Source organism: Camellia sinensis, chromosome 10 (genome assembly GCF_055761805.1).
Source record: "Camellia sinensis isolate YWXY chromosome 10, ASM5576180v1, whole genome shotgun sequence".
Taxonomy (NCBI): domain Eukaryota; kingdom Viridiplantae; phylum Streptophyta; class Magnoliopsida; order Ericales; family Theaceae; genus Camellia; species Camellia sinensis.
The window spans coordinates 147,331,099-147,475,277 of NC_138970.1; the positions used below are offsets into that span (position 1 = coordinate 147,331,099).

At 38.2% G+C, this 144,179-nt stretch overlaps 4 protein-coding genes, 2 long non-coding RNA genes and 1 pseudogene across 9 annotated transcripts; 6 read left to right on the forward strand and 1 right to left on the reverse strand.

Moving 5' to 3' along the window:
• The first annotated feature begins 43,647 nt into the window (after positions 1–43,647).
• On the forward strand, positions 43,648–47,009 carry LOC145801359 (uncharacterized). Its single transcript, XR_014342713.1, has 2 exons — positions 43,648–44,639; positions 46,421–47,009. It is a non-coding gene; the product is annotated as an uncharacterized LOC145801359 (long non-coding RNA).
• Positions 47,010–49,531: 2,522 nt separating this feature from the next.
• Positions 49,532–58,391, forward strand: LOC145801360 (protein KINASE OF THE OUTER CHLOROPLAST MEMBRANE 1-like; annotated as a pseudogene). Its single transcript, XR_014342714.1, has 7 exons — positions 49,532–50,154; positions 51,031–51,222; positions 52,357–52,727; positions 52,805–52,896; positions 53,001–53,473; positions 57,262–57,850; positions 58,162–58,391. The product of XR_014342714.1 is annotated as a protein KINASE OF THE OUTER CHLOROPLAST MEMBRANE 1-like (transcript).
• A 29,022-nt stretch (positions 58,392–87,413) lies between these two features.
• Positions 87,414–97,478, forward strand: LOC145801362 (uncharacterized). The gene is made up of 10 exons (XM_082892564.1): positions 87,414–87,543; positions 92,755–93,040; positions 93,138–93,167; positions 93,257–93,507; positions 93,584–93,790; positions 93,870–93,959; positions 94,057–94,143; positions 94,239–94,580; positions 94,681–94,764; positions 97,234–97,478. The coding sequence occupies exons 2-10, from the start codon at positions 92,761–92,763 to the stop codon at positions 97,246–97,248; spliced, it is 1,386 nt and encodes a 461-aa protein (XP_082748690.1). The 5' UTR covers positions 87,414–87,543; positions 92,755–92,760; the 3' UTR covers positions 97,249–97,478.
• On the forward strand, positions 89,144–92,023 carry LOC145801361 (uncharacterized). The gene is made up of 2 exons (XM_082892563.1): positions 89,144–91,672; positions 91,761–92,023. The coding sequence occupies exons 1-2, from the start codon at positions 89,190–89,192 to the stop codon at positions 91,870–91,872; spliced, it is 2,595 nt and encodes an 864-aa protein (XP_082748689.1). The 5' UTR covers positions 89,144–89,189; the 3' UTR covers positions 91,873–92,023.
• Positions 97,479–99,422: 1,944 nt separating the features above from the next.
• Positions 99,423–102,640, reverse strand: LOC114318070 (receptor protein kinase-like protein ZAR1). Its single transcript, XM_028264934.2, has 2 exons — positions 100,739–102,640; positions 99,423–100,439 (listed from the first exon to the last, which is right to left on the reverse strand). The coding sequence occupies exons 1-2, from the start codon at positions 102,204–102,206 to the stop codon at positions 99,781–99,783; spliced, it is 2,127 nt and encodes a 708-aa protein (XP_028120735.2). The 5' UTR covers positions 102,207–102,640; the 3' UTR covers positions 99,423–99,780.
• A 687-nt stretch (positions 102,641–103,327) lies between these two features.
• Positions 103,328–119,584, forward strand: LOC114318068 (uncharacterized). Of its 3 annotated transcripts, XR_014342717.1 has the most exons (7): positions 103,328–103,617; positions 107,172–107,337; positions 107,575–107,634; positions 111,284–111,452; positions 113,337–114,182; positions 114,277–114,411; positions 114,489–115,136. It is a non-coding gene; the product is annotated as an uncharacterized LOC114318068 (long non-coding RNA). The 3 variants fall into 3 exon arrangements; XR_014342715.1 differs by lacking the exons at positions 103,328–103,617; positions 114,277–114,411; positions 114,489–115,136 and adding an exon at positions 119,294–119,584 and having other exon boundaries at positions 103,905–107,337; XR_014342716.1 differs by lacking the exons at positions 103,328–103,617; positions 113,337–114,182; positions 114,277–114,411; positions 114,489–115,136 and adding an exon at positions 119,294–119,584 and having other exon boundaries at positions 106,574–107,337.
• Positions 119,585–139,124: 19,540 nt separating this feature from the next.
• Positions 139,125–139,817, forward strand: LOC145801747 (uncharacterized). The gene is made up of 3 exons (XM_082893454.1): positions 139,125–139,309; positions 139,393–139,483; positions 139,624–139,817. Exons 1-3 carry the CDS (start codon positions 139,137–139,139, stop codon positions 139,813–139,815), a joined length of 456 nt encoding a protein of 151 aa, XP_082749580.1. The 5' UTR covers positions 139,125–139,136; the 3' UTR covers positions 139,816–139,817.
• Positions 139,818–144,179: the final 4,362 nt, after the last annotated feature.

Consider the following 144,179-nt stretch of genomic DNA (forward strand, 5'->3'; position numbering starts at 1 on the left):
GTCCATGTTTAAATGCCTAATGCAACACATACGGAATGTCACTACAGTAGGCTCGGCTAGTCTATAAATGACATGTAAAAATGCATAAGTAGCATGTATTCAAGTTAGATTTGAAATACTTATGCAGTTAGTATGATGCGCCGAGCTTGGTGCATGCAAGACCAATGAATGATGCACGCATGCATAGCATAAGGTATGCTAAAGTAAACATGTCCTAATACTAGCCATCAAAGCAGGTAAGTAAAATGGAGAAAGAAATGGGGGTTGGAAGACATGCACACACGCACCCACACTTATTACAAATTCACCCTCGCTCGGAGGGACCAAAAGAATAATACAAATTAATTAACCTACAAGCTAATTAAATATTACAGACCAATTAATTAAATAACAAATTAACTAATCTAATGAAAGCAGTAAACAGCCTCAAAAAGAGGGCCCAATGCAATGCGCGCTCGGTTCCGCTCGGAAAGTCACTACCATGCACAAGTTGCCTCTGCTTTGACTGTTCTGCTTCTCTGAAAATTGCACAACTCCCAAGGTTACTTCTCTAAGTGATGTGAAACACCACCGGCTGAGTGGGAACATCACCGGCTATGGAGAATGGTCACCGGCCACAAACTTATGCTCTCGGACAAACATGTTTTGTCGGTCGGCACCCAACACTGCCGTCCGGCCAATTCTTCCCGCTGAAACCTGCAGCTGACAGCAGCAGAGGGCAAAACTTGGCATGGCAATGCATTTCAAGTAATGTATGCACCAATCACACTCCTTATCATATGTATGACTCAAAGGAGGATGGGCCTCGATTCTCGAACCATCAATCGCCTGTTTCCATGCATGACGGCCCAAAGAATCAAGTATGCATTTTGATATGGAATGCAATGCACATAATCAAACAAAGGCCCAATCTCTATCACTAGATCAAGGGACAAGGCATGCATGCTATAGAGGCCAAAGCTTAAGGCATTCAAGAGGGATTGCATGATAGCTATACAAAGCAAGACATGAATGACTCAAATGACCTAAAACAGTCCCTTAGCACATCAAAATATGCATGTAAGCTTCACAAAGCTAAGCCTAAATCATGCTAGAATAAGGGTCTACACCTAAAGCATGTTAAGGTAAAAATGTGGCATTACAAGACATGTATGCAAGGCATGCAAGGTGTGTCCAAACCAACTGAAAACAGAGCTATATTATGACATAATAAGCACAAAAATCAGTTAAAGCATGGCCAACATACACTTAAACAAGATGCTCCCTCAAGAGGCAAAAATGGCCCTTTTCAAGGACAACAAGGAGAGGGGGTAGCCCTCTCCTTCTTAGGACCTCAAGGCACCATCCTCATCACTGAAATCCCTCAAGATTTCAGTGGTGAGGAGGCCCAAACACAATGATCCTGGAGCTCAACTGAAATGGCACAAAACAAGGGCCAAACAAGCCTTAAGAGGGGTCAAACAACCCCAAAGCTTAAAACACCCTTAAGAAACTATTTAGGGCAGATAAAAACAAGACTTTTATATGTTATATGTTAAGCTCAAAAACAGTTGCAAATATGGCAAAACAAGCTATGAAAACAAGGCTTAAAAGAGGTAAAAGCTCACCCTTGAAGCACAACAGCAAATCAGCAACTTTTGGACCAAAAAAAAGCTTCAAATCATCCCAAAAATCACCTTCAAGGACCTCAGCTCAATAAAGGGAGTAGAGAACTAGGTGTTTGTATGCAAAAGTACAAAGAAAATGCACTTTTGAGCACAAACAAGCCCTAAACCTTAGAGAGAGAGAGGCAGGAAATGTAGAGAGAGAGAGAGAGATTTTTTTTTTCCCGAGTTGTATCTCTCCTCCTAGTTGTAAGAGAGCTTGATTGATATAGAAATATATCAATCTGCAGCTCCTCAGAACTCCCACGTCCAGGCATGGGCTGGGGTATGGCCTGGAATGACAGCTGCCAGCTGTCTACAGAGATATCTGTTGAAAACCACACTTGGCCGGCCGGCCATCAAAGTGGTCGACCGGCAGTCAAATTGGCCCGCCGGCCATCACATTTGGCCGATTGAAAATCAAGGTGGCCGATGGGCAGGAAACTTGGTCGACAGGCCATCCCCTTCCCTCAGGAACACATCCACAAGCTCTGGTTAGCAACCAAGCACAAACAGAGAAGTTAAGAGATTCTAAGGCAAAGCGCGCAGCCAAGACTTTTCGAAACTCAAAACAAACACAAGCATGGATAATCATCGCGTGTTCAAACGATGACGTCCAAGCCTTGAGGACAGTCAAAATGGGGTGTCTACACACTACTTGTGCCTGCATTCGTACTACGGTTGAATGCCCTCTTGGGCTGCTCTCTCTCATGATCAATGAGCCCCTGTTTCATAGCGTCCTCGATCTGCACCCCTATCTCATGTAGATCTGTAAAGGTAGGGAGGGGGAGAACGATCATCTTCTGCATAAGCTTGGGCTGGAGGTTGCTCACAACCATCCGTATTTGATCTTTGTCAACAGGCCTGATGGTCATCATCAAGGCCTTAGCCCTCCACCAGGTCACAAAATCGGAGAAGCCCTCCTTCGGCTCTTGCCTAGTTGTCTCGAGATCACGAGTTGTGACCTCGATTTGTGTATTGTAGGAGTATTGAGCTACAAAGGCCTCAGCCATCTCCTCACAATTCCTCTTAACAGAGTCTTCCAGTTTTGCATACCAAATAGCCGCTACACCCGATAGGGTCCGGCCAAACAAGGAAAGCTTCTGCAATCTGGAGAGGTCCATCGGCCTTAGTATATCCGAAAACAACCGCAAATGCACCATAGGATCTCCAGACCCGTCGAAACGGTCTATGTGCGGCATTTTAAACCAATTTGGCAGAGTCACGGTTGAGTCGGTATACCCATCCTCAATATCCGGAATGGATTTCACACCCTGGGACTTCTTGAATAGCTTTTCAAGCTTGTTCACTTTCAGTGCTGTGGGGTCCACCTCAAACTCAAAGGGAGAATCCGGTAGGTTGGTAAGTGCTTTGGATAGCTTGGGTAAGATCGGGGGCAGAGCCGGCCCAGTTGGATTATCTGTATTGTCCTGGACGTTAGCGGTCTCCCCGAGTATTAGAACTCTTGGTGGGGAAGGAGCTGGGTGTGAAGCAGATGCTCTGGCTTGCTGTGGTGGTTGTTGTTGCTGCAGTCTAGCAATCAACTCTGCCTGTTGTGCCATAACCTCGGCCTGGCGTGCTGCAAATTCTACTTGATGGGCAGCGCCTTGCAGCATGGTTTTCATACTCTCCTAGAGCTGACGCATCATCTCCTCTATACCTGCCATATTGTGCTGATCTAGCTGAATAACCGGTATATCTATCCCTATAGTAGAAACTGAGACCTCAGCTTGACTATTCACTGGTGGGGTAGACCACTGATCTGATGACCGATGTACCGATACGCTGCGCCTTTTTGACCTCCGTCTGGTAACCGGGGGTAAAGAAAGGAACACTGCTTGTCCATTTATTAGATCCATGGATCGATTAAGTCTACGACCTCTAACCCAGAGTGCTCGGGGAATATCTGCCTGGTAGGATGCAATGGCGCTAAACTACCTTGCAAAAAGATAAATAAAGCATAATAAGGAAACAATGAACAAAAAAAACGGACAGCATAACAACTTAAATAAAGATAACACGCAATTGGTAAGCACAAGCTGAATGAACTGTTCTCAACCACTGATCACTGTTCTCGAATCATTGTCCCAAATCTGAATCTGATACTCACGGGTAAAACTGATTCCCAAATACTGATTCTTCGAATCTGATGCCCGCAGACCTGATACCCAGACTTACAAACTGATACGTGCATTTCTGTAGAGGCACACTCTAAAAGCACATAACAAGCAAGTGAGAGCAAAAACACCCCTATGTTGGGGTAGGGTTTCCTTGTCCTATTGTCAGGAGCTAGGGTTTCACTACGCACACAGTAGTTTCAAACAACCTACAATTGGGTAAGCAACCAGTCCTAGCTTAGAATAGTCACTATGAATTCCGATATGCACTAGGTCGAATGGTCAAAAAGGGTGCCTCGGTAAAAATCGAGGTTTGTGTTCCCATCGTGGCAGAGCCCGCAACCGGTCAGCCTTATGGCACGCTTCTCAAAGCATGCCTCCGGCAAACTGTTCAGGAATAGCATACGGCAAACACAGTGTCCTAGGCGCACCAATGCACATGCAATGCAAAGAGACGCATAAGTGTAATCAAAACAAGATATCATGAGTTCAAGTCAAGTTCTCTAAGTCCCCAGCAGAGTCGCCAGAAACTGTAAACGTGCCCGAACGTCACGGGCTTCGCGCACAAATTGGCGCAAAATCCATTTTGTTCTTTAGGCTACTACAGTTCGAACTCAATGTCACGGTTCTGAATCTAATCTCGCAAAGTGCAATGTGAGACCGATAAATCACCAAAGAGCCCAAATCCGGCAAATTGTTTTGGAAAACTGATTTTTATAAAGAAGTGCCAAACATGGACTGCTTTTCCAGATACAGAGTCGCCACCTAAATATTTTATTTTGGGAGAATTTAGGAAACCCTGACTCATGCCTAAGGCCACGTGTCCGTCATCACCAAAGTTGCCTCGCCTCGGGAACTTGCGTACGAGAGGGGAAGGTCATGCAATGAGCACCCCCGCTCGCCCGATCAAAGATCGGCCTTTACTAACATGATATCTTGTTTTTTGTAAACACATGTGTTCTTATTCCGGTTTATTAGCTAGCTTACTACGTGATGCGCACAGCATACAAGTATAGACTAGATCACCTAAGTTGAAACAAAACATCTCATATTTGTTTGAAAATGGTTTGAAGGTGCTACTCGCAAGTAGGCTAAAACGTGGATTTGCCACCCTCAAATGGGCTTAGAAAAACATGATTTTGCCACTCTCAAGTGGGCTTAAAACACGCATTTCGATGAATTGTTCCAATTCAAGTAATCCAACCTTCACCCACAGGCATTCAGGCAGTTATATCATTTAATCACATAGCCTCATGGCAAGCATGCTATTATGGCAACACTTACACGCATGCAGGGATGATAAAGCATAAACACTTACCTAGTACTCCAAGCCAAAACAATAGCTAGTTAGTAATCAATGCATGATCCTAGCTATATTAAGATGGCTAATTCAACACATGCAAAATGCAACTAGAAATAGGCTCGGCTATTCTAAGATGGCATGTGAGATAAAACTTGATAATCATGTATTCAAGTAGGAATTAAAATACAATGCAGTTTGTATGATGCGCTGAGCCCGGTGCATGCAATACAGATGAATGGATGCAAACATGTGAGCATAGGAATGCTAATTGAAATATGACCTAGAACTAACCATCATAAGCGGCTAAGTAAAAGGGAGAAAGACGTGGGGTTGGAAGACATTCACACACTCACGCACACTTATTACAAAATTCACCCTCTCGACGGAGGGTCCGAATAAATAATACAAACCAACTAATTAATTAACTACCCTAGCTAATTAATTATTACAAAACTCTTAACTAATTAAACAAATTAATTAAGTTACAAAACAGTTAAAATGGCCTCGAGAAGAGGGACACATGTATGATCGGTCGGCTTCGCTCAGAAATCCGTTGCCATGCCTCATGTTGCCTCTGTTTGCCCTGTTCTACACCTCTGAAAACTGTGAAAATCTCTGTGACGCTTGTGAATCACCTAATGGACATGCTGAGAGGCCATCGGCCAAAGGATATGGCCATTGGCCAAGAAAAAAGGGTCATCGACCACTTTTTAGTTCCTCGGCCAAATATTGTTAGCCGATCGGCACTGAAGATAACCGATCGGCCATCTTTTCCTGCAGATTGCTCCTTTTGCTATAGCAGAGGACAAACAAGGGCATGGCAATACATTTGCAAGGTAACGTTGTGCAACTACACCCCTTATCATGTTTAGAACTCTAAGGAGTGTAGTGCTCGACTCTCAACTACACCCCTTATCATGTTTAGAACTCTAAGGAGTGTAGTGCTCGACTCTCGAACCATCAATCACGCATTTCGATGCATGATAGCCAAAGAGGCCGAATTGAACAAATCAATATGTAATAAATGCACAAAAACATATGAATGCCTCCCACTCTATCATGTTGGATCAAGAGTGTCGGCGACCGAGGATTGAGGCACATTTCGTCACTTCAAGTACGAAACGTTCCTCGATCCTCGTGTTTGGTTTTACACCCCAAACCAAACACAATGCAATGCATGCAACATGGAAAAGCTATGCAATGTAACATAAGCATGCTAAATGCAATATGACTCAAACATGCACACAAGGCTAAGGTAACAAGCATGCCAATTGCCATGCAACCTAAACATGTAAACAACATGGCATGCAACAAGTATGTAACAATGTTATGTAATGCAACTAGCATGCAACAACATGCAATGTACCAAGCAATGCAACAACATACAATGCGACAAGCATGCAACAACATGCAAAATGGACTTAAACAAAAATGGATAGATCTCAATCATGCCCAAATCAGTGGCCAAAATGCGATGAAAATGAAGACAAAAGCACATACAAACATGCATACACTTCGGTTCACAAGCAAGGCATGAAGATACAAACTCTTAAGAGCACTTAAAGAGTGAGAAGTGTGGATATGTGACATGCATTATAAGCTCTAAAATCATGCATGGAATGGTGCCAAACCACTCACCTAATATAAGGATAGCATGCAAGAAAGCTCAAAGTATGAAACCAACAAAGGGACTTAAACCATGGCCATGCAAGGCAAGCCCCAAAGGGCCAAGGGCACCCAAAACAGTCCCAAGGCAGGTCAATACAAGACCAAAAACAAGCTTGAACCTAGCCAACACAAGCTAGAACAAAAGTTCGAAAGGCAAGAGGCATGCAAGGCTATTAAGGAGTGTCACACTACACCTATTAAAACAAAATATGGCATGACTTAACCAATGAAAAATAGAGGCATGGCATGTCAAAATAAGCCCAAAAACCCACTGAGATGGTGTACACGCGCCCGAACGTCCCGGGAGGAAATCCCCCGTTTTGTTCATTGGGGCTCACGACAATTCAGGACTCAAATGTCCAATCATGTATCTAATCTCGCAGAGTGCAATGCAAGTCCAAATCTGGCAAATCATTTTGAAAATTTGATTTTTTTTAGAAAGAAGTGCCAAACATGGACTGCTTTGCCAGATACAGAGTCGCCACCTAAATATTTTATTTTGAAAAATTTAGGAAACCCTGACTCGTTTGCCTAAGGCCACGTGTCCGTCATCACCAAAGTTGCCTTGGCTCAGGAACTTGGGTACGATTGGGGAAGGTCAGCTATGAGCACCCCCTCTCACCCGATCAAAGATCGGTCTCTACTAACCATGATATCTAGTTTTGAAAACATTATGCGTTCTTATTCCGATTAATTAGCTAATCTTACTATGTGTTGTGCACAACACAAAAGTATAGACTAGATCGCCTAATTTGGAACAAAGTATCGCATATCCGTTTATTTGGAAATCGGTTTGAAATTTACTACTCGCAAGTAGGCTAAACACATGGATTTCAACGAGTTGTTCCAACTCAAACAATCCAACCTTCACCCATAGGCATTCAGGTAGATATATCACACAAGCATATTGCCCAGTGGTAAGCATGCTATCATGTTAACATTCACACTCATGCGAGATGTTAAAGCATAAAACACTTGCAGTGTACTCCAAGCCAAAACAATGAACATGTTAGCAATCAAATGTATGATCCAAGTCCATGTTAAATGGCTAATGCATCGCATACAAAATGCAATCTAGAATAGGCTCGGCTAATCTAAGAGTGGCATATGGAATGCAACAAGTAACACGTATTCAAGTTAGATTTGAAATACTATGCAGTTAGTATGATGCGCCGAGCCCGATGCATGCAATACAAATGAATGGATGCACGCATGTATAGCATAAGGATGCTAAATTAAATATGTCCTAATACTAACCATCAAAAGCAGGTAAGTAAAAGGGAGAAAGAAGTGGGGGTTAGAAGACATGCACACATGCACCCACACTTATTACAAATTCACCCTCGCTCGGAGGGACCGAATGAATAATACAAATTAATTAACCTATAGGCTAATTAATTAATTTATACAACACTTAACCAATTAACGAATCAATTAAGCTACTGAAAGCAGTAAAAGGCCTCGGGAAGAGGGATACACGCATGCTCGGATTGGCTTCGCTCGAAAATCCGCTGCCATGCACAAGCTGCCTCTGTTTTCCCTACTTTTCTCCTCTGAGACTTACACAAACCCCAAGAATGCTTCAACATCACTCCCTGAGAGTTGTGGGATGTCACCGGCTAAGGGGGAACACCACCGACCATAGGTAATTGGTCATTGACCAAATATTCAGCTCTCAGCCAAATATTATTGGTCAGTCGACCAGCCATCCATTCTTGCAAAATCCTGTTTTGACAACAGTAGAGGGCAAACATGGCATGGCAATGCATTTCAAGAAAATGTGTGCACCAACATCCTCCTTATCATGTTCATGACTCAAAGGAGGATGGTCCTTGACCCTCAGACCACCAATCGCGCATTTTAATGCGTGATGGCCAAATGAGTCAAGTTGTGCATTTTGATGTCAAATGTAATGCACACAAACACATAAGGCCCAACCTCTATCATAATCAATTCAAGAGGCAAGGCATGCATGCCAAATGCAACCTAAGCATGCGAGCTAAGTATGCAATATAAGCATAGGCACAAGCAATGTATGTTAGGCACACAACCTAAGCAAACAAGCATGTGAGGCGTGTAACAACATATGCAAGCTAACAAGCATGCAAGATGCAATGCCAACATGCAAACGTGCAAGACATATTACATGTTGAGCAACCAAGACAAAAGGAAGGATGCATGCCAAATGCAATGTGATTCAAGCATGCAACACATACGATAGGCCAAGTATGCAACAACACACAAGGTGAGCATGCAACAACATGCGAATGATGGACTTACACCAAGATGGACAGCTCTCTACTAGGCTCAAAACAGTGGCCAAATGCCAAGAACATGAAGTCTAAAATACATACAAACATGCATGCAAGTTGGCCTAAAGACTAAGGCACAAAAGAGGGACTTTTAAGCACACTTAAAAGGGGCAAGCATGGATATATGACCAACATGTTAAACTCTAAAAACATGCTTGAAAAGGTGCCAAACCAAACAAACCATGCAAGTAAGGCATGCAAGCAAGCCCAAAGCTTAAGGCTCACCAAAGAGGTATTGAACTACACTTAGCAAAACCAAACATGACATGATTTGAACAACCAAAATCAGAGTTTTAGCATGTTAAAACAAAGCCAAAAAAAACACATTGACATGGCATCCTAGAGGCCTAAACATGATGGCATACGCAATGACACATTCATGGAGCATGAAACACAAACTCTTTAAGACCTTAAAGGAACATCAAATGCAAGCATACAAGCATACCACAAGGACTGAAATGATGCTATAAGTGGTGCCAAACCACTGAAACAAGCCAAGCAATGCATGCTCAACATTCACACACCCAAGGCTAACAAGCCAAAATGCAAGGTGGCTACACAAAGCATGTCATGGATGGCCAAAACAACCATGAACAGACCTTAGGCATGCTAAAACATGCATAAAAGCTTCACAAAGCTAGGCCAAAACAAGTAAGCATAGTGGTCTAGATGCTAAGTACATGTTAAGGCAATTTCATGGCATTACAAGACAAGTATGCAAAACAAGCATGGTGTGTCTAAGCCAACTTAAAATAGTACTATATCATGGCAAAATAAGCACAAATGACACTTAAGACATGGCCAACATGAACTCAAGAAAAATGCTCACACATGAGGTTAAAATGGCCAATATTGAAGGCAACAAGGAGAGGAGATGGCCCTCTCCTTCTTAGGACCTTAAACCACCATCTCCACCACTGAAATCCCACTGGATTTCAGTGGTGAGTAGGCCCAAACAAGGTGGTCCCGGAGCTCACCAAAATAGCACAAAATGGGGCCCAAACAAGGCCTAAGAGGGGTCAAACAACCCTAAACACCAAAACAACCTTAAGCAACTATTTTAATCACTTAAAATTAAAACTTTTATATGTTATAAGTTAAGCTTAAAAACAAATGCAAGGATGGCTAAAAGCCTATGCAAAAATGGGGAACAAAGAGCAAAGTTCTTACCCTTGAAGACCCCTTTCAAGAACTGAGCTCCAGCTGCTTCCTCAAGCTTGAATCCACTCAAGAACTTCAAGAATACCCCTTTGGCTCCTCTGCAACCAAGGTAAGGTGTGATACTAGGTGTCCTAGTGCAAAACTAAGAACAAAACACCTTTGAACACACACAAAGAGCAAAAGTGAGGGAAATATAGAGATAGATAGATAGATAAACAAGACCTAACCCTAATTCAGACCTCTGGAACTCTTTTTTTGTAACCCCCAAGGAGGGAGGAGGAGACCTCCCTTTATAGAAGATCACTCTTGCAAAGCTTACAAAACAAGCTAAGCAAGAGTGAAATCCCTCCATACACGTGTATGGAGGGGGGGCAAAGTGGGTGCCAGCTATCACAGCTGGCACAAAATATCTGCCAAAAGTAGATGCACAGTGATCGGCCAGCCAAAGATGACAAATTGACCAAATAAATGGTCGACCGACCAAACAGAGCACCGATCGGCCAAACATTTGGCCGATGGCAACAAAACACAGTTGGCGGCCTCAAGCCATGGCCGGTGAGGTGTGGGGATGGCCAACAAGCCATTCCCTGCCCCTGAGAAGCAAAACACAAGTGTTTGGTGCAAAACCAAACACAAAACAGGCAAGTCGAGAGGTCTTGAGGCAAGGCGCGTAGCCGAGACTTCCGAGAACTCAAGACGAACACAAACATGGATGATCATCGGGTATTCAAACGGTGACATCCAAGTCTTGAGGACGGTCAAAAATGGGGTGTCTACAGTTGCCCCTCTTTGACAGAACTCGAAAGTCATAACAATGACGGGAGTGAGTGTCAAAGCCCAAAGACGACCCATTTATGACAAGGCCGAAGACTTAGACAAAGCATACAAGTTGCAAACAAAGATATGCGCCTGAAGGCAAGGGCAAAATGCAAGACAATGCACAAAGCCGAGCATAACTTATGATCATGCAAGGAAAGCTGTAACGAAGCATAACATGCGACAGTTTTAAGCAAGCCGAAAGCCGAACTACATTACAATACAGAAAGGATGTAAGAGAATTATGTTATTCTCGCTACGTGTCACGCAGAGAATATAATACCTGTGTGGTTCATCTGGTCGTGCTAGCTTCAAATGAACCGTACATACAATATCATTCCTATCTGGTTCGTCTGGTCGTGCCAGCCTCAAATGAACCGTACATACAATATCATGCCTGAAAAAGAAAGAGAACTTAACAGGTACAATATCATTAGCAACATGCATAACAATGCAATTGAAAGGTGTGTGACAACGCAAGCGAAGGGGTGCATGACAATGCAGGTGGAAGGGGCGCATAACAACGCAACCCAAGTGTATGCATAACAATGCTATGAAGGCATAAACATATATAAGTAAAGTACACGCGACAACGTGTACAATGTGTAAAGGTGAGGAAAAGTATACACATGTAAGTAAAGCACATGCGACAACATGTACAATGTGTGAAAATAAAGGAACTTGAAATGTACACATGTAAGTAAAGCAATGCATGACAACGCATGAAATATGTGTAATGAGGGACTTGAAATGTACACATGTAAGTAAAGCAGTACGCGACAACGCATGCAATGTATACGGAAACTTGAAATGTACACATGTAAGTAAAGCATACGTGGAAAAGTACACAATGTGTATAGGAACTTGAAATGTACACATGTAAGTAAAGCATACGTGGAAACGTACACAATGTGTATGGAAACTTGAAATGTACACATGTAAGTAAAGCAATACGCGACAACGCATGCAATGTGTATGGAAACTTGAAATGTACACACGTAAGTAAAGCATACATGGAAATGTACACAATGTGTATGGAAACTTGAAATGTACACATGTAAGTAACGCAATACGCGACAACGCATGCAATGTGTATGGAAACTTGAACACATATAAGTAAAGCATAATGCGACAACGCATGCAATGTGTATGGCAGGAATGAACACATGTAAGTAAAGCATGCGCGCTAACGCAAGCAATACGTAACCTCCTGAAAATATGCATGAACACATGTAAGTAAAGCACACGTGGAAACGCATGTAATGTGTAAAGCAAGAAAGGCATAAACACATGTAAGTAAAGTGCACGCAAAAACGTGTACAATATGTATAGCAGGAACAATGCAAATGAAACGTGTATGACAATGCGAGGTAGGAAAATGCATGACAATGCAAAGTAAAGAGATGCATGACAATGCATGATAAGGAAATGCATGACAAGGCGTGATAAGGAAATGCATGACAATGCAAATGCGGTGTACATAACAATGCACGATGAGAGAAATGCATGACAATGCATGTACTGAAATGCATGGCAATGCAAAGTAAGGAAATGCATGATAATGCAAAATGAGACACACATGACAATGCATGAACTGAAATGCGCGCCTATGCATGTAATTGAAATGTACGACAATGCGTGTAATGCATAACAATGCGTGATAAGGGAATGCATGTACTAAAACGCATAACGATGCGCGATATGGAGATATATGACAATACAAAATGAGACACGCATGACAATGCATGAATGAGAATGCATGACAATGCACGTAATTGAAATGCATAATAATGCAAAGTAAGGAGATGCATGACAATGCATGATAAGGGTAGATGCATGACAATGCAAACTATGTACAATGCAATATTTACAATGAATGCATGACAATGCAAACTATGTATAATGCAACATTTACAGTGGATGCAATGGATAAGGCATGCAACCGAACCGTATCTTGCCTAGGAAAGGCATGGACACATACAAAGCACGTTTAACATAGAAACGGTGCCGTCACTCGCAACACTAGGTGCGTACACATAATATCATAACTGTGCTTCAACGCGAAAAGTATGAGCACATACCAAACCAAGCTCAACATGGAAAGGCGCAAGTGATAGATGGAGGTGATGCAGTAAATGCATGCAAGCTACAATGCAATATATACAATATGCAATGGAAAGAATAGATAAGGCACGCGGCTAAACCGTATCTTGCCTAGGAAAGGCATGAACACATACAAACCATGTTTAACACGGAAATGGTACCGTCACCCACAACACTAGGTGCGTACACATAATATCATAACTGTGCTTCAACACGAGGAGTACGGGCACATACCAGACCAAGCTCAACATGGAAAGGCGCAAGCCGTAGATGGATAATGCAGCAAATGCATGTAATGTTTTCTATGTGCAATGGAATATACATACTATGTGCCAGTCCTGTATGCTATATACAATGTATGCTATGTAAATGCAATATTTACAGTGAATGTATGACAATGCAAGCTATGCTTTTTTTTTTGTTTTTTTTTTTTTTTTGAAATGCATGAAAAGTGCATGATAATGCATGTTTGTTTTTTGTATTTTTTTTTTTTTGTGTGTTTTTTTTTTTTTGTTTTGAAATGCATGGCAATGCAAATGAGACACGTATGACAATACATGTGAATTCGAATGCGCGACAACGCATGTCACTTGAGAAATGCATGTGAACTCGAATGCGTGACAACGCATGTGTTCTGAAATGCATGACAATACACATGAACTTGAATGCGCGACAACACACGTCTTTCGAAATGTATGACAATGCATGTGAACTCGAATGCGCGACAACGCACGTCTTTTGAAATGCATGACAATGCAAATGAGACACATATGACAATGCATGTGAATTCAAATGCGCGACAAGGCATGTTGCTTGAGAAATGCATGTGAACTCGAATGCGCGACAACGCGCGTCTTTTGAAATGCATGACAATGCAAATGAGCAGTGCATATCAATGAAAGTTATGCGCGTTACAACGCATGTAGACATGAATAACAATGCAAAGGATGATGTGTGCTACAACGTATGCAAACATGCATAACAACGCAAGAGATGGCGTGCGCTACAACGCATGCAGACATGCATAACAATGCAACGTATCTGAGGTAGTTTCTGAACTTTTGCAAGATACGAAAAGGATACGAAAAGGATACACCTTGCACGTATTCGAGGATCGCACGCAGAAGATACGGTCCGAGGTCAATACGAAGGCTGGTCAAGCTTTAAAAAATGCAGTTTCTTGCACTGTGTTGAGCAAAAGAAGGTCCCAAACCACATCAATGACCCAAAAAATGGTGTAGGAGACTCACCGACCATCGAGGGAGGTCACCGACCACCCATCGGCCACAAAACAATGCCATCGGCCAAATATTTGGCCGACCGGCCAACAATGTGGCCGACCGGCCAAATATGCCTGAATCGGGGCAGTTTGGTCAATTCGGCACGGGTCTTTAAAAATAGGGCTTATAGCCCTCATTTCTCACTTCCCATAAACTCGAAAACCCTTTCCCTCTTCCTCTGGGTTATTTTCCAACCTTCTATCCTCCGTTTTCCTTGGTTTTAGGGCCCATTTCATTGTTCGATTCGCGAACTCCTTCGCGTTTCAAACATTTTGAACCGAACAAATCTTTGTTTCGGTGTCTCTTTCTCAATTTCTACCACTCAGGGTTTGTTTCCCTCGAGTTTTCCTTGATCTCTGTGCCTTTTCCACACCTTGACCTTTCCGACCATTTTTCACCCTCCTAGGGTTGACTTTTCAGTTGACTTTTCATATTTTTGCCCGGTTTTCACTTTTTCGGCCATTTTCACGCTACCCTTGAGATGGCAGACGATATTCCAGGTGGTGAGGCTCCTTTGGAGATGGATGTGGACCCAGAGGCCGAGCTCTTGCCTCTCAGTGTCTGAGCGTTCGACCCGTCGACCTACATGCCGGCGATTCACGTGCTGTCTCCTGATGGTCTTCGTCAGTTCAGGACTTTTGATAGGGGCGTGCCACGAGTGCTTCTTCTGCGTGAGCCAGAGTCATATCTGTCTTACGACGCTTCTGAGGTATAGTCTTCCCTCTGTTTTATTTTCCACAATGTAGAACATAACTGCAATAGTTGATTTTGTTCTTTAACTGCTTAGCCCGGATACACCGATATATTACACACTGTAATTCATCTGTGAGCACACTGATACCTGATATCTGTTTGAACCTGAAAACGTGCACGCACGCTGTGTTTTCACTGAACCAATCAGACAGACTGACACATCATATGCTGTAGTTCACTTCGAGCACACCGACACTCGATATCTGTTTGAATCTAAAAATGTGCACACACTGTATTTACGCTGAACCACTCAAACACACTGATACATCATATGTTGTAGTTCACTTCGAGCACATCGGCACTCGATATCTATTTGAATCTGAAAACGTGCACATACGCTCTATTTACACCAATTTTGACTGTTCTTCAAAACTGTACATTTAATATTGCTTCGCAACTATTTGCTTTTGAATACAGGGGGATTCCCATGCCTTCTGGGGGTATGGGAATATTGCCGCCAGAGGATGGTATATGGAGCTACCAGACGCGGTCCGCCATATTGTTGATCAGGCCAGCTTCGGCACTTTCTACAGGGGACTGTCGCGCCTTACTGCGAGCAGGCCTCTTCTTGCCGCTCTGGTGGAGAGGTGGTGGGACACTACCGATTCCTTCCACTTTTTCACCACGGGAGACATGACGATGACTCCCTTTGACTTCTCGATGCTCACCGGCATCGGGGTAAGGGGTGATCCGATCCCCTTCGATACAGACATGGACGAGTGGGAGGCCGCTCAGATGTACTTGCTTGGCGACCTATCGCCTCTTGCCCGTCCAGGATTTGTCAGATATTCGTGGTTTGAGGACCATTTCAGGATTCAGCCAGCCTTAGCTGAGGAGGCGCCGATGGCTCAGGAGGAGGCGGAGCAGTATGCACGCAGCTTCCTTATGTTCTTGCTGGGGACGACCCTCTTCGCCGACTGGGCGAACACTGTGCCCCTCTGTCTGCTGAGCGCTTTAGTGGACGTCACACGGATCTGCCTTTACGACTGGGGTGGTGCCGACTTGGTCACCCTTTACGGATACATGAGCTCATCCTCCCGTTATAGCGGACAGTTGCTCGGAGGCTATTGGCAGGCTTGGGAGGTACATCTTCTTTTCTGTTTTACATTTCTGCTTTACATTTTCTGTACTCTGTACACTACACACACTGCGGTCTGCCTCACGCTGACTGTATACTGCACACACGGCACACATATAATCTGTTTTACACTGACTGTATACTGCACAATACTTCACATACTGCACAATCTAATGCCAACTGACTATACACCACACATACTGCAAACATGCAATCTGCTTTACACTAACTGTATACTGCACACATTGTACACTCTGCACAATACACGGTTCTGCAATTTCTACTTTATCCTGCATTCTGCTTCGTCTGCATTCTGCTTTATCTGATAAGCATACTGATACCTGTTCTATTGCACTTTGTAGTTGTGGGTGTATGCCTACTTCCCGAAGCTTGCTCTAGTGCCGGACGAGGAGACCCCCCTCGGCGTTCCATTCTCCCGCCGCTTTGACGTGAGATGCGTGCGGAGACCCCGGGAGTCATTTATATTCTTTCGCCGCTACTTCGACACCATCATCGCCGCAGAGGTATGTTCAACTTTAGAGTTTATTCAAGCTTCGCTTTGCATTGTATTTTCAATAACAGTAGATAACAAACTGCATATTGTTTGCAGATCACTTGGCAGCCTTGGGCTCCATTGCCAGCCGTGGTTCGAGAGCGGTATGCAAGCGCTGAGGAGACCGCCCGATTTAGGATCTTGCTAGAGGGCCCGGTCTGTCGGGCTTAGTACCTGGGTGAGCGCTTCCTGCGCCAGACCTTAGGTTTACCGGAGCAGATAGTCCCACGTCTCCCTCCTATCGACATGAGGCAGACAGAGAGATACCCCCCACATGGATGGCCGATTACGCGATCGTATGGGAGGTAGAGGGCTTTAGAGGCGAGGGCGACTATGCAGAGTACGTCCAGACCCACATCATACGGCCTCTGAGCAGTGGCCGTCGAGCTGAGAAAGAGAGGCCTGCGGCGCCAGCGACTGGAGCGGGAGCAGGAGTAGGGGCAGGAGCACCTAGGATGGCTCGGGCCCGTGGTAGAAGTGGGCCTCGGAGAGGGCGGGGAGCTAGATGGCCAGCGTTGCCACGATGATGACATGCAGAGGACAGGGTGGGGAGACTTATCAGATCCCCATCGCTCCCCCTCTGGCTGATCATGAGTTAGTCGGGTTCTACGACTTGCCCCCGGTATGTACTACTGCATTTTGTATTCTGTACCGTCATTTCATTTTATTTCGTTTGATATGCCGCAGAATACTGATGCACACCTTTTGCAGGCTTCCTCCGAGTATACTCGCCAGTCCCTGGAGTTGAACGCCTCCATGATGGGGATGCTACAGCGGAGCTTCGACCTGCTGGCCATTTACAGTATCCCGGTACGTTCTTTCGACCATCATCTCAAATTTTGCATAATCTGATGCATCGCACCCTCAACACAGTACTTGATATACGGCCCTCACGGCATTTGATACACTGTTACCCACAGACTGTCGGGCTTAGTACCTGGGTGAGCGCTTCCTGCGCCAGACCTTAGGTTTACCGGAGCAGATAGTCCCACGTCTCCCTCCTATCGACATGAGGCAGACAGAGAGATACCCCCCACATGGGATGGCCGATTACACGATCGGATGGGAGGCAGAGGGCTTTAGAGGCGAGGGCGACTATGCAGAGTACGTCCAGACCCACATCATGCGGCCTCTGAGCAGTGGCCGTCGAGCTGAGAAAGAGAGGCCTGCGGTGCCAACGGCTGGAGCGGGAGCAGGAGTAGGGGCAGGAGCACCTAGGATGGCTCGGGCCCGTGGTAGAAGTGGGCCTCGGAGAGGGCGGGGAGCTAGATGGCCAGCGTTGCCCACGATGATGACATGCAGAGGACAGGGTGGGGAGACTTATCAGATCCCCATCGCTCCCCCTCTGGCTGATCATGAGTTAGTCGGGTTCTACGACTTGCCCCCGGTATGTACTACTGCATTTTGTATTCTGTACCGTCATTTCATTTTATTCCGTTTGATATGCCGCAGAATACTGATGCACACCTTTTGCAGGCTTCCTCCGAGTATACTCGCCAGTCCCTGGAGTTGAATGCCTCCATTATGGGGATGCTACAGCGGAGCTTCGACCTGCTGGCCATTTACAGTATCTCGGTACGTTCTTTCGACCATCATCTCAAATTTTGCATAATCTGATGCATCGCACCCTCAACACAGTACTTGATATACGGCCCTCACGGCATTCGATACACTGTTACCCACAGACTGTTCACAGCATTACTCACGGCATTCATACACTGCACTCAGTCACTGCATTCTGTATTCATATACTGCTCACGGTATTCATACACTGTACTCATACACTGCTCACAGCATTCATACTCTGCTTTGCGTAGCATACTGATGCGTTTGCCATTTGTGCTTTTTAGCCTCCATTCCAGATGTCGGCCGCAGGAGGTGCTCCAGCTGGACCTTCTGTTCCTGCTCGAGGAAGAGGGCGAGGAGGCACAGTATTCCCCCACACCAAAGTGGGGCGCACTCATGTTGGGAGTAGCTCTCGAGCACCGATCCCAGATGATGACGAGTCCGAGGCAGAGACGGAGGCGGAGGCATCTGAGGAGGAGACCAGAGATGACTCGAACTTGGGCTCAGACTATGGAGGTGGCGATGACGCTCCTGGACCTTCGTCCAGAAAGAGGACGAGGACAGACTCTCAGGCCTAAGATGATCGATGCTGATCCAGATTTTTGCTGCTTTTCTTCTTTTTGTTTTACTTTTTCTTTTTGCTGGTAGCTTGAGCACCTTGTACTGCCGCAGGCAGGTTTTATTTTCTTCGAAACTTTGTACTTAAAAAGATAATGAAATGAAACAAACTTTTTTCCTGAAAAAGTGTTACATTTGTGTATTTCATACATCGCATCGCATCGCATCGCATCATATTACACAACAATGTAAATGAGATTGATCTTTTGTCTGAAAATCAAACACTTGTATTGTAATAACCAGGTAGTGAACCAGCTAATGACAAAACAACTCATACAACCCACTGCTCATTCTGAACATACTGCCCATAACACAGTGCTTGGTTTACTCTGCATACAGCCTATACACACAGTTCATACAACGCACTGCTTATTCTGAACACACAGCCCATTTTGAACACTGCTAATTCTGAACTCATACCCCACAATAGCATATTGCTTATTCTGAATACACGGTTCATTCTGAACTCTGCAAAAGTTGAAACACACTCAAATGCTCCAAAATTTCTTGCTTCGCAATCCGGAACCCAAAAGCTTCAGATAGGTCCAGGTTTTTCTGTTCACACCTATTGGGGGTGGACCCTGTAGTTTTATGAAAGAACCAAATCATGTTTTGCACAAATGTGGGGAATGACGCAGCACTCTGAGCACAAAATGATTTGAGGAAAGGGTTTTTAACCGAGTATTGAGTCTACGACTGAACACAGCGAAAAGGACTCAACAGAGAAAACAAAAAGGCACTCAATCTAAACAAATCGAGTAACACTCGAGACGACTCAAGACAAGAATCGAGACAGTCAAAACAAAAAACATGACACACAAACGTGTTATAAAAGACAAGAGACCTCTTAGTTTGCGAGGAGCCAGTTTCTCCAGGTATTGTTTCCCACCCTTTCTTATTTGTGATTCTCACAACACTCGACCCTTAGGCTCGGTTTTTCTCTCAAAATCTCTTTTTGCTTAATTTTCTCTCGACTTACACCTCTCTATTCTTCACTCTCTCATTTTTCATCCCTCCCCAGATATGGTCGGTGAATAAACAAGAGATTGTGGGTTCATGCCCAACACTGTTAGCTCGCAGCTATTTCCTCCGGTGACGTTTAGTCGATGTTCCTGATAAGGGAGTGGAGTATCTTGATCCATTCCGGTTCGTGCTTCGCACTTGGCTCGATACCTCGTTGCTTGGAGGTTGAGAGAGCTTTCAGCCCTTTAATGATAGCTTCAGCTGTGCCCTTTTTGGCAAGTATGCTGGCGATAGGGGAAAGACAGGAAGCCTGACTCAACTGTGGCCCTAGTTCATCATTTTGACCATTTTTTGTTTTGGTTTTCTACTAAAATAATTTTAACCAAATGAGAGTTAGATTAACATACTTGTTCGATTTTTGATTTAAAATCATGCAAGTCAGGCTATGGGCACTGAAAATTTTCATTTTTTGGGTCCAAGAAAATGGTCCAGTTTTAGAAAAATGAAATAATTTTTGAGAAAATAGTCAACCTTAGTAAAAAAAATTCTCAAAAACTATTTTCGCAAACGGCCACTGCTCAACGAGCGCAGAACTTACTCTCGAGATGCACAACCTCAGATCGGAGGCAATAGAAAATTGCCTCTTGTTCCAAAGGGCACAGCACGGCGACGGAAAGTTGCCCCTGGTTTGGATGGCGACTCATGGCAATGGAAAGTTGCCCCTTGTCTGGATAACGCCGCAGCATACTGTAGTTAGTCCTCATTAGTGATGATCGCAACCGAACTCTCGGATACAGAGAAGACGAAGATGGTCAAAACTAATATCAAGACATAGTCACTTTGAAAGCGTTGGTGGCTGGACTTCAGGATGAAGTTTCCTACGTATCCCAAACATGGGAATCAAGCCTTATGTAGTTCCAGTGTAGGTACACTCATGTATTAACCCTCACCTTTTACGCTCTAACTTTTGCCAAGGCCGCCCTTCCGGGTTTTCAACCTTGCGAGCTATGTTTTTCTTTTTTTTTTTCATTTCTTTTCATTTTTTCTTTTTTTTTTCATTTTTTTTTATCTTTTCTTTTTCATTCTTTGCATTTTCTTTCTTTCCTTTTTTTTTGTTCTTTTTGTTCTTTTTTCCTTATTCTAACTTTTGCCTGGGTCGCCCTTTCAGGTTTTCGACCCAGCGAGCCTCTCAAGGGGTAAAAGTGTAACAAGTCCATGCCAAATGGTTTTAAGATTTTGAAGCCATCCGTATCCAGGAGAGTGGCTGTTGTATTGATTTACAGAAGGATCCATGTTCGGCTCTTCAAGCACATCGGACATTTTTGCCCCTAGTTCGAGGGGTGCTTCTGTTCTAGCTTTGCAAACTTCTTCTGATGAGGTCTGATCTTCTTGATCTGACTTTTTTGGCCTCTTGTTCGAGGGCTGCTTCAAATTTGGCCACGCAGGCCTCATGTTGTAGTTGACCGTTGAACATTCTGAACTAAGGTCCAAGGTTTGAAAGCAAGGGCTCAAGTCTTGAGGCTGAGAACGATCCTAAGCTGCACAATCTCAAGAGTGATTCCACACAAGTCTTCGCAGGACTGCGCAAAACATTTTGTTTTTGAAAATTTTTTAAGAAAGCGACAAATCGCTCGCGCTGAAAATAGTGCGGAACCAATCTAGATCAAGCTAGGGTCCTTCTCAGTACTCACGTTAACAAACATGATTTCAATCATTAAGGGCTTAGCACACCTCTCTTTCTCTCAAATGATCAAATTTTTACAAATCCCAAAGAATTCCTTCCTCTTCGTTTTCATCACCACAGTGTTAAAAAAGTTTTGAAAAAACTTAGGTCAATGTAATGAATTCGAGGTGCAGAAGAGTAAGTGATATGTTCCGCTATTTCATTCAAATGCTCTGGCACAACTAGCTCAAAGTAGCAATAAGCACGAAAACATGATAGCCGCAGCCGTTTCATTAAGATTTCCTGGTTGCAACTAGCTCCACAGCAGAGACAGACTCAAAAGAAAGCAAAAGGATAATTACAAAAAAAAAATAACGATATCCGAGGCAACACCCTGGAATCACCTGATTTCTATACAATGGGACTGACTCGACACAATAAGACAGACCCTTAAGCAAAAAGACTGACTCAAGACAATGAGACAGACACAAAACAAAACAAAGAACTGACTCGACACCCAAGCCAGAAATTACAAAACTGCATTCGCAAATGCTCCCAACAGTGCATACCAAACGCCATATCTGAAATACACCGAGCGTCGCCCACAGGTGGTCCAACCCCTAATCACATACTTGGAGTATCCTCGAAGTCTAACAACTCAGCGGTGACAGACTTTGCTGAGGTAGGTAGGAGGATGACCTCATTGTCGATCAAATCTTGCACTTCGTGATGAAGGCAGAAACAACCGTCGGTGCTGTGACCGGTTTGCTGGTGGTACACGCAGTACAAGGCAGCATCATGTGTGAGAGGGAGATTCTTCGGGAGAGGTCTAGGCTCGAGGGGTTTAATATGTCCCTTTTTAGCCAAAATTTGAAATGCCCTAGACAAAGGCATGTAGAGGGCATGAAAGACTCTGCGCCCTCGAGGCAGGTACTTCGAAGTCTGAGGATTCTTGCTAGACGCACTAGCGAAAGGGTCGGCAGGCACTGCCTTGGCTTTCTGATCTTTCCCAAGGGTAGGGTTGGGAGTGGAAGGAACTGTTCTGGCATGACGGGGCCTATCCCGATTTTCCGCCTGGCTTGAACTGCCCTCGGCTGGAGTGGGGAAAGCATCATCCACAGTTTTAGTCATAACTGCGAATACTTGCTGTTTATTGGACCCCCCGACTTTCAAAGCCTCGACTGCCCACAGTAGTTGTTCAACGGGATCAACATCTATTCCCACTTTATTCTTACCTCTAGCCTCAGCCTGATCGAGGGTTTGGGTTGCTATATTAGAGCGAAACCCGGTTGCTATTGACATGTCATTGTCATAGCTTGAGACAGCCTCAGGCTAGCTGAGCTCGATCACAATTCGTCCCAGTAGCGGGAGCTCTTGCGGTATGAAATTCCCGGCATATGGTGCAGCTAGTGGCAAAGCCGACATTCCGTAAGCGAGATCCGCCACAGACCTCTGGAGGTCACCAATCATTCCCATCAACTCGAACGTGGTGGGCTCACGAGCTTGAAACAACTGGGGCTCCCAGATCAGGCGCGCGGCAGGCGACCGGGCCGGATATGGTAGTTCAACATTGGTCTCACTTTGCAGGGTGATCCATTGGTCTGATGCGGCTGTCATAACCACAATTTCCTCTGAACTTTGGGTCATCATAAGTTCGCTGAACCGAGCGGAGATGATGCAATCGGCGATTGACGGATCAGACATCTGCCTTGCCTCAGCGAAAGAGAACACCCAATCTCTGAACCCAAATCTCTGAACTGAAAGGGAAAACAAGCAGCATTTCAGCTCAAACGGAACAGATATAGGCGTAGTTGAATAAATATACTCTACTACTGATCACTGTTCCCCAAAATCACTGCCCCAAAATTAAGTCTGATACCCGCGGATATAACTGATTCTCAGAATATCGATACTGGTGCCCATAGGCTTGCAAACTGATATGTGCGTTCCTATAGAGATACACTCTAAAAACACATAGCAAGCAAAGTAGAGCCAAAACACCCCTATATTGGGGTAGGGTTTCCCAGTCCTGTTTTGTCAGGAGCTAGGGTTTCACTACACACGCAGCAGTTTCAAACAACCTATAATCGGGTAGCCAACTATCCTAGCTTGGAATGGTCACTATGGATTCCGAATATGCACTAGGTTGAATGGTCAAAAGGGTGCCCCGGTAAAATCGGGGTTTATGTTCCCATACTGGCAGAGCCCGTAACCGGTCAACCTTATGGCATGCAGCCTCAGGCTAACCGCTCAGGAATAACAGATGGTAAACACGGTGTCCTAGGCGCACCAATGCACATGCAATACAAAGAAACACATAAGTGTAGTTAAAACAAGATATCATGAATTCGAGTCAAGCTCTATAAACTCCCTAGCAGAGTCACCAGAAACTGTAGACGCGCCCGAACGTCCCGGGAGGAAATCTCCTGTTTTGTTCATTGGGGCTCACTACAGTTCAGGACTCAAATGTCACGGTCCTGTATCTAATCTCGCAGAGTGCAATGCAAGACTGATGAATCATCAAAGAGTCCAAATCCGACAAATTGTTTTGAAAAATTGATTTTTTTTATAAAGAAGTGCCAAACATGTACTGCTTTGCCAGATACAGAGTCACCACCTAAATATTTTATTTTGAGAAATTTAGGAAACCCTGACTCATTTGCCTAAGGCCACGTGTCCGTCATCACAAAAGTTGCCTCGGCTCGGGAACTTGGGTACGATTGGGAAAGGTCAACTATGAGCACCCCCTCTCGCCCGATCAAAGATCGGCCTCTACTAACCATGATATCTAGTTTTGAAAACATTATGTGTTCTTATTCCGATTAATTAGCTAATCTTACTATGTGATGCGCACAACACAAAAGTATAGACTAGATAGCCTAATTTGAAACAAAGAATCGCATATCCGTTTGTTTGGAAATCGGTTTGAAATTTGCTACTCGCAAGTAGGCTAAAACATGGATTTCAATGAGTTGTTCCAACTCAAACAATCCAACCTTCACCCACAGGCATTCAAGCAGATATATCACACAAGCATATAGCCACATGGTAAGCATGCTGTCATGTTAACATTCACACTCATGCAAGATGCTAAAGCATAAAACACTTACAGTGTACTCCAAACCAAAACAATGAACATGTTAGCAATCAAATGTATGATCCAAGTCCATGTTAAATGGCTAATGCATCGCATACAAAATGCAATCTAGAATAGTCTCGGCTAATCTAAGAGTGGCATGTGGAATGCAACAAGTAACACGTATTCAAGTTAGATTTGAAATACTATGCAGTTAGTATGATGCGCCGAGCCCGGTGCATGCAATACAAATGAATGAATGCATGCATGCATAGCATGAGGATGCTAAATTAAATATATCATAATACTAACCATCAAAAGTAGGTAAGTAAAAGGGAGAAAGAAGTAGGGGTTGGAAGACATGCACACACGCACCCACACTTATTACAAATTCACCCTCGCTCGGAGGGACCGAATGAATAATACAAATTAATTAACCTACAGACTAATTAATTAATTTATACAACACTTAACCAATTAACGAATCAATTAAGCTACTGAAAGCAGTAAAAGGCCTCGGGAAGAGGGATGCACGGATGCTCGGATTGGCTTCGCCCAGAAATCCGCTGCTATGCACAAGCTGCCTCTATTTTCCCTGCTTTTCTCCTCTGAGACTTACACAAATCCCAAGAATGCTTCAGCATCACTCCCTGAGGGTTGTGGGATGTCACCGGCTAAAGGGGAACACCACCGACCATAGATAATTGGTCATCGACCAAATATTTAGCTCTCGGCCAAATATTATTGGTCGGTCGGCACTTTGGGCAGTCGACCAGCAATCCATTCTTGCAGAATCCTGTTTTGACAGCAGGAGAGGGCAAACATGGCATGGCAATGCATTTCAAGCAAATGTGTGCACCAACACCCTCCTTATCATGTTCATGACTCAAATGAGGATGGTCCTTGACCCTCAGACCACCAATCGCGCATTTCAATGCGTGATGGCCAAATGAGTCAAGTTGTGCATTTTGATGTCAAATGTAATGCACACAAACACATAAGGCCCAACCTCTATCATAATCAATTCAAGAGGCAAGGTATGCATGCCAAATGCAACCTAAACATGCGAGCTAAGTATGCAATATGAGCATAGGCACAAGCAATGTATGTTAGGCACACAACCTAAGCAAACAAGCATGCGAGGCATGTGACAACATATGCAAGCTAATAAGCATGCAAGATGCAATGCCAACATGCAAACATGCAAGACATATTACATGTTGAGCAACCAAGACAAAAGGAAGGATGCATGCCAAATGCAATGTGATTCAAGCATGCAACACATGCGATAGGCCAAGTATGTAACAACACACAAGGCGAGCATGCAACAACATGCGAATGATGGACTTACACCAAGATGGACAGCTCTCTACTAGGCCCAAAACAGTGGCCAAATGCCAAGAGCATGAAGTCTAAAATACATACAAACATGCATGCAAGTTGGCCTAAAGACTAAGGCACAAAAGAGGGACTTTTAAGCACACTTAAAAGGGGCAAGCATGGATATATAACCAACATGTTAAACTCTGAAAACATGCTAGAAAATGTGCCAAACCAAACAAACCATGCAAGTAAGGCATGCAAGCAAGCCCAAAGCTTAAGGCTCACCAAAGAGGTATTGAACTACACTTAGCAAAACCAAACATGACATGATTTGAACAACCAAAATTAGAGTTTTAGCATGTTAAAACAAAGCCAAAAAAAAAAAAAAAAACATTGACATGGCATCCTAGAGGCCTAAACATGATGGCATATACAATGACACATTCATGGAGCATGAAACACAAACTCTTTAAGGCCTTAAAAGAACATCAAATGCATGCATACAAGCATACCACAAAGACTGAAATGATGCTATAAGTGGTGCCAAACCACTGAAACAAGCCAAGCAACGCATGCTCAACATTCACACACCCAAGGCTAACAAGCCAAAATGCAAGGTGGCTACACAAAGCATGTCATGGATGGCCAAATCAATCACGAACAGACCTTAGGCATACTAAAACATGCATAAAAGCTTCACAAAGTTAGGCCAAAACAAGTAAGCATAGTGGTCTAGATGCTAAGTACATGTTAAGGCAATTTCATGGCATTACAAGACAAGTATGCAAAACAAGCATGGTGTGTCTAAACCAACTTAAAACAGTACTATATCATGGCAAAATAAGCACAAATGACACTTAAGACATGGCCAACATGAACTCAAGAAAGGTGCTCACACATGAGGCTAAAGTGGCCAATATTGAAGGCAACAAGGAGAGGAGATGGCCCTCTCCTTCTTAGGACCTTAAACCACCATCCCCACCACTAAAATCCCCCTGGATTTCAGTGGTGAGGAGGCCCAAACAAGGTGCTCCCGAAGCTCACCAAAATAGCACAAAATGGGGGCCAAACAAGGCCTAAGAGGGGTCAAACAACCCCAAACACAAAAACAACCTTAAACAACTATTTTAAGCACTTAAAATCAGAACTTTTATATGTTATAAGTTAAGCTTAAAAACAGATGGAAGGATGGCTAAAAGCCTATGCAAAAATGGGGAACAAAGAGCAAAGTTCTTACCCTTGAAGACCCCTTTCAAGAACTGAGCTCCAGCTGCTTCCTCAAGCTTGAATCCACTCAAGAACTTCAAGAATACCCCTTTGGCTCCTCAGCAACCAAGGTAAAGTGTGATACTAGGTGTCCTAGTGCAAAACTAAAAACAAAACGCCTTTAAACACACACAAAGAGCAAAAGAGAGGGAGATATAGTGATAGATAGATACACAAGACCTAACCCTAAGTCAGACCTCTGGAACTTTTTTTTTGTAATCCCCAAGGAGGGAGGAGGAGACCTCCCTTTATAGAGGATCACTCTTGCAAAGCTTACAAAACAAGCTAAGCAAGAGTGAAATCCCTCCATACACGTGTATGGAGGGGGGGCAAAGTGGGTGCCAGCTATCATAGCTAGCACAAAATATCTGCCAAAAGCAGATGCACAGTGATCGGTCAGCCAAAAATGACAAATTAACCAAATAAATGGTCTACCGACCAAACAGAGCGCCGATCGGCCAAACATTTGGCCGATGGCAACAAAACACAGCCGGTGGCCTCAAGCCATAGCCAGTGAGGTGTGGGGATGGCCAACAAGCCATTCCCTGCCCCTGAGAAGCAAAACACAAGTGTTTGGTGCAAAACCAAACACAAAACGGGCAAGTTGAGAGGTCTTGAGGCAAGGCGCGTAGCCGAGACCTCCGAGAACTCAAGACAAACACAAAAATGGATGATCATCGAGTGTTCAAATAGTGACGTCCAAGTCTTGAGGACGGTCAAAAATGGGATGTCTACAGATGGCATCCTAAAAGCCTAAGCATGGAGGCGTGCACAATGATCCATTCATGAGGCATAAAATATCAACTCTTTAAAGCATTAAAGGAGTGACAAGTGCAAGTGTATGACCACCCTATATGGACTGAAATCACATATGAAATGATGTCAAATCATGAAAATGGTCCAAGTAATGCATGCTAATAACTTCGACACTCAAAGCTAACAACCTAGATTGAACCATGGCTATACAAAACAATGCATGCATGACCAAGACAATGCAAATTAGAGATAGAGCATGGTAAAACATGACTAAAAGCTTCTTTGAGTTGAGCCAAAATATGCAAGAATGATGGTCCAAAAGCAAGATGCATGTTAAGGCAAATAAGAAGATTGCAAGACAAGTGCATGATACATGTAAGAGGCTATCAAACCAACCTTAGACAGAGGTATGGCATGGCAAAATAACACCAAATACTTGCTGAAATGAAGCCAAAACATGCTAAGAAAATATGCTACCAATATGAGCCATTTATACTAGTAATCTAGACACAAGGAGAGGGGGGTTTCCCTCTCCCATCCAAGACTCCAAAACCACTTCTCCACCACTGAAAATCCTCTGGATTTCAGTGGTGAGAAGGTCAAAATAAGATGGTTCCAAAGCTTAAAAGGGAAGGCACAAAACTAGGCCAAACAAGGCCTAAAAGGAGGTAGACAACCCCCAACCAAAAAGTGACCTTAAACAATCATCTCAAGTACACAAAATCAGAACTTTTTCATTTTAGAGTTAAGCTTAAAAAAATATGCAAGTAGGTCTAAAAGCTTAAGCAAGAATGGGGGATTAAAAGGTTAGTTGCTCACCCTTGAAGAACACCTTCAAGAACACTGCTCCAGCAACTTTTCTCAGCTTAAACCACTCCAAGAACTCCAAAACCAACTCCCTAGTACCTCAGCAACAAAAGGATGGTGTATTGCTAGGTGTTTGTGTGCAATAGTATGAGGAAATCACACTTTTGGGCACAAACAAGAGCAAAGGGAGAGAGAGAGGTAAAATATATATAGAGAGAGATAGAACTTCTATATGCAATTTTCAGAACCTCTGGAAATAGAGGGGAGGCTCCCTTCTTATAGAATTTCAATCCTCAAGCTTGTTCAACAAGCTTGAGTCTTGAAACAAATCCCTTCATATAGGTGTATGGAGGATGGGAATTGTGCCCACTAGTTGTCACAGCTGGCAGAAAATATCTGCAAAAAGCAGGTGGAAAGGTCTCGGCTCAAAAATATAGTCAATCGACCAAAAATAGTGCCGATCGACCAAAAGGAGTGCCGATCGGCCAACACTCTTGGCCGATGGCAAGGAAACAAGGCCGATGGCATCATGCCTTAGCCGATGGGTTGTGGGGAAGGCCAACAAGCCACCCTCTTCCCTTAGAAGCAAAACCACAAGTCCTCGGTCCACAACCAAGCACAAAACAAACAAGTTGAGAGGTCCTAAGGCAAGGCGCGCAGCCGAGACCTTCGGGAACTCAAAACGAACACGAGCATGAATGATCACCGAGTGTTCAAACGATGACGTCCAAGTCTTGAGGACGGTCAAAAATGGGGTGTCTACAAGGAGTAGAACACTAGAAAGCAATTATAAGGGTTCTAAGATATCTCCGATTTACTCGTAACATTGGGCTAAATTATACTAGATATCCAGCAGTACTTGAAGGATACTGTGATGCAAATTGGATATCGGATACTAGAAACTCAAAATCCACTAGTGGGTATGTCTTTACTCTTGGTGGGGCGGTTGTATCTTAAAAATCTTCCTAACGGACTTGCATTGCTAGGTCTACTATGAAATCAGAGTTTATAACTTTAGATAAAGCTGGGGGAAAAGCAGAATGGCTTTGTCACTTTCTTGAAGATATTCCAATGTAGCCAAAGCCTGTGCCTGCTATATGCATACATTGTGAAAGTCAATCAGCAATAGGTGGAGCACAGAGTCATATGTATAATGGTAAGGCACGACATATTCATCGTCGACATAACACCGTGAGACAACTACTCTCTAATGGAATTATTTCTATTGAATGTGTGAAGTTCAAAAACAACATAGCGGATCCACTAACCAAAGGATTAGCAAGAGAGTTAGTTGAGAATTCATTGACGGGAATGGAACTTAAGCCTATTAAATAAGAGTTACCACAACGGCAACCCAACTTAGTTGACTAGAAATCCCAAGATTTAGGTTCAAAGGGACAACTGAGTTGTATATGACTCATAAGGATCACTAGAGAGTCAAACTCCTACCTATTTCTATGACAAAAAAATGATGTCTACAACGTTTTAGGTTAAGTAATACATTTAATGATTCTTATATCTAGGAATACCTAGTGGAATATGGCAGGATACTCTTCGTAAGAATCACCTATATGAGTGTGAACTGGGCTGGTTCTATGAGATTTATGAAGGGCTATAATTCTCTAGAGCACTCATGAAAGACCAGGTTGTTCGAGGCCAAAATGAACACAATAGTGAGAACTAAACTGTGTCTGGTAATAGATTGTGTGAGTTCTATTGTCTTGGTTTACACAAATGGCTGAGCAGTTGACATCATGTTCACTGGTTAGCTAATAAATCTGATAATGTCTCACAAGGAAAGGTTCAAAGCCAAAAGCTACCTATCATTTGCAGAATATTTTCAATTTATGTACTCTTTGTAATTAGATCATGTTGCTGCATTTTCTATCCATCAAATTCCATTCATGTGGGGGATTATTGGAATTATAGTTTTTATAGGCTTATTTTGGGCCAACTTTGAGCCCAAATTTGAGTGGGGCCCACACGTCTTTTAGGGTGGGTCCAAAGAGGTGACGTCTTCCGTGCCTCGTGGTGAGTCATACAGTGCAAACGGTTCGTCAAAACCATTTATGAGTAAATGGGAAGCTGAAGTCATTTTTCGGGTTCGTGGAATAGAATATTAAAGAATAAAATATGGGTTTCTTAGTAATGATAGTCCCACATTGAAAACTTAAGAGAACTTATGTTTGTATATAAGTTCTAGGTGGCAACACTTGGATTAGGCCCCAAAGGGCACTCTAAGTTTGCAGAAGGGAGGAGTTATGGACAAAGTGACCTTTGGCTCAAACCACCACACAAGCGCGCACGCCGCCGTAACCGTCCGTCCGACCGGCCGGCCGTGCTGGGCGCGAGTGTGGGTTGTGGGTCGGGTCAGTTCTAACATTAAGTTTTTGGACAAAATTTATTTGAATTTTTTTCAAAAATCCTTGAGGGAAAATTATTTTTTTCTGAACGAAATTAATTCAAAATTTTCCACCAAATTTGAATTTAAAGTTTTTGTCCAAAATTGTGCCTCTTCTAGTTCAAAATTCCCAATAGATTGAACTATTCTGACAGATTTAAAATTTCCCAGCAGTTGTGGACAGATTCAAACTGGTTTTTAAAACAGATTTGAAAAAACTTGCACCGCACTTGCTTAGTTTGAAGACTGCATCTATTCAGGTTGTATTGTACCTATTCAGTCCTTCTTAAAAGGCACCTAATTGCCTATAAAAGAAAACCCTCATTCCAGCAATTTGGTACATCCAGAAAAGTTCTTCTCTTCTCGGTTTTGCTCTTTGTGTGCATTGTTTTTCATACTAGTTCTTAGGAAAAAATTCTGAGAGTATAGAACACAAATTCTAGTTCACTATACAGATTGTTTGGAGTGCTACTACAATCTGTGTAGATCATTGTATCTTGGGAGATAGACGCCATTCATCCGTAAGCATCGGAGCGGAGTGAATCTATCTTAAAGACAGTGTCATACACTCAACTTGATCTTTTTGTATTTATACGGTTCGATAAATAAATTTTGTAAATAATTTATTTTTATTTGTTTGATTTAGTTTCAAATTATTTATTTTATACAGAAAATTGTTCCAACAAAAATTGAATAAATTGGTCACATCTATAGATTGGACTTTGCTTCGCCTTTCAACATTGATGTTGTGAGTCTTGTGACGCTCTGTAGTTACTAAATAAGAGGGTAATTTGTGAGCGAATTGGGCCGAGCCAGGACGAGTCTTCTTTGGAGGATGTGTCGTGCCATAGGCCAAGAAGACATCTCGTATTTCGGATTTAGGCCAAACTATGGGCCGAAGTAATTATTTATGTAGCACGGTCCTAGATCATCTAAGCATCAGGCCGGTCAGAGATGGGCTATTAGTGGCTTGACCTGGTTATCCTGGACCGAGGTATTAGTGGAAGAAGAACCGAGCTAAAGGATAGCTCTGCAAGGCATCATCTCAAAGTCAAGACTGATAGTGTTGCCTAAAGTAGCACCAAGCTGTGTGAGCATGGTTAAGTTTGGTGCCAGCCGAGGTAAGAGTTGCAACCATCTCACTTGGTTAGCAGTGAGTAGGGTGTTATCAAGATAAGCATTATCCTTGAGAGTGTGATTCCTAGGAGGACTCTTGTAAGGAGAGTTGGAGTCCTACTAGGATTGTGCCATGTGAAATCTATAAAAGCTTATGATAGAACCTATGTACAGGTAATACAATTCTTACTATCAAATACACAAAGCTTTTGTGTCTATTTTGCTGACTTAGGCATCGGAGAGGTTTTCAGCACACACCCACCGGCTAACTCACGTTTGTGTTTACAGGTAGTAAAGCGACGACGTTTGGAGGAGTCCAAACTTGATCAACAGGATTATACGAGAAGATTATTTCATACTCGTACAATTGGCACCCTCTGTGGGAAGTCACACAAAGAACAAACCTTTTGATTGAGTTTCCTCTTTAGTCGAAATCGATGGTGCACAATGAAGACTTACCACATTTTGCTATGGATGGACAAACCCCGGAAGGAGACGAGAGGCGCGAAGGAATTAAATCCCCAGCGACGGAACCCACGGAGAGACACACGAGAAAGACGGGGCTCAAGCTCTCGTCGCTCTCAAAGACCTGGCAGGCAGAGGCAGAGGATGGATCCTCAAGTTCTGGAGGATCGCGTAAGGGAGCAAGACGAATTGATACAAAGGATGGCGGCAGACATGGAAACAATGAAGCACCAGATAAAAGGCAAAGGGGTGGCAGCAAAAGAAGGGCGCAAAGGCAACACACACACTCTTACCATTTAGAAGATCGTGACATGCAAGTCACACCGTCACAAGTTAAAAGTAGAAGCCTCAGGACAGGCGACACACAATCAAGGACCTCCATGACTCGTTACTCCAAGTCTGAGAGAACGAGGATTGAAAGGTCGTATACGAAGGGAAACAGTTATTGGCCCTCGCATTCGTACCAAACGACATCTAGGCACACGAAGTTGCCTAGGTCGACAGACCTGCGTACAGTGCTACAGGAAAGGGTTCGAAGGAGAGAAGACACTCAGGCTTGTGACCCCCGTAGAGTCTCAGCGCTGCAACGATTGGCTCCTAGAACACATGGGAGTGTCGAGGGTTGGAATGCCAGAACCACTCCTTGCTTACGAACCAGCAGACAAAGCGTTAGTGAGGTTGCAGAGCTTGTCGTTCATTCCGGCAATAGAGAACGCACCATTACTCTCAGGCTTCCACCAGCCCAAATTCACTACTTATGAGGGGAAATTAGACCCTTACATGCACTTGAGCCACTTCCGCCAGGTTATGGCTGTGTATCGGTGAAACAAGGCTCTGATGTGTATCATGTTTCCTTCCAGCCTTGGCAACCTGGGTTTAACATGGTTTGAAAGGTTGCCAGAAGGTAGCGTAGCTACATGGACGCAACTAGCGGAGGCATTTATGACCAAATTCAGAACGAACACCAAGACACCAGTGGAGATTGACCAGTTTCTCTCCATAGACATGGGCGAGAAGGAAACATTGAGGTCTTACAATAACCGGTATTGGGAGACTTTTAATCAGATTGGAGATTGCCCCACAAACCTAGCTATCGTACAATACAAAAGAGGTTTGCCTGCTGGCAATAAATTGAGGGATTCAATGACAATGACACCACCCTTCACAATGGAGGCCCTAATGGAAAGAGTGCATTAGCACCTCTGGATAGAAGAAGATGTTGCTCACACCAAAGCAAAAGCTGGCACAACAACAATGACAGACAAAAAACCTGCGGCAAAAGTTAACACGATCGAGCGGGAAGAACAACTGAACAAAAATGGGCAAGACAGAGAGCCAACCAAGAGGACCCCCAAGCAAGGAAGTTGAGAGTCTGTACTGCCATCACCACAGTATTCAATAAACCTATCTACCAGATTCTTAGCGAAATACGTGACGAACCCTTCGTTCGACGGCCAGCCAAGTTGGGAGAAGCACATAGGGGCTACGAATGATAGGTACCGTTGCACCTTCTATGATGAAAAGGGGCACCGAATTGAAAACTGTACGCCATTAAGGAAACATCTAGAGGAGTTAGTTGTCGCAGGCCACCTAGACTAATATATTGAAGGGAGAACACAGCCGGCCTCCAGGACCGTAACAAGCCGGATGAGATGTCAGTCGACGGTCCGCCCCAAGGCATAATCAATGTAATACATGGGATCATCGAACCTGAACGAATATGTGAACTCAGAGGAATGATCAAAAAAGCTGAGCACATAAAAGAGGTACTAAGTGCACAACCTAACATGAAAAGGGAAAAAATGGAGGCAATGTACGTCATCATCTTTTCTGACAAAGACTTAGCAAGGTTACAAAGCCCTCACAATGACGCACTGGTGGTTACTCTACGCGTCAAGAATTTTGAAATCAAATGGATCCTAATCGACCAAGGGAGCTCATGCAAGATTATATACCACGAGACCTTCAAACAACTAAAATTGGAGGACAAAGACTTGGCACCCGCAACATCTCCCCTAGTCGACTTCAACTCAATGCCAGAGTGGCCAGTTAGCAAGATAATTCTACCAGTCAAAGCAGGAACAATGACAAAACAGGTGGAATTTTTGGTATTGAAAGTCTTTTCCACTTATAACATAATCTTGGGAAGAGCTTGGTTGCACGCCATGCGAGCGGTGGCATCGACTTACTACCAGGTGTTACGGTTCCCCAACTAAACCGGAATGATTAAAGAAGTCTTAGGAGACCAAATCAAAGTCTTAGGAGACCAAATCATGTCCAAACAGTGCTTCGTTACAGTAAACGGTAGCTGGGCTGCAAAAGGGTTTGTACAAATGGTAGAAGAGCCAGAAAGCAAATAGCTGTTTGCAGACGTCAGCAAAGCAGCCGAACAGAAGGCAGTAGAAGACTTGATAGAGGTAAAGATAGATGAGAAAGACCCAAAGAGGTTCTTTTTGCTCAACTCGTCTCTGTCTAGCCCCGAGAGAATAAAGATCATAGAATTTTTGACCTCTAACATCGAAGTGTTTGCTTGGATGCTGTATGACATGCGTGGCATTAACTCCAACTTCATCTACCATCAACTTAATGTCCACCCAACCGCTAGACCAATTATACAGCGAACTAGCCGATTGGCACTCCACCATGTAGAAATAGTGGTAGAAGAAGTGGGAAACCTACTGAAAGCAGGGGCAATTAGAGAAGTACATTATCCTAGGTAGATTTTCAACACGGTAGTGGTACCAAAAAAGAACGGCAAATAGTGCATTTGCATGGACTACAAAACAATCAACAAAGGATGCTCGAAAGACAGCTTTCCTCTACCACGAATAGACCGGCTAGTGAATCTACTTGCAGGGCATAACCGACTTAGCTTTCTTGATGCATATCGCGGTTACCATTAGATCTCTATGTATAAACCGGACCAGGAGGTCACATCATTTACAACTCCTAGGGGATTATATTGTTACAAGGTCATACCCTTTGGCCTAAAAAATGTAGAGGCAACATTTCAACGGATGAACACCAAAATGTTTGAGCCATTGTTAAGCAGAACAATAGAAGTTTACATAGATGATATGGTGGTTAAAAGTAAGAAAGAAGGGGACCATCTCAATGTTTCAAATTTTGAAGTCCCATAAACTGTGACTAAACGCATCCAAGTGTGCGTTCGGCGTGGGGTCAGGAAAATTCCTAGGGGATATAGAAGTTGATCCGTCTCAGATCAAAGCCATCCAAGATCTTGAGAGGCCCAACATAGTCAAGGAGGTGCAGTATCTCACTGGCCTAGCAGCTATGCTAAACCGATTCATAAGTCGGTCGTCAGATAGGTGTCAATCGTTCTTCCAGGCACTAAAGGCCAAATTTGAGTGAAATAGCGAGTGCAACCGCGCTCTGGAAAACCTGAAAGAATACATGGCCTCCCCACCGTTGTTGGTAACCCCAGTACTGGGGAAGGAACTCTTTTTATACTTAGCGGTCTCCCAGTATGCAATTAACGTAGTGTTGGTACAGGTTAGGGAATACAACACCTGCCTATCTTTTATGTTAACAAGACATTGCTAGGCGCCGAAACAAGGTACTTGCCATTGGAGAAGTTGGCCTTAGCTTTAATGGTGGCTTCCAGAAAAATGTCGCACTACTTCCATACCCACACTGTGATTATTTTAACATCTTTCCCATTAAAAGCCTTGTTTCAGAGAGCGGATTTTTTTGGACGAATTTCGAAATGGGCAGTGGAGTTAAGGCAGTTTGACATTAAGTTTCGACTAAGAACCGCAATAAAAGCACAAGCTTTAGCAGACTTCGTGGCCGAATTTTCCCCAGGAAGTCATCAGGTTTGCCTGATCGACTTGACCGGGGAAATGAGGGAAGGTGTCACAGGGATAGTGCAGCCCCTACAGCAGGGTACTCAACTGTATAATAAACCTTTCAGCCTTTTAGAAAGGGAAGAAGGAGCAACTCGCAGTACGACATGCAAAGACCAGGCTGAAAGTTTAGTCCTAAACAGTGAGGACCAAATCAAAACGACAACCAACAACTTTGAAGAAAATAGCATCGGCGGTAACGCCCCTAATCCTAAGGCGTCATCGGATCCCTCCATTTGCTGGAAGTTGTTTGTAAGAGAGATGTGGAAGTTTTTCATTGATGGAGCGTCCAACAAACAAGATGCAGGACTAGGCATAGTTCTCATCTCACCAGAAGGCTTGACCATTGAACAGGCAATCAACCTTGGCTTTCCAGCATCCAACAACGAGGGGGAGTATAAAGCATTATTAGTGGGTTTGAAGTCAGCATTTCGCATGAAGGCCACTGAACTGATGGTATATAGTGACTCCCAACTAGTAGTCAACCAAATTTCAGGCAATTATGAAGCAAAGGATGATACAATGGCCAAGTACCAAGAATTGGTCAGAAAGAAGATCATGAAGTTTGAAGTGGTTCGGATAAAGTAAATCAGCCGAGAGGAAAATAATAAAGCAGATAAGCTGGCCGGTTTTGCATCAATGACAGATACATCTATCCCACACCCATTGTTAATTGACTTCCTACCCAGATCAAGTATTGGAAAGCCGAAAGTAGTTGAAGCATATTATGCCGATCTAGACCCTTCCTGGATGGATCCCATCATAATATTTTTAAAAGATGCATCTTACCTAAAGAAAAGAAAGAAGCCAACAAAATTAGAGCAAAATTATAACAATTTTGGCTCTCTACATCACCAGCATTGTACAAAAAATCCTTCACATGACCTTACTTGAAGTGTGTCTATCCCAACAAGGTCGAGGCATTTTTGTTCGAAATACATGAAGGTGTTTGTGGAACCACCAAGGGGGAAGATCGATGGCCTACTGAGTAATTTCACAAGGGTACTGGTGGCCATACATGTAAGCAAATGTAGAGAAATATGTCAAGAAGTGTGAGAAATATCAGAAGTTTGCATATCAAATACATCAATCGACCAGAGAGCTCCTACCTTTAACCAGCACGTGGCCCTTTGCAATGTGGGGCCTGGATATAGTGGGACCACTCCCAACCTCTTCAGGCAACAGAAAGTTCTTTCTCAATGCAACGGACTACTTCACAAAATGGGTAGAAGCAAAAGCACTCGCATCCATAAAAGAAAAAGACGTCAAGAAGTTTGTCTGGCCAAACATTATAACCCAGTTTGGAATACCCAAGGCTCTAATATCTGACAACGGCACTCAGTTTGATGGAACAATCTTCAAGGGTTTTTGCGAAGAATACAAGATAGAATTCTACAACTCTACGTCGGCATACCCCCAAGCCAATGGCCAGGCTGAAGCTTCCAACAAAGTAGTCTTGGATAGCCTGAAAAAGAGGTTGGAAAAAGCAAAAGGCAAGTGGGCTGAGGAACTTCCCCACGTCTTATGGGCTTACTGAACTACACCTCGGCGATCGACTGACGAAACACCTTTTTCCTTGGCTTATGACATGGAGGCGGTATCCCTCTGGAAATTGGCCTACCTACCATCAGAAGTGAAACTTTTAATCCAGACTTGAATAGCGAGGCTATATCCCTAGAACTTGACCTTGCAGAAGAAAGAAGAGAGAGAGCGTTGGTGCACATTGCCTTGTATCAACAGGAATTGTCTAGGAAATACAATAAAGCGGTGCACCCCATGCAATTCAAGATTAGAGATTAGGCACTGCGTAAGGTTATGGAAAACACCTTGATACCTGGAGACGGAAAATTAGGACCTAACTAGGAAGGATCATACAGAGTGATTGGTTTAGCTGGGAAAGGAGAATATCACTTAGAAGATATGGACGACATAGCTATTCCACGACTATGGAACACGCCCAATCTCAGAGTATTTTATTTTTAGCTTTTTCTTAAACACTTGCAATTTTTGTTTTCAATAAAACAAGTAGACATTTTTTGGGTAAACATTCTTTTCTCTGTTTGTAAAAATTGTTCACCCGACTGGGGGCAATCAAGAAAGTTGGCAAGTTTGACTAACACTTTTTGATTCTTCAGCCGAGATAATGATCTAAGCTCAAGAAGGTTGGCAGGTTTGACCAGCACTTTTTGATTCTTTAGCCGAGATAAGGATCTAGGTTCAAGAAGGTTTGCAGGTTTGACCAACACTTTTTGATTCTTCAGTCGAGATAAGGATCTAGACTTGAGAAGGTTGGCAGGTTTGACCAACACTTTTTTCTTCTTCAGTCGAGATAAGGATCTAGGCTTAAAAAGGTTTGCAGGTTTGACCAACACTTAGTTCGTTCTTCAGCTGAGATAAGGATTTAGGCTCAAGAAGGTTGGCAGGTTTGACCAACACTTTTTTCTTCTTCAGTTGAGATAAGTATCTACGCTCAAGGAGGTTGGTAGGTTTGATCAACACCTTTTTCTTTTAGCCGAGATAAAGATCGAGGCAAAAAACTCAGTTACAAAGGTTTTGCAGTTTTTCAAGTTGTTTTTCAACCGAGATAAATATCTTGGCCGAAAAAGGTGGGCAGGATAAGGAAAAGCTGAGCTAACTAGGCTGGCTGGGCTTGTAATAAAAATGATACACTATAAAGTGGAAAAGTGCTGTAACCAAACAGAGCTTTGCCATCTGCAATGACCACCTTGGTTGTTCTTCGCAATTCCAGCACACGCTAATGGCCAATTTGGTTCTTTTGCACGGCATGCATGTCATATTCAACAAATTTTAGACAAACCGAGCAACAAGATAGAAAGACTAGAATGCCTAGAATTCAGGGTTACTAGAATTAGCGATTTGTTGGCGGACCGTATGGCCTTCAGCTCGGTCAAATGGGTGTGGTGTTCCATGTCGGCTGGAAGGCAAACACTTTTGGATAAGTTAAAAGCCAAAAGGTGGTCTTTGCGGCGCATACAAAATTGGACTTAGTCACAACTCGACCCCTAAAGGACACAACTGGTGTCCACACCGGCGTAGGGGATGGTGTAGCACGGCGTCCAACTAGGGATTATTGAGGGAGCGCGGCCTGAAGCTACTCGATCTCTTCCTCATCCTCTAGTCGCTAGGGCTACTTAGCCGAAGTATGGGGCCTCTTGCTAGGCCGAGATGATGAGGCCCTGGTGGTAAGAAGGGCGACCACGATCTCGCGTACCTGACCGGCTGAAGATAGCTCGGTCTAGGCCTCGAGATTCATGGTCGTAGTCTGTTCGGTGATGAGGGCAAAGACAGCTCACTTTTTCGCCATCTCTTGCTCTTCAGTAAGTGGTATAAGATTGATTTAGGGCAAGTTGGGGTCCATTTCAGGTGAGGAGTCAAGAAGGAAGTCAGTAACCTTAGTTTTTCTCTTTCCACTATACCGATAGGTTGGCTCAAAGTTTAGGAGCTCAGTCCAATCTCGGTTGCAGTAACGGAACGTGGGTCGTAGTGCGGCCTGATTGGCGTAGGCGTAGTTGGATTTAAGCTGGTTCAAATCTACACAAGGGACAAACATAAGGGTTAGCATGGTGGTTGTTTAATAGAAAATAACATTAAACCAGGTTACTCTTACTAGTTGTTCCTTTATTCCAATTTATATTATAGCCTAGTATTTGGGCTTCTTGGTCCTTAAAATTGCCTGAGACCCAGAGAAAGTCATCATCGTTTAAGTCTTTGTCTGGTGTTTTCTTGACAATTTTCTCTCGGCCTCTCCTGACTCTAAGGTAATAAACCCAACCGTCGTCATTTTGGCTAAGGAAATATTGATAGAACAACTCTGCCAAACCGAGGTTGAGACCAGGACGACGATTTAGCTCGACAATCCCGTTAATGATCATATAGGCGTTGGTTGATAACTGAGTGGGGCATAGCCCGGTTGTCTAAGAAATTCACAGATCAGTAGTTGGACAGGAAACCGAAGTCCCCCCCTCCACGATGGACACCAGGGTGAAAGGAACAAAACCGGGGTTACCCCATGGTGTTGTGTCTAGCGCGGCTAAGGAAAGGTGGACGCCATTTGGGATATGGTAATCCCTTCAGAATTCAGCCATGGCACCAGGCGAGTCCACCAGAAACTGGTATTTTCCCATTGGCTTAATAAAAACTTGTTATGCTAAGTGTGCGTGGCTACCTAGCACAGCGCTAGTGTGACCTTGGTGGGCTCGGTCGAGCAAAGCCGTCCAGGGGCAAAGTGCAAGGGTGCGCCTGGCTAACCTAGTCAAGTCTGCAAAGTGGAAATAGAAAGGGGTTATGCCCAAGTCATAAACCGGGCTAAATAATAAGTTGAGACTGATTTAGTCTAGCTTGGCAGATGATTGGCATGCTCTAAACTAGTTCGGCTAAGGAACAGCCAAGACAAGGGACGGTTCAGCTCTAGAACAAAGTTCAAGATTCTGAAACCGGGTTAAATTCTTATCGGTTTAGTGAGAAGGGCAGGATTCAAGCCTAGTTTGTGGAGCACTAAAGTCCTAGTGCGGTCCACAGTAAGTCCGAGCTTGCAAACATATTCTTAGTCCAGTCGTGGTATGGTTTTGGATCGAAAAAACTGTTCTTGGCTGGCTAAAGTCCAGTTATTATGCTTTCAGGTGAAAGTATGAAGTTTTGAAGTTCCACAAGTTATTGTTGTGTATAGCATGCATTTGTGATATACGAACACTATTTTCAGACATGAAACAAAAATATGTGTGTACAAAAATAGGTACAAGGATGAAGAATTTACTGATTTGAGAATGGGCTCTGAATCCAATCTGAAAAACGAACATTGGCAACAATAATGAAAGCAGGAGATGTGTAGGCCAAGTCTTGAATGTAGGACGTTAGGAATTGAGGATTACGAGCTCAAGAAAATGAAGGTTTACAAGGAAGAAGATGAATATTGGTGGCCTTTCGAAAAAGTGAGGCTATACAGTCGAATAAAAAATGAGCGAGACTGTTCAAATTTCAAACAGTATGAGACGGCTGTAACAGGGTACTTGACCAATGGGGGTATGCCACGTGTCCAAAGAAATGAATGACGTTTCAGACGTGCCAAAGTAGTGGAGTGACGTGCAAAGCAACTGACAAGACGTTTTCGGACCGAACAAATCATAAAACTAGGGAATAATAAGCTCGGTTGAATTTTAGACATTTAGCTCGGCTTTGAAACATTAATCTCAATCATGCTACGCAGATGGAATTAAGGGGCAATTAAGAGGGTAATTTGTGGGCAAATTGGGTCGAGCTAAGATGAGTCTTCTTTAGAGGATAGGTCGCCCAAGAAGACATCTCGTATTTCAGATTTGGGCCGAACTACGGGCCGAAGTAATTATTTATGTAGTACGATCCTAAATCATCTAAGCATCAGGCCAATCAGAGGTGGGTTACCAGTGGCTTGACCTGGCTATCCTGAACTGAGGTATCAATGGAAGAAGGACCGAGCTAAATGATAGCTCTGCAGGGCGTCATCTCAAAGTCAAGACTGACAGTGTGCCTAAAGTAGCACCAAGCTGTGTGAGCATGGTTAAGTCTGGTGCCAGCCGAGGTAAGAGTTGCAACTATCTCACTTGGTTAATAGTGAGTAGGGTGTTATCAAGATAAGCATTATCCTTGGGAGTGTGATTCCTAGGAGGACTCTTGTAAGAAGAGTTGGAGTCCTGGTAGGATTGTACCATGTAAAATCTATAAAAACTCATGACAGAACTTATGTACAGGTAATACAATTCTTACTATCAAATACACAAAGTTATTGTGCCTATTTTGCTGATTTAGGCATCTGAGAAGTTTCCGGCACACACCTGCCAGCTAGTTCACATTTGTGTTTATAGATAGTAAAGCGATGACGTTTGGAGGAGTCCAAACTTGATCAATAAAATTATACAAGAAGATTATTTCGTACTCATACACCAAAGATCTCCTCTCTAACTTTCTAGTTATAAGAACAAAAAGTAAATATATCATATATATATATATATATATATGTTAGAAAAGTGTGCATAATTCACAATCTTTTTTTTTTTTTTTTTGAGAGAGAATTTATATTATTATCAATTAAAATAATTGAGTCCATTGAGTTTATTGCCACAGAACTTAACAATTACTACTTTTCTGCATTATACTTCGATTCTAATATTTGAAAAGAAATGTTGGCTTTAATAATTCCATCCCCATCTACCAAAACAACATGTTAAGATTTATTTCGTGTGATTCTACGATAACAACTTCAAATAATAACCATTGATTTGAGATTCTAAAATATTTTTGAGTTTATAATCTGGATACATAGACTTTCTAGAGTCCATAACCATATGAAATTTGATTATGATTAGTTTGTGTATGATTTATTTTTTAATTTTTTGACCTTTTATAAAAAGATATATAAAAAAATAATAAAGTAATAATAGAAATAAGTCATAAATAATTTATTTGGCTTGTTGTCAAACTCACACATAATATTTTTAAAATATTTAATAATTATCCTCTTAAAATAGAAATGTAAAGTCATATTAGATTCCCACAATAAGCATAATTGAAAGTACGGTAACAAAGATTGATTGCCAATAATATATAGAAAAATGCTTCAAATATTCTAGAGATTTTGTTTAAAATTATATTTGGGGGTAAATTATACTTTTAACATATAGTTTGGCTATTTCATTTTAGTTCCTATTATTTTCGATTGAACAATTTAATCTTTACATTTTAAATATAATTTTAATTTGATTATTTCGTTTAAATTAAAAATTAAAATTAATAATTTTAAAATATTTGTCAATCTTCTAGAGTGTACATATAAAAGAGCAGACGTTGGATTCAAAAGTCTAAATTCGAATTTCTTTCGTCCAGAGGTCCAAGCGTAAAAATATTGGCCTTGTTTGGTTTGTGTTTCTTAAAAATTTTTAAGAAAAATTCTCTATAAATAAGTTTTCAAAAGTAATCAAACCAAACAAATTTTCTTAAAAAAATTTTTCAAAATTTGTTTAGTTTACAAGTTTTCCAAACAAATCTCTCTCTCATACACATCAAATCAATCACTTTTTTCAAAACTCTCTCTCAAAATAATTTTTCAAAATATTTTTTAAAAAATACCAAATCAAATAACTTTCCATATTTTTTACCTCTAAAACTCATATCCCAACTTCAAACCAAACATACCCATTATGTCCATAAAGGCATACTTCCACACAATTCTGTTATACAATTCCATCACCGTCTCGCCCTAGCTATCGCCATTGCCGTCTTGCCTGCGTCGTCGTCGTCACCGTCACCGTCTCCATCTCACCCTCGCTATCTCGGTCTTCATCTCGTACCAAACCCTCCCTCTCTGTCATATCCTCTCTCTCTACAAACGAACCACCACTGAAGGACCACCACGTCGTCACCGCCCCTTATCTGCTCTCTTCTCTCTCGCCGTTGATGGATCCACTGTCGTCGCTCCTCGCTGTCACCTCCTTGTTAGATCTTTGCCACAGCCGTCCTTTAGATCTAAATCGCTCTGTTGTAGCACCTCTTCCTCCTCTGTCGCTTCCTCATTCATCAACCACCTCAGCCCCGTTGTCCACTTCAAGAGGTTTGAACAATAAGGACAAAGAGAGAATTTCTTTGCTTTGTGGATGAAATTGCAGAGAACGTAAAAGAAAGAGAAACCCTTTTAATTTCAAACGAACGATCTCTCTCTGCAATCTTTTTCTTTTTTCTTATCTCTCTCTTCAATGCTATGCAAAATTTTCTCTGCCTGATAGATAAATAAGCTAAGCAAAAATTACCTGGTGGTTCTGCTAGGGTTTGTTGTTTATGTAACAACTCGTAGTTATGAAAAACCATCGACTTCTTGATGGTATACAAAGAAGGTAGAGCTACGAAAGTCTTTCAGTCAGTTCCCCAAATGCCCTCTCTGGAAGTTCTCCAATTACGCCTCCCACCCACGTACGGCGAGGTATCAATGTAGCACTTCGTACTTTTTGGTATAATTGAATTATATTTGACTCTTTAATTATCATAATTGAGAACCTTCTTAGTTGATATTTGAGCCTTGATTGAGGAATTACCATAGAGGTTGAGAGGGATTGGATCAAAAATTCCAATTTTGAATAATTGTTCTTGAGTAGTCTCTACTCTTTTATTATTTTATATCTCCACACTTCGAATCTTGATATGAGACTAGAACCATTAGAAAGCTTATTTCTGGAGCTTCAATTTGGACACAAAAACGACCCTAAACGGAGTTCAGATGAAAGAGTTATACCTGTTTGAAGTTTGTGAATCTGTATTGTGTGCATAGTTCACTCGAGCAATCTATAGACCCTTCCAACTCTATTTTTCAAATTTGTTTGAGATACTACAAGCCTTGATTCACTGCTCGAGCGCAGATTTGACCGTTCAAGTGGGTCTGTTCAAGATATGATCTTTAAAAAGTCACTTTTGGGTCAAATCTATCTTATTTTTCATTCTCTCCTCTCTCTATTTCCTCTATCTCCGAAAACCCTAAGCTTTCAAGCTTGGGTTTCATCTTTTTTCACTTAAAATCTCACCTTAGTTCCACATACCAAAGCATAGAGCACGACAATAACTTTCTTTTAATCTGAACAGATCGTATTTTCGTCAAAATTGAATTTTCGGGCTTTCTTCTCTTCTTGCTTAAGGTAGGGATTTTTACTTCTCATCAATGTGTGGTATTTTTACATTCCATAAAACATCATGTTGGAAGAGATTTTCTTGAAAAGCATGTAGAGGAAAGTTAGGGTTATGAAATAAAGAAGTTAAACTTATGGAAGTTTTGAGCCACTAGAACTTGTTTATGGAAGTTTCGAGCCACTAGAACTTGTTTATGTACTTTAAGGCAAAAGGCTCTAAATTTTATCCAAACCTTAGTCTGGAACTTTACTCTAAAGATGAAGTTTGTTTCAATTGGGCCTTAAATCATGAAATTGGGTTGATATTTAAAAGAAATGAGTATGGATGTTGATTGCTAGCTGTTGCGAGAATAACTACGGTGAAAATTAGTTCATATCATGGAAATTGTTAATTAGAATTGGCGTCATAAACTATGAGAAGCGCATGATATTAAATGTGTTGATGTAACTTGAATAAAGGGAGTTGCTATTGAAGTATGGAAATGTTATGAATAATCATATTCATTTATTGAGATGAATTTATATTATTATTATTAAATGTATAGAGGTTTTGTCATTGACAATTAGTGGAGGATGGTATTGGTTGATCGTAGAAGGAGTTATATGTGCAATGTGTTGTTGGTAAAATTCTATAAATTGAAATCATGATTGATATGAGGAATTGATGGATTAAAATGTTGGAAAGTTGTCAGTTTCCTTTCGGCTTGTGACCAGTAAAGCGTAGCGCTTGATAGAGGTTCTGCTTTCATTCCGGAGTAGCGTCCGGTAAAGTGTGTAGACTGTTAGGCTATGTAAAGGTTCCGCTTTCCTTCTGGTTAGCCATTGATAATGCGTGTCGTTTGAGATATATTCCAGTTTTCCTTTCGGAATAGTGCTCGGTAAACTGTGTTAGAATCGCTTGACGAAACTGGTTGTTGGTATGCTAGTGCTCATTGTTAGTCATGTGGTTATATTGATATATGTGAATGTGGTGATTTGTAGTTAGAAGTTTGAATTGTGTAATTGGAATGCGTCTATAATGAATTGAATCTTATCGTTTAATTATATGAAATATGCTGATGTGTGTGTGACTGGTGTTATGCAGATATGGCAAGGTGACGGGTGGTAGTGTATTTAATGTGTACGATATATGATTAGAAGGAGTACTTGATTAGTTGGCCTAAGATCTTTTTCTAAGGCAAAAGAGATTTAAGAAATTCTTTGAATCAATACTAATAAGATAAGAAGTTAACAGATGAGTTTTCTTTGAAATGTCAAGTGGGATTTTATGAAGAAAGCATCTACCTATGTATATTTTATTTTGGATATAAAAGAACATATTATTTATCTACTTACCACTTGTTAGCATTCATGATCACATATATCTATTGATCTTATTGTTGGGAGTCATTGTAGATCTCTACTGGACATTTTTGTTTATCACATGTTTCTTAACCATTTTTAGGAATGGAGTCGGTTACAGCAGTTTGAAGATCAATAAGTTATTTATTTTATTATGGGTCTTTTTTGTATAGATTGTAAGTGAAAGATTAAAGTGTTGTGAAGATAATTTTGTTCGTCTATTGTAAATATTTATTTAGTAAATGTAAGCCATGGGGCATGTGCTATTAGTGTTTGTATTAAACATTTTATTATGGTATTTATGTGAGAGAGGATCATAATCATTCTATTCAGCTTGTTTTACTTCCACGACTATAATTTGGAAATGGATTTTTATAAGGAATTTGGTAAAATATCCGAGTAATAATATTGGGGGCATTACAGTCAATCTGCTATGCATCAGGGACGACAAAAGTCTCAGAAGGATCACATTCTTTGCGTTCTCGGTCTTTGAATTCCCTTTTCTTATATATCACAGTCTTTGCCTTTTATTCATTTCTAAACACTCAGTTTTTTCATGGATTGTTGTGAAAATAGATAAAATTGAGGTTTATATGTCCTTCAAATCATCATCAAGAATTTGAGAAAGGATGAAAGTCAAATAGTTAGTACGATATGGGAAACTTTATTGAATTGGCTCTATCAATACATTGTGTATATATATACACATTTGACATGTTTATTTATTTTTATTTTTTTGTTTCTTTGAATTTGAAACTATTCAATCCAGATCTGGATACATTTGATGCGTTTTTAGTATCCAAATCTGTGTTGTTGTTGTTGTTGTTGTTGTTGTTATTGTTATTGTTATTGTTGTTGTGGCTGATGATGATGAAACAGATATTCAAAAAAATGAACAGATAAAAAAATTGGACAAGCAAAATTTGAACAAATAGAAAGAAGCTCACAAAATTTGAATAAATAGAGAGAAACCCACAAAATTTGAACTGATAGCGTAAAAATTCCACAAAATTTGAACAGATAAGGGAAATAACTAAACATATAGGGAAAAAATTGAACAGATAGATATAAATTTGAACATATAGAAAATAATTTGAACAGATAGTCAACGAAAGTCAAAAGATAAATTAAGGGATAAAATTGGAACAAATTGTCCTCCAAAATCAATGAAAGGATTTTTCACCAAATTATTTCACAAAAGGTGGATTTCTCACAAACAAAAAATGTTCACTGGATTTAATGCCTTATATACTCCTTAAATTGAATTTATCACCAATTTACTTTAGAAGAAATTAATGAAAATTCAAACATATGGACAAAATTGAAATTGGATTTAAACTGTATAGACTAAATTATTCAAAATAAAATAATAGGTGTTAAGGGAAATTTGAGTTAAATTAGAAGGATTAAAAGTGTAATTTATCTTAAATTTTGTGTAAAAATATTTTAATAATAGTAAAAATATATATATATATATATATTAATTATAAATCAACTAAAAGTGTTTTACAATTTGTGAAATGTGCCTTGCGTGTTTAATTTTTCTTTTAACATATACATACTAAAAGTGACTGTTCACGATACATGTGTATATAATCATTTTATTTTTGAAAATTAATATTATAAATTATATGATTAAATTTAAAATTTAAAATTTAAAAATTAAAATGAAATTGAAAAAATCAGGAGTTGAGAGATTTGAGAGGGGGGTAGGAACTGAATTTAGGGCATAACTACCCATGTAACTACTATTAGAATATTTTTTGAAAATTTGAAAAAATGAAATATTAACACGAACTCTTTGAATATATGAGAGTATAACTATTCAAGTTTAAAAATTAAACTCACTTTTGAAATTTAATTATGTGTCAATTAATTAAGATATTTAAAGCAACACCCTCTCTCATATTTTCGGTAATCATCAACTAATTATATCACTTACGCATCACTAACTTATAAATTAAATTTAAAAAATAAATTTATATATCTTTTTAAATATATAATAATATAACATAGATATATATATATATATAAGAATAGCTTTGGTCATAGAGGCTCGTACTTCTTTTTCCCATTTTGCCTTTTTATTTTGGTAATATTTACCAATATTGCTGGTACTAATTTAGATGATGATTTTTTTTGTAATTATGCAAAAAAATTTGGTCTGTTATGAAACATGGATATTTTATTTTTGAAAATAGCTTTGGTCAAAGAGGCTTGTATTTTTGTCCTCTTTTTTAGTAATATTTACCAATATTGCTAGTACTAACTTAGATGACGATTTTTTTGTAATTATACAGAAAAACTTGGTCAGTAATAAAATATGAATATTTTGATTTTAAATAAATTAAAAATACACCTATGAGGCTTGTTTAAAATATGAATTGCCCCTATAATATTAGAAATCACAACTACAACAAAAATAAATAAATAATTTTCTCCCATTTTGCCCTCTTGTTTGGGTAATATTTACCAATATTGATGGTATTAATTTAAATGATGATTTTTTTCATAATTATGTAGAAAAACTTGGTCTTGGAAATGGCATGGGAAATTCTATTTCCACACACATAGTTACCTCAATGCACATCTTTGCTCAATGTACACACACTACAAGAATTTACACATTTTGCGACCACTTTTACCGACTAAAAAAATTTTGGTCGCAAAAAAATGACGTTTGGCGACCAAATATTAATTAGTCGCGAATGATCATTAATTTTGGCGACCAAATTTTATTGGTCGCAGAAGGTTATATTTTGGCGACCAAAAAATATGTTGGTCGCAAAAAGTGGTATACTTATGCCGATCAACTACAAATTTGGTCGCGGAATGTCACATATTTTCTGGCGACCAAAAATTTGGTCGCGAAAAACTTATTTTCAGCAACCAAAAAAAATTAGTCGCCAAATTAGTACTTTTAGCGACTAATATTTTAGTCGCCGTTGATTGAGATTTGGCGACTAAAAAAATTTGTCGGCGAAAGAACCTATTTTTGCGACTAATTTGAGAGTTTGGTCGCCAAAAGTTTGGGGGGAAATTTGAATCGTGGGGCGGGAATTGAATTTCAGAAAAAAAATTGCAGATTGGGGTAATTTTCTACTTCACACACTGTTGATGCATCAATCGAACCCAGATTGGGCTAATTTGGTTTAACTCGTCTCCTCCCATTCCCTCTCTGTCTCTCTCTCCCTATCTGTTCCTCTTTCCTACCCTCCCTCTTGCGCTCGCTCCCGACGCTGGCCTCCATTTCTGCCTCTCCCCCATTCTCTCTCAGTGTCTTCAAGTCGCAATCCTCCCACTCGCAAGGTAGGGTTTCCGATTGTGAATCGCGACACTGTGCTTCGATTGGGTCACCGAAGGCTAGGGTTTCCACCACCACAGCCACCGTCATCATCATCAGCTTCCTCAAATTCTACATTGACGCCGCTGTCTTCTCTTTCTCTCTCTGCTTCGAACCCCCATGGGAGCTCTCCGGTACCTCTCTCCCTCTCTCTCTCTTTCTCTCTATGCTTCTCTATGCTTCAAGTAAATCGATATTTGTTGGTGGAATTGAGGTAATGGTAAAGACTGATTATTGTCAATAATCAGTCAAGTAAATCGATTACAGAGTGGAATTGAGGTAATGCTTTTCCTGATACTTTGAGGGTTGCTTTGCAATTATTGATGTTTGGATGTTTATCTATACAATGCAGGCATATCTTTACTTTAGGGTCAATGAAGATATTGAATTTTATTTTATTTTATTTTATTTTTTAAAAATTCAGGTTATTGATTATCCTATCCGATCCAATTCAATAGAAATAAACTAGGGGCTTTGACTACAGAGCACTTGGATCTTTGATTTTGAAGTTTTTCATGTGGAATTTAGGTTTCTGTTAGGGTTCTGTTATTGGTATGTTGTTCTAATGTTATTGGTATGTTGTTCTAATGTGTCTGAAACTGAGGTTTTTTGTTTACATCATAACCATATAGTAGGAGTAATTACATAACCTTCATTTGTGTTGAATTCTGTTGGGTTCCTTTGAGAGATGCGTCAATTGCTTTGTTTGGTCCAGTGACAAAGCATAGCAAAGGCAGAACATCATCAAATATTGAACTTATTACTTGCTATCTGGTTTCCAACTTTGTAAAGGCTGTAAAAGCCTTCTAAGACAATTGGGGTTTCTTCCAAATTTAAGTCATACCATGCATGTTTCGCTTGCCTGCTAATATGTAAATTCTAATTTGAATCTTTTTTATAAAAAAAAGTTGGTAGCATATTCTGTTGTTTGTACATATAGTTTTCCTTACAAAGCCTTATTATGATTCATGTGCTTTGCTAACTGGCAAGTTCCTTCCACTCCTATGAAGGTTTTCTCCAACAATATGGGAAAGAAATCTGAGCCCGTCATAACAAAATGCAAGGAGAGCGAAAACTGGACAAAAGTTACATTTAAGCCTGACTTATCAAAATTCAATATGACTCATCTTGAAGATGATGTTGTTGCCCTGATGAAAAAGCGGGTGATTGACTTGGCGGGATGCCTTGGAAAGACTGTGAAGGTTGAGCTTAATGGGCAACGTATTCTAGTAAAGTCTTTTCTTGACTATGTTAATCTCTACCTTCAATCTGCCTCCAAAGCCAGACTAGATGCCCTCCCAGGGTTTTCATTTCAATATTTATTGATTCATTTTACTTCTCATAATTTTAATCAAAATACTATTCAAATTCAACAATTTCATCAGGATTGCTGAAAAGGTTAATGATAGGTGGGAGATAGTAGTCCTTCCAAGCTTAGGTTAGGAATATAATTCTACTTGTTCCATTTTTTTTGCCAAATTAATAAACATTTAAACTTTTTAGGATGAGCCTCATCATAAAATGTTCACTAAGTTAAATATTCATCTTTGAATTGGGCATCATTGGCTGATCTTATCTGGAATTTGTCCAGGAGAGTAGTGATTAGTCGCCCAATTGGCAGCATAAAGCTCTTGTAAAATTTCATTCTATTGGTGATCAAACACACAATGGAATTGATCACCTAAACTTCTTGTTCAATGCTAGATTGCATAGTTAATTAAGTAGTGATAAATAGTAGGAAGCTTTCTCGATTGAATTTACAAGAAATCCTCAGTGATAGAACCCCCTGTGGCAGGGCAACTAGTACGTCGACAAGCAGAACACCCCAATCCATTGACTTGTCAGGGGTCTGACCTTTTCATCCCTCTTCCCTAATAAAATATAATGTCTTGATTTTCTTCAAAATATTGAAAAAAGAAAAAGAAAATTAGTAATTCTCCATGATGTATAGGGACAACATTAGGCAAACCATTTTTGGAAGGAAAAGGACTCTGGTCATGTCTTTTTGGTGCCTTCTGATGCCATGCAGTACTCATGATGCTGTCAACAGAATCATGTAACTGCTTTTTCTTGTCATGGTTAGATATGTTGCAGCTGATGTGGTAGAAGCTTTGTTGGTTCCCAACAAGGAAAATGTACATATACTCTTTACTTATCAAAATAAAATAAAATAAAATAAAATTCATCCAAACAGAGAAGGAAGAACTTCATTATTTGCAACAGGTTACTATTTTAATCCTCAATCATTTGAAACAAGCGTTTTTATTTTAACTTAATTTTTTATACATGGTATTTTGTGGGTATGGAATGCTTACTCATGGTTACTATTATCTCAGGAGGAAGAATGGCTGGAAAAGTTATTGGCAAACGACAGATGGCTTCCTTTGATTTTGAGCTTATTGAAGGTGATGTTGGTCAAATAAGGACTGTTGAAGCATCACCAAACCAGATTAGTCCATGGATTGACCCTGCAACAATAAAACTGAGACACAGAATTGGGAGGGGTCCTTTTGGTGATCTATGGCTAGCAACTCATCATCAAGCAACTGAAGATGACGAGTATCATGAAGTGGCTATCAAGATGTTGCATCCAATTAAGGAAGATAATGTTAAGGTTGTATTAGATAAGTTCAATGATTTGTTTTCTAAATGTCAAGGCTTAAAGGGTGTTTGTTGGTTGCATGGCATTTCGATTATTAGTGGAAAGGTAAGTCTTTTATCTGAATTTGTTTATAATTTTGATATATTTCCACCCTTTTTGCTAAACGTTGTTTCTCCTTCCAGATATGTATTGTCATGAAATTCTATGAGGGATCAGTTGGTGACAAAATGGGTAGCCTTAAAGGGGGAAAACTCTCATTACATAATATTTTGAGGTGATGTTTACTTCATGCGGACATGAACATATGCTTTTATGGTTTTCACCCTTAGTGCCTAATATGGTGAAGTGCCTAATATGCTTTCATGGTGTTTTTAACAGGTATGGGATGGATTTGGCTCAGGGAATTATGGAACTGCATTCAAAAGAGATTTTAGTTCTTAACCTCAAACCTTTTAATTTCCTTTTGAATGAAAATGAGGGGGCAGTTCTTGGAGATTTAGGGATTCCTTATGTGTTGCTCGGAATTCCATTGCTAAGTTCAGATATGGCTCGAAGACTTGGAACCCCAAACTACATGGCTCCAGAGCAATGGAACCAGAAGTAAGAGGTCCAATATCCTTTGAAACTGATTCGTGGGGGTTTGGTTGCAGCATTGTGGAGATGTTCACTGGAATTCAGCCTTGGCGTGGAAAGTCTGTGGATGAATTATATAACTTAGTTGTTAAAAAACAAGAGAAACCACAAATTCCCAGTGGCCTTCCTCCTGCTGTTGAGAATGTCATAATTGGGTGTTTTGAGTATGACCTCCGAAGTCGTCCTGTGATGGCAGACATCCTACTTGCTTTTAAAAGGTATCTTTTTTGTTTACTGAATATGAAAGAAAATAAAACCTCAACAGTTGATTATTGGATGAGTTATTCTATGGATATATGATATATATTGACTCAAGAAAAAGCAAATGATGAGGTCCTACAGGTATGATGTGGAGGGTTTATTGAAAAGAAGAGGAGTGAGTTTTCATATTTATATGGTTATGGATGAACTTATTGTGGATATAAAAGAGAACAACCCAATTATCTGTTGTTTGTTGATTAGTTTGTATTCATGAAACTATGGTAGGGTTTTTATCTGAAGTGAAAAGTATGAAAAGATAATACTCAGTCTGGTGGTTATGAGTTAAGTTGGACTTAACAAGATGTATGATATAACTTTAGTAAATTCAAAATAGAAATTAGGATGGTGAACACGTTTGTTGTTGGTGGTCAATTGTTCACAAGGCAGGCAATTATAAGAAGAAGTTATCTATAAACCTAAACTAGGATGAGTGGAATGAAAATGCTTTTGAGTGTGGTAATCAATACTTTCCAAGTCCAAAGAAAAGGTTTATTAAAGAGGTTTAGAACTAGTTATGCATTGTAATACAGAAAGTTGAGTACTTCCCCCCCCCCCAAAAAAAAAAAAAAAGTAATACAAAATGTTGAGTGAAAGACTGGAGATCAACTAAATTTGCACCTGAAGGGGCCTGAATAGGCAAGACCCTAGGTACTACTAGCCAATTAAAGATTTAATAATTCGATCAAATATGCTAGTCAATATCTATGAATCAATCCAAAAGGCAACCATACTAGAGAAGTCACCGATTTACATGGAAAGCCTTGGGAGCAATAATTTCCATAAAAATTATAATAATAAAAAAAAAACCATGTACCTTACCAGAATAAGAATCTGTTAATAATTTAGGGTTCATTACAGTAACAATTCCCGTTTTTCACACAATAAGTTCTAAAACTTGTTAAAGATTGAAAGTAAGTGAATTAGGTGTATTTTTTTTCCCGATTAAAAACACGTACTCTAAAACTAATGTGATATTCAACCAAACCTACTTTTTGTCTATGGAAATTTCCAATACAACAGTACATTTAACTAGGGTTGTTCAAGGGTCGGATCATATTGATTTTCTTGTCAACCGACCCAACCCGATTATGACGGGTTAAAAATGTAATCATGCAATTTTGACCGATGTGGTGTTCGAAATCAACCGTTCTAAAATTCATTGTGGTCAGATTTGGGCAGACTGCACTGTCACAAAAAATCACAAACGCAAGAATAAAAAACCAAAATCTAAAACCCCACCCCCCCCCCCCCAAAAAAAAAAAAAATAAAATAAAATAAAATTCATGGGAAGAACATCTCAGAACAAAAAATGAAAAGAAAAAGGGAAGGTGGTTTCCATAGAACAACAAAATTAGATTAAAGGGGAAAACTCTCCAGTAATCAAAATGGGTCATCGACTCAGTTATTCAGTGACTTCAATATGCCTTCATCAGTTTTGCAAGTGGTTTCTAGTTTGACATCAATCACTAGGAATCACCCTTCATCATTGACCCCATGGATGAGGTATAGTAATCGGAAAGATCGGAGTGGGGGAGTGTTTTGTGGGGGAGGGGGTTTCAAGGGTGATGGAGAGAGAATGTGAACACATAAGAGAGAGAGAGAGAGAGAGAGAGAGAGAGAGAGAGAGAGAGAGAGAGAGAGAGAGAGAGAGAGAAGGTTGTCAGGTGAGGATCTCTTAGAGATTATGTGTAATCTGGATGGCCAATAAAACAATGCCACATATTCTTGTAATAATCATCAGTCGGTTGGTTGGGGTGTGTATCAATCCGATACCCGCCCAAAAAACCGAAATTTTGTATTCCTACCCGCAGCCGACCATTCCATGCCATTGAGCCGACCGTTCCGTTAATTTTCGGATCGGATTGGTCGGGCTGGGCAAGTGATTTGAGTTTTTGTACAGCCCTACATTTGACATTGAATAAGTTAGAGACAGACATGTTAACCAGTCAAGACCTGAATCAGGATTTCAACATACATGAATGGCAGTACAAGTGGTGCTATAATGGGAAATTAGAAATGGGTGATTTTAAAGATGAAATAAGAGGAGTTTAGCTAATATGATTTCTCATGTTGTATCTAGACTAATCAATGCTCCAAGTGATTTGATTAGTTGAAGTTGTCAAAAAGATTGGTAGAAGGCCATGGAGAGACTTGAACGCAACCTGAATAGTGTGTCTCACAGTGAAAATGATTAGACAATTGAAAACTTTCAAGTCAAACAAATCTCTTAAAGACTCTTACAAGATAAATCATTTTTATATTTTTATTTAGCAAATGGAATCTAAAATTGAAGACTTGAAGGTTCCAGCTTTATGTTTTGAACCTGGGTACTGTAAGCACATGAAAAATGACGTGTTTATGTGTTTAGAGACTGATCATTAAAAAATGACGTGTTTATGTTTTCTCTCATTAAGTGATTTTGAAACTTATAAAAATAATTATTATCAATTGAAATATTATTCTAAATCTGAAATGAGATAGGCTTGCACAAAATGGACCAATATAATGTTCTGCTATGGTCGTTGTCTAGACTCAATGGCTGAGTGAGAGGATGATTGAATGTCATAGTTACGTGAGTATGAAATAAGAGTGAGATTTAGAGCATGGGAGTGGTAACTAAACGATATCTTTTAGTTTCATAGATTCTACACACGTGCACGCATATATATATTACTTTGTTTATGTTTTGTGTTTTTATTGCGTGCATTTAGTTAAGGTATCTATTTCTGTCAAAAAATGTTCGATAAATAAATCGTTATGTACCTAATGGTTAACAATTATTCAGATTTCATATCCTAATTTGAATAACCATCATAACAATGTTACACAAAAGTTGAACCTTATAATATAAGGCATATTTAAACATTCCATGTGAATAATATCCTCCATTTTTCTTCAACATGAATAGAAACTTATCCTAATAATTTCTTTTATTGCATTTGAAACATTTCATAGGCCGCTAGTATGGAGATCTTGATTATAATATCTGTTTCTTTCTTCTTGTTTGTCTAGTGTAAGAATTTTGTTGTATGTTGTGGATTTCATTTCTGCTATCTATTATTGTTATGGCCCCATCTTCCTTCGATGCTCAATTTTAGAGAATGGCAATGTGACTTAAGTTCTTCGGAAAACCAAGATTGAAGGGATGGCACATCCAGATGTGCTCTCACAGTAGCTCACTAATTGGCATTTGATAAAGTTGCTATTTCAAGATTGTTTGGTCGTTGAGCAATTATTTCTCACTTGCTTGAGGTGTCCTTCATTTGAGAAAAAATAGAATATAGTTCTTGTGTCTTCCATATTTTTTATTGAAAAAATAAAATAAAAATAGAGCTGTAGAGAAATAGGGCTTTAGAAAGAAACATTTTCCAGCCAAAAAAGTACATAATTTGAGTACTTAATGCCATATGCTTGGGTTTAATCTATTTATTGCACTACCAAACAAAAGGGTACACTGGGATTGAAAATCTAGCAGACATTTCAGAATTACTGTAGATTTAAAATTTGTTTCTGCAATTGCTGTATCAAGATCATGATATTGTCTGTAGAAGTTGCGCATGACTGCATTCAAACAGTCAAATTTGAATTAAATCTTATCATGCATCTTTTTTTTTTCCCCACGAATATGAAGACGTGTTCTGTACGCTGCATTAAGCTTCTGATGCGTGGTAATTTATTTCAAGGAAAATTGCTAATTATTTGTTCAGTCCTTGTCCTTCATTTAAAATTGCTTGCAAATTTGCAGCTCTCAGAATGCAGTTCTTCAGGATGGAGGCTGGACAGGTCTCACTAGTAGAACAATAATAGACAAATCAAGTGGCAGTGGATACACACAGTGGTTTCTTTCAAAAGATCAACTCCAAGTGGGGGACATGGTACGGTCCAGGAAGCCATCTAACTCATGCGAACATGAAAACATGGATGTTCCAGAAGGGACTATAGTTGGTTTAGAACGTGACGCAGATCAAAATGGGTTTGTTTTAGTTCGGGTCCATGGGATCCACGACCCAATAAGAGTTCATGGATCTACATTGAAGCAGGTCACATTTGGTTTGGCAGCAGGGGATTGGGTACGTTTGAAGGAGGAAGACAAGAAGCACTCACCGGTGAGTATTCTTCATTCGATCCATCGCGATGGAAGTGTTGCTGTTGGGTTTATAGGAGGGGAGACCCTTTGGAAGGGTACTTACTCAGAGCTCCAGATGGCAGAATCGTATTGTGTGGGCCAGTTCGTGAGGCTGAAATCGAATGTCTGCTCAAGCTGCTCATCTACAACCCAAAGTTTAATCTAAAACTAAGAACATCAGAATCATTCATGTTTTAATTAATCTGTGGTATTATTCATTAAAATAAACTTTACCAACTTTATTAAAAAATTATATATAAAAGTGAACTGAATCAATGGAGCTTTGATAGTTAACTATGCCTATATTTGTTATGGCTGTTAGCTTATTAATCATTGTGTACTGAAATTTGCTGGTACAGCAACAGGTACAGTTTTATTATGCCACCTAGTTGTCTCAATACGATGTACATGTTTATAGGATTTAATTGATTTTTGCAAAGATACGGGTTTGCAATCCAGTGTTGCTGCCACTATCATGCTTCTCTGATTATTTTTTTTCCAATTCTGTTTCTTTATTAGGTGCCTTAGATCACTACTGCTTTGATGGATGCGAAGCGTGGCACGGAAGGGCGCAAGGATCTTTTTGATTGGCTATCAAGGCAACTTAGTGGATTAAGCAATTTTCTTGATGCTGTAAATCTGAATTATGTATTGTTTTAATTTGTTATGCTAGATGGATGTGACTTGTGAATGAAAACTTAGAATAGTTGTATTGTGTCGAATGTTAATGAATTATGTATTGTGTCGAATGTTAATGATTCAGTTAATTTGAATGATGTTTTAAATTATAGGTTTATTATGGATTGAATGAATTATTAGGAATTACAGGTGTATTGTTTTCCTGCTTTGGCGACCAATTTATTAGTCGCAACAAATAAATTATTTTTTTTCGCAAAAAATGACAATTGCCGACCAAGAGTTTTGGTCGCAAAAAATACATCTATTGCCGACCAAAACAACTCTTGGTCGTGGAAACTCACTTTTGCCGACCAAAAGTTTTGGTCGCGAAAAGTAATAAATGGCAACCAAAACTTTTTTTCGTCGTGGAATGTCACAATTGACGACCAAACTTTTTGGTCGCGGAATGTCACGATTGGCGACCAAAATTTTTTGGTCGCGGAATGTCATGATTGGCGACTAAAATTTTTGGTTGCGGAATGTTACAATTGGCGACCAAACTTTTTGGTCGTTGAATGTGATAATTGGCGACCAAACTTTTTAGTCGTTGAATGTGATAATTGGCGACCAAACTTTTTGGTCGGGAAAATATCACTTTTTGCGACCAAAGTGTTTTGGCGACAAAAAAAATTAGTCGCGGTAATTAAATATTTAGCGACCAAAAATTTAGTCGCGAAATTTAACTTTTGCCGACCAACCATAATTTTGGTCGCGAATTACTTTTGCCGACCCTCAATTGGCGACCAAAGTAGCGACCAAAAAAATTGGTCGCGGATAACTTTTGCCGACCAAAAATTGACTTTTAGCGACCAATTTTTTTGTTGCCAAAAGTGATAATTCTTGTAGTGACACTTAGCAGTTTGATCATTAGTTTTTGTTCTCATTCCACACACCAATTATACCAATCATACCCCTAACTCATATAATATACACACACCACCTCAACCCCCTCTCCACACAGTGACCCCTTTTTTACACACATATTCAATGTTGAAAAGCAACGTCTTCCCTATTTCGATTCACAGTGAAGACTTCAATAGTGAAGAAAAACTCCATTGAACAAAATGAAAACCTGAGACACTCCATTGAAGGCCCTCATCCTCCATTCGACACTCTAGTTCCCAAATCTGTTGAAGCTAACCATTACTTTGTTTTGATTTCGTTATGTTTGGTAACATTTCACTTTCTTTGTGGAGTGCATTGACAAATTAGAAAAAACTATCGTTTTTTCCTTGAAAAGTTGTGATTTTGGGCATTTGACGCTAGTTTTTTGAAATTCATTTTTTAATTTGACACTTGGTTTCCAAATAATATTGCTTTTTTTGAGACTGTAATTCCGAAATAAAATTTCCAATTCAACAATTAAGATTCGAAGTGCTTTGAAAGCAATAAGTATCAGTTTTTTGTATCCCCCTTGCAGCATTACAAATCGGTCATAAACCCAACTGATGGATTTTGCATTTTGTTTAATTCACAGATTTAACAGTTGGGAAAATGATCCTCTGTGAGTAAGGCTTTGAATTTCCATGAGATACGACTGGTGTCATATTTTTCTTGATTGAGAGGCATGGCAGGTTATGAGCTCCCATGGAAGTGAGCTTGCAACTATTTCATTGATTAGTAAATGAAAAGCACAGTGAGAGAAAAAATGCTTCATTTAAAATTATTAATTGACTTAATAATTTATTTATTAATATTTTAATTTAAAATATTAAGATGTATAAAATATATAAAAATGCTTCATTTAAATTTTAGTGCCCAAAATTTGTAAAAAGTTAAACCGTCTATACTCTCATAAAAGATAGTACACAAATAATCAACTTAAATAATTTAATTAATTTACATTTTTTCTTACAAATTTGTGTATTTTAACATTTGACCCGTGCCCATAGACCATGTGATGAAAAAATTAATTAAAAGCGGGATTTTGTATAGTTATTTTCTTGGAAAATGCTATAATATGCATGCCTTGAGAGGTGCATACCACATGCACCTTACAAAAAAAATAATAATAATAATAATAAAATAAAAATAAATAAATAAAATAATTTTATCATAAAATTTCGCAACATCAATCATAATATACATAATCTTGCTACAAATTGGTGTAATAAAAACAATGTCGTAACTAAGTCACAAATTTTTGCACCATCAATCACCAAATTTTGAATATTTTGTTATACCAATTTGTTGCAGAGTTACTCATTTTATAGTTGATGTTACGAATTTTGGTGATAAAATTACTTATTTTATGGCATGACACACATTGTTTTGTAAAGTTACACCATATCATTTCTCCATTTTCTTTCAAAGTGATTTTAGAGTGATTGTTTGAATGGTTGTTATATTCTCACTTTTGGCTATTGAACCTTGAGTTTTTGTAAAATTAAATATTAGTCATCCAAAAAAAAAAAACTCATGGCACATGGTTATTACCCCTAAAAACAAAAAAGAAAAAACAAAGTTTTACATTTAGAACAAGAGAAATTTGTAATTTTAGATTTTGTCAATTTAAACTTTATGTTTAATTAACTAAAAAGATAAACACCTAAAAAATTTACATTATCACAATTGTATCACAAATCTTAAAAAATATATTTATAATTTATTCAAATTAAAAACAAAATCTAAATACCTTAGGCAACCAACCCGTGCTTTACACGGACATGCTTTACTAGTCTATATATAAGTGAGAAAGAGAGAGAAAAGGGGGTGAGTTAGCAATGTATTTCTACGTGGGCGCCACGTCCTAGTGATCTGTTTAGTGGTCAACAATTAGTGGCACGAAGCATTTCTCTTTTTAAATAAGAAAAATGAGTGGGAGCACTAATTAGTGCTACCACTAATGATGTGGAAGTGTGTGGGACCCACTGCCACAATGTTTTTGTGCCTTGTTTTTTTTTTTTTTTTTTTAAAAAAAAGTGGGTGTCAACTCATTAGTGGCGCTTTAGAGCACCACTTTTAGTGGGATGTAACATTGCTGTTTTAAATAAACAATGAGCTGGAGCAAGTAGGATGTAGCAAAGATTGAGATCTCAAAACAGCAGAAAAACCCTTTTTATCTGGAAATAAAGGCTAGCTAAATGTGGAGAGCCAAACTGCTAATGAGCAAAATACCTGGCAAAACCTTTGAAAAAAAAAGAGAAAACCAACTTCAACAAAAATATCTCAAGTAACCATTTGCCTCCTTCCTTGGAAGATGCTCTAACTTAACAAATCATCCAGTTAATGGTCAACCTAGATGGTTACGATTTGAAAATATCCCTTTATTATGGTGATATTGTTATGGACTTTTCTTAAGTGTGCAACTTACACCTTACACTTACGCCTTTCTGTTTGCTGTCCTGTTTTATGTTTATACCTCTCACTTACACCTTTTGTGTTGGTTGCATATGGTGTGCAACCTTGAGGGGTTACACACCATAACAGTACCCTATTGTTATTAACTTCTGTTTTGAATTATAAAGTCTCTCTCTTTTAATTTTTTTTTTAATTCAAATTTTAAGTGATCATACCTTATAAAAAAAAAGAGAGGGTATCTGTCACTTTATATTTATAAAACATGGTATCAAAATATAAAATTTAAAAATTTAAACAAAATATTATAAAGAAATTAGTTTCTCATAATTAATGTTGATTACAAGTCATATTTGAGCATAAGATAAAAAGGCTATGGAGTAAACTAGTTACATGACCACATTCAATGAGGGAGGCATGGGATTTTAATTTTGATTCTATCATAAAAGTTTTAAAAGAATATCGAATACAATTTAAGATGTTAATACTGTTCGTCCCAGTGAATGGATCAGACAGGTCCAATCTCCTCCAGCCCGTGTCCAAATGATCAAGCCACCAGATAACCTGCAGGCAAGTTTCACATTTATAACAAGAGAAATTTGTAATTTTAGATTTTGTCAATTTAAACTTTATGTTTAATTAACTAAAAAGATAAACACCTAAAAAATTTACATTATCACAATTGTATCACAAATCTTAAAAAATATATTTATAATTTATTCAAATTAAAAACAAAATCTAAATACCTTATGCAACCAACCCGTGCTTTACACGGACATGCTTTACTAGTCTATATATATATATATAGCCAAGGACTTAATAACAAGAACAATAATTATAAGGCCAACCACTGTCCTGTTGTTGTTAGGCATAAAGTTGCTTTATACTACTCACCTTGACTTTATCATCTGGCATCTGATCCATTGCACTCTTTTGGGTAGTTAGTAAGGACCAAGGGTGATTGTGCGCGGGGACAGCAGTGTACAGTCCATGAGTTTATTTTGATAATTTAAACGGTTTAATTTTTTAAATATATTTATAAAAATTTAAAGTGGTTAAATATAGTTTTTTTTTTTTTCACCGAATTGTATTTTACTCAATATATTTTAAAAAATAAGTAATTTTAATCATTAAAATAGGCCTCGAAATAAATTCTATGAGCAAAACAGTAGTGGTTGTGCCTCCCCCGCATGGAAACCACTCCAATATCAGTCACTAATATGGGTAATCAAAAATGATTTGGATCCCCAATTTTTTAAACCCCCAGTGTTTTCTTATTGGCTGAATTTTTTTTTTTTTTTTTGTTTTCTATCTGCCAATCACAGAGCTCCATGTGGAGTGGGGGTGCTGGGGGTCACCCCACTGGGGGTCCCAGCACGGTTGTATGGGTAAATTATATTTATCACCACTTTTATTTTTGTTTAATTTTGCTTTGATTCCTTACTTTAATTACAATAATGATTTCAACATGTATTTTAATTGATTCTCTTGTTATTTATCATTTTAAATTTGAGTTTTTTTTTTAAATGCGAATTTAAGTGAAAATTAAAATATAAAAAATTGATGTAAAATTTTGAAGGAAAAAAATATAATTTATATTACAATTGTTTTACTGAAGACGTGATTAATGCGATTTTCGGGTGAACACTTTTTATTTAAATTTTGAATTATAGGTGATGGGAAGATTATATTAAAAAAGGGGTTGAAATATGATGACTTCATTATCATAGTTAGACGATGAAGAAGCAAAATAAAAATGGGTTTGAATTGTCTCCGACTCCAGTCTAGATCTGGAGTGGAGGGTTTGTTTGGATTTGTGGTCATTGTTATGCACAACGTGACTATTGTATGACTTGTAAGACTCATTTGAGATCTTATTTTAATAATTTGAATCATTCAATTTTAGAAAAATAACAAGTAAAACATATCTATAAAAAACAAGTTGAATGGATATAGTCCCTTCATCAAATCACATTTGTATTCAGTTTGTTAAATACATATTCATTTCTTTAATACAAATCTAATTTGATAAAGGGTTTATCGATATCCAATCAACTTAGTTTTTTAAAAATATGTATTATTCAATATTTTTTAAAAAAATTAAACTTTTGGATCATCAAAATAATTTCAAGGTGAATCTCACGAGCCGCACAATAATCACTATTGTGCACAATGCATAACAGTGCCCCCAAATTCGTATTGTCCAGGCTTGTGGGGCCCACGACAGGTCTTATTTTAATGTTTCGAATCATTCATTTTATAGAGCTCTTTGTGTATATCATCCATAAAAAAATATAAAAAAAAATCAAACCGATTCAATAATTGTAGAATGTTAAATTTATTGCATTTGTTACTAAAAATAGATAGCCTATTTTTAAAAATATATTTATCGTCCAATTTTTTGGAGAGAAATGCTATAAATTGAACATGCTACAATTATCGAATCAATCTAATTTTTTTGTATAAATAATATATACGAAAGATGCTACAAAATAAACAATTTAAATTATTAAAATAGAACCCATGGTGAACTCTAGTAGCCGTGACAACACCCTCTAATATAGACCAAAGGAAAGCCAATTACATTATCACATATTATTATGGGCAAATTCAATTTTATCCCTCAACTATTCTCTTATATCACTTTACCTCTTTAAAATAAAAATTGTTACACTTAAACCCTCTCATCCATTAATTTTTTTTTCAATTTGGACCTTAATGATGAAAATACCCTTTTAATTGTAGGGGTAAATTACACTTTATTCCCTTAAACTATCACTCTACCCCCTTAGCTAAAAAAATTATTTAATTTTTAAACTAAAATATAGTTTTCGAGGTTTTTTTTTTTTTTTTTTTTTTGGTAAAAAATTTCAAATGTTAAACAATTTTTTATAAAAAAAATTCACTAAAAACGAAAAAACACAAAATAAAAAAAAATGATATATTTTCACATTTTTTATTAAAAACTAAACTAAGCAGACTGATAATGTCATTTTAAGCATTTCATTTAAGATGTTATGTGTAAATCACATGTCAAATTTTTTTTTTTTTTTTATATCTATTTAAGAGACAAATCCTTAACAAAATATTCATTGATATAAACTTATAATTCAAAGTGACAAATACATCATTTTTTAATCGAGGGGATAAAATGATATTGGGTGATAGTTTAAGGGGGTAAAGTATAATTTATCCTATTGATGAAGAGATATTTTCATATACAAGTCTAAATTGAAAAAAAATAAAATAAAATTAGTAGATGAAGGGGTTTAGATGTTACAATTTTTAATCATGGGGATAAAATATAATTTATCCTATCATTATTTATCCATAAGCATATGTTCATATGTCCAACTGACAATAAGAGCAACTCCAAGGCTATTAGGCACAAATGACTTTTAAAAGTACACAGAAAAGTATAATCTTTATTTTGCTTAATTAATTTAGTTAATGTGTACTCCAATCATACTCTTTATTTTAGCTAATCAATCAAACTAACTTAACTAATTTTTATAAGAAAAATACTATAAACAAAAATAAAAAAATATAATCTTTTTATGATAAGTTGTTCATGCACCTAGTGTTGACATGATATTTACAAATATTTGTTTTTTAAAAAATATATAATTAAATTATTTTTTAAAATAATATTTTTAAAGGAGCATATTTTTAAATAAACAATGAGCTGGAACAAGTAGGATGTAGCAAAGATTGAGAGAGCAAGCAGAGATAGAGATCTCAAAACAGCAGAAAAACGAGTCCAGATCCTCTGCCATACTTTCATGCCATGCTTTCCTGTCATGCCCCAAAACGACGTCGTTTTGGGGCAAAATTTCAAAAAAAAATAAAAATAAAAATAAAAATAAAACAAAACAGAACCAGAGAAGGGGAAGAAGAAAGAAGACAAGAACGACGAAGAGGCGTCTGCTGGGTTCTGCTGGGTTCAACAAACATCAAAATTTTGCAGATCCAGATGACGATGATGAACAAAATTTTGCACTTTTTTTTTTCTTTTCTTCTTCGTTCTTTCTTTCTCTCTCTGCTTGTATTGGAGAAGCTCACTCTCCTTCTCTGATTTTGATGCACATAATAGGAGAGAGAGAAAGAGTGAGAGAGAGAGAGAGAGATTGGGACTTGGGAGGAGTAGTGTACAAGTTTTACACACAGCATTCATTCATTCAAACCATCAAAAAGAAACACAAGGGACTTGGGATCTTTTCTGCATTTGGGTATTTTTCTCTCTAAAATTGACCAAAGGAGAGAAAAACCAGGTGGGCATTCCTTTCAATCCTTGTTCCACTGAACCCTATGATGTATATGCATTTCTCAAAATTTTCTTGGGTTTCTTGTAATTGATGAGTAGGATTTAGCAACAAAGCTTGGTTTTCTTTTTACTTTTCATCTTCATTTGCAAAAACTCTCATTTCTCAAAACTTTAATATGTGTATCATCCATGGAGTTTCCCCATCTGGGTTATGATGCATCTGTGTAAATTTTTGTTTATGTGTTAATACATATTTAGATAAAGATGATCAAGGGGTTTTCCCATTTGGGATTTTGGGTATTACAGAGGATCTTCACATTTTTTATTATATTTTTTAGCCTATGATTTGTATAATATATATATATATATATATATGTATTGTAGATTTGTATAGATATAAAGATATATATACATATATATATATAGGGATGGTTTCATATATATAGTATAATTTTTGATTTTTAACAGTTGAACAGCTTCAACAATGGCGGATCTGGTTCTGTTGATTTGTAATATATATATATATATATATATATATATTGTAGATTTGTATGGATATAAAGATATATATACATATATATATATAGGGATGGTTTCATATATATAGTATAATTTTTGATTTTTAACAGTTGAACAGCTTCAACAATGGCGGATCTGGTTCTATTTTGTTTTATTTTATTTTATTTTTTTGAAATTTTGCCCCAAAACGACGTCGTTTTGGGGCATGGCAGGAAAGTATGGCAGGAAAGTATGGCAGAGGATCTGGACTCCAGAAAAACCCCTTTGTCTGGCAATAAAGGCTAGCTAAATGTGGAGAGCCAAACTGCTAATGAGCAAAATACCTTGCAAAACCTTTGAAAAAAAGAGAAAACCAACTTCAACAAAAATATCTCAAGTAACCATTTGCCTCCTTCCTTGGAAGATGCTCTAACTTAACAAATCATCCAGTTAATGGTCAACCTAGATGGTTACGATTTGAAAATACCCCTTTATTATAGTGATATTGTTATTAACTTCTGTTTTGAATTATAAAGTCTCTCTCTTTTAATTTTTTTTTTAATTCAAATTTTAAGTGATCATACCTTATAAAAAAAAAAAAAAAAAAAAAAAGAGGGTATCTGTCACTTTATATTTATAAAACATGGTGTCAAAATATAAAATTTAAAAATTTAAACAAAATATTATAAAGAAATTAGTTTCTCATAATTAATGTTGATTACAAGTCATATTTGAGGATAAGATAAGAAGGCTATGGAGTAAACTAGTTACATGACCATATTCAATGAGGGAGGCATGGGATTTTAATTTTGATTCTATCATAAAAGTTTTAAAAGAATATCGAATACCATTTAAGATATTTCACTTTAATACTTAGATATGACTACAAGAAAAATATGTTTATTTATATATGTTTTATCTTATTTTTCACCCTTTATCTGTAAAAATTAATATAGTCTTTAGTTTTTCCTTTAAATTTTGCCTCAAGTGGTGTTTTTTTTTTTTTAGATTCATAAAGAAAAATGACTTTCGGTAAAGAACCTCCATGATCTTATGGTTTCCGACACTTGTATCAACCAAATTATTAAAGCTCTTTGGTTTGGGACCAGGGTCCCCTCAATCACTGTCATCCCTATCCATGGAGCTTCACATGTTCAATAGTTTATGGAAAACCCTACAATATCATAAAAATTAGTGTATGCCCGTGTCTAAAGGTACGGTATAAATAATATTGAGATCAAAATATATTTGTAATTTATATACGTATCATGTTAAAACATGTAGAGTCTGTAACATTTTTTCTTCTTAAAGAACTTTTAATAATTTTGCTTGTACCATACCCTCTACAGAATTCAATTAAAAATAACAACTCCCCCTAGTCTTAATGCAAATTAAGGAAAAAACATATAAATTTTATAATGTTCATTAAAATTAAAATGCTAAACTAATGTTCTGCAATTATAATAAAATAAAATTAACCAAATGCACACCAGCTAATATTCTACAATTCTAAAAAATTAAAATTGGATGTCAAACAATGCACGCCAGTGCTCTGCAATTCTAAAATAATCTAATTAAAACAAAACAACAAACAATGCACACCAACCAATCATCTGTAATTTAAGACCAAACAACAAACAATGCACACCGGTGCTTTCCAAATATGAATGTAAGTTCAAATAGTCTTGTGGGGTGTATTCATTCTGAAGCCCAACCTGAAGCCCAACCTCCACTAAAGCCTTGTAAATGGTCTCATACATCATTTTCATTGTTTTGTTCTGTACAATAAATGAGAGATAATTTCAAAATCAAAAATTGATCCTTCTGAAGTATATACACTGATTGGCAGATTAATAGAATTTTTTGATTTCCCATATTAATCCAATGAAAGAAAAAAAAGCAACAAAGTTATCCATCTCTGAAGCTGCCTTTAAAATGCAGAAGCACAATGCTATGCGTTGAAGTCATAATTGGTTCATACCTGCCAAAATAAAATCATTTGTGTAGCAGCACCTGTTGGATTGCCTTCTGGCCACATCGGAATAACAATATAAGCTGCAAACCTCTCACGTGCTTTGAATTTCTCAGCAATTTTAAGTGCAATTTCCATGGGAATCAAATTGTTCGCACCTACAGCAAGAAAATAAGCTCACAATCAGTATTTAGTAAAGGAATTTCAGGCATAAAAGCTTAGGAAAGCATTTATTTATTGTCATATCAAAGGCTACTTCACTCTTAACTAAAACACGATGTAGCAAATCAAAAGAACTACCTAATCCTATTAAACCGTCTACCGTAAGTAAAGACACATAAAAAATCCTCAACCAGTCTCCTTGTTTGCTACAACCAAACAAGTTTCACTGCCATCACATTGAAAGCTTATGCTGTTAGAGAAAGGAGTAACTTCATCAAGATGTATGGGTAACTTCATTATTTGTTTCCTTAACACTCCCACTCACATGTGACCATGCTCTCATTCATTAACGGATAGATCACCAGTTATCCCAAAAGCTTAAATTGTCAATAGATGAGCCCAATAATGTATGTTATGTTAACACTCAATAAATAGTGTTGAAAAAAAAGAAGCATAGTAACATATCCTCCTCTCATGGCATCCCAATCAGCCTTTTTTCTTTCATTCTTAGCTAAAACAATAGAGCCCCAATGCAAGGGCAATTGAACTCACAATTATTAAAAAAATATGAAGTTATCACCCCAATTAATTATTGAATAGGTCCTTAGAAAATCAATATTCTGTAAGTCATTATTGAACCTCACCTCTGAAATTCATTAGACATTCCACCATAATCTCCTCCATATCCAGCTTGATAAATGAGAGCTTGCTCTGCAAAAATTGGCTCATAGTTTAGCATCCAAAATAATATGCTATAGTCTAGTACTTGCAGGGAAGCAATTGATGAAGCTATGTTGCCATATTAGCCTTCAGTACATCATAATGTGTTCTAAACAGAAGCATGTATAGAAACTATATAAAGCTGGCCTTTTTAAATTAAGCAGTGAATCTAATTAATTCAAATTGAATAGTCCATGTAAATAAAACCCAGTAGCCTAATCGACTATACAGTGCCCATAATCACTTCAAGTAATTGTCTATATGCCTAAACACTTCATTCGTGACTCCATTGTTTTACTAATCCTTGGTGAATGTAGCTCAAGAAAACAAATAATTTAAAACACCTCTAATAGGTCAGACTTGTAGATTGCTGCCAATTTGTTTTCTTTAGTTTTTTCTTGATTTGGATTAAAATTTAGCAGAGTGATGCTACATTACTGAGAGATTTAACTCACATGTGAGTTGCAAAATTCCTTTCTAATCCCCTTGCTTTTTCTTTTCTTTTCTTTTGCTAGGCTAAGAAAATGCAAATTTAGGGAGGCCAAAGTTAACAGTAAATATCATATCTCTGGCAATGTTAAGCATAGGGATGAGATCAAAATCTAATTTGAACCATAAACTTCCTCAACCAGTGATTTAGTAGAAACACCAAATTCAACACTTAAACTGAACATGTTTCACTGTTCAGTGAATCCTACCAAACACAACTTTGCTTTCCTAAAATGCAGCAACAAAATTCACAAATTCTGAACCACAAAACAACACCCAAAATATTTAAAAGCAAAAAATATCAAAACTTTCTTCTGGGTATTGTAGTAACCAATTGTTAAAAGCTGGGTTGCTGAGATTTCAATGTAACATTAAACTGTACTGTTTCTGTGATTGTTCATATGCATGTATATGCGTGAATCCAACGAAACATAACTTTCCTAGTATGCAGTAACAAAATTCACAAATTCTGAACTACAACTGTTTGTGTGTCTCTGTGAGTGAGTGAATCAATTGGGGATATTATTGAATTGGATTACCATTAGGATCTGGTTCAGGTGAGCTGATCAAAGGGGCGTGAAGAGAAGGAGGATAATATCGATCAGAAGAAGCAGTAGCAGATCGAATTTCGTCGACACTGACTTCAGTTCCAGCCAAGGAAGCTGTTGGAATTATAGAACCAGCCCTTTCCACGAACTGATACAAACTCCATCTCTCGAAGCTCTGTTTTTTCTTCTACTACATCGCTCTTCTCTGTCAATCAGAACCCAAATTTACAAATCAAAACATTGGGGAAAACCAAAATTGAAAGCCTATGAAAGTGGAATTTTACCTGAGAGCAATGCCTCCTCTATTGTAGTTTGTTGTTCCATATTTCTTCGAAGAGAAAGAGAGATTGAGATTCAATTATGCAATGAAATCGTCATATAGGAGTGTATATATACTTAGTGGAGTCTGTAAGCCACTTCTGCAAACCAAATTTCATGCCAAAAGTGACTTCAACTATCTAGTTTTGAGATAATCATTAACCATGCTCAAGTCCACCAGGTATTCTTAGATTGCATCAATTTTTTCACACCATAATATCTAATATTGCATAACATAAACAAAAATGCCAGATAAAACTTTTTTAAGTTTTGGTTAGGTAGTCTTCGGTCTATAGAAGATTCTATCATTTGTGCTTTCAGAAAAAGAAATATAAACATCATGAGTTTTGCATGTGAGGGAATAGTTCCTTACCTATGTCTTTATGGGAGCTCCAATTGTATGAAGACCCTATGATATATTGGTTTTCAATATAGATGAAATGCTGAGCAGCGCGAATAGCCTTTACATATGCATGGCTACTAATAGAATTTTTTTTTTTTTTTTTAAATTATAGAAAAAAAAAAGAAGCAAAAAATCATATGCATAAGGTAACCAGTCCCTTTGGAATTATACCACCGGGATTTTTGTTAACCCAAGAAAGACAAATTTAGTGATGTACTAAATTTGTTGTTAAAGTGGCAGATAACATCAAATTTTATTGCTAAGAATATAATTGAAACTACAAATATCTTCTGTTTATTCTCTACTACAAAAGTTTCTCTTTCTTTCTCCGATTCAAATCTTAGGGAAGTAAATGCAACATATCAGCCTATACCCATTTTTTATATAATAGGGATATGAAAATAGAACAGTTAATTTCATGAAACAGAGTACCCATAAATGGCACCTTAAACTTCACAAAAACATCAAAACAAACAAAACCTAGTAGAAATTATAACCCGATAGATATATATGAAATGAGAAGAGGTGAAATATGAGGTTTCATGAAACTGAGAAGAAAACAATTTATACACTGAAATATACATGAACCTGCCAAATGACACAGAATATACTGTCAATAAATTCAATATAACTGCATCCATTAACAGCTAATGAAAGTTAAGTAAACATAAAAGATGACCTGATAATCAAGAAAGAAAGACAGAAAGAAAGAAAGAAAGAAAGAAATAAAGAAAATAAATAAATAAAGGAAAGAATAAGTTCAGCTCTTGTACAAAATAAGAGATGATTTTCACCCAACGAAACTAAAATATATTGAGTTGAGTCACAGGGGTAAAGGGAAGAAGAAAAAAAAAATTGACTTTAACCCATCCAATCAAAATTTTAATTTATTATAATCATATTTGTTTGTCACCGGCACAGTGTAAATAATAATCTAGCGTATGCCCGTCCCTAAAGGCACGGTGTAAATAATATTAAGATTAAAATGCAGTTATAAAAATATATTTAACAGACTGTACACTACAATTCCAAACAAATCAAATATAAAAAAAAATTAAATATCAAATAATGTACACCAGCCAGTGCTCTGCAATTTAAAAGAAATTAAAACTAAAATGCACACCAGTTAGTGCTATTGCTGCCAATCAAATTGGTATCTTATATATATACATATATACATATATCTAATTGAAACAGGCCTAACTAAAGTTTTCATAATTGGTATCTTATATATATACATATATACCTGTGGGATTGCAAGGCTTGCAATGGTGAGACCAGAGATGACATCAGACCTTAGAAGATTTAGACTATAATTGGGTCCCCACTGAAAAATAGGGAAGAAAAATTGAAGACCCAGAAGCAATTTTTTACAGCATGCTTTGTTCTTGAACCTGTGAAGAGGATCATCTGGGAAGAAAATCTCAGACAGTCTGTCTCTGAGTTTCTCAAGGGTGGTTTTGTGGGGTGGCAAGCACACTGTGCAATTCCCAAAGATGATATGAATAAAATTTATTGATACAAAGAAATTTTGTTTGATAAAATTTGATATGTATCAGCAGATTTTATTTTATAACATATCAAATGTTGATCAGAAATGATGATAAACAGAAATGAACCCAAGTCAAGGATTTCTGTCACGACCCAAACCCGGCCCTATGGGTTTAGCACCATAACCGGCCAGTAATCCAAGATTACCGAAGGCCTACTTAACAGTAGTACAGTAAAACATAGTACAGGGCCTGGTGGAAGCCAAAACAGTAAAGAAATAATGCCCAATGAGCTGTGACAGTCTGCATGCAAAAAGACTTTCCAAACATATTTACATTCAGTGGAAAGGTGTACACAATATATACAATCATTCAGAATAGGGACTCAATCCCTATATAACGGTACAGTAAACATTCAGTTTATACAATCCATTCGGTTATTACAAAACAGCAAGACAGTACAGAAGGGGGAGTCCTAAAACACCCCTAAGCCTTAGCATGATAGGCTCGGAACCTCGCAATGAGGCACTGTAGTTGGCTTGACAAAACTAGAGTAACCCTGACGCTCCTAGCGGCAATCCGGTGCCTGTACACCTACATATATATATGAGCAGTGAGCTAAAGCCCAGTGAATAACATAATGCGTAAAGAGGTTAAGAATGAATGTCCTTACAGTAATGAAAACAGTTCATTAAATCAGTATTTCAGTCATTCAGTCAGTACAGTCATATGTGGTACATCCATTAGCATAACAGTACAGTAAACAGTAGGTCTTAAAAGACCGAGCAGTAAATGATGGCCATCAGTCAGTAAACAGTAGTGGTTCCAACAAGGGAACCGACAGAGAATTCTGTCACAGTAACAGTAAACAGTAGGTGCTAAGGATGCCACAATACAGTTCAGAATATAGGACATACATTCATTCAGTTAACAGTAATCAGTTCAGAAAACAGTACAGTTCAGTTGTTCAGAAGATAATCATTTGTGAACATATCTTTACACAATTGTTACTCACAAAGTTTGGGCTACAGTATGCTAGAGCGTGTCTCCCCAGTCGCCAACCCTACACAGTTAACAGATTGAACACACACTAAGCTACACAGTCGGAAGAGATAATAACTTAATCCCTAATTTGCCTCGGTGTGTTCTACATCTATGTCCTCAATAAGATGTCTTAAACTAGGCCTAAGAATGCCTAGGATGAGATGAAATGCAAAGATGCGATCAGAAAACAGTTTCAGGAGTTTTCAGAAAAACAGAGTCCCGTTCGAGCTCAGGTTTCCCCGCTCGAGCGATCATGCAACAAAGGTACACGCTCGAGCGTCCAATATCCCGCTCGAGCGTACTGTAAAAGTACTGGATGGGTGAAATCTCCGCTCGACGGACGCTCGACGCCCGCTCGAGCTTGAGACACATAACTCCGCTCGAGCGCCCAATCCTCCGCTCGAACGGACTGTAAAACAGTGCAGAGATACTGGATGCTCGGATTCCCCGCTCGAGCGTCACTAGCCCCCGCTCGAGCGGAAGTGCAGAATCTGGAAAACCCAGATTGCACCTCCAAGCTCAAACCAAGTTTCAACAACTCAAAACTCGACCTCTTGGGCTGAATTTCCAGAAAACATTTGTAAACACATAGAATAACATGGTTCAAAGCTCAATTTTGAGAAATCAAAGCCCAAGGGTGTTTAATTCAAACTCAATTTCAAACCATTTTTCAAGAACAATCCTCAAACATGACATGCATGATCTTTAAATAACTTTCAAGTTTCAAAACATGCTCTAATGAGCCAATTGATTCACAAACATGATGAAAACATGGCCTACACTCAAAACATGGACATGCATGTGACAATTGCCATGAACTCAACTCAAAATCCAACAATACTAACATGCATGCATGGATTATGCTCTATTTCAACATATGAAGCTATTTCATGGCTCAATTCTCAACTCAACTCTACAATTAATCATGAATCATGCAAGAATGAACTTAAATTTCACAATCAAAAGGTTGAATTCCTTACCTAAAGCTTGAAAGGCAAGTCTAAAACTTCAATTATGCAAGGGTCCTCCCAATCTACTCAATCTCCAAGCAAACCAAGCCAAATGAGATGAAACTAACTCTCTCTCTCTCTCTCAAGGTCGGTTGTGCACAAGAAATGGGAGAAGAAATGTTGATTCAATGTATAAACACAAGTCTCAAATGTTGCCTAAGTGATCCACTAGGGATGGCAAGGTTGTAATTAAGCCGACTATTGCAATTAGACGCATTTCAATCTAATTTAATCATACCTAATCAGTTTTCAGATAAATATACCATAAATTCACATTAATTCTACTGATCAAGGCACACTAATCAATTTCAGATTCGGCCGCCGATAAGGCCTTCAATTAGCAGGTTAAACACTAAAACATGAACAGATCAAATAAACAATCAAACAGATAGAATACCGATTAACATACATACTCAGTCAATTCAGTTCCAGTTTTCAGTCAGTCAGTTCAGTACTTTAATCAGTTCAGTTATCAGTCATGATCAGTTCAGTTTAACGGTAATCAATGTTTAGCGGTAAGCAGTGGTGAGGGTTATTACAGTCTCCCCTCCTTATAAAGAGTTTAGTCTCTAAACTCGGGTTACCTTCATTCTGGAAGAAAACAGGATTCAGTGGGAATAGTTCAGGATATCTTTTAGCCATGTCATCTTCCCTTTCCCAAGTAGCATACACGCCACCATGGTTTTGCCAGTCGACTTTCACTAGCGGGATCTCTTTGTTTCTCAGTTTCTTGATCCGTCTGTTTACAATCTGTATAGGCCGTTCCTCGTAGGTGTAGTCATCACTCAGCACTACACGAGTAGGCTCTATTACATGGAAAGGATCCCGGAGATAGTCTCTCAACATAGAAATGTGGAAGACGTTATGCATATGCTCCATTTCAGGAGGAAACGCAACTTGATACGCCACCGGATTGATTTTCTCAATAATCTCATATGGTCCGACGTATCTTGGTGCTAACTTGCCTTTGACTCCAAAACAAGTCTGGCCTTTCATCGGTGTCACTTTCACAAATACGTGATTACCCACTTCATACTCTCTATCTCGTCTTCTGACATCAACATAACTCTTCTATCTTCTCTGTGTAGTTTTCAATCTCTGTTGTATCAGTTTCACTTTCTCGGTTGTTTCATATACAATCTCGGGCCCAAGCAAAGGCACATCTCCAACTTCTGCCTAGCAAATCGGAGATTTATATTTTCTGCCATACAATGCCTCGAAGGGCGCCATGCCAATACTCGAGTGATAGCTGTTGTTGTAAGCAAATTCAGCTAAGAGCAAATGACTTTCCCAATTTCCCTGAAAATCAAGGACACACATTCTCAGTAAATCCTCCAGAGTCTGGATGGTCCTTTCTGACTAGCCATCTGTCTGAGGATGATAGGCACTACTCAGTCTCAGTTCAGTACCCAGTGCAGTCTGTAGGCTTTGCCAAAATCTCGATGTAAACTTCGAATCCTTGTCAAAAACAATGGACACGGGCACTCCATGCAGTCTAACAATTTCATCAATGTAGAGTATAGCCAATTTGTCGGCATTATAAATTGTCTTAACAGGTAAGAAGTGAGCAGATTTAGTCAGTCTATCAACAATAACCCAAATCAAGTCCATACCTTTACTGGAGCGAGGCAATCCCACTATAAAATCTATGGTGATATGTTCCCATTTCCACTCCGGTATCGGTAAGGGCTGCAATAAGCCTGTGGGTCGTTGATGTTCGGCTTTAACTTGTTGGCAATGAAGACATTTCGATACAAAATCAGCAATTTCTTTCTTCATTCCCGGCCACCAGAAATTCAGTTTCAGGTCTTGGTACATTTTCGTATTCCCCGGATGGATAGAAATCTTGAGTTGTGGCCCTCTTGCAGAACTCTTCTTTTCAGTTCAGTATCATTTGGTACGCACAGTCTTTCTTGAAATTTCAGTACATTATGCTCAAATTTGAATCCCGGTCTCGGTTTAGATTCTCTTTCCTCGATAATCTTTTTCAAGAAGTCATCCAGTTGCTGTTTCTCTTTAATCTCTTCAATCAGTGCCGGTTGAGCAGAAATAGCAGCTAAGGTTCCACCTTGTTCTCGTAAAACAATTTCAATTTCAGATTTTTCAAGGTCACAAAGCAACTCTTTCTGTCCGGTAAGCAAACATGCTAAGTTTCCAATCGATTTCCAGTTTAATGCATCGGTAACGATATTGGCTTTTCCCGGATGGTACAATATCTGTAGGTCATAGTCCTTTATCAGTTCTAGCCATCTCCGCTGTCTCATATTCAGTTCTTTCTGTGTGAAGAAATACTTTAAACTCTTATGGTCGGCATATACTTCACATGTGGCCCCATACAGATAGTGACGCCAGATTTTCAGTGTAAACACTACCGCAGCAAGTTCCAGATCATGGGTCGGGTAGTTCTTTTCATGCGGTCTCAGTTGTCGGGAAGCATAGGCAATTACTCTCCCATTCTGCATTAAAACACATCCCAAACCCTTATGAGAAACATCACTAAATACAGTATAACCATCCGTACCTGAAGGTAAGGTAAAAACCGGTGCAGTCACAAGTCGAGTTTTCAACTCCTGGAAGGCAGATTCCCTTTGGTCAATCCAATCAAATGATATCCCCTTCTGAGTTAGTTGAGTCAACGGTAAAGCAATTTTGGAGAAATCTCTGACAAATCTTCTGTAATATCCAGCCAAACCCAAAAAGCTTCGGACTTCAGTCACGTTGGTTGGTCTAGGCCAGTTCACTACAACTTCGATTTTCTGCGGATCAACAGAAATTCAATCTTTGCTAACAACATGCCCCAAAAACATAACATGGTCAAGCCAAAATTCACATTTAGACAGTTTAGCATACAGTTTCTGTTCTCTTAGGGTTTGTAGGGCAAGTCTCAGATGATGTTCATGTTCTTCTATACTTTTGGAGTAAATCAGTATGTCATCAATAAATACAACAATAAAGTCATCAAGGTACGGTTTAAAAATTCTGTTCATGAGATCTATAAATGCAGCTGGTGCGTTCGTGACTCCAAAAGGCATAACTAAAAATTCGTAATGTCCATACCTTGTTCTAAAAGCAATTTTATCAATGTCATCTGATTTAACTTTCAACTGATGGTATCCGGATCTGAGATCAATCTTCGAAAATACTTTAGCACCCTGTAACTGATCAAACAGGTCATTAATACGCGGTAATGGGTATTTATTCTTTACAGTTACCTTATTCAGTTCACGATAGTCAATGCACAGTCTCAGTGAGCCGTCTTTCTTCTTTACAAACAAAACAGGTGGGCCCCACGATGAGGTACTAGGTCTGATGAACTTCTTGTCTAACCGTTCTTGCAGTTGTACTTTCAGTTCTTTCAGTTCAGTTGGAGCCATTCGGTAAGGAGCTTTAGAAACTGGCTGTGTTCCGGGAATCACATCAACGGTAAATTCAATCTCCCTGTCAATCAAATCTCCTGGAAGATTATCTGGGAAAACGTCTGGGAATTCTCTGACTATAGGAATACAGTTCACATTAGCATTATCATCAGTAGACACAGTTAATACAGAACACAGATATCCCTTACAGCCCTTTCTAATCAATTTTACAGCTTTCACAGATGAAATCAGATACGGGAGAGGTACTACTCCAACCCCATTAAACACAAATTCAGGTAGACCAGGCGGATGAAAAACTACTTGTTTCGTTACACAGTCTATGGTGGCATGATATTTCGTTAACCAGTCCATCCCCAATATTACATCAAAATGATCAATGTTCAATGGCAGTAAATCGATAAACAGATGTGCATCTCCAATAATAATTTCACAAGCAGGGTACATGTATGCACAGGTCATAGATCCCCCAACGGGTGATGATACAGCTAACAGATAATTCATAGGTTCTAAGGGTCTATTCAATTTATGCGAAAAAGCATGCGACACATAAGAATGCGTAGACCCCGAATCAATCAGTACATAAGCATTCTGAGTACAAATAGAGAGAATACCTGACACAACGGTCTCGGTATTCTGGACGTCTCCCGGTACTAGGGCGAACACTCAGCCCTACCTCATAGGCTCTTTCCCGGTAGCTTTGGGGTTCGGTTTCGGTGTAACAGTTGATGCCGCTACGCTTGGTGTAGCTTTACTACTAGCTTGTGGAGCAGAGGGACAGTCTTTAACCATGTGGCCCACTTTGCCACACCTATAACAGGCTCCTGATATCTTGTAACAAACTCCCTTGTGATTTTTACCACATTCAGAACAGGGTGGTATTGTACGGTTTCCTTGACTAGACGTAGTCGTTGACCCCGTATTCTGTTTCTTGTTCAATGGACTATGCTTGCCTTTCTTAAACTTAAAACTCTGCCTTTTACCCCGCCATTCAGGCAATGGCGTTTCAGTTTTCAGTGCTTCAATGTTTGATTTAGCCATCAAGGCTCTGTCAAGAACATTTACATAATTTGGTAGTTTCAGAACATTTATTCGGTCAAGAATTGCAACATTAAGGCCGCCTTCAAATTTTCTGGCCTTCTTATACTCAGTATCCACCATATGCGGTGCATATCTAGCAAGCTCGGTGAATTTCGTCTCATATTCAGCCACAGACATTGCCCCTTGTCTCAGCTGTTCAAACTCAGTTACTTTTCTGTCCCTAACACACTGAGGGAAGTACTTTTCAAAGAAGGCTCCCTTGAATTGAGCCCAAGTCAGAACGGTATTTTCATCACGGATGAGCATCCACCACCTTCTAGCTTCTTCTTGCAATGTAAAGGTGGCTAACAGTACCTTGTGTGCTTCAGAGCACGGGAAAACTTCAAACAATTTTTCAGTCTCCAGAACCCATGCTTCAGCTTTCAGCGGTTCAAGGCCTCTCTGAAAGGATGGCGGTTTCATTTTACTGAACTTATGGGTCAGTGCAATTATGTCCCCATCATTAGCATTCATATTTTGTACATTCACATTCACATTTTGTTCCGGTACAGCCGGAAGAGGAGGAAGTAGGGGCTGTTGGTTCAGTTGTTGATCCAGTCTCGCAGTTATCAGTTCCCTCATTTGCTCCAGTCTGGCCATTCTGGCCTCAGAGGATGAGGATTCAGTTTCATTTGCAGTGTTTGCGTTATCCATTTCACTATAAGCAGTTATAACAGTTTTAAACATAAGCAGTCATTTGTTTAACAGTTTAACACGTTAGCATATATTCAGTCATAACATAACTACACACTTATCATGCTCATGAGATGCCCTAATTAATTTTCTAGAACACCCTATAGCTCATTTGGACATGTGTGTGCGGTTTAACTCGTGGTAAGTATCGCTCTGATACCACTCTGTCACGACTCAAACCCGGCCCTATGGGTTTAGCACCGTAACCAGCTAGTAATCCAAGATTACCGAAGGCCTGCTTAACAGTAGTACAGTAAAACAGAGTACAGGGCCTGGCGGAAGCCAAAACAGTAAAGAAACAATGCCCAATGAGCTGTGACAATCTGCATGCAAAAAGACTTTCCAAACATATTTACATTCAGTGGAAAGGTATACACAATATATATAATCATTCAAAATAGGGACTCAATCCCTATATAACGGTACAGTAAACATTCAGTCTATACAATCCATTCGGTTATTACAAAACAGCAAGACAGTACAGAAGGGGGAGTCCTAAAACACCCCTAAGCCTTAGCATGATAGGCTCGGAACCTCGCAGTGAGGCACGATAGTTGGCTTAACAAAACTGGAGTAACCCTGACGCTCCTAGCCACGGTCCGGTGCCTGTACACCTACATATATATATGAGCAGTGAGCTAAAGCCCAGTGAATAACATAATGCGTAAATAGGTTAAGAATAAATGTCCTTACAGTAATGAAAACAGTTCATTAAATCAGTATTTCAGTCGTTCAGTCAGTACAGTCATATGTGGTACATCCATTAGCATAACAGTACAGTAAACAGTAGGTCTTAAAAGACCGAGCAGTAAATGATGGCCATCAGTCAGTAAACAGTAGTGGTTCCAACAAGGGAACCGACAGAGAATTCCGTCACAGTAACAGTAAACAGTAGGTGCTAAGGATGCCACAATACAGTTCAGAATATAGGACATACATTCATTCAGTTAACAGTAATCAGTTCAGAAAACAGTACAGTTCAGTTGTTCAGAAGATAATCATTTGTGAACATATCTTTACACAATCGTTACTCACAGAGTTTGGGCTACAGTATGCTAGAGCGTGTCTCCCCAGTCGCCAACCCTACACAGTTAACAGATTGAACATACACTAAGCTACACAGTCGGAAGAGATAATAACTTAATCCCTAATTTGCCTCGGTGTGTTCTACATCTATGTCCTCAATAAGATGTCTTAAACTAGGCCTAAGAATGCCTAGGATGAGATAAGATGCAAAGATGCGATCAGAAAACAGTTTCAGGAGTTTTCAGAAAAACAGAGTCCCGCTCGAGCTCAGGTTTCCCCGCTCGAGCGATCATGCAACAAAGGTAAACGCTCGAGCGTCAAATATCCCGCTCGAGCATACTGTAAAAGTACTGGATGGGTGAAATCTCCGCTCGACGGACGCTTGACGCCTGCTCGAGCTTGAGACACATGACTCCATTCGAGCGCCCAATCCTCCGCTCGAGCGGACTGTAAAACAGTGCAGAGATACTGGATGCTCGGATTCCCCGCTTGAGCGGAAGTGCAAAATCTGGAAAACCCAGATTGCACCTCCAAGCTCAAACCAAGTTTCAACAACTCAAAACTCGACCTTTTGGGCTGAATTTCCAGAAAACATTTGTAAACACATAGAATAACATGGTTCAAAGCTCAATTTTGAGAAATCAAAGCCCAAGGGTGTTTAATTCAAACTCAATTTCAAATCATTTTTCAAGAACAATCCTCAAACATGACATGAATGATCTTTAAATAACTTTCAAGTTTCAAAACATGCTCTAATGAGCCAATTGATTCACAAACATGATGAAAACATGGCCTACACTCAAAACATGGACATGCATGTGACAATTGCCATGAACTCAACTCAAAATCCAACAATACTAACATGCATGCATGGATTATGCTCTATTTCAACATATGAAGCTATTTCATGGCTCAATTCTCAACTCAACTCTACAATTAATCATGAATCATGCAAGAATGAACTTAAATTCCACAATCAAAAGGTTGAATTCCTTACCTAAAGCTTGAAAGGCAAGTCTAGAACTTCAATTATGCAAGGGTCCTCCCAATCTACTCAATCTCCAAGCAAACCAAGCCAAATGAGATGAAACTAACTCTCTCTCTCTCTCTCTCTCTCTCTCTCAAGGTCGGTTGTGCATAAGAAATGGGAGAAGAAATATTGATTCAATGTATAAACACAAGTCTCAAATGTTGCCTAAGTGATCCACTAGGGATGGCAAGGTTGTAATTAAGCCGACTATTGCAATTAGACGCATTTCAATCTAATTTAATCATACCTAATCAGTTTTCAGATAAATATACCATAAATTCACATTAATTCTACTGATCAAGGCACACTAATCAATTTCGGATTCGGCCGCCGATAAGGCCTTCAATTAGCAGGTTAAACACTAAAACATGAACAGATCAAATAAACAATCAAACAGATAGAATACTGATTAACATACATACTCAGTCAATTCAATTCCAGTTTTCAGTCAGTCAGTTCAGTACTTTAATCAGTTCAGTTATCAGTCATGATCAGTTCAGTTTAACGGTAATCAATGTTTAGCGGTAAGCAGTGGTGAGGGTTATTACAATTTCAAAGCAAACTCAATATGTTCGCAATTAGAATCTCACCTGAAAACTTTCTGCTTTCTTCGCAAGCCTTTCAAGCCAAAATCTGAAATTTCAAGTGGAAACTGAAATCATTAGATTTTATTTTTTAACATATCAAATGTTGATCAGAAGATTTATACTATATAGCACAAAGAATCCCAATTGATGTGAATTCTCTATGGTTATTTGCATTGAGATTGTTTGTTCATCCTATTGTTGCTTTAATTGCTGAAAATTTAGTTAATTGTTTGTGGTTTTGACGATTTCTGATTGTGATGCGAAGTTCGGTGATTCTCTGTAAATTCATGTACACTATGTTTGTAAAAATATTTTGAATATCGTTTAATTAAAACCGGCTGCTATGAAGAATGAATAACGCCCCTGCTCTCATGAGTCATACCCCCAGTTTAAGGTGAGTACACAATGAAATCTATTAAAAATTTTATTACGCATGTATAGACTGACTATTCATTTTTGTGGGGGAGTATTTGAAAAAAAATGTGACAATTGTTGCTTTTGTTTTCATTTTTATATTTATTTTTTCTAAACTCGAACAATGATCATTAGGTGAATCATTTAGTGATTTTAAAATTTGAGTAATGAGAAAGACTGAAAAACTGTGATCTAAGACTCAAACGTTGATTAAAAAAATGAACAATTCAAATCTTAATATTATTTTAGTCTGTTATTATGATAATTTAAATTGTTCATTTTTTCAAATCCTATGTACAAATTAGTTATGAGAAAATTTAGATTGATAAGATAATTGTAACTACATTATTTCATCATATATATTTATCTTAAAAAAATAGACGATAAGTATAATTTTAAAAATAATTCACAATTTTTTTTATATATAAAATCACATAATTATAATTACTAAATTAATATAATTCTGTTTATGAATAATTTACAAATAACAAATAAACAAATTAAATAATTTTATGGTATATCTACACCCCCACAAAGCCTCCAACTCACACAATGGATTGGGAAGAATTCTCCCCCTACTATAAATAAGACAATAAAAGACTAATAAGGAGATTCAAACCGAAAAGCAAGTCCATTAAAATTATACTCACACCATACTAATAGATGTCGTTATTGTGTATCCAATTGTAACACCTATGAGATTACCATACTGAGCTATTCCACATAGCTTCACCTGGATGCCTCCTGAGAAAAACAGAAATGACCCAAATCCATGAATATTTGAAATTTCTACCTTTACCCATATCATAGTTTCAACAACAATAAAACTAATCATAAAATTAATCACAAAAGATACACGAGGAAAAAATATAACTACAGATATTAAACATTAAAGCTTGTCATTGAATAATTATAAACTACTACACTTAAATTTTGCCCCTCATAATTCTAAATTGTAACTGTATTTTAGTGGTCAATTCTGTATATAAATAAAACAGTACTTCTCTTTGCATAGAAACTAATCTAAAAATCAGAGGCAATCGTTATATGATTAGTTTCTGTGTTTCTAAAAATCGGACATAATTTTCATATGATCAGTATATGTGTTTCTAGACTTTTTCATTAATAAAATTATGGAATTGAAATTTGAGAGGTAGAGCTACCCCTCTATTACAGCCCATCCCATTCTATTTGCTTTTGTGTTGGAAAAATGTGAGGTGCCTTCAGATGGTGTTCCCATGTGGGTTCATGACAGACCTGTCACTGGCTAACTAATTGTCTAACTGATCCAAACACCCATGTTTTCATCCCAAATGCTTCCTCTGTGTGGTATTGCCAACGAATTTGATTTACTGTCAATCTGGATTCTGTAGTTCTGAAAGTAGTTTGGGACAACACTAAAAACATACCTATAAAACCCATGAAGAAAAACACCTTTACGGAGTGTTCTTTCTTTGGCCATCACATCATTCACCAAACTTTAAATTTTCCCTCAGTCACCAAGTTATATTAAATCATAATTGAAAATGGCAAAATGGAACAACAAGAGAACCAAATGTTGATCAGCAGATTTTTTGCCCCTCAATCAATGATATTTTTTCAATCAATGACATTTTAATGGTCCTGATCTATTATGATATTTTTAGGCAAAATGGCAAGAGAAGACAACGAAGGGGAATAGAGAGAGAAAGGGAATAGAGATAGAAATCTTACCTTGCACAGATGATATGAATAAACCGTGAACCAAAAATGATGATAAACAGAAATGAACCCAAGTCAAGGATTTCAAAGCAAACTCAACATGGCATTTTGTAACATTCCTGTTATGGCAGTTTGTGTGTTCCTTTTATGTTGATGCAGAATCTATAATGTCTATAATGGCCATAAGTTATGGCAGTTTGTGTGTTCCTGTGTGTTCCTGTTAAACTACAAAATGCCATTACAGACAGGGGCCATAAGTTGATGCAGAATCTTCATAAACAGGGGCCACATCACAGGAACACACAAAAAATGTGAGCCATTATCGATCTGCAGCATAACCCTAGCAGCCCAATACTCCAACACCTGCAAATAATTGATTGAAATCAATCCAAGATAATGTGAGCTTTGTGATAAACCAAAGGGTTTCCAAGCTAAGGTTTTACCCAAAACTTGGCATGCAAAACCAATAACTACAGTGTAAGATATGACAATATGTTTCATGTAAAATTATCGATTATATGAGTCAACATAGATAGCAAGTGAATAGGTTTTATGAAATTTGTAAAATTTCCACTATAATCTCATGTAACCAACCAAGATCACCTTGTGAAGGATAGTATGAAGAAAGTGAAATCTGAAATTGATCCAGAATCCAGATACATAATCTTTAACAAATTAAAATTAAAATTTCTAACAAATTTCGTATACACTCAAATTAATTAAAATTTCTAACAAATTTTGTGAAGGATACACTCGAATCTCTAACAGATTAAAATTTCATAGAACAAATTAAAATCCAAAATTGAAAAGTAAACCTTCCAGAACTTGATGATGAATTCCCATTCTGTCTTGGTAACGACCACGAACATTGCAATCACAACCGCATAGCACCGAAATATGCCATCAAATATCTACAAATATCCACAAATCAATAAATTTACATACAAATCCAGAGGCATATATATATATATATATAGAGAGAGAGAGAGAGAGAGAGAGAGACAAAGTGGGAGGGGGGATTACATACATCAAATCCATCTTTGAAGGAACGAATGGCTGAGAGAATGTTGACAGAGATGCAGAGAATGGCAGTCGCAGAGATTACGATGCTGAAGCATCGGCAAACGACCAAGAAAGGATCGAGTCTGGATCTAACTCTAATGGCGGCGAAGGGGGAGGTGGAGGCGGTTGAAGCGCCGCAGTGTTGTTTCTCGCCCTGTGCGCTGTTTCTCGCCATTTTTTGGGACTTTCTCTGCCCCGAGAAAATTTCTGTGTAGCTCTCCCAAACACACACAGTAAAAGAAACCCTAAGCTTGAATCGAAGCCATCGAAACCATCACATATTGAGATGGAGAGGGAGTTGTAATTTTGAAATCAAAGATGTGAGAAAGAATGGAGGACGGCTAGAAATGAGAGTCTGAGGTGTGTTTGGTACTCTTGTCATGGGCGAGAAACCAAAGCATTGAGAACTACACATTTTGGTTAACAACACATTTTGACCATCTGATCTCGAGTCAAGAATCATCTCAGCCGTTAATGAATGCCACGTAGGACAAAAACATATGAGAGATTCAAACTCACCCTTCCATTGTTATATAGATGTCTCAAAAAAATTATCATAAAAAGAGGTACGACTGAAATTTAATTAGTATATTGTGGACTTTATATACAAAAATGAATCTGAATAAAATTTTAAATATGTAACATTATTGATAGTTTGTGTATCATTTTATCATTTTTATTTTGAATAATTATTCACTAATAATGAAATAAGTATTGTTTGCATGTTGGCGTGGTGGAGTTAATGGTAGACGAGGTGACAGTGGTCGTATTGGTAGTATAGTGGAGTTTGGTGAGACTTTAATTTGAAAAAAAAATTCGCCTTTCAAAGGTAAAAAAATATTTTTCATCTAAATAAGTTTATTTTCCGTTGTTAACGAAAATAAAATAAAATAAAGGGAGACTTATTTATAAGTCCTTTTTCAGACACTTATGGTAGACTAAGTCCTATGTAATTTCTTATAGAGTTTCAAGTCCTATTTAGATAGAAATGTATTCCACAAGATCCTATATAAACGTAACGTAACGTGACACCTATATAAACGTAACGTAACGTGACACCTACATAAACGTAACGTGACACTTACATAAACGTAACGTAACGTGTCACGTTACGTTTCGCAAACTTAATGAGTTTTTATTTTTTAAAATTGAATGTGAAAATGTTGTTAGTTTATGTTGATGCCACGTTACGTTTCATATAAATATGATCTATGGCAACATTCAATTTCCTAACATTTACGTTACGTTTATGTAGGTGTCACGTTACGTTACGTTTATGTAGATATGATCTATGGTAACATTCAATTTCTTATATAGGAAATTGAATGTTGCCATAAATCATAGATGTCACGTTACGTTACGTTTATGTAGATATGATCTATGGTAACATGCAAGGAAATTGCATGTTACCATAGATCATAGGTGTCATGTTTATGTACGTGTCACGTTACGTTACGTTTATATAGATATGATTTATAATAACATTCAATTTCTTATATATGATTTTACTATTATTTATGATATTAATAACTAATATTGAACACTACAGGAAAATATAGCAAAAACGACGGGTTTTTAGCGACGCCGCGCCCCCCGTCGCAAAAAACCGTTTTTTGCGACGGTAACTTCTACTGTCGCAAATAATAGCCTTTAGCGACGGTACTGACCCGTCGGTAATGAAACTAAGCGGAGGCGTCGGAAATGGGGAAGTATTAGCGACGGTAAATAAAACCGTCGCAAAAAACCTTTTTTTTGAGACGGCATATATCATTTGCGACGGCAAATTTCCGTCGCAAAAAAGGATTAATGCAAACGGCACCGTTTTTCGTTCTATTTGCGACGGTGTACATCATACCGTCGCAAAAAGTCCAAAAAAAAAACCCTCCCTTTTTCCTTCTGCCTCCCGCTCGATCCTCCTCACCAAATCCCTAACTTCACCCCCAAATTTCCCAAACGGCCCACGAGGAAGACAGCGGTGGTGCGGCGGCGACGGCTCCGGCGACAAGAGTGGTGCTCCGGCGACGACCCTCTCTCCCTCTGCGTATGCTCTCTCTCTCTCTCTCTCTCTCTCTCTCTCTCTCTCGGTCTGTGTATATATATATATGAATCTGTCTATATATATATATATGCAATGTATATAAATCTATATAAATCTATATATATATATCTGAAATGTATATAAATCTATATATATATATAAATCTGAAATGTATATAAATCTATATATATATATATATATCTGAAATGTATATAAATCTATATATATATATATATATAAATCTGAAATGTATATAAATCTATATATATATATATATATAAATCTGAAATCTGTCTATATATATATATAAATCTGTTTATCTGAAATCTATATATATAAATCTGTTATATATATATATATATATAAATCTGTCTATATATATATATAAATCTGTTTTTTATTTTTATTTTTTTTCAAGTTTTTATATATATATATATCTGTTATTTTTATATATATATAAATCTGTTATATATATATAAATCTGTTATAAATCTGTTATTTTTATATATATATAAATCTGTTATATATATATATATATAAATCTGTCTATATATATATATAAATCTGTCTATATATATATATATATATAAATCTGTCTAAATATATAAATCTGACAATCGTTCAAGTTTTTTATTTTTTTATTTTTTCCAAATCATATGCTCTAATTAGAAATAGTTTGTCAAAATCAGTAAAAATTATATGCATATATATATAGTTTGTCTAATTAGAAATAGTTTGTCAAAATCATATGCTCTAATTAGAAATAGTTTGTCAAAATCATATGCTCTAATCATATGCTCTAATCCTTTAAGTTTAAATTATCATTTTTTTTTTTCTATTTCATCCATAAATTATCAATTTTACCATTCAATCCTTCAAGTTTTTTATTTTTTTATTTTTTCCAAATCATATGCTCTAATTAGAAATAGTTTGTCAAAATCAGTAAAAATTATATGCATATATATATAGTTTGTCTAATTAGAAATAGTTTGTCAAAATCATATGCTCTAATTAGAAATAGTTTGTCAAAATCATATGCTCTAATCATATGCTCTAATCCTTTAAGTTTAAATTATCATTTTTTTTTTCTATTTCATCCATAAATTATCAATTTTACCATTAAATCCTTCAAGTTTTTTATTTTTTTATTTTTTCCAAATCATATGCTCTAATTAGAAATAGTTTGTCAAAATCAGTAAAAATTATATGCATATATATATAGTTTGTCTAATTAGAAATAGTTTGTCAAAATCATATGCTCTAATTAGAAATAGTTTGTCAAAATCATATGCTCTAATCATATGCTCTAATCCTTTAAGTTTAAATTATCAATTTTTTTTTTTCTATTTCATCCATAAATTATCAATTTTACCATTCAATCCTTCAAGTTTTTTATTTTTTTATTTTTTCCAAATCATATGCTCTTAAATAGGAATTTTAGACATTTTGTTAATTTGCCAAATAGGATGTCGAGTGAATATTTATGTGTAGGTATTATATTTAGAGTTACTTTGGTGAGATATTCTTGTGGATGTGTACAGATGATGGATAAGAGTTGGATTGATTTGCCAAATAGGATGTCGAGTGAATACATTAATGGGATTGATGAATTCCTTGTGTTTGCCTACACCAATAGGGTTGAAGGTTCGATGATCAGTTGTCCGTGTAGGAAGTGTGAGAATCGATACTATTTTGTACGAGATGGTGTACGTGAGCATCTGATTTTGAATGGTTTTTTAAAAAAATACAAACATTGGATTAATCATGGGGAATCTTACATATCTCTGCATAGTAATCGAGAGAATGAAACATTAGCTAATTTAGACATTGGAGATGATATGATTGGAATGATACAAGGGGCTATGGGAAATCCACATGTCGGTACAAGTGTTGAGGGTGATGAACCACAGGGGCCTGATCCCCGTGCATCTGAACCCCAGCTCGGTCCAAATGCAGAGACTGCAAAGTATTTCAAACTTCTTCAAGATGCACAAAGTGAATTGTATCCGGGTTGTCAGAAGTTCACATCTTTGTCATTCATTGTTCGACTTCTACATTTGAAGGTGCTTAATCAGTGGACGGACAAGTCTGTTGACATGTTGCTTGAGTTATTGAATGAGGCGTTTCCGTTGGGTGTGAAACTCCCGGACTCATATTATAAAGCTCAAAAGGTCACAACAGATTTGGGCTTCACGTATGAGACGTGGGATGCATGTCCCAACAGTTGCATGTTGTTTCGAAACGAGGACGCCAATCTTGATAAATGTGTCATATGCAACAGTTCTAGATGGAAATCAAATGGTGATGGTGGTTCAAATGGTCCTAACACAGGTGGCAAACAAGTAGCTGCAAAACAGATGAGGTATTTTCCTTTAAAGTCAAGGTTGCAGAGGTTGTTTATGTCATCCAAGACGGCCAAGTTAATGAGATGGCATGCAGAGGAACGAACTGATGATGGTGTCTTCAGGCATCCTGCTGACTCCCTTGCATGGAAAGATTTTGACCGTCGGAATATTGACTTTAGTAATGATTGCCGAAGTGTAAGGCTTGGCTTAGCATCTGATGGTTTTAACCCATTCAGGACGATGAACATAGTTCATAGCACTTGGCCTGTTGTGCTCATTCCATACAACTTGCCGCCATGGATGTGCATGAAGCAACCATTTCTAATTTTATCTGTGCTTATTGACGGCCCGAAAGGACCTGGTGACAAGATTGATGTTTATATGCAACCGTTGATTGAGGAGTTGAAAGAACTATGGAATGAGGGTGTGTCAACATTTGATGCATCAACAAATCAAATGTTTCAAATGCATGCAGCTTTACTGTGGACAATTAGTGATTTTCCTGCATACGCAAACTTGTCAGGATGGAGCACTAAAGGAGAATATGCATGTCCTTGTTGCAATAAGGAAACTACATCGTGTTGGTTGAAGCATAGTAGGAAACAATCATACTTGGGTCATCGCAGATTTTTACCTACTGGCCATAAATTCCGGAAGGATAAAGTATCATTTGATGGTAGTCGGGAAGTCAGACTCAAACCAAAATTGTTGTCTGGAACTGAGATGTTGCTACAATTAGAATCTGAGGGTATTTTAACCCAATACAATAGGGATGACCTTAAGGAGAGGCATAGGAGACAGGTAGAGAAGGAGAAAGCTGGACATCGCACCCATAGTTGGAAGAAAAAGAGTATCTTTTATGAATTGCCATATTGGGAGCACAATCTAATAAGACACAACCTCGATGTGATGCATATAGAGAAGAATGTTTGTGACAATGTGTTGTGGACAATATTAGGGGTTGCAGGAAAATCGAAGGATGGTGTTAATGCTCGGCGTGATTTACAAGATATGAATATTAGAAAACCCCTACATTTGCAGTTAAGAGGGTCGAATAAAGCCTATTTACCACCAGCACAATTCACGATGACCAAGGATGAGAAAGATTTGTTCTTGAAAGTGTTGAAGGAAGTAAGAGTTCCCGACGGGTATTCATCCAATATATCACGTCGTGTGCGCTTACATGATAGAAGCATTGGGGGTCTTAAGAGCCACGATAGTCATATTCTGATGCAACAACTTATTCCATTGGCTATTCGCAGATCGTTACCGAAGAATGTAATTGAACCCTTGATTGAATTGAGCAATTTCTTTAGACAATTGTGTTCGAAAGTGAATCGTGCGACGGATTTGCAATACATTAAAGATCGTATCGCTGTAACACTTTGTCATCTAGAGAAAATATTTCCTCCGAGTTTTTTTGATATAATGGAGCACTTGCCTATACATCTAGCTGATGAAGCGTTATTGGGTGGAGCGATTCAGTTTCGATGGATGTATCCAATTGAGAGGTATCTTCTTACTTTGAAGCAATACGTGCGTAATAGAGCTCGTCCTGAAGGATCAATTGCTAAAGGATATCTTATGGAAGAATGCATGAATTTTTGTGCACAATATCTCAGTGATGTGGAAACCAAATCTAGTCGACCCGTGAGGAACTATAGTGGTGCTGATAATTTGGGTCATGCTACTGGTGAAAACACAAGCTTTTATCTTGATAATACTTCTTGGGTACAAGCTCATCGGTACATCTTATGCAATACAAGCGCGGTTCAACCATTCATAAAGTAGGTTAAGTCACTCACTCAATATTTTATTATGTTTATTGAATTTTCAACTAAAATTTTTGTATGGCTAAAATTTCAATCTACACAGCAAACACCTTGAAGTACTTAAGCTCAAAATGCCTCGTGTCGACGATCATCAACTTCGGCGTGAACATTTTGAAACTTTTCACATTTGGTTCAAGGAACATGTATGTATTTAACTCTATAGATTCTAGTTACTTAAGTCGATCTACATTTTAAATTTTACATTTCGTGTTAAATAGGTCCAAACTTTGCGAAGGACTACTGATGTCATACTTTCTGAAGAGCTTATTCTATTGGCAAATGGTCCTCATAACCTGGCAAGGAGGTTCAACGGGTATATACTGAATGGGTTTCGGTATCGAGTAAAGGCCATGGATGATCGTCGAGCCACACAAAATTGTGGTGTAGCTTTGAAGGCAGATACCATAAGTTATGCTAGTCGAAAAGACAAGAATCCTCGTCTGGGGTCTGTGTACTATTATGGACAATTGACAGATATTGTTGAGATTCGATATTCCAATGAGAAGAAACATGTGTTGTTTAAGTGTGATTGGATTGACAACATTCACGGAAAGAAAGAAGATGTCTTCAATTTCACGTTGGTGAACTTCAATCATTTGTTGTACCGAGATGATCGAATTACCAATGAACCTTTCATCTTGGCGTCCCAAGCAGAGCAAGTTTGGTATGTTGCAGACCCGTTACAACCAGACTGGCAAGTCGTGGTGAAGATGTCTCAAAGAGGTTTATTTGATATGAGTTCAACTGATCCACAAATCGAGCCATACATGAGCCAACAATTGGAAGAAAATATAATGCTTCGTGATGAAGAAGTTGGTTGGGTGAGGGAAGCCGCAGAAGGGGAAACAGTTGATGTTCAAATAGGCTGATATGTAATCAACATTAGTAATTCAATTAAGGCCAAGGTTGTAGTTAATCATCAATTTCTTAATTTACTTTGTCTTTGTAATTGTATTAGTTCAAATCATGTCATATTATAGTTGATGACAAACCATTGTCTATGTTTCTAATGTCAATTAATGTTATATTGCTTGAAGATTATTATGGGAAGGAAGAGGAAGCCTGATCATCCCCGGCGCATGATGTCTGATGTGCTACATAACAGGACATCAGTAGCACCACCATTAGAGGAGGCATCACATCGGCCAGCATCGGAGGGGCCATTAGTGCCACCAGCATCTGAGGGGCCATTACCACCGTATCGACCACCATCAGTGGCACCACAGCAGCTACCATGTACTCGGCCTCCACGCCTACCATCGGTGCGTCCACCATCAATGGCACCACAGCAGCTATCATCATCAGCTTATGAGCCATCCGCAGGTATTTAAATTTGCTTTGAGTTGCATGAAAATTATTTACACATACATTTATTTATGCTCATTATATATAACTTGTTTATTCTCATTGTATTTTGCAGACCCTTCGACTTCTTCACAGCCCACATCAGGTTTATTTGATATGATTTGTATTCACATTATTTAAATTTGCATTTGGTTGTTACCATTGCATATTGTTTATTATTATTGTATATCGCAGGTCATGTTAGTTCTTCATCGACCTCGACTAGGCGTGGTAGAGGATGTGCCAAGGGCATTAAAGAGTGGGGTACTGGTAAAAAGCTGCACATACAATTTGATGGAAATTACTGCCCAATAGGAGATAACGTGGCCAAGTTAACTACTCAACTTGGCATTATTGTTCGGAATGGTAACATTGTTCCTCTTACTTTTGTTGACTGGAACAGTGTGCCTGATGATATTGTTGATGCTATCTGGAAGGATGTGAAGGTAAAAGTATATTTTTGTCCACAAATTCGAATTCCAAATTTGTGTTATACTTAGCCTTAAACTTTGTGTTTTATAGGACAATTTGAATATATGTCCAGAGGAGTACAAGCCAATCTGCATGAAAAACTGCAACAGCATATGGAAGGATCACAAGAACAAGCTTAAGGCTAAGTATTTCAAGCCTAGAAGCTCTGATCCTAATCTGAAGGATGATGTTCCTATGAACGTTGTGCCAAGCCAGTGGGAACAACTTGTAGAGTATTGGCGTACTTCCGATGCTGAGGTATACAATTACGTTATATTTATGATATGTAAACATACAAATCATATTTACATACTTACATTTGTTGAACTTGTTATAGAAAATTGCAAGTAGGAACGCTAAAAATCGGCGAGCTCACGGCATAGCTCATACCACAGGGCGTACTACTTTCTCTCAGATACGGCATGAGGTTTACATTTTATTGTTTTATTTTTCTATATAAATAAACATTGTATATTTGCAAATTATTTGGATTCTAATTTTCATATTTCTAAAAAAAAATTTAGATGACCAGTAAGGGGGAGTCTACTGATAAGATGAATGTTTGGCTTATGACACGTAGAGTAGATGACCCAGAGGTTATCCAGACCTTGGTAGTTTCCAAACACCTTTGATTGTATTTAAAGTTTATTTTTTGTGTGTCAACCATCTTAATTTCGCGTATACTTGTGTGTCTTATTCAATACAGGATGAGTTTAAGCGTCAACTCTCTATGCTACCTGAGGATGGTCGGACTTTGGAGGCTAGGAATGCCATTTTCCATGAGTTGATAGGTCATGACAGACATGGATATTGTCGCACATACGGGAGAATCGTGCCTCGCAGAGTGGTGTATAAGGATGGTGCTGGGCCATCACAGTCAACACCCCATCCATCGACTATTGATCAGATCACGCAGCAGGTTCGTGCTGAGCTAAGGGATGAGTTGAGGGAGGAGCTGCGAGCAGAGTTCTCTACACATTTGCAGCAGATGAGAGCTGAGATGATGGCCCTTGTGTCACAGGGGGCGAGTGTGGATCCCAACAGACAGGTTCCATATAAACATCACAATTGTTTGATAGTTCAATTTTCACTCAAGATTATGTATGAAATTCGAATATGATTAACACATTATGCACTGACTAACATAGGTTCCTGATGCATCGAGTGGCCACCGGGCATTTAGGGAATCTGCAGAAGACGAGAATCCATATACACCACCACCAGAAGATCAGGTATACAATTTATCTTTGCATTCTAAGCTAAAATACATCTTTGTGTTTCAGAAACTTGAATTCGAGGCGTTAACGCCCCAAAATCAGCAAACGGCGTCGGTTTAGGACAAAACTTGGCACACACGACCGCCTAGGCACGAGAGACTTGTGGGAGAAGACGGGGCTCGAATCGGGTTCCCGGTTTGGGAGTTAGAGCCGGATTTCACTTTAGGTAAACAACTTCCTTAAGAAACTTGAATTCGAGGCGTTAACGCCCCAAAATCACCAAACGGCGTCGGTTTAGCACGAAACTTGGCACACACGACCGCCTAGGCACGAGAGACTTGTGGGAGAAGACGGGGCTCGAATCGGGTTCCCGGCTTGGGAGTTAGAGCCGGATTTCACATTAGGCAAACAACTTCCTTAAGAAACTTGAATTCGAGGCGTTAACGCCCCAAAATCACCAAACGGCGTCGGTTTAGCACGAAACTTGGCACACACGACCGCCTAGGCACGAGAGACTTGTGGGAGAAGACGGGGCTCGAATCGGGTTCCCGGCTTGGGAGTTAGAGCCGGATTTCACTTTAGGCAAACAACTTCCTTAAGAAACTTGAATTCGAGGCGTTAACGCTCCAAAATCACCAAACGGCGTCGGTTTAGCACGAAACTTGGCACACACGACCGCCTAGGCACGAGAGACTTGTGGGAGAAGACGGGGCTCGAATCGGGTTCCCGGCTTGGGAGTTAGAGTCGGATTTCACTTTAGGCAAACAACTTCCTTAAGAAACTTGAATTCGAGGCGTTAACGCCCCAAAATCACCAAACGGCGTCGGTTTAGCACGAAACTTGGCACACACGACCGCCTAGGCACGAGAGACTTGTGGGAGAAGACGGGGCTCGAATCGGGTTCCCGGCTTGGGAGTTAGAGTCGGATTTCACTTTAGGCAAACAACTTCCTTAAGAAACTTGAATTCGAGGCGTTAACGCCCCAAAATCACCAAACGGCGTCGGTTTAGCACGAAACTTGGCACACACGACCGCCTAGGCACGAGAGACTTGTGGGAGAAGACGGGGCTCGAATCGGCTTCCCGGTTTGGGAGTTAGAGCCGGATTTCACTTTAGGTAAACAACTTCCTTAAGAAACTTGAATTCGAGGCGTTAACGCCCCAAAATCACCAAACGGCGTCGGTTTAGCACGAAACTTGGCACACACGACCGCCTAGGCACGAGAGATTTGTGGGAGAAGACGGGGCTCGAATCGGGTTCCCGGCTTGGGAGTTAGAGCCGGATTTCACTTTAGGCAAACAACTTCCTTAAGAAACTTGAATTCGAGGCGTTAACGCCCCAAAATCACCAAACGGCGTCGGTTTAGCACGAAACTTGGCACACACAACCGCCTAGGCACGAGAGACTTGTGGGAGAAGACGGGGCTCGAATCGGGTTCCCGGCTTGGGAGTTAGAGTCGGATTTCACTTTAGGCAAACAACTTCCTTAAGAAACTTGAATTCGAGGCGTTAACGCCCCAAAATCACCAAACGGCGTCGGTTTAGCACGAAACTTAGCACACACGACCGCCTAGGCACGAGAGACTTGTGGGAGAAGACGGGGCTCGAATCGGCTTCCCGGTTTGGGAGTTAGAGCCGGATTTCACTTTAGGTAAACAACTTCCTTAAGAAACTTGAATTCGAGGCGTTAACGCCCCAAAATCACCAAACGGCGTCGGTTTAGCACGAAACTTGGCACACACGACCGCCTAGGCACGAGAGACTTGTGGGAGAAGACGGGGCTCGAATCGGGTTCCCGGCTTGGGAGTTAGAGCCGGATTTCACTTTAGGCAAACAACTTCCTTAAGAAACTTGAATTCGAGGCGTTAACGCCCCAAAATCACCAAACGGCGTCGGTTTAGCACGAAACTTGGCACACACGACCGCCTAGGCACGAGAGACTTGTGGGAGAAGACGGGGCTCGAATCGGGTTCCCGGCTTGGGAGTTAGAGTCGGATTTCACTTTAGGCAAACAACTTCCTTAAGAAACTTGAATTCGAGGCGTTAACGCCCCAAAATCACCAAACGGCGTCGGTTTAGCACGAAACTTGGCACACACGACCGCCTAGGCACGAGAGACTTGTGGGAGAAGACGGGGCTCGAATCGGCTTCCCGGTTTGGGAGTTAGAGCCGGATTTCACTTTAGGTAAACAACTTCCTTAAGAAACTTGAATTCGAGGCGTTAACGCCCCAAAATCACCAAATGGCGTCGGTTTAGCACGAAACTTGGCACACACGACCGCCTAGGCACGAGAGACTTGTGGGAGAAGACGGGGCTCGAATCGGGTTCCCGGTTTGGGAGTTAGAGCCGGATTTCGGTTTGTCAAAATTATTTACTAAACTATCTTTCTAATTATATTGTAATCAATTTTTTTTTATATTTTTCTATAATTAAAATATTAACACATTATATGGTTTTTAATTATTTTTATCTTGTTTTTTTCAGATATTTCCTGAGTAGCAGTTGGCTTTTTTCTGGAATGCGGGCGTATCAAGATTATGACTAATTTTTGTTTTTGTAACCCACGAACGAATGAAGACGAAAACTTTTGATTTTGATTTTGATTTTGATTTATGTTATTTAAATTTGGGAGCAACATTATGTATGTATTATGCGACGTTATTGTTCTGAATTTTTATTTCTGTATTGCTATGAATTGAACAATATTATTAATTTTCATTATTTGTCAATTTTTGTTTATGTACGTATTTATATTATTCTGTAATTTTTCAATTTTTTATCTAATACAGGTTATTTTAATTTTTTTATTAATTTATCAACAGGGTTTTTTATTTTTTTTTTATTTTTTGAGACGGGAGAAGAACCCGTCGCAAAAACCAGTAATAGGCTTTTGCGACGGTACCAACACAGTCGCAAAAGCTGCCTTATTGAATGTACAGGACACCTTTAGCGACGGTAAACCATGCCGTCGCCAATACTTATATGATGCCAGAGCCTTTAACGACGGTAATTTTCCCGTCTCAAAAAATCACTTTTAGCGACGGTAATTACGTGCCGTCGCGAAAAGTGATTTTTCCACCATTATTTGCGACGGGAAAAATGGCGTCGCAAAAAACTTGGCATACCGTCGCAGAAACTAATGGCGACGGTACATACCGTCGCCAAAGGTCTTTTGCAACCCCGTCTGTCGCGACCCCCCCTTACCGTCGCAAAAAGCCAAATTACCGTCGCAAAAGACATTAGCGACGGGCTTCTGGGCATTTGCGACGGCCGTGTACCGTCGCAAAAAACAAGTTTTTTTGTAGTGGAAGGTAAATGTGTCAACAAACTTCCTACAGGACTTATGGAAACATAAGTTTTTTAGTAGGACCATATGTAGTATAAGTCTTCCTAATATGACTTATAAATAATTTTTTCTAAAATAAAACAAAAAAATAAAAAAAAAATCATTAACTTTTGTGTTCAGGCATACCAAACGTCAATAAGTGCTAAAAAAAAATATTTTCCCCTTAAACAAAACATTAGCATGGGACAATATTGATCCACCTTTTTTTTAGAAAAAAAAAATTTATTGATGAAATTTAAAAGTACAAGAGCCATAAAACCACATTAGTATTAGTCTACCTTAGGTAATTAAGAGATAAGGAGTAACTCAGTTTATGTTGCAATTTCTCAATTGTCGAGTAAACCATGCAAACAATGCCATGGAATTCTCCAACGCTACCTAATTATTTTGAGTTAATTACACTAATATTTCTTTAACTATTTATGAATGTCAGCTTTATCTCAACTATGAAAATAATATAAATATACCAGTTTTGAAGGCAATCTAGAGGGGGTCTGCAAAGGGACAAAAGTGATATATTTTTGAAATACTTATGTGTAGGTCCTAATAAGTAAACTTATTATCTAATAGATTTTATGAAAAAAATTTATTATAAAAAAAGTCACTAATTGTAAGTTTTAGTAACAATTCACAAAAATCATTACAAATAAAGTCACTAATTGTCAATTTTTAGTGACGTACCTAAAAAATTATCAAAAAAAAATATTTTTAACGATAATTTTACCAAGACTTATTTTCAATATGACTTAAATAGGACTTGATGAGAATTAAATCAAATTATTAAAACATATTGGTAGTTTATCCTATATTTTTGGATAAATTACAAACAAAACCCCTGAAGTTTACTTAAATTACAAATTCTTGTAGTTTTAAAAATTATATTATGCCCTTTAAAATTTCTAATTTCATAACAAATAAATCATTTTATTAATAAATCATTAAGTTAATTAATAGTTTTTAATAATATTAAAATTTTATTTCAATTAATAATTCAAATAATTTTATTATTGTATAAGTGAACAATTAAAAATTTCATTTTTTTAATAAATTCTGTTAAATAAAAAATTCTGACAAAGATATATTTATAATTTTTCAAATCGCAAGAAATAATTCATATTTTAAATAAACCTCAAGAGGTATATTTATAATTTATCCTATATTTTTATAGTTGAAAAAAGTCAAAATATACAGATTCACAGATAAAAAAGGTAGAATGATATTCAATAATAGTGAAAGAGATTTTGGTGTAAATATCCCTAATTATTTATTTTATTTATTTATTTATTTATTTATTTATTTGGCTTATTTCCTAGCTAAAGCAGAGATATATGGAACAACAGACCAACAATTGTCATAATAAGCCAAGGGAACCAACAAACAAAGGGTCAGCAATAAGAGCAAGAAGAAGACAATTCTTCCTCATCTCTACCACCAAACAACAAATTTACACAACAACAAATAAAACAGTTAATTCCTCACAGCATGCTCTTATAGCAGATCTGTCTTCACCTACCCTTCCTCCAACTGAGAACAGAGGATCCTAACTAAATGAAATCCTTACACCTTCCCTCACCGCTTCACCGTGCTCGTATTTCCACTGAAAATTCCAATTAATTCATTTTGTAGAGCCCTCCGAGCAGATCAAACACAACTCTACACTTAATCGATGACTAATATTTCACTTTTCAATCGAGTCTTTCCAAAGCATCAGAGATATGCCTCATTGTCGGTCTCCTTTCGGGGCTGCTCTGTATGCATGCCATTGCAATCTTCAAAACTGCAATAATCTCATCCTCCTTATCTGCATCATCCGCCAAGTATGGATCCAAAACATCTCCGAGTGGCTTTTTTTCTTCGATGCAAAGCTGAATCCAGCTAACCAAATCCATTTCTGCGTTACCCACTTGGACTACTGGCAATCTTCCAGTGATCATTTCTAGTAAGATCACCCCATACGAGTAAACATCCCATTTTTGCGATGGCTTCACCACTTGTAGTGCCTCGGGGGCTTGATAATAGCATCCAAAGCTTGCAGCTGAATTGACTGTTGCAACTTCTGATGGGGAGTTGCTTGGTTGCCTTTGAAGACATTTCTCAGAAGCCACTCGACTAGATTGCAGGGTTGGGGTTCCTCCGGCTATGTTAGCAAGGCGTCCAAGCCCAAAGTCGGAGATTTTGGGCTCCATGTTTGCTCCAAGTAGTATATTACTCGGCTTCAAGTCTCCATGGACATACTTTTTTGGACTGTACTCGTGTAGATAAACCAAACCTTTAGCTATTCCTTTTATTATTTTCAGACGAACAGACCATGGCAGAGGTGTGAAGGATACCATTCCAGCCTTCCCTGTTGATATTAAACATCCAAATGAAACAAACAACCAACCCAAACTAAACCTTATGTCCCAATTAAGTGGGTTTGGCTACATAAATTATTATTCGCTATTCTGCAATGTCAAGAATTATATGCTTAGTTAAATTAAATAAATTCATATGTTCTTTCATTACCACATCCCATGTCAGCTTAGGTAAAAGCAAGAACGTATGCCAAAAAAATAAAAACGTAAGCTGGAAAGCACAATAACTACTTCATTCAATTAAAACAAAAATAAAAATTTGGCAAGAGGGTGGTTTGGTGAAGCTTACCATGAATTGCGGTTGCAAGGTTTCCATTAGGTATGTAATCATAGATGAGAAGCTTCTCATCAACCGACCAATAATAGGCTCTAATTGTTACAATATTGGGATGCCTTAGCTTCCCAATTGCTTCCACTTCTGTCTGAAACTCTTTCAACCGCTGAGAGCCTCCTTCTCCCAATCTTCTAACCGCCAAGGTAAGCCCATCTTCAAGCACAACTTTATAAACAATCCCAATGCCGCTCTTCCCTAACACAAAAGCTGATGCTTTCAGAAGCTCGTCTAGATCAAAACCGACCTGCGTATCCAATGGTACGAGATCATACTGCTCCACATTTTCTGATAAAGTCTCAGATTCATCTATTGTGAAGCATAGACAGTCTTTCCTTCCTTTCCCTCCCTTCTCAAAAATATAACCGTTCTCATCCTTTCTCTTGCTACAGGGACAAACTCTCGAGTAACAATATGAGAAGAGAAGCCCAAGAAGGCAAATTCCAACGACATCGCTTACAACAATCACAATTATGGCACTTTTACTTAGCCCTCTTCCACTCCCACTCTTTCCATTATTACTGGTATTTTGCAGGGAGTTGTTACCTGGCAAGAAAGGGTACGAGGAAGGCGAACTTGCACCCTCTGAACATGGATTTTTCAAGGGAGGGCCACAAAGACCGGGATTTCCTATAAAAGCCGTTGGTCCTCTGTTCATAAGAGCACCGGTTTGCGGTATTGGCCCACTTAGATTGTTATATGTGAGATCAATATAGACTTTCTCAGGAAGGTCACCAAGGCTAGCTGGGATTGAACCACTAAACAGATTGTGAGACAAATCAACAGTACCTTGCAAATTAGCCAACAATCCCAAGTCACTAGGAATTGGACCACTGAATTTGTTGAAACGAAGGTTTAGTTTTTCAAGGGAAACCAAATTAGTCCCAAACCCACCAATCAAAGAACCAGTGAAATTGTTTTGACTGAGATCAAGGGTTCTCAATCTCTTGCACTGAATCAATGATGTGGGTAATGACCCATTGAAGAAATTTTGTGATAAATCTAAGTTTTGAAGAAATTTGAGCTTCCCAATCTCAGAAGGGATAGACCCAGATAAGGAATTTCCATAAATGACCAAACTCTGTAGCCCTAGAGCTCTAAAGAGCTCAACAGGTAAGCTTCCAAAGAACTTGTTGTTCCTTAGATTGACATGTCTAAGGTCAGAGAGAGATCCAAGAGAAGAAGAGAGAAACCCATAGAGTTTCTTCTTTGGAATGCTAACAGAGACAACTCTTTGTTCTTTGCAAGTCACACCATTCCAAGAACAAGGGTTTTGATCAGAATAGTTCCAATTGTTGAGAGACCCTTCTGGGTCTTCTCTAATGGACTGTTTAAATGACAGAAGAGCAAACCCTTCATCATTCAAAGAACCCACTAGAGCTTGAGAATTAAAGAGGAGTAAAATGAGCAAAAACAAAGCTAACATCTCCCAAAAGCTGAAAGAAAAAAAGTGACCGTTGGAAATTGAAAGATGGGTATGTTAGTGCTTACCTTTCTTCACCAGAAAATCAATTGAGGCAGTGAAACCCTAAGAGAAACAATGGAGTTGTACAGATTGAGAGAGAGAGAGAGAGAGAGAGAGAGAGAGAGCTTTGAACAGTGAAGCTTTGACAGTAGGAAAGTGTTGAACAATAGTAAAGTTGATTTCAGCTGGCAAGGCCTTGGGAAACTAGACTGTTAACAATTAAAAAACTAAAGGACCAAAAAAAATGAAAAAAAGAAAAAGAAAAAGGAGAAAGAGAAAGAAAGAAGGGGGAGTTACATCAAGGGGGACCCATTTTTTATTTATTTTTTTATTTTTTACCGATTACCTATATATAATAGAGCGAAAGTAAAAAGCTCTTTTTTGAATCTAACGCTGGTTGAATTATCAAAAATGTTTAGCAAGTGTTCATATTATTACCTTCGGTCCTAAGAATTCACTTACGTGTCATTTGTAACTCTTCTTCTCAGAGTAATGCTAGAGATCCCAAATATTCTACTAAAAGTTTTACCAAATGTCTCATATGGGTGTGGGACCCACACAATGTGGGTCCCATGTGGGTCCCACACCCATGTGAGACATTTGGTAAAATTTTTGGTAGAATTTTTGGGGCCTCTAGCATTTTTGCTTCTTCCCAATTTGTTGGTTGAAAAATAATACAGATCATTAATTAGTAGTTGTATTAGAGATGTGACAGCCTTAGCCACTGTCATATGTGTTTTGTATCCTAGGTCAAGTTTGACAAGTTTAAAATAAATTAAAAAGTCAAAAAGTTATTCAAAAAGTTAAAAAGTTAACATTATTTATCAAAAGTCAATAATTACGGCTGCACAACTCCCAATTCTAATTTTTTCTTACAAATCAATTTTTATAATTTTTTATTACAATTTTTCTATAAAAAATTAAAAAATTAATCAAAACATCTATATTTCCTTCTTTAATTTTTTAGTTTAAAAAAATAAAAAAATATATTTATTTAGAACAGTATAAACAATTCCTTAATTTTTTTATTTTTTTTATACTTGTCAGACCATTAATAGTAGTGTTAGTGATAAGAATTTAGAGGAATTCAGCATTGTTGTTTGTTGGTTTACGTGTCTTTCTGGCCGTACGTTGTTTGAGTGAGGTAGGTGTACGTGTCTTCCGGTAAGTATTGCAACCGAACCGGGTGCAATCATCTGTCCCTCCTAGAATTTTCTTGTGTTCGGTGGATCAAATTTTGCAATCAAACGATTCTCTCTCAACCGAAGGCAAATGCATATATGTATATACTCGTTGTTCTATTTCACTTCCCATCTTGGTTTAGCTTCGTTGTTTCTAGGTACGCAGATTACAGCCCAAACTCCACAACCTGGTATGTAATTTAGTGATTTTCTACTTCTTTTTCTGCTAGCTATGGATATATTGATATCTGATTTGAATGCCTCTGTTCTCTTGGGTGCTTGTTAGTGCTTACGCAAATTAGGCACACCACCTGTTTGACAATATGCCTGAACATGCAAACCAAAAAATTAGAGGCTTCCTTAATTGAAAACTTGCACTGAAAATGTGTGAATGCTCATAAAAGTTAGAGAACTCATACTCAGAAACTAAACCAATAATGAACAATTCACCGCAAACCAATTACAACATGCTGACCACTGTGTTTTTACCCCTAACCTATACGTATTTACATGTGATTGTTTATGAATCCAATGTCCTGTTTACCACTAACATAATCTTGCTTGTGATTGTTGCTACTGGTATTCTTCTTGGATCCTGTAAAATGATACCTGTAAATAAAATAAACATAACTTACATCCCCAGAACATATTGTATAAGTACTAATTACCAATACATTCAAACAATAATGAGTAAATAAAAATTTGGGCATGCGTAGATGTAATGAAAAATATGTTGACAACGGTGTTCCTTGGTACACACACACACACACACACACACATATATATAAGAAAGAATGATAGATAGATGGTTGGTGGCAGTTAGTTTGTTTTTTGTTTTTCATCACTTAAATTACATCATAAAAGCTACTGAATAAATGAACCATCTGATAAAATATTAAGAAAACTAGAAATTAGAAGTCCGTCGATCCAAACCCTCAAGTCATCTACTGCACTATTTCCTTCATATCGGTGATAAAATATTAGGAAAAGACTCAATAGAATATCAAACAAGCCTATTTCTCCTTAAACCCAGTGCAACCATCATTTTCACATATCAAACCCTATCCCTGCCATCATTTTCAAGTTTATTGGATTGGAAAGGTTGGTTCATAGAACCACATTAGTCAAAACTTGATACATATATATATATATATATAAGACTGACACTACAAACGAAAAACCTTTGAAGCAAAAAACCTCTATTTGATGTTAACCACCTCAATGCTCAAACTGAGATTTAAGCTAAATTTCAATCAAAGTTTGATGAAGTAGTAACTTTGAGAGTAAACATTTCGGTCTCCTTTGGTTTTAGTAAAAAATTGAATAAAACACAATTTGATAGAAGTTTAGCTGAAGGAGTAAAGGATTGATTTTCATGCAAATTTGAATTTGATAGAAGTTTGAGTTAAGGATTGGAGATGTGTAACAGACTATTTTAATATTCATATATAAATTACATAATTAAAAAATATATATAAAATGTATTTGCCTATTTGATAAATGAGAGAACACATTATTGTGAGACTTTTAGTGTTTTTTGAGCAAAATGGATGGGAAAAAGTTCCCACATGAAGAGAGACTTCTCATTAAAGCATATTGTCTTCTTTTCATTTTTAAATTTTACTCTGAATTAGAGACCCTTTTAAATTTGAAACTAAGATTTCTTCTCCTCCCTAAATCCACTTCCTCATCTCTTGCCCAAACCCAAGGAAAGGATATATAAGCAATACCTTTGGACTTGTAAAGACCTATCACCTCAACTCCACTGTTGTTGCAATGGAGATTTAAAGTATGAATAGTAATAATTTAACATATCAAAGTTTGATGGACTAGATTAGCAAGCATTTCTAATTCATTGTTAAAAAGAATGATTAATGTGAGAATATGTTTGTTTTTTTTTGTCCGCATGATGTAATGAGATGGTTGGTGGCTGACCACTAGCCAAGGACATGCCTGTTACTATATTGTAGATGAAAAAAAACTCTCCTACATCTTTCATGGCCTTGGAGTATGAGGTCTGGTAATAGTAAGCCAATAGAAATGTTATTTAGTATATAAGGCCTGTGTTGAAGTTTGCATTTAATTGTTCAAGTTGTTCTACGCTTCAAGTTTAAAATGATGGTGCTCAAAAGGGATAAGTTACGGCAAAACATTTCCTTTTGTGTTTTTAGCATCATAGTCAAAAAGAACAATTGGCATATGGAAATAATAAAAATAATGACAGGGAAAAAATCAATTACAATGAAAGAGAAAATGCTCTCCCACAATTTCAGCTTCTATTTTTTCTTTTCCCTAATTGGCTGTTTTACATGGTGATGAAGCATGCCATTCTGATTCACTGTCTATTTTTTGTTCCTCAAACAATCTATGATATATTTATTTTTATGTATAAATAGTAGAGCAATAGCTAACTGGTAGCCTGCCTTGATATTTGTGATTTGAACTATTTATTGAAATCATACCCATATGGTGCTTTTATTCTATACTTTAGTGTTTTGCTTAGCAGCGGAGATATATTGAAATGTCTCAGAATGCTAGATGTTGCTTGTTTTGTTGTTTGTAATTAACTACAGATGCTCAACAACATAGGACCAATGTAATTAGCCAAGCCTCCATTTGCTTTGCTGTAAAATATGCCCCTCATTTTCTTATGTTTGTTAATAAGTTAGGAAAACAATTTTTTGTAACATGTTTGCAAATGCCTAAAATTAACTTTTCGATTCCAAATCAATAAGTTATTTTCCGACTTCCAAATCAAAAATTTTGGTTACAGCAGAAACTATGTGAGACAAATAGTCAGATAGTGTCATGGGCCTAAGGAAAAATGGTTAGAGTTCTCAATGAACTACGCATTGTGTCCACACTGTGTAGTTCAACCACATTATAGCCCAAGATATGTGAATTTAAAAGTTTTTTTTTTAAAGTATGAATGGTTTATTAATAATATGCATTAATTATCTTGTGAATTATGTGGTTGCCCATGTTCTCGAACAAGCTGTTCTGTCAGCTCAGTTCCCTCTCTTGAGGATCATTCTACACTTCACTTTTTCACTGCATTGGGTTCCTTAGAAAACTTGAGAAAACAAAAGAAAAGAAATTTCGGGCCCTGTGCTCTATGTTGATTTTGTTAAAAAAATATAAAATGCTTGAGTCAATTGGTTACACTAAATTGTTATGTGAGGCATAATGTGTTAGAGATTTATGTTTTGCCCTTTTATTTTCCACACTTTCATGACGGAGCATTCATGAATTTATCATTGTTTTTGGCCTGCAATCATAGTTTCTGTTTCTTTGGTTCTTTAGAGAAACTTAGATCAATTGGAAGCATTATCGAAAAAGCTAAAGGCGGAAACCCTAAGAAGTTGAGCTCTTACTTAACCTATTGTTACCACTATGTACTTATCTATCTCTCTGTTATATACACACATCAATTTTATGCATTATTAAAATACATACAGATGTGTACACTTATTATGCATATGTGGACATTTAAACATACACAAACACTGACACTCAAGTTCGTGCACAAGTTTCTCAAGATGACTTTGAAGCAATGATAATTTACTAGTTTGGATGATGAGAAAATACAGGAAAGGATATGAGAAGTTGGAACTTGCAAGTTTGTAACAAATTGGGTTTGCAATGATTGTTTTGAGATTCCATGGTTTATTTAATAACAGCAGAGGATATCTCATCCTTTTTTCCAATTTGGGTTTGCAATGACCTCTTTTCTGGTTTTCCTCAGGAATCAACTATTTGAGAATGTCTGACTAATAATTGTCAATAGTTTGATATTCTTCCATACTTCTGAAGTTTTTATTTTTCCCCTCTAATTTATATGCAAGCTATTAGTGCATGAAGGAATAAATGCAAAGCAGCTTGCTCAAGATCTTAAATCTTTTGAATTAAAGGTAATTCTTTCATATCTTCAACTTGATGCATAATTTGTTCTCATTGACTGCCACTTATGATATTTATATTAGAGTAATTCAATAGTTTTGTTAAGTTGAAATTCTATATCAAGTGAATGTAATCGTACCATGGATTTCCACAATTTTGTCCTCTTTTTTATTTTTTATTTTTCACTTAGTATTGTTTATTTATTTATTTTTTATCCGTCCTCTCATATTTTAACTTTCTTCTTCAAGATGACTTTTGAAGATGTTTTCCCTGCTGAGGCAACAATCGTGGAAGAGTATTTGCAATAGGTAACTTTCATTCATTTTGTTGTTTATTGACAACATAAGATACTCTAGCGCTTGCTTTCTTGCATTGTTGTGTGTAAATTTTTGCTCACATTGATCAACGGAAAGAAGTTTGTAAATTTTCGTTTATATTGCAATACAGAGAAAAAAGTTTTTCCTTCCCATGCACTTTGTTGGGTGCCATGTCCTGGAATACCAATATATCAGTTATTGTGCATTACAAAGACAAATAAAGTAGTTTTAACTTTGGTTGTCATTTATGTGAATTCCATAGACTTACACACAACATTTTTTGTCAAGCATATGGATGTAGCTAGCTATCAAGCATTCACTGTTTTATAATATATGTCACTGTTTTGAGATACCATAAAAAAATTCATTTTGAAATCTTGTGCGATAATCAATTTGCCTTTAGTGGGTGATAGAGGGAGGTGTTATGAATTTATTTCAGTGGCAATATGGTCTAAAAAGCAACTGCATGTTTGTCTTTGTGTGAGCATGGCTTACTACGTATCTTTCACCTTCTATCCTACATGCTTGCCTTTCCTTTTCGGATGTTAATAATGGTCCAATACGTGATAGGCCCCATTGGCATGTTGTTCTTTGCTGAAGAGCAAGAGGAAAATATGGCAAATATGATGATAAGGCCCATACAAGTTTAGCAAATCCATTTCAGAATAATATGCAATGGTTATAAGATAAATAAATTATGAAAGTTCACAAGATAGTTAATATTATATGTTCATACTTTTAGAAATATGACTTAGTTTGAGATACCAACTGGTCGGTTTGAATGGTTGCTTCCTTTATTTTCAATTATCTAATAAATTGAATGCAATACACCATAGGCAACATGGTACAATGTATAAATACAAAAAATAAATACTCCAACTACAATGCGACCCCCAAAACTCTTCTTCCATCGACCTATCATTCTTAGCCAATAATACGGCTATATGACTTTATTCCTAGCCAACGACGCGTGGGGGTCCAACTAGTATATATAAATATGAAAGAGTGCAAGTTACATTTATCTCATATATATATATATATATATATTATTAAAAATAACGTTTTTCTCTTATATAGGTGATACATTCTAAAATTTTATTTTTAAAAAAAAAAAATCCATATTAATATGTCATTTTCATTTACTTACAAATTTTTACACAAATTCAATTTTAATTATAATAATCAATTTTATATAGACTTGAGAAATATTTATTTTTCATATGTATAATTATAATTTAATTATTATGATATTTGAAAAAAAAAATTATCTCAATATACAAATAAATAAATAAATAAGACAAAATGTGCTTAATTAGGTGCATCACACGAATTAAATTAATTTTTTTATATTTTTTTATTTATTGTCTATTTTATTGATCTCTTGATATTAATTTATATTTAATTATATATCATATATATATGTATATATATATATTATTAAAAGTAATATTTTTCTCATGCTTAGGTGGAACATTATAAGAGCTTTTTTTTTTTCTAAAAAAGTTATATCAACATGCTTTTTTCAATTTACATACAAAATTCTACACAAACTGATCAATTTCAATTATAATAATAAATTTTACATGGACTCTATTTGATAAATACTTTTTTGTCATATATTTTTCGTTGTATATTTAGTTTTGTCATTGTTAGATTTCTTTTATATAGTTGATATTTTAATTTAATTATTATGATATTTAAAAAAATTATATCGATATACGAATAAATAAATAAATAAGACAAAACGTGCTTAATTATGTGCATCGCACGGATCAAATCAATTTTATTTTTTATTTTTTGTCTTTTTAGTTAACATTAAATTATTTATTACAAAATATTTATATTTAATTTAAAATTTATATACATATATACAATACGGATGAATAATTCAAAAAGAATATTAAAGAAGAAAAATCAATACTCACATATTTAATTTATCTATTTTCTTCTTAATCCAATCATAACATATTTATATTTAATCTTTTTAAATAAATTTTATGTAATTCTATTTCTATATATTTTTATTCTTCAAATAAATATAAGAATAAAAATAAAATTAAATAATTAGAATCACTTTTAATTTTATATTATTAATTCTCTTTTTAATTTAACTATTATTTTTAATATCAAATGAATGTTTATTTTACTATCTTATAAGTTAATATATTATATAAAATTATTATATGATAACTACACTTTTATAGCATAATAGAACTAAAATTATCAAAATAAATAAATAATTTAACTAAATTTATTATATATAAGTATTCAAGTAACACTTTTATAAAATGACAAGGCTAAGATTATTAAAATAAATATTTTAAATTAAAATTTTATTTTAAATTAAAATTAATAATATTTTTTTGTAACACATATCATAATATAAAATATCATTACATTAATTAAAATTAACTCCATTGGGATTTTATGTTAAACATTATATTTCTAGAAGTGATTTACAAATACATGTAGCGTCTAAATTGATATTGAATGATTAAAATAATAGAATCCAATACTTTTTTGTTAAGTTTTTAGAAGATTGATTGACAAATGTCAAATGATAAATAGTGCGGCGTATTATTAAATAATATTAATTCATCGAAAACGATAGTGTGGAGTTTTTATTTTTTTCAGAAAAAAAATATTTTGATACAAGTGAAATTCATGATTTTTGGTAAATTTGATTAACACAAATGAGACTTTGATTTCAGGTTGACAATATACCTTTTTTAAAAAAAAATTGAAAGAATTTGTTCGTATGAGCCTATTTTATATAGGATCACACATAGTGACAACAATTTTCATGAGCCATTAACAAATCTGCTTGTATTTAGCTTCAGTTGATAAACTTTTCTACACATAAAATATTAAGACACAAAATTAATTTTTCATTTTAAAAATAAATTCTCGTGCATCGCACGGGTCACCTACTAGTACTCCTATAATATTTTACTTATACCTCATCATAAAATTACTTACACCCCACATATTTTTATAATTTTTTTCTTGTTTTCTCTGTACTATAATTCCTTAAAAAATGAAGGTGTTGGTGAAAAAATCCAGCTATTTATGGGTGTTGGCGTCCTTCAGTAGCAAAGTAAGACAATGAGTTGGACAATTGTGTTTTTTAACATTTTTTTAATTAAAAAAAGGGAAATTTACTAAGAAATCCCAAAAGTTAATCTTATGATCTATTTGGTCCCATTTTTATTCTAATGTTCCGTTTGGGCCTTCCGTTTGTGAAAGGTTGTAATCGCCATCGATGCACTTATTAATGTATGCATTACAGCTTTTTGTGAGTGGAGGATGTGTATGCGCATAGGCCACACGGGGTGTAATATGTAGTGTGTTATTGTTGCTTGAATTGTGTCACGTGACATATGATGGAGTGTCACAAATCAGTAAAGCGTACTAAGGGGTTTTGTTGTAGAAGTGTGGATTTTGTGGAAGCCACAGGTCACACACCGGGTTAACCCATACATGACAAACAAACCCGATTTCGACATCCACATCCCCACATCCGTGTAACAGTAACCCGCTTCATACATCCACAATCACACCACATACATCCACAATCACACCACATTTCGATTGGATATTCCGCAGAAACCCTAATGTTGTGATTTCTTCGAATTTGTAGATTTTGATTGACCGTATATGCTGTTGTGTGATTCGGGGGGAGGGAAGAGGAATATTGAAGATTGATTGGTGCTGATTGTGTGTTGCTGTGTTACATTGGGCGGTCATTGGTGTGACATTGTAAATTGTTGAACGAATCATCTTGCAGATCTATGCTATGGCGGAAAGCGGTATGTCATGTAACGTTGGTTTGTAATGCATGTGTGACAATGTGGTGCTATGTTATTTGTTGATTTCCTTCCGATTATCTGTGTGTGTGGTCGTATTTATTAGCAATCGTGCACTTTTGGTGGTGTGTTTTGTGATGTAGTAGTTGTTTTGCAATGTCAATGTCGTGTGCGGCTGTATGGGTGTCTGGTGTGTGGCGAGGCAGTGTGGGTGTGTCTAGCAATGATGTTATGGTGTGGGGTAGGTTTTTTTTGTGTATTTTGTGTTTTCGTTGTGATGGTGTGTTCTTGTATGTCGTGTGCGAATGGCTTAGGGTTGTGGATATGTTAATGTGGTGCCGTGTGAGTTAGTTTGTATGGTTGTGTGACTGACAGTTGTAGGTTAAATTAGTATAATAAAGTGACGACCAAAAGTTGGGACCATAGCAAAGGGAATACATTATTTTGATATGTTTTGGGTATGTAAGGGTGTGGGGATGGGTCTGTAAGGATATGGTGTTTGTATTTATTTATTTTTTTGGTTAAAAAACTACAGGGCGTGTTTTGGAGTTGATATGCTTATGGCCCACATGTGTGGGATGCGTGTGTGTCATCGTAAAGCCGTTTTTGTTAACATTTTAATGTTAAATGTTGTCATATCAAATGGTACATTATCAACAAACTTAAATCCTTATAGTACCATATTCTGTTTTATGACGGGCAAATGAGTTGGTTGAGGGTGGGTCAAAATTAATTTGGGTTTTTGTGGTAATGAAATTGGGTGGGGAAGGGTGGGAATGTGATGTTAGTGTATATGGTTGTGTGTTTGATGAATGTGTGTCGAATGAAGTGGCGTAAAAGGTCCAATGGGGGTGTAGAACCACTTAAGAATAGAGTACTGTGTGTTGGTGTGGTGCTAGAACTGTAAGGATAAGGTGTGTGTATTTATGTTTTGGTTTTTAAACGCCGAGGCTTGCGTTGGAGTTGTTGTGGTCTTGGCCCACATGGGTAGGATGTGTGTGTGTCGTCGTGAAGTCATTTGTTATTGGTGTGAGGTTTGGGAATTTTTTTTGTAATTTTATTTTTTGGTTAACGTGTTTCATGTTAAAAGTTGACATATCCAATAATACATTATCCGCAAACTAAGATCCATATAGTCTCATATTTCGGTTGTGGCGGCAAAATGAGTTGATTGTGGGTGGACCAACATTAATTTAGGGCATTGTGGTAGTGGAAATTAGGGGGGGTGTGTGGGAATGTTATGTGAGTATTTGTGGTTTTGTGTTTGACAAGCGTGTGGCAACTGAAATGATGTAAAATGGGCAACGAGGGTTTGGGAGCACATAAGAATATAGTACAATGTGTTGGTGTGGGGCTGGGTTGGTAAAGGTGTGGTGTTTGTAGTTGTTTTTTGTTTTTTAAACGGAGGGGCTTGTTTTGGAGTTGTTGTGATTGTGGAACGCATGTGTGGGATGTGTGTGCGGCGTCTGTGTGTGTCGTCATGAAGTTGTTTGTTGTTGATGTGGTGTTTGGGAAAATGATGTTATTATTATTTTTGTTAGCTTGTTTTATGTTACATGGAGTTCTAAGCGGATTTGTTACGTATTTGGTGATTGTGGGTGGGGGTACATTACTTTAAGCCAATGTGGTTGTGCTTAGTTGTGACTGGAAATGAATGTCACTGGTGGTTTGTGGTAAATGTGTCAAGATGTGTGTTGTATATGTAGATTGAAGTTTTTCGGAAAAGATGTTGGTTATGTGTAATTTGTGTAGGTCACGTTTGTTGTTATGGAAGTTTGTTTAGGTTGTTGGGTGTGTGTTTGTGTTGGGTTGTTGTTTGCTTGTATGGTTTTGTAGTACACGTAGTTTTTTTTTTTTTTATTGACATGTGGTATGTTGGTGTTGCAGAGTGCAATAGGGTACATAGCCTGTGGACACGTTAATGTGAAAGGAGACGGGCTACGAAAGAAACTAGTTCAAAGGCAAACACCTTGGGAGTGAAAATGCAGTGACGAATTCTATTCAAACAGTCTAAAGTTGGTCACAATGCCGTGGGACGCAATGTGACTAAGTCTACAAAAGATCCCCCGCGTCAGACACGTCAGGCACACACAAGGCTGAACTACCGTTCTAATGTTGCAGGGATAGTGAAGCTTGTTAGTTTGGAAAATTTGAGGAAGGCACACTTGAAACAGCTGAGGAAAACACCGTTTTGGGTTATGATCAAGGCAATACACATTAACAATTTGAACCATAATGAATTTAGGAAGTGTGATGATTTAATCTCCAAGATAATACGAGCGTATGATCAGCGGGATAATGCTTTTCACATTTGAGGGGCCAGTGTGAAACTTGGTAGTAGTGACATCAGGTTAATTTTCAGTTTGCAATGCTTAAAGAGGCGTTTAGATTTGTCACCGGGGCAATGTATCAGACTTCATTCAACGTAGATGCCGTGACGCTTCACGCATAACATCGAAGCTTGTGAAGACGTTATTCCTGGAGGTTGTGAATGGGCGGTCCAAACAAGATGAGGAAGACGCAACGAAGTTGTTGGCATTGTATATGTGTGGCAAATTATTTTTCGCTAACTCTGGGAAGACAATAAGTTAGGCCTTTGTTCGGTATATGAATGACCTGAACACTATCAGAATGTACAATTGGACTGGAGCAATACTAACAACATTGATGGGTTTAATTCAAGAGTTCCATCGCACACTCGGAAAGGCGACTGGTTGTGTGCTCGTGCTAATGGTATGTTAACTGTTACATGTAGATAGTGGTTTAATTTTTTTTTTGTTATCCGTAATTGGCTGAAAATTTATTTTGTGTTTTGTTGGTAATGTAGTATTGGATATGTGAACATTCAACAGTACTTAAGCCTCAAACCGACAACATGTTCCCCAGATTTTTGAAATGGGACATTGGGGCATTGATTAATAAAGTTCAATGGGTCGATCTGTCTGGTATCATCAAGTTTTAGGTATGGTTGTTGGGTTTAGTTGGTGGGTGCAGTGATGCATTGGGACATTATTAATGTTCTTGTTTTGATGAGCACAGGTGATAGTCGACCGACTAAGGCCGTTTGATTATGAACGTGAAGTTATGGGAACAGACATTGAGGTGATGAAAGGTGTTGTAGCAGATGTTGTGGATGGTGATGATGGTGATGAGCACTTCATGGATAAGGTGAAGGTTGCCGTCACATCCAATGATGCGCCGATGCATATAGGCAATGTTGAAACTAGTAGTGGCAACGGATGTGAACAACGCAGTTCAGGAAATGTGCAACATCCGAACATGGTTGAGTGGGGGATTGAGACAGACAGATTACATGGTTAGACGGCTGAACAAGGCCATAACGGGCCAAATGATATGAAACTTGAAGAAGCAGTACGTGCAATCGCAGATCTTGAGCTGCAGAATCAAAAAAATGAGGAAATAGTCGTGTTGCTTAAAGAAGATGTTGCCGAGTTGAAGAGAAAGTTGGAGTTGCAAGCTGTGAACATAGTTGGGGGGTTTGAGAGTGTATTGCAGATGAAAAATGAGGAGTTAGATAAGTTGAAGAATGAGAATATGGAATTGCAAAACAAAGTTGTTAGACTTATTTATTTTGATGATTTATTTAATTATGTTTTAATAGAATCAAAATTTATTTTGATGATTTATTTGAAAGAGAAAAATAGAATCAAAATTTATTTTGATGATTTATTTGAAAGAGAAAAATAGAATCAACATTTATTTTCATGATTTTATGTTTTAATTTATTTGAAAGAGAAAAATAAAATCAATATTTATTTTGTCACGTTATTTTTTACCTAAAACTTTTATTCTAAATATTGTTAGAATATATTTAATATTTGATTAAATAAGAGGTTCAAATAGCCCAAAACAAAGGTTCAAACAGCCCAGCACAGCAGCAGGCCAAAAGGTTCAAGTGGAAGATATTCAAATTAGAAACGATAGCGTTGAAGATATTCAAATTAGTAATGATGGAGTGGAAGAAATTCAAATGAATACAACGGCTATAAACGGCTATAAATTCAAATGAATACAACGGCTATAAACGGCTATAAATTCATATTAATACAATGGATATGAACGGCTATAAGTTTCATTATATATACCAAAGCCTCTAATGTAAACAAGTTACAAAAAAAAAAAAAAAAAAAAGACTAGAAAATATTCTTTGATCTATAATCACTCACATCTATTCTCTGAAAAATTCTCTGAGAAGTGTTCTTCAATTTTTGTTTACATCCTCTTTCAGAAATTATACACTGAGACGTATAACTTTAAGTTCATCTTTCCTATGTAAGGTTTACAGAAAAACCAAAGTTTCATTTTTATATCTATCTTTGAGAGATAATTCTTGTAGCTTTCTGTGAAAGCAAAAACACATTCTTTTCAACCTTGTAAGAGTGTAGTACACTCAGTGTTCTTGACTTAGAAAGTCTGTGTAAAATCTGTGGAGGATTGCTCCATCTGTGAAAAGGTTGCTAGCACCCTGTGAAGCTAGAGTACAGTGGAAAATCTCAAGTGAAGCTTGAGGAGTGGACGTAGGCCGAGTTGAAGCCGAACCACTATAAATTTGTTTACCTCTCTCTCCCTTATCTCTTTACTTTATTTAAATTGCCATAGCTATATTTCACATTTTCACTGTGCTAAAATCATTAACTGATATAGTTGTTAGAACACTTGTTTTAATTATTTTTATTTCATTAACTATATTTATCTATTGTTTAGTAATAATTTTTATTAGGGTATTATTATTTTTATTTGTAAAAACTTAATTCACCCCCCTTCTTAGGTTGTCTTTTGGGTAACAATTGGTATTAGAGCCTAGACTCTTGTTTTAGATTTAACCATCTGGGAGTTTCGATCCATGGCAACCTTAGCTGAAGGACAAGTCACAAATAGGCCACCATTGTTTGACGGAAACAACTATAGTCATTGGAACGATAAGATGACCCTATACTTACAAGTCACTGATTATGACATGTGGATTATTGTCACCGAAGGTCCAAAAATTCCTACCAAATTAGTAGACAATATTAGTGTACCTAAAACTGAAGATGAATGTGATGAGAGGGATCATAAATTATTGCAAGCCAATGCTAAAGCCAAACTCACCCTTGTTTGTGGATTAGATTCTAAGGAGTATAATAGAATTTCAAGTTGTGATTCAGCAAAAAAAATTTGGGACAAACTTGAGGTAACGTATGAAGGTACAAACTAAGTGAAGGAATCTCGTATTGATATGCTTGGTCATAGTTATGAATTGTTTAAAATGAACTCTGATGAATCTATTTCAAGTATGTTTACTAGATTTACTGAAATTGTAAACTCTTTGAAATCTCTTGGCAAAACTTATACTAACAGTGAGTTGGTGAGAGCCGGATCCATCGCATGTATTGGATTGGACCGACTTAGAGGTTGATGAGGATGTCTCGTATGAGGAGAGACCGGTGCGGGTCTTGGATAGACGGGATCAAGTCTTGCGAAGCAAGACGACACCCTTGGTAAAAGTTTTGTGGAAACATCACGGGATTAAGGAAGCCACTTAAGAACGTGAGTTGGATGTCCGTGAGAAATATCCAGACTTGTTTGTTAATGTTTAACCATGTATTGGGAATTTTGTTGTATTGATAAACTTTAAGAATATTGGATATGTCTTAAGTTGTAAAACATTGTATATGTTTTGGTTTATGGAACTATTGTGAAGGTTGAGTATGCCTTGAGAATGAAAGTTTATTTTAACATTGTGTATGTTAAATATGTTGTAGAAATGCAAGTATGTTATTAACGTTGCATATGTTATGGAATTGTGGATTATGATATCGAATCTTGTTAAAATTCAAAGGAATGCATGTTAATAATGCACGTTGAAAACGATATTGTGAAACGCCTCTTAAATAGAGATGGAATGACTGATAATGGGTCAGGATGTGGAATATTGAATTGTAATGTTGTTGAGAATTGAGAAATCATGTTTTTGAAAACTTGTATCTAATTTCGGGGACGAAATTCTTTAAGGGGGGAGGTTATAGCGATCCCTGTTTTCTCTCCTTTGGTTATTGTGTTCCGGACTTAGGTTCCGTAATGTTGGTTGTTGTATGTACCTTGCTTCCATCCTTCAATTCCATAAATTTGAGTTTTAGGATGTGTTGGGCAGGTTTGTAACAGGTTGGTTGTGATTGGGAACAAATGGTTGCTGCCCAGATTTTTGTGTCTTCGCTCGAGCGAGACTTTTATCGCTCGAGCGAGCTCTGTGTTTTAGCTCCTTCGCTCGAGCCAGGGTTCCTTCGCTTGAGCGAGAGTTGGGTGATGTGTATGGTGGCTCGAGCGAGAAGTCTTCCGCTCGAGCTTGCATCTGCGTCTGGTTCTGGACCTGAGAGTTGCATTTCTTGGCTCGAGCGAGCTTTCCTTCGCTCGAGCGAGCGAGCTGTATGTTTTGGGTTTCTTCGCTCGAGCATGCTTCTGGGTTGCAGACCTGAAGCTTCAAATTGTTGGCTCGAGCGAGGCTTTGTGCGCTAGAGCGAGGTTTCTTTGTGTCTGAGCGACCACTCCTTCGCTCGAGCGAACTTCGAATATATCAGTTGGCAGCAACGGGTTAAACATCACTTTTGCATCTCCCTTTTTCTCTCAAACCCTAGATCGGCTGCTCCCTCTCCCTCTATACACCTTCTCTCTAAAAATACACCTAGTTCTAGTGTGTTTCTATCCTAGTCCCTTTGTAGAAAGGTACTACTTGGTGTGGGCTTCACTTCAATCCGAAAAAGTGGGTGTTTGGAGCACCTTGAGTTTGCATCATCTTCTCCATTTGGTCTCTTCTTTTGAGGTAGGGATAACCTACTCCTCTCTATGAGTTTTGACATAAATGTTGTGTATTTTGAATAGATGGGGCTGTTTGGTGATTTTGGGAAAGTTAGGGTTTGTTTTAGTGTTATAAAAAGGGAGTTTTCAAATGTTAAATCCCATGTGTATGTGAGGCCTTAGAAAATGGAATTAGTGTTGTTAAATTGATGAAATTGAACCTTATGGTTGATAATGGAAAAATGGGGAAAATGCCCTAATTATGTCAGATAATTAACTTGAATAATTAATTTGGGAAATTGTGAAATTGAGTTGGAAATTGTGAAATTGGGAAATTATGAGAGTGATTGGTGTAGTTGGATAAATTAATCACCCACCTATGAAAATGTTGTTATTTTATCTATTTAATGCATTTATTATCTGTTTAGAAATAACTGCTTTGGGCTATCGGTGGAGGATAGTCTAGATTGTTGTAGACATTGTATGTTGATTAGGGAAAACTAAAACTAATCAATCATGTTATGCCATTGAATATGACTGTTGAAATAATACAGCAAATATGTGTATTGATTGATTATTGTATATGATAACTGTTTAAATACATTGTACATGTATATTGTTTGGGAGGAGATATGGGATGTACTCCATGGTTTGAGGGAAGATAGGGGATGGACTCCATTAATACAACAAATATGTGTATTAAATTGAAGTATTAATACAACAAATATGTGTATTAATTGAAGTGTGGAAGTATTTTAATATGAGTTGTAGACTCATCTGAATCGTGAATAAAGAAAGTGTTTTAATATGGGATGTAGTCTCATTTAATTGTTTGGCCAGGTTCTGAGCCATGTTTATGAATTGATTTGGATAAGTAAAGGAAAGTGAAATGAAACGTGGGCATAATTGCCATGGAACTATATTGTGATATAAGTTGGTTTATAAGTGCTAGCCATCTATCAAATGCTAATGTTTTAGTTATTTCTCATACTTGGTTTAGTATATCTCTACTGGGCATTGGCTCACCCTGTATGGGACATCATTTTCAGGTTCAGGAGCTATACCACCTCCATGGACGTAGCTTGGGAGGCTTAGAGGCAGAAAGACTTTTTGTTATCTTTTGTTATCTCTTTGTATTATATGTAAATCAAGCCAATGGCTTATTTTGTATAAAGAGTTAGTACTCTTCTTTTGTTGAACCCAAGTGTTGACTTGGAAAGTTGTAAGCCCATAAGGCATTTACTTTTGTAGTCAACATGTAATACTCTTGTACTTAACACTCTGATGTATGAAATATAATATCTCTTTCTTGTTTCATGAATGTATGATTTATGAGTTTATTCTGAGGGCGTTACAATTAGTCACTTGCATGTTTTTGGTTGTAAATGTTTTGTGCATAATAATGGTAACGATAACTTAAGTAAATTTGATTCAAAATCTGATGAAACAATTTTTCTTGGTTATTCCTTAACTAGCAAAACTTATCGTGTTTTTAATAAAAGAACTCTTGTTGTGGAAGAATCTATACATGTGGCATTTGATGAAATTTACATCTCTGCTCAAAAGAAAATTATTAGTGATAATATAGATTTGGAACCAAATGTGAAAGATTCAAGTATCTACAAAGAAGAGAACCAACCATGTAAGTTGAACAAAGAGATTGAACAACCTATTCTCCCACCTCAAGAAGAATGAGGAAACAATGATAATTTGCCAAGAGAATGGAAGTTTGTTTATAATCATCCTAAGGATTTAATCCTAGGTGACCCTAAAAAATGTATTGAAACTCGCTCTTCACTTAGAAACATTTGTAGTAACTTGGCTTTTCTCTCACAGATTGAGCCTAAAAACTTTCAAGAAGCCAAATTCGATGAACATTGGATGATAGCTATGCATGAAGAGCTTAACCAATTTGAGAGAAACAAAGTGTGGAAAGTTATGCCAAAACCTAAAAATCATACCATTATTGGTACCAAATGGATCTTTCGAAACAATCTTGATGAATCTGGCACAATTATAAGAAACAAGGCTAGACTTGTTGCACAAGGATACAATCAAGAAGAAGGTATTGATTTCGATGAAACCTTTGCTCTGGTTGCTAGATTAGAAGCCATTTGCATGTTACTTGCATTTGCATGTTTTAGAGATTTCAAACTTTATCAAATGGATGTAAAAAGTGTCTTTCTTAATGGTTTTATATATGAGGAAGTTTATGTTAAACAACCTCCAGGTTTTGAAGATCATGCTTTTCTAAATCATGTTTTTAAACTATCAAAAGCTTTATATGGTTTGAAACAAGCACCTCGTGCATGGTATGAACGATTAAGTAAATTTTTGATTGAAAATAATTTTTCTAGAGGAACGATTGACACAACATTCTTTGTTATAACTAAAAATGATGATTCACTTATTGTGCAAATATATGTGGATGACATTATATTTGGTGCTATTAATGAAACCTTGTGTAAGGAATTTTCTAAGTGTATGCAAGGTGAGTTTGAGATGAACATGATGGGGGAGCTAAATTATTTCCTTGGGCTTCAAATCAAACAATGTAAGGAAGGAATTTTTATTAACTAAACTAAGTACACAAAAGAACTACTCAAAAAGTTTAGTATGTATGACTCAAAAATAGCTGAAACACCTATGAGTACATCCATTAAGCTAGACAATGATGAAATAGATAAGTCTATTGATCAAAGAAAATATCAAGGTATGATCGGCTCACTTCTTTATTTAACTGCAAGTAGACCCGATATTATATTTAGTGTTTGTATGTGTGCTAAATATCAATCAAATCCTAAGGAATCACATCTCCGTGCTGTTAAAAGAATTTTTAGATATCTTGTTGGCACTCAAAATTTGGGACTGTTTTATCTTAAAGGTGTTGCATTTGATTTAATTAGTTACTCGGATGCCGACTTTGCCGGATGCAAACTTGATAGAAAAAGCACCAGTGACACTTGTCACTTTCTTGGTAACTCATTAGTATCTTAGTTTAGCAAAAAGCAAAATTATGTTACTTTATCAATGGCCGAAGCTGAATATATAGATTCCGGAAGTTGTTGTGCCCAAATACTTTGGATGAAACAACAATTGGAGGACTTTGATTTGCATTATGATCATATCCCTATTAAATGTGATAATACTAGTGCCATCAATTTAAGTAAAAATCTGATTCAACACTCATGAACAAAACATATTGAAATTTGACATCATTTTTTAAGGGATCATGTTCAAAAAGGGGATATTGTACTTGAATTTGTAATCACCGACAAGCAATTGGCAGATATTTTCACAAAATCCCTAAGCGAGAATCGCTTCAATTTTATTCGTGGCGAGCTTGGAATGTCGATTTCTACTTAAAAAGTTTTGTTATGACTGTGAAACTTGAATTTTTGTTAAAATGATATATTTGTATTGCTACATTGATATGGAAATATTTATATCAGTTGCATGCTCTCAAGTCCTTCATACATTTATTCTCCTTAACAGTTTGTTATTCTCAACTGTGTAATTTTTTTTTGGTTCTGCATCTTGAGGTAAAATTAACTTTGCATACATTGATTTTTTTTAAACCCTTATGGTATTTTTTTTTTGCATTACCATTCCAGTAACACCAACGTCTCATTAAGTTTAATTTCTGCTAGTATTATTTTATTTTAATTTATCTTATTTTTTTATTTTGCTATTAGGCTTAATTTCTTTTATTTTTATTTTTTTTCTCATTATTATTTTTTGTTTGGGCTTAATTTTCCTTTTTTCTATTTTTTATTTTTATTTTTCAGTACTTAAACGTAAAAACAAAAACAAATAAAATACAAATATTTACATAAAAAAAAGCACCCTTTATTTTTTTACGTCTATACGTCGATCAAAATAAACATATTTACATAAAATAAAATAAAAAAAACCATTCATTTTTTTTCGGCCATACGCCTATCTTACTTACTCATCTCTTCCATGATTTTCTTCCTCTTTTTACCACCTTGGGAGGCCCTGTCCCCGTGCTTTCATCTAGAGCAACGACTCCCCGCTGACTATCAAAGGCCAAGAACGACGTTGCTCCAAATCGAGCCATGGAGGTGGTCTTCGATTTAAGCTCTTTATTTTCGGCCTTCAGTCCGCAAATCTCTACTCACGCATCCTTTTACATGCGTTGGAGCAGCAAGAGTTGGACGTTAACCTGGTGGAGCTCATTCATCCTATTCTGCAGTCGGTGAGCCAATTTTGTGACTGCAGTGATCGTCTCCATACAGGACGTCAGTGTGAAATGATTGGCTTCAATGTCTGATTGAACTACCATTATTTGCTCAATCGACGTCATAGGAAGGTTGGGAAGAGTAAGAGCCGGGGCACTCGGCCTAGCAGCACTTACGAGATCATTCAGGTCTGGAAAGAGAGTAAGGGGACGGGATGAGGCCATAAAGTAGAAGAGAGAGATGTAATCGAAAGGAGGGTCATTTTTGGCAGCCTTTCTACTCTGCTCAGTCTCTTTGTTCTATCTCTCTCACGCAGAAGAAGAAAGGGATGGAAGTGAATGAGAAAGTAGAAGGAGAAAAGAGTGATTAAGAAGAAGACAAGAGGGAGAGAGAGGCGAGGCCATTGATTGACCCGTCTCGCTTTTGTCGGTCGGCTGACGCAAAAGCGAGAACGCGTGTCCGACGCGATTTTTGACGAAAAAAAGATAGGCGCGCGAATCGTATCTATATGTATATATATGTTTTAAATTGTATAGATGCCATTTATCACTATCATTTTCCTCATCCTCCTCCAGATTCTGACCCATGATTTCCTTTTGATAATGTCACAGAGGGAGAAAATTAATGATGTTATATATTATGTATTATATTCTGATTTTATGTATTATGTATTATATTCTGATGTTATGATGTTATGTATTGTGGTATCATGGTAATATTTTTTTTTTAAACTGATATAGACTAACTAATATTTATAATTTTTTTTTCTATTATAGTTGGTTAATCTCAAGTCTCATATCATGTCTCTGATTAAAGCTTATTTATTACACATGTGCTGACCTATGTATTTAGAAATGAATTCATGGAGCATGACTTGAGGGGGAGCCTTTCTAACTCCCAAATCAAATCAAAACATCATTGTGTGCCATCATCAAAAAATGGGAGATTGTTAGACTTATTTATTTTGATGATTTATTTAATTATGTTTTAATAGAATCAAAATTTATTTTGATGATTTATTTGAAAGAGAAAAATAGAATCAGCATTTATTTTGATGATTTTATGTTTTAATTTATTTGAAAGAGAAAAATAGAATCAATATTTATTTTGTCACGTTATTTCTTACCTAAAACTTTTATCCTAAATGTTGTTAGAATGTATTTAATATTTGATTAAATCTGAGGTTCAAACAATCCAAAGCAATTGTTCAAACAGCCCAGCACAGCAGCAGGCCAAAAGGTTCAAGTGGAAGATATTCAAATTAGTAATGATGGAGTTGAAGACATTCAAATTAGTAATGATAAAGTGGAAGATATTCAAATGAATGCAACGACTATAAACAACTATAAATTCAAATGAATACAACGGCTATAAGTTTCATTATATATACCAAAACCTCTAATGTAAACAAGTTACAAAAAAAAAAAAAAAAAAACCAAAAAATATTCTTTGATCTATAATCACTCACATCTATTCTCTGAAAAATTCTCTGAGAAGTGTTCGTCAATTTTTGTTTACATTCTCTTTCAGAAATTATACACTGAGACGTATAGCTTTAAGCCCATCTTTCCTGTGTGAGGTTTACAGAAAAACCAGAGCTTCATTTTTATATCTATCTTTGAGAGATAATTCTTGTAGCTTTCTATGAAAGTAAAAACACATTCTTTTCAATCTTGTAAGAGTGTAGTACACTCAGTGTTCTTAACTTAGAAAATCTGTGTAAAATCTGTGGAGGATTACTCCATCTGTGAAAAGGTTGCTAGCACCCTGTGAAGCTAGAGTATAGTGGAAAATCTCAAATGAAGCTTGAGGAGTGGACGTAGGCCGAGTTGCAACCGAACCACTATAAATTTGTTTGCCTCTCTCTCCCTTATCTCTTTATTTTATTTAAATTGCCATAGCTATATTTCACATTTTCACCGTGCTAAAATCATTAACTGACATAGTTGTTAGAACACTTGTTTTAATTATTTTTACTTCATTAACTATATTTATCTATTGTGCTAGTCATAATTTTTATTAGGGTATTATTATTTTTATTTGTAAAAACTTAATTCACCACCCCTCTTAGGTTGTCTTTTGGGTAACAAAAGTAACGGTGCTTGAAGATCAACTCCTTGAATGTGATGTACATGACATGTGTAGACACCCCATTTTTTACCGTCCTCAAGACTTGGACGTCATCATTTGAACACTCGATGATTATCCATGCTCGTGTTCGTTTTGAGTTCTCGGGGGTCTCGGCTACGCGTCTTGCCTCAAGATCTCTTAACTTATCTATTTTGTGCTTGGTTGTGGACCAAGCACTTGGGTTTTTGCCTCTGAGGGCAGGGAATGGCTTGTTGGCCATCCCCACACCTCACCGGCTATGGCTTGAGGCCACCGGCCCTGTTTTCTTGCTACCGACCAAAGGTGTTGGCCGGTCGATATTGTTTTTGGTCGGCTGGCCACTTATTTTGGTCAATCGACCACTTTTCTGGCCAAGACCTTTTCTTGAGGGGGTTTGAACCTTTTGAACCCTTGTTTTAGCTTCTTGAGGAAGCTTGAACCTTTTGAACCCTTGGTTTTAGCTTCTTGAGGAAGCTTGAACCTTTCGAACCCTTGGTTTTAGCTTCTTGAGGAAGCTTAAACCTTTTGAACCTTTGTTCTAGCTTCTCCAAGAAGCTTGAACCCTTTGCTCCAAGCTTCTAAGAGAAGCTTGACCCCTTTTTAGCTTCTTGAAGAAGCTTGGCCCCTTTGATCCAAGCTTCTAAGAGAAGCTTGGACCTTTCATAGCTTCTTGAGGAAGCTTGACCCCTTTGCTTGACCTTTTTTGCTTTAGCTTCTAAGAGAAGCTTGGCCCCTTTGCTCCAAGCTTCTAAGAGAAGCTTGGACCTTTCTTCCTCTATAAAAGAAGAGCTCCTCTTCCATTGCAAGGGTTGAAAAAAAAATGGTCTAAGGCACAAGAGTTGTATCTCTCTCTATCTCCATATTTTGAGCTCCAAAAATGTTGGTTCTTGAACCCTTTGCACCACACCTCATAGCCACACACCTCCACCACTCATCTAAGGTCCTTGGAGGCCATTTTCAGAGGTTGAAGGTCTGATTTTTTGGTCTCAAAGCTGCTGGTTTTGCTGGAACTACACGGGTAACACACTTTACCCTCTTTGGTCTTTATTTTGCTTCATTTTTTAGCCATACTTAGAAGCATTTTTGAGCTTTGTCATAAACTAAAAAAAGTCTTATTTTGAGCTCCTTTTGAAGTTTGTTTAAGATCACTTTTGTGCTTGGGGTTGTTTACCCCCTCTTAGGCCTTGTTTGGCCTCATTTTTGTGTCTTTTTTTGAGCTTCGGGACCACCTTGTATTGGCCCTCTCACCACTGAAATTCCTCTCCAGAGGGATTTCAGTGGTGGGGATGGAGTTTTGAGGTCCTAAGAAGGAGAGGGCCATCCCCTCTCCTTATTGTCTTGTTCACTTGCATTTTTGGCCTTACAAAGGAGTCCATATTTGCACACTTCTTGAGCTCAGTTCAGGCCTTTTTCAGTGAGTTTTAGGGCCTTCTTGAACTCTTTCCAGAGCTGTTTTTTTCATTTAAGGCTTGCCTCTTGCATGTGAAGAGCAACCCCCTTAATAGCTTTTCAAAGTAGCACCTCATTCTTGCATGTATTGGATACATTTCAGTGGGTATTTGGTCATATTTTGGCATGTCATGAATCTGTTTTGGGCTGGTTTAGTGACCCCTTGAATGCTTCATACACTTGTAGTGTAAATCCCCTAAACTAGCTTCACATGCTTCATGCTTTGTCATGTCTTGTTAGCTTGTTTGGTTTACATTTCAGCATTTTTTTGGTAATGTTTTGCCATATCATGACCCTATGCATAGTTGGTTTGGTCATCATTTGCATTCTCTATATAGGTATAGAACAAATCTTGTTTACTAGCCTCTTATGCATGATGTTTTGACTCATCATCCTAGCATATTTTGGCTTTACTCTAACATGATTTTATGCCTATTTTGGGCTATCCTAGGACTGTTTTGGGCTTCCATGGCCATATCACTCATGCTTTGTATAGCTATAGTATGAATGCTTAGGCTAGTCATGGGTTTTGAGGCCCCTACCATGCATATCATGAGTGTTTGCATGCTTCAGAGTCATTTTGGAATCATTTAGTATGCCATTTCAGAGCTGGAATGTATGTCATTGTATGACATGTTTCATCCTTGCATTGCTCTTGGAGAGTTGCATTTTGTGCCTTAGGCTTGGAGCCCTTGCATTGCACATGTTTACATGAATCTTAGGCCTTGTTCTCATCTCACATGGCCACTGATTTAGACATGGCTGAGGCTTGTCCATATTAGTTTAAGTCCATCTTTTGCATGTTGCTAAAATGTTGTTACATTGCTTCATGTTTGCATGCTTTGGTTACATCATGTCTTGCATGCTCATTGTTTGAATATTATCACATGCTTGCATGTTTGCATGTTTGTCCACATGTTCATGTTGCATACTTAAATCGCATGCTTAGGTTGCATAGCATATCATGCATCTCTTGCCTCTTGATCAAACCATGATAGAGGTTGAAGGTGTCTTGTTTGTTTTGTGTGCATTTCATTTGACATTGAAATTGCACACTTTGGCTTCTCGGGTCATCATGCATTGAAATGAGTGATTGGTGGCCCGAGGACCGAGGGCCACACTCCCTTGAGTCCATAACATGATGGGGAGGGTGGTTGTGCAAACATTTGCTTTAAAAATGCATTGCCATGCCTTGTCTGTCCTCTACTGCTGTCAAACAGGGTTCTGCAGGAAGAAATGGCCGACCGACCACATTCAGTGCCGGCCGGCCATGCATTGTTGGCCGAGAGCCTCACAACTGGTTGATGACCACTTTTCCATAGCCGGTGACCATCTCTCTTGGCCGGTGACATCCCACAGTGTTCAGGGAGTGTTCCAGAACCAACCTTGGGACTTGTGCAGTCTTTAGAGGTGCAGGGCAGTGTAAACAGAGACAACTGTGGCATGGCAACGGGTTTCCAGGCAAGACAAATCGAGCATGCATCATCCCATCATTCCAAAACGGGGCTGCGGCCACCTTCCTCCTATAATTAATTAGAAGTTTTGTAATATTTAATTAGTTAGAGTAGTTAATTATTTATTCAGTTTGTATTATTTATTCGGACCCTCCAAGCGAGGGCAATTGTGTAATAAGTGTGTGTGAGTGTGTGTATGTTTCCAACCCCCACTTCTTTCTCCCTTTTACTTACCTGCTTTCAATGGTTGGGCATATTTAAATTAGCATACCTTATGCTATGCATGCGTGCATCCATACATTTGTCTTGCATGCACCGGGCTCGGCGCATCATACTAACTGCATTGTATTTCAATTCCAAGTTGAATACGTGTTAGTTGTAGCATCATCATATGCCATCTTAGAATAGCCGAGCCTATTGTAGTTGCATCTTGCATGTGTTGCATTAGCCATCTTAATATGAACTAGGATCATGCATATGATTATTAACTAGTTTCTGTTTTGGCTTGGAGTACTCGGTAAGCATTTATGCTTTAGCATCCTTGCATGTGTGTGAATGTTGCCATGATAGCATGCTTACCATGAGGCTATGTGCTTATGTGATATAACTGCCTGGTTGCCTGTGGGTGAAGGTTGGTTTGCTTGAATTGGAACAATTCATCGAAATCCGTGTTTTAGCCTACTTGCGAGTAGCGAACCTCAAACTATTTTCCAAGCAAACGGATATGCAATGCTTTGTTCCAAATTGGGCGATCTAGTCTATACTTGTGTGTTGTGCGCATCACATAGTAAATTCTAGCTAATTAACCGGAATAAGAACGCATATGTTTTCAAAACAAGATATCATGTTTAGTAGAGGCCGATCTTTGATCGGGCGAGCGGGGGGGCTTATAGCTGACCTTCCCCAATCGTACCCAAGTTCCCGAGCAGAGGCAATTTTGGTGATGACGGACACGTGGCCTTAGGAAAACGAGTCAGGGTTTCCTAAATTCCCCCAAAATAAAATATTTAGGTGGTAACTCTGTATCTGGCAAAACAGTCCATGTTTGGCACTTCTTTACAAAAAATCTGTTTTCAAAAATGATTTGCCGGATTTGGACTATTTGGTTCAGATTTAGAACCATGACAATTTGAGTCCTGAACTGTAGTCAGCCCTAACGAACAGAATGGAATTTCCCTCCCGGGACGTTCGGGGACATCTACAGTTTTTGGCGACTCTGCTGGGGAGTTTGAGAACTTGACTCGAACTCGTGATATCTGGTTTTGACTACACTTGTGTGCTTCTTTGCATTGCATTTGCATTGGTGCGCCTAGGACACCGTGTTTGCCGTATGCTATTCTTGAGCGGTTTGTTAGAGGCTCGCTTCGAGAAGCGTGCCATAAGGTTGACCAGTTGTGGGCTCTTCCACGGCGGGAACACAAACCCCGATTTTACTGGGACACCCTTTTTGACCATTCGACCTAGTGCATATTTGGAATTCATAGTGACCATCCCAAACTAGGACAGGTTGCTTACCCGATTGTAGGTTGTTTGAAACTGCTGTGTGCATAGTGAAACCCTAGCTCCTGACAAAATAGGACAGGGAAACCCTACCCCAACATAGGGGTGTTTTGGCTCTCACTTGCTTGTTATGTGCTTTTAGGGTGTGTCCCTACAGGAATGCATGTAACAGTTTGCAAGTCTGGGTATCAGGCCTGCGGGCATCAGTATTTGGGAATCAGTTTTGCCTGAGGGTATCGGTTTACAGGCAGAATTTTGGGCAAAATTCAGTAGAGAGCACAGTCATTTAGCTTTGCTCATACCTGTTCTGGTGAAATCAGGGTGAGATGCTGTCTGTTTTCTCTTTTGCTAAGTAGTCTTGGAACCATAGCATCAAAAGGGTCTGATATCCCCCGGTACTCTGGACCTGTGTTGTTATGTGATCGGGGGATGAACCACTTGCTGTCGGTGCTCAGTTTACTCCAGATGTGATGGATGGCACGCACTATTTTGAGCATTTGCGAATGCTGTTTATCCTACTTCCTGACTTGGGTATTGAGTCTGTTTTGTTGTATCGAGTCAGTCCTGTTGAGTCTGTCTTGTTGTATCGAGTCAGTCCTGTCGAGTCTGTCTTGTTGTATCGAGTCAGTCCTGTTGAGTCTGTCTTGTTGTATCGAGTCAGTCCTATCGAGTCTGTCTTATTGTATCGAGTCAATCCTGTTGAGTCTGTCTTGTCGTATCGAGTCAGTCTTGTTGTGTTGGAGTCAGGTGATTTCGGGGGTGTTACTTCGGACATCACTTTCCTATTTTATGTTTGTCTTTTCTCTTTCTCTTAAGTCTGTTTTTGTCTTGGAGCCAGTTACGCCAGAAGTTATGGATGAAACAACAGTGATTTTCACACTCTTGTGTTTGCTTCTGCCTTGCGCCTATTGTGCCATCAAATTTGAGTGAAACGGCAGTCCATCTCACCTGCTCTTCTACACCTTTAATTCATTGCATTGACCTAAGTTTTTTAAAACTTTTTAACATTGTGGTGTTGAAAATGAAGAGGAAGGAATTCCTCGGGATTTGCAAAACTTTGATCAAATTGAGAGAAAGAGAGACATGCTAAGCCTTAATGATTGAAATCTTGTTTGTCAACGTGAGTACTAAGAAGGACCCTGGCTTGATCCAGATGGGTTTCGTACTATCTTCAGCACGAGCGATTTGTCGCTTTCTTAAAAAGAATTTCAAAAACAAAATGTTTTGCGCAGTCCTGCGAAGACCTGTGTGGAATCGCTCTTGAGATTGTGCAGCTTAGGATCACTCTCAGCCTCAAGACTTGAGCCATTGCTTTCAAATCTTGGACCTTAGTTCAGAATGTTCAACGGTCGACTACAACATGAGGCTTGCGTGGCCAAATTTGAAGCAGCCCTCGAACAAAAGACCAAGAAAGTCAGATCAAGAAGATCAGACCTCATCAGAAGAAGCTTGCGAAGCTAGAACAGAAGCACCCCTCGAACTAGGGGCAAAAATGTCCGATGTGCTTGAAGAGCCGAAGATGGATCCTTCTGCAAGTCAATACAACAGCCACTCTCCTGGATACAGATGGCTTCAAAATCTTAAAACCATTTGGCATGAACTTGTTACACTTTTACCCTTTGAGAGGCTCGCTGGGCCAAAAACCCGGAAGGGCAACCCAGGCAAAAGTTAGAGTAAGAAAAAGAAAAGAAAATAATACAAAAAAAATGCAAAAAAGAGAATGAAAAGATTTGAAAAAGAAAAGACAAAGAAAATGAATTAAAAAAAAAGGAATTGAAAAGAAAAGAAGAATAAAGCTCGCAAGGTTGAAAACCCGCAAAGGGCGGCCTTGGCAAAAGTTAGAGCCTAAAAAGTGAGGGTTAATACACGAGTGTACCTTACCTGAACTACGTAAGGCGTAATTCCCATGTTTGGGATATGTAGGCAACTTCATTCTGAAGTCCAGCCACAAACACTTCCAAATCGATTGTGTCCATGTAATGGTTTTGATCATCTTTGCCTTCTCTGTATCCGAGAATTTGGTTGTGTTCGTCACTTTGAGGACTGCCATTCAGTGCGCTGCGGCGCCATTCAAACAAGGGGTAACTTTCCGTTGCCATGCGGTATCCTTCAGACAAAGGGACAGTTTTCCATTGTTTTGGATCTGAGGTTGTGCATCTCAAGAGTAGGTTCCGTGCTCGTCGAGCAATGGCCGTTTGCAAAAATAGTTTTTGAGAATTTTTACTGAAGTTGACTAATTTTCTCGAAAATTATTCCATCTTTTCCAAAACTGGACCATTTCTTGGACCCAAAAAAGGAAAATTTTCAGTGCTCATAACCTGACTTTCATGATTTTCAAAATCAAAAAGTTGAACAAGCATGTTAATCAAACTCTTATGCTGATCAAAATTGTTTTAGCAAAAGCAAAAATAAAAAATGGTTAAAATGATGAACTTAGGGCACATTTGAGTCAAGTGTTCTGTCTTTTTCCCATTGTCAACATACTTTCCAGAAACGGCACTCTACTTGCCAGAAAAGGACACAACTGAAGCTAACAACAAAATGCCGAAAGTTTTCTCATCCTCCAAGCAACGAGGTAGAAGCACGAGCTGGAATGGATCAAGATATTCCACTCCCTCATCTGGACAGATCTGATCACGTCCAAACTCCCCAGCAGAGCATCGTCAACCGATGTCAGCTGCAGATTTGCTACACACTCAGTTGTAGCACAACCCCTCTGTGGGAGAAACTCACTGTTGTGAACAAGAATGAGAATCTGGCAGAATACTAGGGGCTAGAGCCCACAATTTCCAACTTATCCATCAACCACCCAGGGAGGGATAAAAAATGAGAGATTGAAAAGTAGAGAGGAGTGCGCTGAGAGAAAAAGTGAGGAAAAGGGCTTTTTCAGAAAAAAAAAAAACAGAGCTTGAGGGCCGAGTGATGTAAAAATCACAAATGAGAAAGGGTGGGAAACAATACCCGGAGAAACTGGCTCCTAGTGCATCTAAGAGGTCTCTCGTCTTTGTAACACGTCTGTATGTCGTGTCTTTTGTTTTGTTTGTCTCGATTCTTGTTTTGAGTCATTTCGAGTGTCAATAGATGTGTTTAGGTTGTTTACCTTTGTTGAGTCATGGTGCACTGTGTTCAGTCGTAGGCTCAATACCCAGTTGAAAACTTATTTTCGCTCTTGATTCCAAAATAAAATCATTTTGTGCTCAGAGTGCTGTGTCATTCTCCACATTTGTGCAAAATAAGATTCTTTCTTTCATAAACCGTAGGGTTCAACCCAGGTCATGTGAGAACAGTAGAACAAGGACCTATCTGAAGCTATATAGGTTCCGGACTGCAAAGCAAAAAAAAAAAAAGGGGGGGGGGGAATTTGGAACATCTTAGTGTGTTTCAACTTCGGCAAATTCCGAGACTGCATTCTAGGTGCACCTTCTCAGGCTTCGCCATTTCTCTGGAGTATGAGTGTATCTCGACCCCAAGTGTAAGCCTGCTTCAAGTCAGAATGGCAGTCCAAGCAGCACCCGAGGGTTTCACATGCAGATGTTATCTCTTGCCAATATAGACAGGGTGTCCCCTTTTGAGCTGAGCAGGTTGCCAAGTTTTCCGAGAGGTAAATCAGAGGCACCAGAGTACATATTTGATGCTCCTCTATTGCATAGAATGTGAACTTTCATATACACTTCTGTTGCATGCGTGCCGCGTATCATTATGATTCATGCATAGAATATGCTTGCTTTCGATTCCGCATAGAATATGCTTTACTTTCAATGTTACATAGAATATGCTTGTCTCATGCACGGAATATGTCTTCAATATTGCATCAAATATGCTTTCCATGATTGCATAGAAAATGCCCTCATACTTGCATAGAAAATGCATCTTATCGCACTTCTTTTGTGCACCTCATTCGCACTGTCTTGTGTACCTGTATTGCATTGTTTTGCACATCTCTAACATGCGCTGTCACGCACGTTCTACTTGCATTGTTATGCACGTTTCAATCACATTGTTACGCACACTCTAGTTGCAATGTTATGCACACTTCACTTGCATTGTTATGCATGGTTCTAGTTGCATTGTTATGCACACTTCACTTGCGTTGTTACGCGCATTCCACTTGCATTGTTATGCACCCTTTCAATTGCATTGTTTTGCACTCTCCTTTGTTTCGAAACACCGGGATATGTCCCTATGTTTCTTCTCATTTTCCGAAACACCGGGATATGTCCCTATGTTTCTTCTCATTTTCCGAAACACCGGGATATGTCCCTATGTTTCTGTCCCTTTCCGAAATACCAGGATACGTCCCTACGTTTCTCTCTTTAGTCCTTAAACACTGGGATACGTCCCTAACCACCGGGATACGTCCCTAACCACCGGGATGCGTCCCTAACCATCGGGATACGTCCTTATGTTTCTCCCTCTTTGGTTAAGAGCATTTGGAATACGTCCCTATGTTTCTCTCTCCTTTCTGAAACACCGGGATACGTCCCTATGTTTCTCTCTCTTTTCTAAACACCGGGATACGTCCCTATGTTTCTCCCTCTTTGGTTAAGAGCATTTGGAATACGTTCCAATGCTTATACCTTTCTGAAACACCGGGATACGTCCCTATGTTTCTCTCTCCTTTCTGAAACACCGGGATACGTCCCTATGTTTCTCTCTCTTTTCTAAACACCGGGATACGTCCCTATGTTTTCTCTTCTCATGCCTAAACACTGGGACACGTCCTTCTGTTTCTCCCTTTTTGGTTAAGAGCATTTGGAATATGTTCCAATGCTTATACCTTTCCAAAACACCGGGATACGTCCCCATGTTTCTCCCCCTTTGGTTAAGAGCATTTGGAATACGTTCCAATGCTTATACCTTTCCGAAACACTGGGATACATCCCTATGTTTCTTCCTCTTTGGTTACGAGCATTTGGAATACGTTCCAATGCTTATACCTTTCCGAAACACCGGGATATGTCCCTATGTTTCTCCCTCATTGGTTAAGGGCATTTGGAATACGTTCCAATGCTTATACCTTTCTGAAACACCGGGATATGTCCCTATGTTTCTCCCTCTTTGGCTAAGAGCATTTGGAATACGTTCCTATGTTTGAACCATTTCGAAACACTGGGATATGTCCCTATGTTTCTTCCTGTCCCCTTTCCTCACACGATTTCAGAGTGTCTGAAATTTATCTTAGGTTGTATTGTCATGCACACCTTTTCACTTGCGTTGTTACGCGCATTTCGCTTGCATTGTTATGCACGCTCCTTTTCAAAACACCAGGATATGTCCCTATGTTTCCCCCATTTTTTTTAGAGCATTTGGAACATGTTTCAATGCTTGTGCCACTCTTTTTCCTTTCGGGTGCAACGCGACGGAATCTTGTTTGAGACCTCGGGTGTCCCCAATGGTCGCTCTTAGTCTTTCCTGCATGGCGCATGGTTGAGATTGTATGACTCTCTTACATCCTTTCTGCATTGAAATGTAGTTTGGTTTTCACTTGCTTAAAATTGTCGCATGTTATGCTTCGTTACAGCTTTCTTTGCATGATCATAAGTTATGCTCTGCTTTGTGCATTGTCTTGCATCTTGCCCCTGCCTTCGGGCGCATATCTTTGTTGTTGCTTGCATGCTTTGTCTAAGTCTTCGGCCTCGTCAAAAATGGGTCGTCTCTGAGCTTTGACATTCACTCCCGTCATTGTTATAACTTTCGAGTTCTGTCAAAGATGGGCAACTGTAGACACCCTATTTTTTACCGTCCTCAAGACTTGGACATCATCGTTTGAACACTCGATGATCATCCATGCTCGTGTTCGTTTTGAGTTCTCGGGGGTCTCGGCTACGCGCCTTGCCTCAAGATCTTTTAACTTATCTGTTTTGTGCTTGGTAGTGGACCAAGCACTTGGGTTTTTGTCTCTGAGGGCAGGGAATGGCTTGTTGGCCATCCCCACACCTCACTGGCTATGGCTTGAGGCCACCGGCCCTATTTTCTTGCTACCGGCCAAAGGTGTTGGCCGGTCGGCATTGTTTTTGGTTGGCCGGCCACTTATTTTGGTCAATCGACCACTTTTTCTAGCCGAGACCTTTTCTTGAGGGGGTTTGAACCTTTTGAACCCTTATTTTAGCTTCTTGAGAAAGTTTGAACCTTTTGAACCCTTAGTTTTAGCTTCTTGAGGAAGCTTGAACCTTTTGAACCCTTGGTTTTAGCTTCTTGAGGAAGCTTGAACCTTTTGAACCTTTGTTCTAGCTTTTCCAAGAAGCTTGAACCCTTTGCTCCAAGCTTCTAAGAGAAGCTTGACCCGTTTTTAGCTTCTTGAAGAAGCTTGGCCCCTTTGCTCCAAGCTTCTAAGAGAAGTTTGGACCTTTCTTAGCTTCTTGAGGAAGCTTGACCCCTTTGCTCTAGCTTCCTCAAGAAGCTTGACCCTTTTTGCTTTAGCTTCTAAGAGAAGCTTGGCCCCTTTGCTTCAAGCTTCTAAGAGAAGCTTGGACCTTTCTTCCTCTATAAAAGAAGAGCTCCTCTTCCATTGCAAGGGTAGAAAAAAAAATGGTCTAAGGCACAAGAGTTGTATCTCTCTCTATCTCCATATTTTGAGCTCCAAAAGTGTTAGTTCTTGACCCCTTAGCACCACACCTCATAGCCACACACCTCCACCACTCATCTAAGGTCCTTAGAGGCCATTTTCAGAGGTTAAAGGTCTGATTTTTTGGTCTCAAAGCTGCTGATTTTGCTGGAATTACAAGGGTAACACACTTTACCCTCTTTTGGTCTTTATTTTGCTTCATCTTTTAACCATACTTAGAAACATTTTTGAACTTTGTCATAAACTGAAAAAAGTCTTATTTTGAGCTCCTTTTGAAGTTTTTTTAAGATCACTTTTGTGTTTGGGGTTGTTTACCCCCTCTTAGGCCCTGTTTGGTCTCATTTTTGTGCTTTTTTTGTGAGCTTCGGGACCACCTTGTATTGGCCCTCTCACCACTGAAATCCCTGGTAGGGATGGAGTTTTGAGGTCCTAAGAAGGAGAGGGCCATCCCCTCTCCTTATTATCTTGTTTACTTGCATTTTTGGCCTTACAAAGGAGCCCATATTTGCACACTTCTTGAGCTCAGTTCAAGCCTTTTTCAGTGAGTTTTAGGGCCTGCTTAAACTCTGTCCAGAGCTGTTTTTGTCATTTAAGGCTTGCCTCTTGCATGTGTAGAGCAACCCCCTTCACAGCTTTTCAAAGTAGCACCTCATTCTTGCATGTATTGGATACATTTCAGTGGGTATTTGGTCATATTTTGGCATGTCATGAATCTGTTTTAGGCTGGTTTAGTGACCCCTTGAATGCTTCATACACTTGTAGTGTAAATCCCCTAAACTAGCTTCACATGCTTCATGCTTTGTCATGTCTTGTTAGCTTGTTTGGTTTACATTTCAGCATGTTTTTGGTAATTTTTTGCCATATCATGACCCTATCCATAGTTGGTTTGGTCATCCTTTGCATGCTCCATATAGGTGTAGAACAAATCTTGTTTACTAGCCTCTTATGCATGATGTTTTGACTCATCATCCTAGCATATTTTGGCTTTGCTCTAACATGATTTTATGCCTATTTTGGGCTATCCTAGGACTGTTTTGGGCTGCCATGGCCATATCACTCATGCTTTGTATAGCTATAGTGTAAATGCTTAGGCTAGTCTTGGGTTTTGAGGCCCCTACCATGCATATCATGAGTGTTTGTATGCTTCAGAGTCATTTTGGAATCATTTAGTATGCCATTTCAGAGCTGGAATGTATGTCATTGTATGACATGTTTCATCCTTGCATTGCTCTTGGAGAGTTGCATTTTGTGCCTTAGGCTTGGAGCCCTTGCATTGCGCATGTTTGCATGAATCTTGGGCCTTGTTCTAATCTCACATGGCCATTGATTTAGACATGGCTGAGGCTTGTCCATATTAGTTTAAGTCCATCTTTTGCACGTTGCTAAAATGTTGTTACATTGCTTCATGTTTGCATGCTTTGGTTGCATCATGTCTTGCATGCTCATTGTTTGAATATTGTCACATGCTTGCATGTTTGCATGTTTATCCACATGTTCATGTTGCATACTTAGCTCGCATGCTTAGGTTGCATAGCATATCATGCATCTCTTGTCTCTTGATCAAACCATGATAGAGGTTGAAGGTGTCTTGTTTGTTTTGTGTGCATTTCATTTGACATTGAAATTGCACACTTTGGCTTCTCGAGCCATCATACATTGAAATGCGTGATTGGTGGCCTGAGGACCGAGGGCCACACTCCCTTGAGTCCATAACATGATGGGGAGGGTGGTTGTGCAAACATTTGCTTTAAAAATGCATTGCCATGCCTTGTTTGTCCTCTACTGCTGTCAAACAGGGTTCTGCAGGAAGAAATGGCCGACCGACCACATTCAGTGCCGGCCGGCCATGCATTGTTGGCCGAAAGCCTCACAACTGGTCGATGACTACTTTTCCATAACTGGTGACCATCTCTCTTAGCCGGTGACATCCCACAGTGTTCAAGGAGTGCTCTAGAACCAACCTTGGGACTTGTGCAGTCTTCTGAGGTGAGGGCAGTGTAAACAGAGGCAACTATGGCATGGCAAGGGGTTTCCGGGCAAGGCAAATCGAGCATGCATCATCCCATCATTCCGAGGCAGGGTTGCGGCCACCTTCCTCCTGTAATTAATTAGAAGTTTTGTAATATTTTATTAGCTAAAGTAGTTAATTATTTATTCAGTTTGTATTATTTATTCGGACCCTCCGAGCGAGGGCAATTATGTAATAAGTGTGTGTGTGTATGTGTATGTCTTCCAACCCCCACTTCTTTCTCCCTTTTACTTACCTGCTTTCAATGGTTAGTATTATGGCATATTTAAATTAACATACCTTATGCTATGCATGTGTGCATCCATACATTTGTCTTGCCTGCACCGGGATCGGCGTATCATACTAACTGCATTGTATTTCAATTCCAAGTTGAATACGTGTTAGTTGTAGCATCATCATATGCCATCTTAGAATAGTCGAGCATATTGTAGTTGCATCTTGCATGTGTTGCATTAGCCATCTTAACATAAATTAGGATCATGCATATAATTATTAACTAGTTTCTGTTTTGGCTTGGACTACTCGGTAAGCATTTATGCTTTAGCATCCTTACATGTGTGTGAATGTTGCCATGATAGCATACTTACCATGAGGCTATGTGCTTATGTGATATAACTGCCTGGTTGCTTGTGGGTGAAGGTTGGATTGCTTAAGTTGGAACAATTCATCGAAATCCATGTTTTAGCCTACTTGCGAGTAGCGAACCTCAAACTATTTTCCAAGCAAACGGATATGCAATGCTTTGTTCCAAATTAGGCGATCTAGTCTATACTTGTGTGTTGTGCGCATCACATAGTAAATTCTAGCTAATTAACCAGAATAAGAACGTATATGTTTTCAAAATACGATATCATGTTTAGTAGAGGTCGATCTTTGATCGGGCGAGCGGGGGTGTTCATAGCTGACCTTCCCTAATCGTACCCAAGTTCCTGAGCCGAGGTAACTTTAGTGATGACGGACACGTGGCCTTAGGCAAACGAGTCAGGGTTTCCTAAATTTCTCCAAAATAAAATATTTAGGTGGCGACTCTGTATCTGGCAAAACAGTCGATGTTTGGCACTTCTTTACAAAAAATCTATTTTCAAAAACGATTTGCTAGATTTGGACTCTTTGGTTCAGATTTAGAACCATGACAATTTGAGTCCTGAACTGTAGTTAGCCCTAACGAACAGAACGGGATTTCCCTCCCAGGACGTCCGGGGACTTCTACAACATGACGCAAGCATTTTGGGTTGTTGAGGTCGGGCGTAATAGCGAGGGTATTAGTGAGGAAGGATTTGGACGTGGTGGTGTGGTTGTATACGATGTTTCTCCTTTAAGAATAGTGGGGCAGTGTGGCGACAGGGTGGATGCAAGTATTGTTGATGATGTGCAGGAGTTCATACCAAGAATGGTCAATAGAGAGAGTGACGTAAAGATTTATGATCATGCAATTGATGTTGTGGTAGATGTACCAGAAGGCGTAGAGGCCGTTGATATGCAAAATTCGTTTATGCATAACATTAAGAACAAGGTGAGACGGATAAGGAAATTACCGGAGTGGGTGCCCCTAATAAGCAACCAGTAGCAGACTGTTCTATTAGGATGCGAGAAAGCAACTGTGTCATAAATGACGCAGTGATTGATGTGGACGTAGTGGCGTTACCTGAAAAGAAATGGTCCAAGTTTGACATGAACAACAGATTTGGTGTTTGGAAAATGATGACAATAGAGGAAAAAATGAAGATCACCAAAGCTTACGAAAGACACGGTGATGGGTGCGTATTTATTGCCATTGTTATTTTTCTTGTTATACTTACATGTAAATGCGTTTATATTTTGAAAATGGTGCTGTGTGTAGGGCGATCATGTGGGAGGACGTTACGAATGGTGTGGTGGTGCACTTCACCGATGTAAAGAACCTTATCCGCCAAAGTTGCATTCGTGGAAATGTGAGTATTGAACTGTTGTTCATTGAATTTTGGTTTTCCCTGCATATGTGGTGGTCTAAATTTGTATTTAATGGTTACAGCTTTACCAATAATTTTTTTGTGACAAATTTTGTTGTGAATATGGTATTGTTGTTTGGTAGGTAATCGATGCGTATATGGAGGTACTTAAAACCGAGCAGTTGAGGATGTATGGGGATGATGAGTTGGCGGACAAGTCGTATTTCTTCAATAGTATGTACCTGGTGAGTTGTGATTATTTGTGTAGCTCCGTTGTTTGTGTTGTGTGGTTATGTAACGTGTCTTGGAATGAACGAAAGCGCAGGATATGGTGAAGAACAATGATGTACGGGTGATGAAGAAGTATGTCCGGAGGAATATGTTAGTGAGGAGTGAGTTTCGGTACATCTATTTCCCTATGTGTCACCTTGCTCATTGGACTTTGGTGATGTACGATACTGAAGACGGTAGTTGGAAGCACTTCAATCCGATAAGGCAGCGTGGAGACATGACAAATGTGTATTACAATGAAGCTGTAATACTGGTAAGGGTGGTTTTCTTTTTTCCTTCCTGAGTGATGCAATAATTATTATATGGATGCGGGTTATTAGTCAAGTGATATGATGGTATTTTCTATGGCAGAAAGAACGTGTGTCAAATGTTATGAAATAGTCATTGCGTGAATTTGGGCTTGATGAGGAAAGCATTGAGGCCAATTTCAATCAGCCGCTAGAGTTTGTAACCAATTGTCCTCAACAAAAACCAGAAACGTAAGTGAAATTTTTTTTACATTTACCCAATGAGCAATGGTGTGACATATCAGCTGACATATATGTTCGTGGTTTCATGAACTATTCTCATGTGCAGGCTTGACTGTGGGGTGATAGTATATGCTGTGATGCGACAGTTTGTGTATCGTTGTGACGTGAAACGTTAGCTCCAAGGCACAAATTGCAGTGTGTTACATGCAAATATGGTGAAGGCTTTCATAAACGATACGCTGTGGGGGGGTGAAGGAGTAGACGTGGTTTGTTGTGGGTCGTTTTGTTAAGCGGGTGTTTTTTTTTTTAATTATGGCTAGGCAGAACTCATAACTACCATTTTGCGAATAGTTATTTTGACTACGAATAGTTTATTTTGCAAATAGTTATTTCAGAATTGCGTATTAATTGTCGTTGAAAACGTACGAGTTATATTTGACTCCGAATATGTTTTGTTTGACCATACGCAATTTATTTTTTGTTGGACGTGATTATGTATGCTATGTTAGTAGTGTGTGACAACGTGGTGAAATATCAAAACTTGGTATGCTAAGTTGATATGTTGGTATAAGGTGGTATAATGTGGAGTGAAAGATGATGTGACACGTTGTAGAAGGAGCGTAGATGAACGATGATCCGCTACGGGAACAAAGGATTAGATGTGGTTTGTTGTGGATTGTGTGGTTCATTTGGTTGACTTAAATTTGGAGTTATGGATGGCCAAAACTCATAACTAGTAGTTTTTGGTTAGGAATATCATGTTGGCATTGACGGTGTTTTGGAACGTTATAAATGTTTACTTGCAATGGTAGTTTGTAGTTGGAGTCTATTTGGATTTGAAATAGTTATTACAGTATTGCATACCAGTCAACATTGAACACATACGGTTTTATTTGACTGTTAATATGTTTTATTTGACCATATGAACTTTGTTATTTGTTTCACGTGGTTGTGTATGTGGTGTACGTATTTTGTGACTTCATTGACTATGTTGATGTGAATTTGGAATGAGTCGTAATTATGTGTTGTGGAACAGGGTGTGGAAGTTGGTGGTGGTACCGTAGTGGGGCTGAAGTATGTTTTGAACGGTGGTTATGTGGAAGGCTGGTGTGTCACGGATGATAGTGACGTACATGGGCATGAAGGTATTATCCTGAAGATGGTAATTTGTTAGCAGTATACACGTACAAGTATTGCGTTAGATAAACTTCATAATGTACGGTGAACATGCAAATCTGCCAACATGTGAACATAGTTTCAAACCCACACAGAAAATAAAGGAAAAGTAACGTGAAAGCAATCCCATATTCATAATTGCATCCAATAAAAAAATAACATAAACGTTATTGTACCGGGATATAAAATGTTAACCTCCCAATTATTTAGATTATAAATAGCTAAACAGTTAGAATTTGTAAATGTGTAATTTAGGACCGTGTTTTGGAAGCTAGATTGGTTCCTTGCAAGTCTTCCTGCTGTGGTTACCCATGCGTTGACATCAGCCGCAATGAATTTTTTGTACATGTTCCCCTTTGGAAAGCATTTGTTTCTTCATGGGCCGTCCCGGGGGACGTTTGACCACTGGTGGTTGTATGACAAAATCTGCAGCGCTAAATGGTGGTTTCTCAACAGTTAGAATGGGGTTTATGTTCTGTTTGTATGCTTTTTGGTAAGTAGCAACGTGGTAAAATGGAACAATTAATTCGTACAGGTCTTGGTCACTATTTCAGATTGCTACACCTGCATGAGCACATGGAAACCCATTGATTTGCCACTAGAAACACGAACATGTACGTCTACCAACGTTAACCATGATGGATGGAAAAGATTGGACCTCGTACACATTGTCATTAGATTGACTTACAAGCCACGATCTGCCTTTGTTATATGCTTTGACCAATCGAGCATCCATTTTTGGACAAATAACACCAACCCACAATTGTGCCTTACGTCGCCATTTCGCCATCTACCACATGCTCTTTGCCCGAATGCTGTTAGTAAGTTGAGTTATTGGTAGGTGTTGTGCTTCCCTTATCTATGAATTGAATGATTCGACGGCGTTGGAACTCATCTCGCCATAACGTGAACCGCTGACGTTTTAAAAATATAAAATGTGTTAGAATGTAAATAGTCAACACGCAGTCATGACACGCATTTCATGCATAAAATGGAATACAGAGGTATGAGCTAGTAGAGTACAGAATTATGTACCGGATGCAAGCGTTCGCCCAATATTGAGGGGGTAAATCTCTCAAGAACGCCGTCAGACCTTCCGAGCGCATTTTATGAACTTTGCGACGCTGTGGTTAAATGCAACCACAATAGGTGCATAAGTGCAATTACGGAATTTTGACAACATCCCAACTCGATATGAACTGTTAACGTATCGCAACTTATCTTGCAAGTTACGTTGCAAATGCTGTAAGCAAAACACATGATGAGTTGTGGGAAATATTATTGGAATGGATTCAACTAAACCTGCATGTCAGTCCGATACGAACGTAAGTGTCCTATGGCTGTCCACCACGTTTGCAAGATGTTTCAAAAACCAAGCCTAGTTTGTGGTGTTTTCCGAATCAACAATCGCAATGGCTAAAGGAAATAAACCTGAAATTTGTTGTTGTCATACAGTTATACAAGCATTATGTGTTAAATAAATGTGTGACCGAATATTATGACGGGTAAACAAGTGTCACTCATAAATTGTCCATGCTTGTGACAGTGTTGTTAGAATTGCACTACGCAAATATTACGTGCGAACATTAAAATAATACCTTGGTTGCCATCATTGGCAATAGTGGCCCGCAAGTTTCTTTTGAATTTTCCCTTTAGAAAAGTCTCATCCAAAAAAAGCAATGGATAGCAGTGGTAGAACCCGTCGATACATGTTTTGAATAATATGAAATACCATAGGAACCGGTCATTTTGCTCATCGTACTCAATGTTGATGTAACTACCTGGGTTGTTTTGCATGACTACAGTATTGTACCACTGTAGTTGGTCAAACGAAATGGAATGTGCATCGAACATCTTACCGCGAGCTTTTTCAACGCCTAATCATGCAACCAGGTAACTAACCTCCAATTCGTAATATTTTTTCAAGTCATACACAACATCGGTGGGGCGAGTGAGCGGTTTGTCACGTACCTGTTCAAAAAGAACATCAGACACTAAGTTGGAACAAACCCTAGGGTTTTTTTGAGTCCTCACGGCAACACTGCAAATGTGCTCCCTATTCCACCTACGAAGGTAGAAAAACTCGTTGGCATGCAACATACATACGTGTACCGACCACATGCGTCCCTTCGACTCTCGCATCATGCATACAGTTGTGATCAGAACAGAATCGTTCTTGACATATTTGAAGTGGAAGCCACACTTAACCGCATACTTGCGAAGCACACTTTGGAATTCAAATGCTCCACCTTCAAAACTTTGACTAATATGTCAAATTCCATTAGCCCAAGAAGCAGACAAAAAAACCTTGTCAACATGAGGACATAATTTTTCCAACAAATCTTCTTCATCGTCCATGTTCGAGTCATCAATAATCGCGATCGTGTGACCATGAACCGTCTATGATGGGGAGTCAGCATTGTCATCGTCAGGTGCATCTTGTAACTGAATGACAACGCCAATGCATTGCAGTCGGAAAGACCATGCAAGAGATACCATGTTCCCCACATCGACATCATTCTGTAATGTAAAATTATTATAACCTGGCATCTTAAAGAACGGGCACACATTGGCAGGTGCTAACCCATCAAATTTTTACACGTACGATTGAGCACGTCATCAAACCGCAACGGGGCTTGTAAATTAATTGCAGCATTTATATTCCCGAAACAACAAATTAACATAACCTGCGTGTCCATCCCCCTGTGAAAGTTAGCATGTGATTCAGCGAACCAACATTAAAAAAATTAAAATAAACAAAA

Coding starts and splice junctions, on each gene's coding strand:
- LOC145801361 (XM_082892563.1), top strand. CDS start 89,190: ATGATCAGTTGTCCGTGTAGGAAGTGTGAGAATCGATACTATTTTGTA. Junction 91,673..91,760: donor GCGGTTCAACCATTCATAAA/GTAGGTTAAGTC, acceptor CAATCTACACAG/CAAACACCTTGAAGTACTTA.
- LOC145801362 (XM_082892564.1), top strand. CDS start 92,761: ATGGGAAGGAAGAGGAAGCCTGATCATCCCCGGCGCATGATGTCTGAT. Junction 93,168..93,256: donor TTCTTCACAGCCCACATCAG/GTTTATTTGATA, acceptor TGTATATCGCAG/GTCATGTTAGTTCTTCATCG. Junction 93,960..94,056: donor TCTCTCAGATACGGCATGAG/GTTTACATTTTA, acceptor AAAAAAATTTAG/ATGACCAGTAAGGGGGAGTC.
- LOC114318070 (XM_028264934.2), bottom strand. CDS start 102,206: ATGTTAGCTTTGTTTTTGCTCATTTTACTCCTCTTTAATTCTCAAGCT. Junction 100,440..100,738: donor CCTTGCAACCGCAATTCATG/GTAAGCTTCACC, acceptor TAATATCAACAG/GGAAGGCTGGAATGGTATCC.
- LOC145801747 (XM_082893454.1), top strand. CDS start 139,137: ATGCGAGAAAGCAACTGTGTCATAAATGACGCAGTGATTGATGTGGAC. Junction 139,310..139,392: donor TACGAAAGACACGGTGATGG/GTGCGTATTTAT, acceptor TGCTGTGTGTAG/GGCGATCATGTGGGAGGACG. Junction 139,484..139,623: donor AAAGTTGCATTCGTGGAAAT/GTGAGTATTGAA, acceptor GTTGTTTGGTAG/GTAATCGATGCGTATATGGA.